The sequence below is a fragment of the Bos indicus genome, chromosome 18 (genome assembly GCF_029378745.1).
Source record: "Bos indicus isolate NIAB-ARS_2022 breed Sahiwal x Tharparkar chromosome 18, NIAB-ARS_B.indTharparkar_mat_pri_1.0, whole genome shotgun sequence".
Classification (NCBI taxonomy): Eukaryota; Metazoa; Chordata; class Mammalia; order Artiodactyla; family Bovidae; genus Bos; species Bos indicus.
Window position 1 is genome coordinate 19,687,821 of NC_091777.1, and position 124,806 is coordinate 19,812,626.

Sequence of the window (124,806 nt, forward strand, 5' to 3'; positions counted from 1 at the left end):
ATTAGAAAAGTTTGGACACTGGCAGATGGGCGGGCTGCTTGGAACAGCAGACTGAAATGGAGACGGGGGTTCAGTGTGAGGCTGGGATGGAAGAGAGACTAGTTGGAATCGTGGGGAATGGCTGGGCGCTCTTGCCATAACCCAGGTGAGAATGACAGTGATCTGGACTCAAGTGATCCAGCGTTCTTGCCTGGAGAATCCCAGGGACAGGGGAGCCTGGTGGGCTGCCGTCTATGGGGTCACACAGAGTCGGACACGACTGAAGCGACTTAGCAGCAATCATGGTGGATGTGGTAAGAAGTGGCTGTATTCTGAATATGTTTTGAAGGTCAAGTTGACAAATTTGATCCCAGGATGGGTATGGGATATGAGATAAGATAAATCAGGTAAGTTTTCCAGGTTCGGTTGCTCTGTCACTTTTCTTTATAACTGGGCATTTAGGAGGCTTCTGGTTTTTGACTGTTACAGATAAGATGGTGGTGAACATCCTTGTAGGGTTTTCCAGGGGGCACAGTGGAAAAGAATCCACCTGCCAATGCAAGAGACACGGGAGACTTATGTTTAATCCATGGGTCAGGAAGATCCTCTGGAGGAGGAAATGGCAACCTACTCCAGTATTCTTGTCTGGAAAATCCCACGGACAGAGGACTCTGGTGGGCTACAGTCCAAGGGGTTGCAGAGTCAGACACAACTGAGCTACTGAGCACAGGTATGAACATCCTTGTAGATGGATCTGTACACCATCTGGAAGGATTTTCCTGGGGGTAGATTCAGTCCTTCTAACTCAGCCAACTGTGCACCACCTGTGCAGGCATTTACCTGGAAGCAGAGTGGGGTGGTGGTTTGAGCATGAACTTTGATATCAGACATTTGGGAGCAAATCTGGGCTCTGCTGTCAGGACTTGGATCGACTGATCAACACTTCTGTGCCTCAGTTTCTTCCTCTATAGATCAGAGTAATGATGGCCAATATCCTATGTCATGCAAAATGCCGGGCTGGATGAAGCACAAGCTGGGATCAAGATTGCTGGAAGAAATATCAGTAACCTCAGATATGCAGATGACACCACGCTTATGGCAGAAAGTGAAGAAGAACTAAAGAGCCTCTTGATGAATGTGAAAGAGGAGAGTAAAAATGTTGGCTTAAAACTCAACATTCAGAAAATTAAGATCATGGCATCCAGTCCTATTGCTTCACGGCAAATAGATGGGGAAACAATGGAAACAGAGACAAACTTTATTTTCTTGGGCTCCAAAATCACTGCAGATAGTGACTGCAGCCGTGAAATTAAAAAGACACTTGCTCCTTGGAAGAAAAGCTATGAAAAACCTAGACAGCATATTAAAAAGCAGAGACATTACTTTACCAACAAAAGTCCATCTAGTCAAGGCTATGGTTTTTCCAGTAGTCATGTATGGATGTGAGAGTTGGACTATAAAGAAAGCTGAGCGCCAAAGAATTGATGCTTTTGAAGTGTACTGTTGGAGAAGACTCTTGAGAGTCTCTTGGACTGCAAGGAGATACAAGAAGTCCATCCTAAAAGAAATCAGCCCTGAATATTCATTGGAAGGACTGATGTTGAAGCTGAAACTCCAATACTTTGGCCACCTGATGCGAAGACCCAACTCATTGGAAAAGACCCTTATGCTAGGAGGGATTGGGGGCAAGAGGAAAGGGGACAACAGAGGATGAGATGGTTGGATGGCATCACCAACTCGATGGACATGAATTTGAGTAAACTCTGGAGTTGGTGATGGACAGGAAAGCCTGACGTGCTGCAGTTCATGGAGTCACAAAGAGCTGGACAGGAGCGACTGAACTGAACTGAGCAAATATCCTGTAGGTAGGATTAACTCAATGTCTATAAAGCACTACGTCAGTGTCAGTTTATTTTCCCTTGAAATTGACTTCACATTTAAAAATTTCCAAGTACAAATATTTTAAAGGGATTGTTTATACTAATTGTTGTTGTTGTTTAGTCTCTAAGTCGTGTCCAGTTCCCTTCTGACCCCATGGACTGTAGCCGGCCAGGCTACTCTGTCCATGGGATTTCTCTGGCAAGAATACTGGAGTGGGTTGCCATTTCCTTCTCTAAGGGATCTTTCTGACCCAGGGATCGAACCCATATCTCCTTCACTGCCAGGCAAGTTCTTTGCCATTGAGCCACCAGGGTGAAGCGATACGTTCAATGAAAAAGTAGCAATCACTTCCCAGAAATAAGAAATCATAAAATAAAATAAATTTAATGTAAAAAAGAATTCTGGTAAACTCTAGTTAGGTAATGTCACAGAGCCAACCGGACTAGGCAGTGTTAGAGAGGTGTTCAAGCCCTGTTATTACTAAACTGAGATGGTGTGCCTCAACTTGGAAGAATTGAAAGAAAAATGTAAAAAGAAGAAGTTTAAATGCCCTGTCCACTGTTACCTAACATGTAACCATCATACTTGGGAGAACTCTGTCCTGGGACTTCGCAATAGGAAGGCTTTAGATGACTAAATCTCAGATAGGCAGATGACTCCACCCTTAGTGCAGAAAGCAAAGAGGAACTAAGGAGCCTCTTGATGAAGGTGAAAGAGTGAAAAAGCTGGCTTAAAACTCAACATTCAGAAAACTAAGATCATGGCATCCAGTCCCATCACTTCCCCATCCCCAACAGATGGGGAAACAATGGAAACAAAGACAGACTTTATTCTCCTGGGCTCCCAAATCACTGTGGACAGTGACTGCAGCCATAAAATTAAAAGATGCTTACTCCTTGCAAGAAAAGCTATGACAAACCTAGACAGCATATTAAAAAGCAGAGACATTACTTTGCCAATAAAGGTCCCTGTAGTCAAGCTATGGTTTTTCCAGTAGTCATGTATGGATGTGAGAATTGGACCATAAAGAAGGCTGAGCTGAAGTATTGATGCTTTTGAAGTGTGGTGTTGGAGAAGGCTCTTGAGAGTCTCTTGGACTGCAAGGAGATCCAACCAGTCCATCCTAAAGGAAATCAGACCTGAATATTCATTGGAAGGACTGATGCTGAAGCTGAAACTCCAATACTTTGGCCACCTGATGCGAAGACTGGACTCATTGGGAAAGACTCTAATGCTGGGAAAGATTGAAGGCGGGAGGAGAAGGGGACGACAGAGGATGAGATGGTTGGATGGCATCACTAACTTGATGGACATGAGTCTGATCAAGATTCGGGAGATGGTGAAAGACAGGGAAGCCTGGCGTGCTGCAGTCCAAGGGGTGGCAAAGTCAGACACCACTGAGCGACTGAACAAAAACAACAACAAGACGACTATTGACTTACTGACCCTCAAAGCGGAGACAGGCAATACTGACCCCAACAGCTTACCTAGCTTTTCAATTCAAAGTATATCTCTGCGTGTGTATGTGTGTGCCCTGTGTGCTCAGGCCGCCTGGGTCCCTCTGGCTCTCGACTCCCAGGAGGTGGGGGGCGGGGCCGGGAGCGCTGGGGCTGCCGGGCAGAGGGGGCGGGGCAAGTTGGGCGCGTGGCCGGGAAGGGGTGTGTGCGGGGTGGGGGCGGGGCGGAGGCGGGATGGGGGCGGGGCGGAACACCAGCGCCGCCTAGTCTCGCCGGTGCCGAGCAGGCTAGTGGAGACTCAAGCTGCACTGAGGAGCCCGGTTGCCAGGGGTGAGTGCTCCTGAGCCCAGCGCGAGGGACAGCGGGCGCCGAGGGTCCCGCTCCTGGGATTGGGACACCTGACTGCCGTCCAGGCCGCCAGGCTCTCGATGAAGCTGCCTCGGTTTCCCCTTCGGGAGTCCCGGAGTCTAGAAGGAAAGGGGCCGTCTGGAGGTTGGGGAGCCTCCTGGCGGTCTGTGAAGAGGCTAGAGGGGGAGCGGCGTGGGCAGAACTTTCGTCCCTCGAGCCTCTGAGTTCTATAGAGAGGTGTGATTTGGGGGTCGAGGTTGTGTGTAGGGAGAAAGTCCACGATGAAGTTGTGAGGCGCCGGCCGGCCAGGCTTCAGATTTCTGAGCGGGAGCTACTTTCTGTCCAGCCTCCTCCTCTCTCCCTCAGTTTACCCAGTTTCGCCTTGCTTGTGAGTGGATGGGTATAAATGAGAGTGCCCGGATGCTCTCTAACCCTGCCTGGTAACTGTCCTGGGAGTTTCCTGCCTCCACCTCCTCACTGGTGGGTGTGGAGACCCCTGCCCATCCCCAATCCTATCTTTGCCCAGACCCACACACACCAGGGCCTGCCAGCGCCGCATCTTTTGTGCCGTTCATCCTCGCGTTTTCTCCTCCTGTTGAGGAACAGCCATCTGGTCCTCCTTGCTTTGCAACAAACTCAAACGCCTCCTCCATCTCCTCCAGGAGGGCTCCCCCAGCTGAACCCTTGGCTCCCAGTCTGTTCTTGCTTCTCTCCTTCTTTTTTGAGCTCTTGGGCTTCTCCCAGTGGTGGGCTCCATCTCCCCACAGGCTGTTCTCTGGGCACAGGGTCCTGTTCCATAGAGAGAAGACCCCATTGGTGAAGACCAGAGTGACATTCCTTCACTCTCCTAATCACTCTGCTCCTAAATTGACTGATTACTCAGATCCCCTTCACCAATCAGCATTCTGAGATCTGAGGCTGGAAGGGACCCCATCTAGCCTGCTAACCTCCCACCCGGTACACGATCCCTCAACTACCTATGCTCAGTGTTGGGGAGCTCATTACTTAAGAAACACTGTTCAGTGTCCTGTAGCTCTGGCTTCATTTAGTCAAAAGTCTGTGGCTTGCAGATTCCACCCCTTGGCTCCACTTCTGGCTCCTAGAACCATGCAGAGGAAATCCATTTTTTAATTCGTTCATACAGTCTCGATCAGTTCACTGGATGAGACACTGAGGGTACAGCAAAGAAAACATCAGATAAAATTCCCTGCCCTCGTGGGGTTCGTTTTCTGGAAAGGAGTTGGACAGCTGTCAATAAGTAAATACACGACATGTCAGGTAGTAATAAGTGCTATAGAGAGAAAGAAAGCAGGCAAGAGGGATGAGGTATGGGGCCAGGTGGCGCTAGAGGTAAAGAACTCGCCTGCCAACGCATGAGACGTGGGTCTCTGGGAAGATCCCCTGGAGGAGGGCACGGCAACCCACTCCAGTATTCTTGTCTGGAGAATCCCATGGACAGGGGAGCTGGTAGGCTATAGTCCATGGGATCGCAAAGAGTCAGTTAGACATGACTGAGTGACTGAAATGGGACCTGTTTAGGGGGAAGATCTGGAGTTTGGTTTTACGCTTGTGAAGTTTGAGATGCCCATTGGGCATCCCATTAGGCAGTTGGAAAAGCTTAGTGGGGACATTGGGGCTGGAAATAAAATTTAGAGCATCATCACCAGATAGCTGGTATTTAAAGCCACAAGCTCACTTAGGGCGAGAGTCATTCAGAGAAAAGAGGTCCCACCAGGGAGTTCTGTAGCTCGTAGCATTAGGAATTAGCCAAGGAGACAAAAGAACAGCCAGTGAGATGGGAGGAGAAATCAGAGAGTGGGGGTGTTCTGGAGGGAACACAGAAGATGCTTCAGGGAGAAGAAAGGGAGTGATGATGACGAATGCCTTTGGCAGAGCCAACAAGTGAGCGTTGAGAATCCAGCAACCTGGAGGTCAGCAGGGGCCATGACAAAAGCAGCTGGAGGCCAGAGGGGACAGGAGGGGAGAGCTTGAGGAGAGCAGTACAGACGACAGCTCGGGAGTCCTGCTGTGAAGGGAGCAGAGAAATGGGGTTAGGTGGAGAAATTACATTATGTGTCTGTGCTGCTGAGAACAGCTCTCCCGGTGAGAAGCTTGGTGAAGGGGGCAAGAATGGAGCATGCTGCAGTAAGTGAGGGGGCGATAGGTCCAGTGCCCCAGGGGAGGCGTGGCCCCTGACAAGAGCTGGACAGCTCAGAAGGTGAACTTCTGGGGCCTCCCTCTCTTTCCTATCTGTAGCTGTCCAGCAGGCTGAGATTTCAGCACTTAGGCAAATCAAATGGCTCAGGGCTCCAGAAAAACCAGACCGGCTGTGTCTCAGGAAGGAAGGAGGGATCAGGGCTTGCCCTAGGCTTGGGGATAAGCGGGGGCCCCGTGTGGGTTGCCCCTTCCATTTGACCCTCTGTTTCAGTAAGGAAGTGCCCCTTTCTTTGCATAGACCGTACCCTCCTCGAGAAAAGACTATAATGACCTCAAAGTTGCAGTAATTAAAGTGGAGAAGAAAAGGTAATGGAGAGAGGCTGATTGGTTTAGTCTGACGAGGGGAAGTCTGGGCAGGGAATAAAGGGGCAAGAGGTAGGATTTTAGGGACAGTTTTTATGAAATAGGTGTTGAGTGGACATCTGTTTTCTATCGTTCGCAATTTAAACTGAAGCAGGGAAAACTTTGGTTAGACATGATAAGGAACTTCCTGTACTGGTTAGTGAGGGCAGCAACGGGCCAGGTCTTTTGCCCTGAATGTTTAGGATGAGAAAGGACAATGCCTTCTTAGACACAGAGTGCTGGCAAGATTGATACTTGGAGATTCTCCCAGCTCTGAGGTTTCTGGAAGAAGGCTAGGACAGAGATGGGACTTTCCAGCTCTTGGTGGGAGGATAGACTGCCAGATCTTCTGGCTAGGGCTTGCCTCCTTCTCTGGGTACCCTGACATCACAAGTCTGATAGGCATGCCTCAAGCATCTGTCGACTGACCCAGACTTGGCAGGCTTGCAGAGGGTCCTGGCTTAGCTGTAGCTCGTCCCCTTGTGGGTGAACGTATTTGTAGGTGTGTCAAAGATCATTAGGCTTGGTGGGGTCTCTCTGTGCCAGTCATGGTGGAGGCCAAAAGCTTTGTGCCAGAACTGCTGAGAATTACGTAATTCTTCACATCTGCTTGGCCAGCTCTGGCCTCTGCCCATCCTGTAGGGGGTTTCCCCAGGAAAGACATGGAGTCTGTGGGCAAATCGAGACCTGCCAGTCCTGTGCCACGTAAGTCCTGCCTGCAGGTGACTTGGCCATGCCTACTCTAAGCCATAGACTGAGGAGCCTGGAGGGCTGCAGTCTGTAGGGTCGTAAAGAGTGGGACACGACTGAAGCGACTGAGCATGCACTCTAAACCTAATGATCTTTGCGGATCGGGGGTTGAGTGATCCAGATTCTCCTGATGCAGAGGAGAGGGCCACTGTTTGTCCTTAGGCCTCCTCTGGTTGAGAGGGGCAGGCAATGTCCTATCTCATCTGAACTCTTCAGCTTCTTTAATTCCTGGCTGCACATGGGTCTTCTGGGCATTGGGTTCGAGGTGAAGTGCAGACCCCATTTCTGGGCTGTTTGTGGAGGACCTGGGCAGGCGTGGTGATGGACCTGCTGTTTTCATAGCCGAGAACCACTCCAGCGTCAAGCCCAGAGCCTGTGCTACCCCGTCTTGTTCTCTCTTCTCCCCTCTCCCCACTTCTATCCTCTGGACTCCTCTGCTTGGCACTGGGCACAGGAAGGAGGCCTGCTTGGCCAGAGAGAACTGTGTTCCTTTCTGGTTTACAGTGGCCTCCGCATTGGGGATTCAGAGCCCCCAAAGCTGCCAGACTCGTGGGCTACCTGGCTGCCTCAGTTTCCTCATCTGGCCAGCACAGGAATTCCAGCCTACATGTTGGCAGCATTCTGAGCTGCGATCTCTCCTTTCCCTTCCTTTGGCTGGCATATGAAGACGGGTACAGAATGTTCCAGCCCCACCCCTTCCCTCAGTGGATTTTTGATTCATGAACATTCTCACTGTACTTCCCCATGGCCCAGCTCCATGCCAGGCTTAGAGATGCCAGGATGAGTAAAACCCAGGCTTCCACTCGGGCCAAGAAGGGAGTTAGGCACATAAAGAACCAATAGGGAAAAGGCAGACTTTCCAAGCCCCTTGGCGTCTGCTCCCTTCAGTCTCCTGGAATGTCCCTGTTTTGTAGACAGACGCTGGAGTTCCTCTTCAGTTCCCATGCCTACGTCCTTTTACTTTCGCTTTCTGTGGGCACTGAACCAGCCCACGTCTCTGGACTCCGTGACCATCACAGGAGGGAACCTGCTGAGAGATTTCCTCTGCTGCGTGGGGACCCTGCCAGGGCTTGGAGCTCTGTGAGATCGCTTCCCACGGACTCCCAGGACCCAGAGTCTGAGGGCTGAGCCCAGGGTAAGCCATTGGCAGATGTGACAGCACACGGTGTGTGGTGGTGGGGGGAGGGCCTGGGCATTTGGGGAGGGGAGCAGTAGATGGGAGTCAGTGCATCCATAGGCTTTGAAATGCACCACGAGTTTCACTTCACCTGGGTTGACATCTTCACAGCAGTGTTCTGGGTCTGCCTCTGGGGGTCGCCGTGGGTTATGTACAGAGGTCTGGGCTCGAGCCTCTGTAGGGAACCCCAATAAGGTATGCCGTCTGGAGTTGCTCTGCTGGGGTTCAGATCCTAGCTCTGCCTCGTCTAGCTTTCAACCCTTGCACAAGTCACCAAGCTTCTCTGTGACTCAGTTTCTTCATCTGTAAAGTGGGGCTGATCCTAGTACCAAATTCAGAGTGGTTGGCAGGGTTAATTGAAAGCACTTAGGATGGTGCCTGACACATTATATGTGGTCAGTTAATAAACACTAGCCATTATTGAAGAGAGAGCTATGGTAGCGTGAATCCAACCAACATAGAAGGGACCTCTCGTTGAGAAATGATTCCCTGATTCCTTGGGAGACATTGCTCCTAACATTAACGGAATCCTTTTTAAATTAAAAAAAAAACTTTGTATTTATTTTTGACAGAGCACCAAAAGTTCTTCACTACTGCCCATGGGGTTTCTCTGGTTGTAGTGAGAGGGGGCTATTTTATAGTGGTGGCATGTGGGCTTCTCAGTGCAGTGGCTTCTCTTGTTGCAGAGCACAGGCTTTATTTAGGGCATACGGTCTTCAATAGTTGCAGCATGCAGGCTCTTTGGTGCGGGCTCAGTAACTGTGGCACACAGGCTTAGTTGCCCTGCAGCATTTGGAATCTTCCCGAAATAGGGATCAAACTGTGTCCCTTGCATTGGCAGGCAGATTCTTAACCACTGAACCACCAAGGAAGTCATAAACCTGTTAAACCAGGCATGACGCATAGATGTGGGAGCCAGGGGCCTTAATTTAACTCCTGGCTGCTTCAGACCCTCTGTGAGACCACAAGCCAGTTTGCCTTCTCTGGGCCTCAGTTTGAACACCTGTACAATGGGGAGCTTGCCTTGGTGTCTGAGGGTACGGCCGTGGCTGGCTTGGTCTCAGGGTGGGGCAGACTTGCCCTCTCCACTACCCTCCGCCTGCTTTCTGAGAAGCCCTGCCCTGACCTCATTCTCCTCCCAGATTGTGAAATGTGCGCACAAGATGCTTTTCAGACACAGAGAAGCCAACTGGTGGAGTTGCTGGTCTCGGGGTCCCTGGAGGGCTTTGAGAGTATTCTGGACCGGCTGCTTTCCCGGGAAGTCCTCTCCTGGGAGGACTATGAGGGGCTTAGCCTCGTGGGGCAGCCCATCTCCCACTTGGCCAGGCGCCTCCTGGACACCATCTGGAATAAGGGTGCTTGGGGCTGTGAACAACTGACTGCAGCTGTGCGGGAGGCCCAGGCCGACAGCCAGCCCCCCGAGCTTCCCAGCTCCTGGGACCCCCACTCACCCCACCCAGCCCGTGACCTGCAGAGTCACCGACCAGCCATTGTCAGGAGACTCTACGGCCATGTGGAGGGTGTGCTGGACCTGACACAGCAGCGGGGTTTCATCAGCCAGTACGAAACTGATGAAATCAGGCGGCCCATCTTCACTTCATCCCAGCGGGTAAGCACTTCCCTCTTGGCTTGTCATATTTCAGAGGAAAAGTGTGCTTAGTTACTGAGACTAGTTCATGAAATCAGGCCTGTGGGGAGATGTGGGTCATAGTCCTCCTCCTTTAAAGGTGCGTGGGTGTGTGCATGCATGTGTGTGTGTGCGTGCTTAGTCTTGTCAGACTCTTTGTGACCCCATGGACTGTAGCCCACCAGGCTCTTCTGTCTGTGGGATTTTTCAGGCAGGAATACTGGAGCAGGTTGCCATTTCCTTCTCTAGGGGATCTTTCCAACCCAGGAATCGAACCCAAGTCTGCTTTGTCTCCTGCACTAACATAGGGATTCTTTACCGCTGTGTCACCTGGGAGCCAGCAGTCTTTCCTGGCTGTCCAGCGGTTAAGACTCCACGTTTCCACTGCCGGGCACAAGAATTTGATCCCTGGTCAGAGAACCAAGATCCCACATGTTGTGGCAAAAATTAATCAATAAAAATAAATAAATGAAGATATCTGGGAAGGTGAAAGTTGCTGTGACTTTTTGGTGCCATGCCACTTCTGATGCGAGATGCTGTTCTGTGGTGGTGAGCATCTCGGATTCTGAAGTCAGGATGATGCAGGCTCAAGGCCTGTGACTTCAGATTTCTCTGTGGAAGCTCTCATTACTTCATCTCTCTTGTCTCAGATTCCTCATCTGGGAAACATTAGTAAGGTCTTGGGAGAATTCAATGAGGTGAGCTGTATAACTCTTAGAACAGTACCCAGCACACAGTAAGCACTCATTGTGGAGAAGGAAATGGCAACCCACTCCAGTATTCTTGCCTGGGAAATCCCATGGACAGAGCATCCTGGCGGGCTACAGGCCATGGGGTCACAGAGTCGGACATGACTTAGCGACTAAACCACCAGTAAGCGCTCACCAGCTCACTGTTTGTTACTATCAGTTGGGTAACTGGTGATGCTCTGTGCTTGTTAGCTTTTAGTGCCGTCCGCTGTAAATTAACAGCTCAACAGATCACAAAAATTTATTAAGTTAAATCTGTGTTTAATAATTAATACAAAACACGATGTACTTATGTAGTTTAAATGCCCACATAGGACTTCTATATGAAATTGCATTCGCTCATAAACATTCAGGGTTATGATAACTGCCTCTGAAGATGCCATTCCACAAGAACAGAAAAATGTCTTTGGGGTACTTCTGAAGCTCTTTGTTTTGTCTTCCCCCAAAGAGTGGACCTCAGGTCTCCTGTAATGCAGATGGAACAGTCATTAACAGCCCACTTTATAGATTGGGAAATTGAGTCTCAGAAAAGTGAGAAAAAGCTCACAGTAGTTAATGAGAAGGCCAGTGCTAAACCCAGGGCTTTGACTAATTAATTGAATTAATTAGAATTTAATTAATTAATTGATTAGAATCATATGAACCTATTTTGATGCCTACTATGTACCAGTTTCTGTCTTAAAGCTTATTGTGCTGAGAACCTTGTACATAGTAGGCACTCAAGAAATATTTGTTGATGAAATAATGAATTATTAATGAATGCACTGGAATACATTGCAGTGTTAGGATGTTTATTTCATTTTTTATTTTGTAATAATGTTATTTTAAAAGATTTATTGGAGTATAGTTCATTCACAGTGCTGTCTGCTTTCTCATTTGAATTTTAAACATTTGCTTGAAAAATTATTTCACATCAATTTTTGCTTCTTTTGGGAAGCTCTCATGTGTAATTTATTGATAGCATCTTTGAAGAGCAAAATCATTGATGATGTTTGAGCAATGTTTCAGATGATGGAGGAGCCATAAGACTGCTCTAAGTAAAGGAATGTGTATGGTCTCAAAATGTCAAGGGGACTTTCTAGTTTTGATTTTTGTCTGTTTCTGAAGTATGTGTTTGGTGTCCAGGTGAGTTTAGGTAAAGCCTGCTCAAGGCTGCTTTGAAGTGTTCATAGTATCTGTGTTCGAGTGTCTTAGAACAGCTGCATTGTGGTCCTCCATCACTAGAGTGCCTGAAACCTGCCGCTGCGCCTTGTGCTGTAGTCCCTGTGGGGATTTCAGAGACTCGAAGAAATCACTACTCACTCAAGTGATTTCCATCTTCCAAGAATTATTTTTCCCATTCTTGCAGGTTTATAGAGTTATGTCTTTTTCTTTTTTTAAGTTGTTCACTCTTTCAGTGAGTCTTAAGAGGGAACCACATTGGATGTGTGTTCAAGTGTTCACTTCACCACCTGATACTGCATTGACTTATTTAAATGCATCTTACCATGCAGATGTTTTTCTGGCCTTTTATTGTGGTGGAAGAGAGAGGCTCATGGCATTGCCATAGTCGGTAGAGACCTTCTCACACCTGTCCATTTGCCTTTCTGGATAAATAATGACTTTTGCTTTCCGCACAGGCAAGAAGGCTCCTTGATCTCGCCACAGTGAAGGCGAATGGGTTGGCTGCCTTTCTTCTACAGTGTATTCAGGAATTACCGGTCCCATTGGCCCTGCCTTTTGAAGGTATATATGTGTTCTTTTCAGTTATCAGAAAAGGAAAGGAAGACTTTCAGATTCATGGTGAAGAGCAAAAACATCAGCATGAGACTTGTCAGCTAGAATCTCACTTACTGGCCGTGCAAACCTCCGTAAAACTCCGCGTCTCACTTTCAGGGTAATATCACTACGGTTTTGGGGCTTCCTTGGTGGCCCGGTGGTGAATAATCCACCTGCCAATGCAGGAGATGGAGGTTGGATCCCTGGGATGGGAAGATCTCCTGAAGGAAATGGCTACCCACTCTAGTATTCTTGCCTGGGCGATCCCACGGACAGAAGAGCCTGGTAGGCTACAGTCTGTGGGGTTGCAAGAGTTAGACATGACTTAGTGACTAAACAACAATAACAATACCAACACTGTCTCATTGGGATGTTGGGAGAATTAATGTGTGTACTATTAGGGTTTGCTTTTACTTCTTTTTACCCTGCAGAGTGATCACTGGAGCAACTTTGTCTTGAGGGCTAATACTGGTCTTTCTTACTGGCCCTTCTCTCTTTACATGTATTGGAAAGATACAGAAACACTTTTTGATGGCTGGTATCTCTTGATCTCTGCAGTTTAGCTACTCATCAGAAACTTAGGAGCCAAATGGATTTAGATAATGTGATATCTCTCATCTCACATGGTCACCGACCCAACTCAGGAATGGGAGAGGCTCAGATAGCACAGCTCGAACATCCCAGGCATCCTGCCAAGTGCTTTATTTACGATGTCTGTCCTTGGCAACAACCCTGAGAAGCAGGTATTATTTCCTCCACTTTGCAGATATGGAAACTGGGGCAGGGAGGTTGAGTAACAAGGTAGGGGAGGATGGATCTGGTTTTAGACCATCTGCACCCATACTTCCTCTTTTCTTGGGAGAAGAGCTCATTGGTTGTAAAGAGAGGATGCAAGCCTCGTGTGTCTTAATCCTGTATCACCGTCAGGAAAGCTCGTTACCATCAAGGCCCCCTGACTTGTGCATGATGCTGACAGATGGATTTACCACCTCGGGCTCTGCCCCCTGAAGGAAGGATGCCTGGAAGCCTGTGCTTGGCATCTGGGTCTGCACCCTCTCACCTGAGAACAGAGCGCAGGCATCAGTACACACCAGGGGATGCATAGCTCCGAGCGTGGTACCCTGCTTAGCCCTTGGTTAATATTTGCTATTGGTATCATCAACCTCAGCTGGCTGTTCACGCATGGTTAACACTGTGCCATGGTGCAAGATTCCCAAAGGTGACAATTCCAAAGGTGACAATTGATATGTGTTTGTTTTTAAAAGAACATTTTTTCCCCTAGAGAATTTTGATATGATTGTTGGCAGCTGGAAATCCTGCATGCAAAATCAAAGTATTAGGAAAATATATATATTTTGCAGTCTCTATTCAATGCTCCTAGTTTATCCAGGTGGCATTAAGGGCAAAGACAGTCATCAGCTTTGGGAACAGAAGAGGAAACAACAATCACAGGGCCTGTCCTTTGAATGACCATAAATACAGCTTCAGTGTGCTCAGAGCGCTCTGTGAGAATTACCTTTTAGGCTTTGAGTTGAGAACAAATGGGTCAGTACCTGGTTGGGGGCAGTGAGTCTGTGATACTCTGTGGTCCTACCGCCTGGGGCTCTGGACCATCACTTCTCAATTTCCTATAAAAAGAACTAACCCCTGACCCTGGGAGTGGTTTGCTCATGTTGGTATAATATGAGGACGATGAAGGCAAAAGGCGAAGAGGCCAGCAGAAGATGAAATGCATCACCAACACAGTGGACATGACTATGAGCAAACTCTGGGAGATAGTGAAGGACAGGGAAGCCTGGTGTGTTGACTGCATGGGGTCCCCAAAAGACGGATATAACTTAGTGGCTGAACAACAACAACAAAAGGAAAAACAGCACCCCTGTGGACACATCCTAGACATGAGAACTTGTATTGCAGACGGTTGTATGAAGAGGATGGGGAAGTAGGTCTTGATTAGGGAATATTGTCCAGGTCCTTGATCTGGGCGCCCCAGTGGCCCAAGTACCATCCACTGCTGGCTCCACTCACATAAACTAGGATAAGCTTCCCATCTCAAGGTCTTTAGTTTAATCACATCTGTCTAATCCCTTTTGCAAGTAAGTTAACATATTCACACATGCTGTGAGTTAGAATGTGGGTGCCTTAGAGGGGCCACTGATGTGCCTGCTGCTTCCAGTAATCATAATGATAATAAACAGCATTCTGTGAGGGTGAACTGTATGTCACCATTCTTCCAAACTCTTCTTTTTCTCATTTCTTCCTAAAACAATCCTTCAAGGTGTGGTTTGCTCCCAGTTTTAAAGATAAGAATGCTAAAGCCAGAAAGGATGAGACGCTTGCCCAAGTTAATGGTAGACCCAGATTTCAAACTCAGGTGTATCTGACTTCAGAAACTGAGCTTCTGTGTCCTCAAGGCTTCTGTTTCCCTTTAGAAAGAACAGCTGAGGCTGAGTGGTGAGGGGACTTATCTAAGTCTACTGAACCAACATGGTGGGAGAGACATCAAAATGCAGGTCTTCTGATCCCAGCACAGTGCTCCTGATCTTCTCCAGAGCTCTTTGCAATGTCAGTAACGATAATGGTGCTAGGCAATGTCTTTTGAGCACTTCGTGTTGGACACTGAACAAAGAACATTATCTTCATTGATCCGCAAGTTTTTACATGGGTTCCTACCCGCAAAACGTAGGGACCACCACTTCTCTGTCCCATAGAGGAGAAAACTGAGTCTCAGGAAGGTTACATGCTGCTGCTGCTGCTGCTGCTAAGTCACAAGTCCATGGCTTGTTAGTGGAGAGCCAGGACAGGCACTGCCCATGCGTCACATCTCATTTCCTCGAGGCAGCCCACCCCTTATCAGGTCCCATTTTCACCATGGTCCCAGCTCCTCGGTTTCGTCTTCTGTCTTCCAGATGCCGCCTGTAAGAAGTACATGTCCAAGCTGAGGACCGTTATATCAGCTCAGTCTCGTTTCCTGAGCACCTACGATGGAGCAGAGAATCTTTGCCTGGAAGAAGTATATACAGAGAATGTTCTGGAAATCCAGATGGAGGTGGGCATGGCTGGACCTTCGCAGCAGAGCCCTACCACCCTAGGCCTGGAGGAGCTCTTCAGCACCCGTGACCATTTCAACAAAGAGGCAGACACTGTGCTGGTGGTGGGCGAGGCGGGCAGCGGCAAGAGCACGCTCTTGCAGCAGCTGCACCTGCTCTGGGCTTCCGGGCGGGCCTTCCAGGAATTTCTCTTCGTCTTCCCATTTAGCTGCCGGCAGCTGCAGTGCCTGGTGAAACCGCTGTCCATGCGGACGCTGCTCTTCGAACACTGCTGTTGGCCCGACCTTGGCCCCCAGGACGTCTTCCAGGTCCTCCTTGACCACCCTGAGCGCATCCTCTTAACCTTTGATGGCTTTGATGAGTTCAGGTTCAGGTTCACGGATCAGGAGCGTCACTGCTGTCCGACCGCCCCCACGTCAGTCCAGAGTCTGCTCTTCAACCTTCTGCAGGGCAACCTGCTAAAGAATGCCCGCAAGGTGTTGACCAGCCGCCCCAGCGCGGTATCGGCGAGCCTCCGAAAGCACGTGCGCACGGAACTCAGCCTCAAGGGCTTCTCGGAAGAGGGCATCGAACTGTACCTGAGGAAGCGGCATCGCGAGCCTGGGGTGGCCGACCGCCTCCTCTGCCTGCTCAGAGCCACCTCGGCCCTGCACGGTCTGTGCCACCTGCCTGTCTTCTCCTGGATGGTGTCCAAGTGCCACGAGGAGCTGTTGCTGCAGGGCCGGGGGTCCCCAAAGACCACCACGGATATGTACCTGCTGATCCTGCGGCACTTTCTGCTGCACGCCTCCCCGCTACCCTTAGCCAACCATGGCCTGGGACCCAGCCTGATTCAGGGCAGGCTCCCCACACTCCTGCATCTCGGCCGCCTGGCTCTCTGGGGCCTGGGCACATGCTGCTACGTGTTCTCAGCCAAACAGCTGCAGGCGGCACATGTCGACAGTGAGGACCTTTCTCTTGGCTTCCTGGTGCTTGCCAAGAGGGTTGTACCTGGGAGTACAGCCCCCCTGGAATTTCTGCATATCACTTTTCAGTGCTTCTTTGCTGCATTCTACCTCGCCCTCAGTGCCGACACCCCGCCATCCTCGCTCAGACATCTCTTCCAAGATCACAGGCCTGAAAGCTCGCCACTGGCCAGGGTGCTGCCCAAATTGTTCCTGCGGGGCTCCCGATGCAGAGAGGGCAGCGTGGCTGCTTTGCTGCAGGGGGCCGAGCCGCACAACCTCCAGATCACAGGGGCCTTCCTGGCGGGGCTGTTGTCACAGGAGCACCGGAGCTTGCTGGCAGAGTGCCAGGCCTCTGAGACGGCCCTGCTCCGGCGCTGGGATTGTGTCCAGCGGTGTCTGACCCGCAGCCTCCACGAGCATTTCCGCTCCATCCCACCCGCCTTGCCGGGTGAGGCCAAGAGCATGCACGCCCTGCCTGGCTTCCTCTGGCTTATCCGGAGCCTGTATGAGATGCAGGAGGAGCGACTGGCGCGGGAGGCCGTTCGCAGGCTGAACGTTGGGCACCTCAAGCTGACCTTCTGCGGTGTGGGCCCGGCCGAGTGTGCTGCCCTGGCCTTCGTGCTGCGCCACCTCCGGCGGCCTGTGGCCCTGCAGCTGGACCACAACTCTGTGGGCGACATCGGCGTGGAGCAGCTGCTGCCTTGCCTGGGTGTCTGCAAAGCTCTTTAGTGAGTGATGCTGGGTGATGCTGGCTGGGCACTGTGGGAATGCTGCCATCCTGGTGCAGGTAGGGGAGCCCCCTTTATGCTGGGAGCCAGGAGTCCAGGCCCAGCCCCTTTTCTGCAAAGACCTAGCGGAGATCCCTCCTCAGTCTGCACCTTAGATTCAACTTATGATAAGGATAGTTGAAATTCATGGAATGCCCCGTGTGCCAGGCACTGTACTACACTTTCCCCAGAATTGCCTCCTTTAATTTATTTTAAAATATTTTTTGCTCTGTGAGGCAAGTGGGATCTTAGTTCCCTGATCAGGGATCGAACCCACATCACCTGCATAAAAAGCACAGGGTCTTAACCATGGGACCGCCAGGGAAGTTCCAGAATTACCTTTTAATCCCCACAGCCACCCTGGGCTCTAGGAAGGGATGGTATTATCCCCGTGCTATGCATCCTTAGTTGGTTCAGCTGTGTCTGATTCTGTGACCCATGAACTGTAGCGGGCCAGAGTCCTCTGTCCATGGGATTCTCCAGGCAGGAATACTGGAGTGGGTTGCCATGCCCTCCTCCAGGGGATCTTCCCGACCCAGGGGTTGAACCCACGTCTTATGTCTCCTGCATTGGCACTGATGCCACCTGGGAAGCCCTTATTATCCCCAGTGTCCTTGATTTGAGGCTCTGAGAAGCAAAGTAACTTGTCCAAGATCACACAGGAAATGGCAGAACTGAGATTCACAATTGATAGCTTTCTCGTTACCAGTCTCTGCTCCCCACAAGCAACCTGTGTTATGGATGGGCTTCAGGGGCGCCATGGCAGCCTTGAAGTCACAGGCAAAGTTTGGTGTAATATGTGTCTGTATTAGGAACTACCCTCAAATCAGAGGTGACTACACCCCATGAGAGATTGCATTTTGATTTTTAAAAAGTTATTTATTAATTTATTCTTAATTGAAGTATAGTTGATTTACAATATTGTATTTGTTTTAGGTATACAGCAAAGTAATTAGTTATATACACACACACATATATATATGTCTATATATTTTCCTATTTTTTTCCATTCTAGTTTGTTATAAGATATTGAATATAGTTCTCTGTGGTATACAGTAAATCCTTATTGTTTATTTTATATTTGGTAGGGTACTTCCCTGGTGGCTCAGATGATAAAGAATCCACCTAGAATGCAGGAAACCCAGGTTCAATCCCTGGCTTGGGAAGATTCCCTGGAGGAAGGCATGGCAACCGACTTTAGTTTTCCTGCCTGGAGAATCCCATGGACAGAGGAGCCTGGTGGGCTACCGTCCATGGAGTTGCAAAGAGCTGGGCACGACTGAGCAACTAAGCACAGCACCCAGCGCAGCACACCTGTTAATCCCATACTCCCTTGAGAGTCTTCCAAGTCCCAGTGAGATGGAAATTTGGAGACCCAAGAGATAGACAGTGGCCACAGAGTTCCACCAGCTTTTTACTTCTTTATGTAGTGGAGACATTCTAACCTGGCCCTGCTGCTCTCAGCCCCCGTCTGAAGTTGTGAGCTTTCCCGCTTAGGAACGTCTGTGCCCCGCCCCCGTGGGCCTCTCTCCATCCACGGGCCAGACGAGGGCAGAGAGGTGCCCAGGTCAGGTGGCCAGCTTGCTGCAGGCTCCCAACTTCCCTTCCAGCCCTGAAAGGGGATTTCTGCTCCCTGTTTTAAACCTCTGAGAAAGCAGAAGTTGTAGCTTAAACTTAAAATCGACTCGCAGCCTCTCCAGGGCTTTATGTCTACTGTGGGGTACCTTATATTTACCTTGAGCAAGGAACAATCCTCTCCTTGACTATATTACGGTGGCATACCTTTCCCTGGACTAAAGCAGGGAGACTTTTTTCTCTGTGGAGCAAGTACCTAGATATGTATTAGAAACTGTGTGGTGGCTTTTGTTATCAGGACATATTTCTAAATATAATAATAATGTAGCATATAACATATCACAGAGAGTTGATATGTGTATGTGCTGTGCGGTTCTCAGTCTGTTCAGCCGTGTCTGACTCTTTTTGGCTCTCTGTAGCCCACCAGCCTCCTCTGTCCATGAGATTCTCCAGGCAGAAATACTGAAATGGGTTGTCATGCCCTCTTCCAGGGGATCTTCCCAACCCGGGGATTGAAGCCATGTCTCTTAAGTCTCCTTCATTGGGCAAGCAGGTTTTTTTTTTTTTTTTTTTTTAATCACTAGCGCCACCTGGGAAGCCCCTAATATGTATGTGATACAGTTAACATATGTGATAAATATGAATATATAGGGAGGAAGCTGTTGGGTGATTTGAGGAGAGTTTAATAAAGGGAAGCTTACAAAAGCTTGGGCAGGAGTTAGGAAGAGCAGAGAGGGATGATGCAGGCTCCTGGGGCTGGGGGTGGGGTAGGGATAGGGCTGTTAGCCTCCTTAGGCCTGAATGTGAAGAGCCGACTCATTAGAAAAGACCCTGATGCTGGGAAAGATTGAGGGCAGGAGGAGAAGGGGACAACAGAGGATGAGATGGTTGGATGGCATCTCCAATTTGATGGACATGAGTTTGAGCAAGCTCCGGGAGTTGGTGATGAACAGGGAAGCCTGGCGTGCTGCAGTCCATGGGGTTGCAAAGAGTCGGACACAACTGAGCGACTGAACACCAGCAACAAGGCCTGAAGGGGTGGGGGTGGGTGAGTGGTTATTGGCTGAGAGGTGGGTGTGGAGAGGGCTGCCTGGAAGGATGGAGGCTGCAGCAGCCTGGAACGGTGAGGGCTGCAGGTAAACCCTGGACCTTCTTCTCCTCCTCACTCTTGCTTTAACCCACAGGGAACCCCCAGTCAGGGTGTCTATAGGAATCAGCCCCCCAGGACTAACAGCCAGGTGGAGAAAGGGAGAGTGGGTCTGGCTGTGTAGATGGATCATGACAGCACAATTCTCTAGTTCCTCAGGAAGGAGGAATCATAATTTTTTTTTCACTCAGGAATTTTGAGACCTGTCTGTGGGAGCTGTTTTCCTGATAGAAATATGAATGAGCATTTGGATAGTGGACCCATAGTTCTTGAAGGGGTCCTTGGACCCCCAAGAGGTCAAGAACCTCTGGTCTGGATGATCCACAGTAGATGGATCCCTAGGATGAATGGACCCCTTCTCCTTGGCTGGGAAATGTGACTCCCACATGGCCTGGAAGGGTTGGGTAGAGACAGGGCCCCTGCCTCTATTTTCAGAGAAATGTGAGGGTGGGCTGGTTCTAGTGTTCAGACCAGAGTGTGCAAAGGGGGCTTGTGGCAATGCAAGTTCTTGGGCCTGTTCCCAGAATTCTCATTCTGTAGGTCTGAGGTGGGGCCCTGGAGTTTAAGTTTTTAACAAAGTGATTCTGCTACAAGAGCTTCAAGGCCATACTATGAAGACTGCAGGTCTGTGGGAACCAGCTTGAATTTCCATTAGCAGTGAAAGTCCCTGAGCAAGTTCCACCACACTTTGCCCTGCACACACTTAAGTACTGAAACTGCCATCGTCATGGGGGAGAGGCGGGTAGCAACCGTGAGCCTGCTGAGTGGGCATTTCCTGTGTGTAGAGGGACAGACAGAGACAGAGAGGGAGTGAGGGAGGCGGGCAGAGAGGGAAAAAGAGACAGAGACAGGAGGGAAGGAAGTGGGGAAGAGAGAGAAAGGATGAGAGAGGGAGGTTTCTCTCCCACGGCGCCAAACTGTGTCTCTCCCACTCCAAGTTGTTTCCATGCCAACCGAAACCCTCAGGCTCCAAGAAGCCCCTACACAAGGTGCCCCGTGCATGCAGATTTCTTGAGAACCAGTTCTGACTCTAGGGCCATGGCTTTCAAAGTTTTCGGACCACGACCCCACGGTGAAGGAGAGTGTAAGCGAGCACCCAGACATGTCAAACTGAAATTTCACAAAATGACTTTCTCTTACTAACCCTGGCACACTTTGCTCTCTTTTTCCTTGCTGTTCTGTTTCCAGTTTAAGAAGGCTGCTCCAGACCTTCAGAGTTGATTTCATGACCCACCCATGCATGAATCTGACCTGAGAGCCCTGAGCAGGCTGTAAGGGAGAGGCCACGTGACGTTGTGGTTTACAGGAGACTGTGGAGCCAGAGCGACTGAACACAACACACACACATACACACACACACACACACACACACACGGAGCTGGAACACCTAGGCTCCAATCTTTTAGCCCCTGTGCAACCTTGGTGAAGTCACTTCGCTTGCTGGGCCTCAGCAAGTTTTCTTCTCTCTCATGAGCATCATAATAGTACCTACTTCATCAGATTAAAGAGGATTAAACATCAGTACTATTGGGCAGTGCTCCATACGGATGAGCGATCAGATTACAGGTAGCTTTCACTCTGTGCCGGGTGCTCCCAGGGCTTTATGTGCACTGTCTCTTTAAATCCCCACCAGAGCCCAGTGAGGCTGCTTTACCTTCCTGACTGTCCAGGATCAGAACTTTCTTTGAAGGACTCCAGAGAGCCTGAGGTGTTAACCTTTAAGTCAGGCCCCAAGCTGACCAAAAGATGCAGAATCACGGGTACAGTGAATAAAATACACGGATCCCTGAGCCCCGCCTCACACTTGCAGACTCACCAGCTCTGGGGAAGGGGCCAGAGAGTCTATTTTAGGAGCACTATATGACTGATCTTGTGACCAGGTGAGCTTTGGGGAACACCGTTCCCAAAGAGAAATGTTGGAAGGGACCTGCCAGGCAGAGGCTGGCTTGCAGGAGTATTGACATAGGGTGTGTGCTCACTTCCAAAGTCTTAGCCATTCTTGTCTGAATTTCCATCTGGTCGCCTGGATGGTGGTAACCACCATAACCCCCAGCGGTGGCCTGTCTAGTTCCCCGTGCTTTCCCCATGTTCCTTCTCACCTCGGAACTTTCGCGATGCTCCTTTCTCTTTTACAGAGCTGGAAACAGTGCCAGCGATTAGGTAGGGCCTTCCTAAGGATTCCAGTGTTCTTTAGTAGAGACTCTGGGTCCCCAATTCCAAAGCCCTCCACCCCACCGAGCGTATGACATTAGTACCCTGGCCAGGCACAGGGAGGGTGTCCACTTTTCTGGGGTGCTCTGTCCTTGTGGCATTTCTCAGAAGCTTAGAGGCTGGCACTTCGGGGTTAAGCAAAAGTCTCTGTGGGGGTTTTGTCCATTTTTTTCCCCTCTCTCATTGGCTCTGTGTTCAGATTTCTTTATTTTGTCTTTGTTTAGCTTGCGAGATAACAACATCTCAGACCGAGGCATCTGCAAGTTGGTTGAACATGCTCTTCGCTGTGAGCAGCTGCAGAAGTTAGCGTAAGTCAGGCTGTGGACATTGGGCCCCATGTCCCCAGACTCAGCCCAAGCCATGCCGCCTGGGCAGCAATTGTGAGCGAGTGATGGGCTGGGATGTTTGCATGGCCAGAGGGCACAGGGGACTCCTGAGGGAGCCAGTGACCCAGGGTTGGGGTGGTCACTGTCCACTATGCTTTATCTCCATGTCTCTTCTCTCTCGGAACTTTCCAGTCTTTTCAACAACAAGTTGACCGATGGCTGTGCACACTCCATGGCCAGGCTCCTTGCGTGCAAGCAGAACTTCTTGGCTTTGAGGTGAGCCTGGGGCTTCCCTACTCCTGGAGACTTTCGTCCCCACAACTGAGTCAGTTTGGTCTGGTCTCGCCCCATAATGCGCATATGACCTCACCTCGCTGAAAACAAGGACAGTGTCTCATTCTGAACAGGGCTTCACTGATGCTGTGACCTCCCCAGCAAACTCTGGACCAATGCTGCTGAGGCTTCCTGCCCTTTGACCTTTAGCTCCCAGGACTGAAGAGGGTTTCCAGGACCTTTTTTCTTCCTTGTGTCTCAGAGTATCACTGGCTCTCTGGGGCGATCCATTCCCTGATTGGTACACTGAGCACGCGTTGGGTCGGGGTAGGAATGCAGCAGTCACTTGCCACCACAGAGGCAGACGGTGGCCAAAAAGCTCTCAGAAAGTCCCTTTATTGGTGGGTCCAGTGCTGAGCTTCCCTGGTGGCTGACACAGTAAAGAATATGCCTGCAATGCAGGAGACATGGCTCCAGTCCCTGTGTTGGAAATGTCTCCTGGAGTAGGAAATGGCTGTCTACTCCAGAATTCTTGCCTGGAAAATTCCGTGGACAGAGGAGTCTGCTACAGTCTGTGGGATCGCAAAGAGTTGGACAGGACTGAGCAACTAACACTTTCACTTTCTAGCCTGGAAAGGCTGAGTTTCTGCTGCTCCCCACCCTCTCAGCCTCAAGTGGAATCTCTTTCCCATCTGACACCATTGCATCATCCCCCCAGCTGGTCCATGGGTTGGCCTGGCTTCTTTTTCCCTTTGAGATGTTCTTGCCTCCTGGGTTTATGAGGCAGGGTTGTTGTTGTTCGTTTGCTAAGCTGTGTCCAACTCTTTGTGACCCCATGGACTGCAGCACGCCAGGCTTCCCTGTCCTTCACCATCTCTTGGAGTTTGCTCAAACTCATGTCCATTGAGTCTGTGATGCCATCCAACCATCTCATCCTCTGTCACCCCCTTTTCCTCCCGCCCTCAATCTTTCCCAGCATCAGGGTCTTTTCCAGTGAGTCAGCTCTTCACATCCAGTGGCCAAAGTATTGGAGTTTCAGCTTCAAAGTGAAGAATTGCTTCCATGCATTTGGGGATGAGCTGCCATTTTAAAATTGTTGACTCAGTCTCAGGCAGGGCCACTGAGGCCAACACCAGAGGCACCATTCTGTACTGAGGACTCTCTTCTGCCTCCACCACCTGCTACCCTCAGCTCAGGAAGCCAAGAGCGGCTGTGGCCAGAGCTGGGCTGGTGCAACCTCCAGGGAGGGCTGTAGGGTAACAAAAGGTGCTGCTCCCAGAACTTGAGAGATCTGTGTTTTGGGTTAATATAGCATCTCAGTGAGAACACAGGACTCTGCAGCCAGACTGACCAAGGTTTGGATCCAGCATCCCTGAGACTTGAATCCTCATTAGCTGTGTGACCTTGGGTCACACAGTCACTTCTGTTTTCTGTGTCTCTGTTTTCCCTTCTATAAAATGGAGAAAGTAATTATAGCTCATAGCTCATAGGTAGTTGTGATGATTAGAAAGTGAAAGTTGCTCAGTCATGCCCAACTCTTTCTGATGCCATGGACTGTAGGTCATGGACTTCTCCAGGCCAGAATACTGGAGTGGGTAGCCTTTCCTTTCTCCAGGGGATCTTCCCAACCCAGGGATCGAACCAGGCTCTCCTGCATTGTAGGCGAATTCTTTAACAGCTGAGCTATCAGGGAAGCCCAAGAATACTGGAGTGGGTAGCCTATTCCTTCTCCAGGGGATCTTCCCGACCCAGGAATCGAACCAGAGTCTCCTGCACTGTAGGCAGATTCTTTACCAGCTGAGCTACCAGGGAAGCCCTGTGACGATTAAGCAAGTTAATATACATAGAAAGCTGGCACAGTATCTCAGGTTCTTTCCATAGTGAACTTAGTGCCCGAGAGATGGTGGATAAATCATATAAGTTCTCAGCATGTTGATCCTGTTTGTCCAGTCCTCCAAGGAGGGATTAGATACTCAACAAATTTGCTGGGGGAAATGCCTATGGGGGGAAATTGGGGAAGGGAGCTGGAGGGGGAGGCTGGGAGAGCCGCAGGTCTGACCCTGAGGGAGGGAGAGAGGAAAGGAAGGGTTGTTAGGAGGAAGCATCATAGACCCCAGTGCAGCTTGGGGAGAAGACAGAGGCTGCTGGGGAGTCCTCCAGCCAGTGTGCCCGACAGAGGAGGCTCAGGTCTCCCAGTCCTTGGCTGGCAGCAGCCCGTGGGAAGCAGGCCTTGGGGCAGAGGGGGCACTGGACTTGCCAGCACAGCAACTGGGGCCTTTGGTTACCCAGGAAGGGCAGAGGTCTGTCAGCTTAAAGTGAATGAAACTTCTCTGAAAGATGAAACTGGCAGTATTATTCCAGGAAGCCTGGAGCTGTGGGTGAGAGTTCCGGGGACCTCCCTGAAACTCTCTGAGGTGCCCAAATTTTGCTGAAACCCCCTCCTCCACCCCTGCCCGAAGGCTTAGCAGGATCCTTTTCTTTCTTTTAGCCACCAGAGCCCCCCTACCCCTCAGGCACTTTCAAAACAGGTAGATGCCACCTGCAGCCACCATGGATGGGGCAGGCTGCGGGAGGAAAGCAGGGTCCAGCGCCCGCCCACAGTCTGAGGAGACGGTGGAAGAGTGAGTCACTCCCTCCCTGGGAAAGCCGCCTCCCTGGACTGTTGTGGTTCCTGCTCCTACCTGTCACACTGCTTTGCAAAACAGGCCCTTCCATGCCTCTCCCTTTGCTGGTGGAAAATGAAGTCGCAGGAGCATTCAGTGAGCCCCCTGAGCTGCAGCAGCACACACCGCGTCTCCAGCTGGAATTGGAGGACTGGTCCCTGTTTCTCTATCCGGGCCACACTCCCTGGGCACCCCACTCCCCAGACCCAGGTCTGGGGGAGCAGTAAGGGTCCTCCTGCCCTGCCCTCTGTCTCAGTCTCTCCTCTCTCTTCCCTTCCAGGCTAGGAAACAACCACATCACGGCTGCGGGAGCCGAGGTGCTTGCCCAGGGGCTCAGAACTAACAACTCCTTGCAGTTTTTGGGGTAGGTGGGATTCTGGGGCAGAGGGGCAGCATGCAGGGGTTGGGGGCTTGCGAGGATTTAGGAGCGGGTGAAACCAATTCTTCAGCCCCAAGATCTCTGAGACAACCCCCCAGCCCCCGCCTCCACCCCCGGCCCAGGCTGCAATGGGGAGGGAGAGCGTGGGCGGCCCTTGTTGCCTCTGCCTTGCTTTTTACTCAATAAACAGGAAGCTCAGGATGTCAGGGTTGGGGGAGGGCAGAGCCCACGAGCAGTGGCAGGAAGCCCTCTGGTCCTCCAGAGCGCTGGAGCTGTGTTTCTTACCTTGGTCTATATGTGGGAACCACTGGGGAGCTCCTGAAGAAGGCCACTCTCTGCCCCAGGCTAATTAAATGAATTATCTACATGCAAGGTCTGGAATCAGTAATGTAAAAAAGCTCCCCAGATGATGTGCAGCTTGGGGTGAGAGCCAAGGAAAGAGCAGGAAGTAGGGAAGTTTGGACCCTGGACCTTGGATGGGAGGAGGCTGCACCAGGTCCTACAGAGCCCTGGCTTCCTGTGGGGTCATGCCAGGCAGGGGAGAGGGGTCAGACACAGGAGGGAAGGGCAGTCCGCAGACCTCAGAGCCCCCGAGTGGGGTTTTCTCTGTTTGCTGGGCAGACAGGGTTGTACCTGTCTAGTCCCCTGGAGGCTCTTTCCTGTCCTGTTTTGCCCTGGTGTAAACCAGGGTCTATTTGAAAACAAAACAAAACAAGCAAACAAACAAAAAAATGGGGATTTTAGAACCCAAGACTGTAGGAAGAATGACTTTAGGACCTGGGTGTTCCAACCCATTTTACAGGCAGGCAAGTTGCCCACCGGCTCTGTTTGAGCCCCGAGTGGGACTGTGTTGCTGGAGAGATAAGACCGTGTCCAAAATGTATCAGTAGCATCACAGAGTCTAGGAGAGGGTGGCCTCGGCCCCACTGAGCTCCTTCCTTCTTGAGATCACATCTGGGGTGTTTAGCTTTCAACACCTGTTGATGAAGGTACCTGTCTGGGCTTGGTCTTGTGCTAAAACCCCCAAGCACTCTCACGTGATACAAACTATTATGTAACTTGCTTTTTTTTTTTTCTTAACATTGTATTTTTACACATATTTTGTTCATATCACATGACCTCACTTTTAAAAAGAATAACTGCTTAGTATTCCAGTGGTTTGATGTCGTGAAGTGTTTAGTTGGTTTCATGCACACTTTAGGTTGTGGGCAGGGTTTTTGCTATTACAGTGTCGCACCCTGGAGTGCAGAGTGGTGCTGGCATGGGGCCAGAGCTCATTAAGTGTTCACCTTATGAGTGAAAGTGCAGCGAGCATCCCAGCCCTCTCTGCCCATGTGGGCACCTCCAGGTCCTTCGTAACTTCCCACATGGGAAATAGCCAGGTGCCAAAGTATGAGCTGGGCTCCATCTTGGAAGGGGGTGTTTCCCAATTAGGGTGGGTCTGAGGGGGAGGAGCCAGAAGGTGAAGGGGGCTGGAGGCTGCGAAGGAATGGGGATGTGACAAAGGAGCAAGAGATGAAGAACCGGTGTGTGGAAGAAGAGTTCGCCTTGTTCTGGGTGGTCCTAGAGGTGGCTAGGGACTCGTGGGTGGCAGTGAGCAGAAGCAGGTCTAACCCAATGCCAGGGAAAATGTCACAACTGTGAATTGGCATTGAGAATGAGTTCCCCGTCCCTGAGACTATGCACTGGGTGGACCTCTTAACTATTTTGAAAGTCTGATTTAAAGAAACTAAAAAGTCTAATTGAAGTTTGGCCATCCCTCCAAAAAGATGGAGGCAGGCTCACTTTGCTGGGACCTGAGTCCCCCTGAGGCCTTTCTGGGACTGGGGAGTCCTGCCCCTCTGCCTGGGGCTGCAGAGAGGAGGGGCATGTGTCTCGAACACAAAGCAGGTTCTCACTGACACTGTTTACTCTGTTGAAACTTTCAGGTTCTGGGGCAACCAGGTGGGTGACGAGGGGGCCCAGGCCTTGGCTGCAGCCTTGGGTGATCACCAGAGCTTGAGGTGGCTCAGGTAAGCCTCAGAGTTCGTCCCGCAGTTGGTGGGGGAAGCCAGTGTGAGGAGGGAGGAGCTTGGGCCAGTTATGAAGGTCTGTGAACTTTATTTTCACCCGCTGTGTTAGACAATGGGATGAGAAGGAAAGAGCACTGGAGTTGAAGTCAGGACACCTGAGTCTTTCTGGGTGTCTTTGGATCCCTTTTCCTCTCAGGGGTCTTGTTTCCAGTCTGTACTCAGAAGATCTTGGGCTAGATAGGATAGTTTAGTTGCTCAGTTGTCTCCTACTGTTTTTGATCCCGTGGACTGTAGTCCGCCAGGCTCCTCTGACCATGGGATTCTCCAGGCAAGAATACTGGAATGGGTTGCCATTTCCTCCTCCAGGGGATCTTCCCAACCCAGGAATTGAACCTGGGTCTCCCACACCTCCTGTCTCCTGCATTGCAGGCGGATTCTTTATCCACGGAGCCATTGGGGAAGCCCTGAATCAGATACACTTTTTAAAGATCATTTTTTAATTTAGACTGTCCTGGATCTTTGTTGCTTTTCTCTAGTGTAAAGAGCGGGTGCTGCTCTCTAGTTGCAGTGCGTGGGCTTCTTGTTGCGGTGGCTTCTCTTGTCGTGGAGCACGGGCTCTAGGGCACATGGGCTTCAGTAGTTGCTGCACGTGGGCTCAGTGGTTGTGGCTCTCGGGCTCTAGAGCGCAACCTCAGTAGCGGCACAAGGGCATATGGGATCTCCCTAGACCAGGCATTGAACCCGTGTCTCCTGCGTTGGCTGGTGGAGTCTTTAGCACTGAGCCACCAGGGAAGCCTTGGATCAGCTACACTTTATCTCCAGAGTCAATTCCAGTCTGATAGTGGGAGCTGCTTATTCTAAAAAACTGCTTCTGGACTTAATGAAAAAGAGCCCTGTAAACGATTAGTCTGAAATGGAGCAGGCCAGGACTTGTGGCAATGTGTGCCATGCATTTTGCCCTTCTTGAGTTATCTTTGAAGTCCCTCACTGCTCTGACATATTTTTGTTTTTTGACGACATCCAGCCTGGTGGGGAACAACATTGGCAGCGTGGGTGCTCAAGCCTTAGCATTGATGTTGGAAAAGAATATGGCCCTGGAAGAACTCTGGTGAGTTTAGGGGATTCATCTCTCTAGGGAGGCAGACACTAGCCTTTTTTCATTCTCTGGCCTCATCTGTGGAAGCTGATGTGTGTGTAAGACCAAGATGGATGACTGCGTGATTGGGTGATTGTGTTTGTCTTTGTCCTAAGTGGCATGAAGCTGATAGAGCCTGGCTAATTCTTTTCATTGAATTTTTCAAGCCAATATGATTGGTTTGTTGGTTTGTGTGCTTCCTCCATGGCTTATAATGGTTCAGAGCACAGAGTCTGGAATCCAGCAGGCTGAGCTTCAAGTCCTGCTGTGATCTTAAGCAAGTTAAGTAACAGGCTCTGAATCTCAGGCTTCTTACCTGTAAAATGAGAGTATGGATGCTTTCAACTATTAAATACTTCTGTAAGAATTTAATGAGATAACACCTGTAAGTAGCTTCGTACAGTGTCTGGCATATGTGGAAGCGCTCCATAAATGTGAAATTGTAATAGGATAGTGTCTCAACGGACATGAACTTGAGCAAACTCCAGGAGATAGTGAAGGACAGGGAAGCCTGGCATGCTGCAGTCCATGGGGTCGTAGAGAGTCAGACCCGACTTAGCAACTGATCAACAACAGATATTTCTACTACTCTTGCTGCTACTGCTACAATGATTGCTGCTGCTGCTGCTACTAGTGTTTTGTTGTTTCAATGTGAATGTGAGTGCCTAAGAACGCTGGATATGAGAGTCAGGGTCATGGGCAAGGTGGAGTAGTTTGGGGGAGGTTAAAAGATGAGCCATAAATCATATTTATCCTGATTCCAAGCTTTCCATCCTTTAGATGCCACTAGTCTAGGCTTCTTATGACATATTCTGGGCAGTTCCAAATTGTATCAAGGAGATAAAATGCTGAATGTTTGATTTTTTTTCCAGGAAGCATAAAGGTACTGAAACCTATTGAGCACTGCCACAAAATGGATATTGCTGATGGTCCTTGACTGTCAGTAGGGCTCACTAGCTTGGCCAATGTACCATTGAGTATATCCTGATTAGCTTGGAAATCCTTGTTAGGGAATTGCCTCACTGCGAATGTATTGGTTATGACTACATTAGGTTGTATGAGATGGAAAACCTCCATCTAAAGTGACTTAAATCAGTAAAGAATTGACTTTTTTAAAAAATGTACATGCAGTTTGAACGTAGGCAGCATACGGCTGTTACGGCAGCTACATATGGCCAGCGGGAATCTGGACTCTCTCATTTTGATCTGTTACATCCTCAGCATGTGGCTTTGTTCTCATGGTTGGTTGCCTCGTGGTTACAAGGTGGCTGCTGCAGCACCTGCAGCACTCCTGTATTTCAGTTTCAGCCTCTGTATCTAGGAAGGGCAACAGCCTGGGTCTCTCCACTTTAAAAAGCATTCAGAGTCCCCATCTGTCAACCTCTCCTTATGTGTTGACGGCCATGTGGATGTCCCTTAGCCGACTCTGGCTGTGGTGGAGAGTGGGAAGTGTAGTTCTTTCACCAAGCACATGGCTGCTCCAAATGAAATTAAGCTTCCATTAAGAAGAAAGAAGCAGAAAATGGATCTTGAGTCACTATGACATAAGGGAACTTCTGTGGAGGAGCCCTGGGGCAAATTCTCTCCCAGAGATGTCCCAGAAATTGAGGACCCTTACACTTTGCTTGACCTGTTTTTACTTTATTGGTTTTCAGATGTTGGATATTCTTAATTGGCAGGGGTGGGGCACATGGGTTCATCTTTATTGGCATCATCTTATATAATAAATGTTGCCAGTCAACTGGGTTTTCTCCTTTATTCTTGCCAGCCTGGAGGAGAACCACGTCCAGGATGAAGGTGTGTGTTTCCTCGCCAAAGGACTTGCAAGAAACTCAAGTCTGAAAGTCCTGAAGTAAGGAATCTCTAAGCAAGAGCTAGACAGTAATGATCGCCCTTGAGAGGGGATGTTTCTGAGTAAGAAATCTGGGTGGTTTCCCAGCCTGGCTAATTCACACAAGGTGGCCCCCTAGAAAACAATCTTTCGGGGTCCTCCCAAATGCAGGCAGGGGGTAGTGAAGTGAAGCTAGGGAGGGAGAGTAACCAGAAAAGGGTGTCATCAAGCTGGTGATCACTGGGGACCACTGGGGTGCAATCCTGTGGGCACGAGGCAACAGGGGTATTTATCTACCAACTGTCTCTCCTTCATGTATTGAGGCATACTTGTGAGGATATTTGTTTTCTGGTGCTTCTGGCTTGCCCTGACCATGGTTAAGCATGTTCTGGGGGTCCACAGAAAGATCTCCTACAGAGGGTGGCAGTCTCCCCAGGAAGCAGCCCTCAGAGTTAGAGGTGAGAGCTGAGGGAATACGGGTGGGCTGCCCACAGCATCTGCTCTGTGGCTTATAGGACATGCCCTTTTGCCTCTCCAGGGGTCTTCCCTCACTCAGACAGGAGATTTCTGATGGTCATCTCCAGTAGTTCCTCTTGGTGTGTGATTAATATATAGACAGGCATTTTTTGCTTTTACTCATATGTGCATGCATCCATTTATATATTGATCCAAGAAATGTTTCTGGAACACCCACTCTGTGCCAAGCTCTGTTTGAGGCGCTGAGAATAGAGGGATAGAAAGGCCCTGCTCACACAGCTCTTAAATTTGAATAGGAGACACAGATAATGAGCAAGTAAACAAATACATTTATCTTAGTAATATGCTCTCTCAAGAGAATTCAAGAGAGAGATGACAGGAGAGGACAAGGTAGCTGCTGCTGGGCAGGGCCTCTGAGAAGGTGACATAGGACTTGAAACCTGAATAATAAGAAGGGGCCTGCCATGCTGAGATCTTAGGGATATGCATTCTAGGTGGGCAGAACAGCAAGTGCAAAGGCCCTGTGGCAGAAACAGGCTTGGTGGTTTTGAGAACGGAAGGAGGACCTGTGAGGTTGGACTATAGTGGATGGTGGAGTGAGGCAGAGATGGGAGGAGCCGGCCACAGCAGCCTTAGAGCCCTGGGAAAGAGCTCAGAGTTTATTCTGAGGGTGTTGAGGAGCCTTCGGGGGGTTTTAATGAGGGCAGTCATGTAATCTGATTCATATCATCCAAAGATCATGCTTGTTGCTTTGTGCAGAACAGGTGCAGGGAAGGTAAGATGGAAGCAGGGAGATCAGCCCGGAGACCCCTGCAGTCTTCCAGGCCAGAGATGGAGCCTGGGTCAGGGTGAGGGAGGGAAGCAGGGCACAGGAGCTTGGGAAGCTCCCTTGGGGGACCGGGAGAGTGGTGGCAGGACCACTGGTGGTGAACTCGGTGGGCAGAGACGCATGGCACAGGGAGAGGGATGGCAGACGTGAGCAGGAGCCCGGCCAGTGGTCACCACAGGCTCATGGGACACCACACCAGCCATGCTGCCAAAGGTCTCATTTCCCAGGGACATCAGGGCACCAACAGATGGCTCCTTTCTCTAGAGGAGAATGGCCCCTGCCCTGGCAGACATGGCCCGGGGGAAACACTCGCCTCCCGAGACAGGCAGACAGCTGCCTCTGGGAGGGCGGCTGCTTCGCTGCCAGCCTGCCATCCACTCTGGCAGCTCTTGTTTGTGTTGTTCCACAGGGGCTAGGAAATTGCCAAATGTTTGGGGAAAACACTTCCACTCATCACGTGGGTGACGCTGGGGCTCGGGGGGCCCAGGTGAAACCTGGGTTTATCTGAGCTGGATGCCAGGCTTTGCACACGGTGAGGGGCCCTTGGCGATACCTGGTTGATGATTGACCAGGTGCAGATGAGGCAAACTTGTCCTCCGTCACTGTCACAGACTTACCCTGGTTGACCCCCACAGGTGGCAGGCAATGGCAGCCGCTAGGCCCCACGCTGCCTCGGTGGGAGTCTTATAATTCAGCAACGCTAAACTGTATCCTCCTCCACTGTTTCCCCATAAAAATTGAGCTTCTCACTGATCTTAAAAAAAGAAAAGCAAAGCCTACATCCTTCTTCTTCTAGGCATAATCTCTGCCAAGCGTTGGTTAAGAGCACAGGTTCTGGAACCTAATGGCTGGGGTTTGGCCCCAGCTCCACCATTACCAACTGTTCCTACTTGGACTGGTAACTCAGTTGCCTCAAGTGTAGACAGGGTAATAATTGAACCCTCCTCACAGGGTTCCGAGCATGCACAGAGGTGATGTAGGTTATGAGCGGTGCATAGTAAGAGCTCAACAGATATTGGCTGATGTTATTATTAGCCCTGCCTTAGGTCAGTGTCTCGGAAGTGCCTTCCCCCTCAGAAGTCGAGGGGGAAGCCAGGTAGTGCAGATTATCTGGAAGAACAGCTATGAGCAAGAAGACGGGGCAGGGACCCTTGAGCTCTCTGTGCGATACAGCAGCGTCCTGCTAGCTGTCTGTTTAGTTCTTGTACTCCATAGTTGCTTTAACAATGCTGTGTAAGTCTCTGCTGTACAACAGTGTGAGTCAGCTGTTTGTATACAGGGCTTCCCTGGTAGCTCAGCTGGTAAAGAATCTACCTGCAATGCAGGAGACCTGGGTTTGATCCCTGGGTTGGGAAGATCCCCTGGAGGAGGGCATGGCAACCCACTCCTGTGTTCTTGCCTGGAGAATCCCCCTGGACAGAGGAGCCTGGTGGGCTGCAGTCCATGGGGTCACAAAGAGTCAGACATGACTGAACAACTAAGCCCAGCACAGCATGTGAAGCTGCTCAGTCGTGTCCACCTCTTTGCGACCCCAGGGACTGTAGCCTGCTAGGCTCCTCCGTCCACGGGATTCTCCAGGCAAGAATACTGGAGTGGGTTGCCATTTTGTACTCCAGGGGAAACTTTCCAACACAGGGATTGAACCCAGGTCTCCCGAACTGCAGGTAGGCTTTTTACCAACTGAGCCACAAGGGGCTCCACAGCATAGCCTATGTATACATATAGTTCCCCTCCCCTTGAGCCTCCCTCCGCTCCCCAATCCCACCCCTCTAGGTCATCACAGAGCCCTGAGCTAAGCTCCCTGTGCTATATACCAGCTTCCCACTTAGCCATCTGTTTAATTCTTATACTTCATGAGGTGGGTACTCTTTTAGGTCCCTTCTACAGGTGAGGAAATTGGGACTCATCTGCTTGAAATGAAAAAAAGTAGTAGTGTAAGGTGGATTTGAGCCCTGGCACTAAAATGCATGTATTTTTATTCCTGTGTTAGCTCCTTCCTAAGAGAGCAACTACTTAATACCCATCTGGTGAATGGAGGAGAGAGGGGTACATTTTACTTTGTGGATGAATTCATTGGGAATCTCAGACAGGAAAGGGACATGCTGAAAGGGCAGGTGGGCTTCAGGAGTCCAGCTCCCAAAGTCTCCTTTAATTGAATAGACTAGCCCAAAACCAAGCATCCTCAAAGTTCACCATTCTATCTTCCTCTCTAGGCTGTCTAACAACCACATCAGCTCCCTAGGGGCAGAGGCCCTCCTGCGGGCCCTTGAAAAGAATGACACCATTCTGGAAGTCTGGTAAGATCCTGGGCAGGCCTCTTTAACCTCTCTGAGCCTCAGTTTTCCAACGTATAACTTGAGGTGAAGGGAGAGAGGAACTTTAGAATTTCTAAGATCCCTTATGGCTCAGACCTCTAGTCCTGTTCTGCATGGGATGAATCTGGTTCCCTGGGAAAAATGTCTTGTTGTTTTTAAGCAGGGACCAACTGTCTCGTTTTTAAATTGTGTTTGTTCAGAAACATCTCTGTTCTTGGCAATCGTGTGGGATTGGCAGTGTGGTTAAAAAGGGAAACAGAAAGGAACTCCGTTCCTGCCCCCCACCGGCCATTACATCTGACTTCATGGGTCAGGGCAGCTGTATGAGACTCTCTGCAGTTTTAGGTGGATGTTACACAGTGTTTCCAAGCCTTTTGTTTGTAACAAAAAGCCATGTTCCTTCATGTATTTGAAAAAGGTGTTGCATCACAACTTCAAAGATTTCTCCTTCTTCTTCCCAGGGATCTATTTATCGCTCAGATAATAGAAAGATTTCCCCTGATTTAACATTTTATGAGTGAATGTCGCTATATATGTTTCAGGCACTGAGCTAGAAATCAATATTTAAAAATGAAGACATTTCCCTACAGTCTTTCAGAGGTTTCTCAAAAAAGCTGGCAACCCTGGGCCCTGATTTAGAATGGCAGTAATTAAGCAGAGTAGAGACAAGCTGACCCCATTCAGCCAGGTAGACCTTCTCAGGCTCACCCCAACCCCATTGAGTTGATTGTCTCAGGCCAGTCCCCTTTGGCTGCTGTATAGTACATGCCTCATCCCTGAGAGCTCCTGAACCCTGCTTTAAATATGCAGATTTGTCCCTCTCTGAAAAAGCAGATCAAGGCAGTAGCAACTGTAGCTATCAAATGATGAAGTTAAAAATAAAGGCTTCTAAAAATCTGTCCTGCGATAGAGAGATTTTCTTTTCTATGCAATTGTGTAATCCCTCTAGGCTGTGAGGGCCTCGATCTTGGGTAGAGAGTGGATTTTTTTTTTTTTTTTAAACCATTGCACAATTCTGAGAAATGTCACATTCTGTGCCCAGGGGGAGCAAACCGACATCAGGTTGGTATTTTAAGGGTTCTGATGTTACTGGCAGAGCTTGGGAGGACATTGGGACTTGCTCATTGCATTCTTGACAGCTTCTGCTGTTGCCTTAAAAAGAATGGCCGGCCTTGAAGAGTCAGGGCTGGCTGGGCCCAGTGTGGACTCTGCAGAGTCATGGAGGCTTGTTAAATCATGCACGGTGATTCATGAGCTGCCCTGGCTGACAGAGGGTAAAACCTGCACAGACAGCTCTCCCAGGAGAGCTGCAGCTGGGAGGTGGTGGGGGTGTGGGTGGGGAGGGGCAGGCCATCCAGGCACAGGTTTACAAAGCAGCATCTTCCTGATCTAAAGCACAGCTCTGGTCCAGTCCTCACTCAAATCTCTCTTTGCTTTATCCCTTTCAGGCTCCGAGGAAACACTTTCTCTCCGGAGGAAATTGAGAAACTCAGCCACCAGGATACCAGACTCTTGCTCTGATGTTTCCAGGCCAGTGTTCAGCTCAGTGTGTTTGGGAGGAGGCCATTGGTTTGGATCCCAGGATGGGACGACATCTGAGCACAGCCCACTCAGATGGAACCTGGATCTGCCCAGGGCCAACCCAATAGGTCACCTTTGTTCTGGCACAGGAAAGCACATCAGTGCCCTGTGGAGTAGACTTCACTGAATCCCAACTTTGCCATCAACTTCTTGCCAAGATTCAATCCTGGGATGTTGAAGAGGGGCAGCCTGCCTGTACAGGATGGGGCTGGTCTCAAGTCAAGCTGACATGCGTCAGGGAGGCCCATGGATGCCACTGAGTATTTATGGGTGTGGAGAGCTCCCCACGAGGAGGGATGCTCGGGAAGTAACTGTTTGCTTTGTCTTAGCTCATGGTCATCCATCAGGTTGAGTGGTTCGTCCACTCATCCTGGACCCTACACATGGCACTTCCTCTGTGGTTGAGATTCGGAATGTAGGCATTCTCACCTTTGATCTTTCCCTTGTACCCTGGCCCTGCTCCCACCCTCCCATCCGCCTCAACCCTCCCCCCATCCAGGGTGGGAGGGGCTACAACTCACCCTGCTCTCCTTCTGGTACTTAGGACAGTATTGAAAGGGGACAGGTGACATACATGTGTTCCTCAAGACATTCTAGAGTTTCAAGAAAAATATGACTGCCCAGCAACTGGACTTTTATTTCCAGTGAAATCAATTACTCTTCAGTTAAACCTTTGGGAACAACTCCGTATCCAAATGCAACTTTTAAAACTAACCTAGGCCAGAATTTTGAACAGCCCCACCAGGTCTCTGAAGCCTGTGAACTGAACTCTGGCAGCAGACTTCCAAAATATATTCATAAGAGATGGTTTGGTTTTGTTTGTGCCAGGCCACTTTAGGATATAAAGTTATAGATCAAAAGTTTACAGGGCAAAATCAAAGGCCCTTCCTTACAAAACAAATGTTTTTCTCTGAATTTTTCAGAAGCTTCTGTAAACTGTCAGGTACTGTGCAAGTGTTATTATTTCAACACTGTTATTTGTGAAAAACTGGTTAATGTTTATAAACCACTTTGTTTTATTCTCCCTAGTTCATGATTTTATAAAAAAAAAAAAAATGACCATGAATGTTATGCTGTAAATAATCACAGAAGATAAAACTATTGAGTCACCAGAACTATCTTCATTGTGACCAAACACAATGAAGTATTTAAAAATACTCTGAACATTATCACATATTAAAGCACAATATTCTCCTTGAAGGGAGGAGACATGATGTTTCAACCAGATAATTGATTGCTTAAGGCACAAGCAGTGTTTAGAAATAGCCTCGCAATCAAAACACATTTGGCTTCAGTTTAGAGAAGTCTAGCCCAGCGTGGAGTTGTAAGTTATAGAGGAACCTCAGTGTCCCAGCAGAAACACAGATGAGAGAGACGCAAGCAGGCCCCTGGGCCTCCCTCCATTCTCTCCAAGTGTCTCCAGGGGAGAAGGATGGAGAAGACTGGGGAACAGTTCTCCTCTGCAAGCAGCCTCGTGGGTAGGCCTTGGTGAAATAATTCTTAGCTGAATTTAATTAGCAAGGACTCAGGTGGCTGCTCATCAAGGTGGAATCGGCTTCCTTGAATGGTTTCCTGTGTGTCTGGTTGGTTAAATACTGTGGCATCTCCCTGGGCGCCTCCCCAGTAAGGGCATGTGTGTGGGTTCTCTTCATTTGTTTGAATTTATTTTATTGAGGTATGGTTGATTTACAGCGTTGTGTTAATTTCTATACAGCTGAATGATTCTGTTATACATATGTGTACATACTCTTTTTCCATTATGCTTTTTCACAGGATAAACTACTCATAGTTCCTTGTGCTATACATTAGGACTTTTTTATGTATCCATTCAATATATAATACATTTGCTAACCTCATAATACATTTGCTAGCCTCAATCTCTTACTCCATCCCTGCCCCACCCTCTGCCCACTTGCCAACCACAAGTCTGGTCTCTGTGTCCTTTGTCTGTTTATGTTTTGTAGATATGTTCCTTTGTGTTACATTCTAGATTCCATTAATAAGTGATATCATATGGTATTTGTCTTTCTGACTTACTATGATAATTTCTAGATCCATCCATGTTGCTGCAAATGGCATTATTTCATTCTTTGTTATGGCTAATATTCCACTGTGTATATATATCACATTTTCTTTATCCATTCATCTGTCAATGGACACTGAGGTTGTTCCCTCATCTTGACTATTGTTCACAGTGCTGCTGTGAACATAGAGGTGGGTTCTCTTCGTTGGTGGCATCAGGTTTTGCCCAGACCATTCTTTCGAATAGAGAAGGTCAGGAGGAAGATGGAGGGAGTCTGCTTTCTCAGAGGATTAGACAGAGCAGCCTGTTTGCATGTCACCATCTTGGATTACAGATTCATCTGAACAAAACAGACAGACACCATGCCTATCCTCTAGGTACTGATGGGGAGGGGAAAGGGAGAGGCAGGCGGAAAACAAATAAGCTGGAAAATATGTAAAAGAAGGTTTACTGTGGCAAGTGTGAGGGAAGAGGTTCAGGATAGAGGGAACCCTTCAGATTGGGGGTTTGGTCAGAGACAGGCCCTGTGAGGAGGTGACAGGTAAGGTGACAGGCCCCCAGATAAGAAGAAACTGGCTATGCAAAGAGGGAAGGGGTCAGGGGGAGCATTCCAGTCACAGGGAACAAGCCGTACAAAGACCCTGTCATGGGAGACAGCTTGTAGTGTGGTAGGCTGAATAATGCCCCTCCCCCAATGCTGCTGCTGCTGCTGCTGCTAAGTCGCCTCAGTCGTGTCCGACTCTGTGTGACCCCATAGATGGCAGCCCACCAGGCTCCCCGTCCCTGGGATTCTCCAGGCAAGAACACTGGAGTGGGTTGCCATTTCCTTCTCCAGTGCATGAAAGTGAAAAGTGAAAGTGAAGTCGCTCAGTTGTGTCTGACTCTGAGTGACCCCATGGACTGCAGCCTACCAGGCTCCTCTGTCCATGGGATTTTCCAGGCAAGAGTACTGGAGTGGGGTGCCATTGCCTTCTCCGCCTCCCCCAATAGCCAGGTCCTAATCCCCAGAACCTGAAAATGTTGCTTTATGTGGCAAAGGGACTTTAAAAATGTCATTAAGTTACAGATCTTGAGATAGAGTGATTATCCTGGATTATCTGGCTAGGCCCTAGATGCATCCGCAAGTGTCTTCATATGAGACGCAAAGGCAGACTTGACCCAGAAGAAGGCAAGGTGACCACTGAAGGAAGATGCTATACTGCTGGCTTTGAAGATGGAGGAAAGGGCCTCATGGGCCAAGGATTGCAGCTCAAGAAGCTGGAAAAGACAAGAGTGAGTAAGTGAAAGTGTTAGTCATTCAGTCATGTCCAACTCTTTGTGACCCCATGAACAGTAGCCCGCCAGGCTCCTCTGTCCATGGAATTCTCCAGGCAAGAATACTGGAGTGGGTAGCCATTCCCTTCTCCAGGGGATCTTCCTGACCCAGGGATCGAACCCTGGTCTCCTGCTTTGCAGGCAGATTCTTTACCATCTGAGCCACCAGGGAAGCTCCTAGGAAAAGACAAGGACACACATTTCCCCCCAGAACCTCTGAAGGGAGTGTGGTCGTGCAGCCACCTTGGTTCTAGCCCCATTTTGAACTTCTGACCTCCAGGATTGGTGGTGGTGGTTTAGTCACTAAGTCTTGTCCGCCTCTTGTGATCTTGTGGACTGTAGCCTGCCAGGCTCCTCTGTCCATGGGATTCTCCAGGCAAGAATACTGGAGTGGGTTGCCATTTCCTTCTCCAGGGCATCTTCCTGACCCAGGAATTGAACCCAGGTCTCCTGCATTGCAGGCAGATGATTTACCAACTGAGCTATGTGACCTCCAGGATTAAACAGAGTTAATTTGTGTCTTCTTTTTAAAGACTGATATTTTTTTTTGCCTGTACTGGGTCTTCATTGCGGGACATGGGCTTTCTCTAGTTGTGGCGAGCAGGGGTTACTCTCTGTTTTAGTGTGTGGGCTTTTCATTGTGGTGGTCTCTCTTGTTGCAGAGCACGGGCTCTAGGGAGCACAGGCTCAGTACTGGTATGCAGGCTTAGTTGCCCTGTGGCATGTGGGATTCTCCACCAGGGTTTGAACTTGTGTCCCTGCATTGGAAAGCAAATTCTTAACCACTGGACCACGTGTGTGTTAGTCACTCAGTCGTGTCTGCCTCTTTGCAGCCCTATGGACTATAGTTCGCCAGGTTCCTCTGTCCATGGAATTCTTCAGGCAAGAATGCTGAAGTGGGTTGCCATTCCCTTCTCCAGGGAATCTTCCCAACCCAAGGATTGAACTCCAATCTTCTGTACTACAGGCAGATTCTTTACTGTCTGAGCCACCAGGGAAGCCGTCTGGACTGAGGGAAGTCCAGTTTTTGTCATTTTGAAGCCACCAAGTTTGGGATCATTTGTTACAGCAGCCACAGGACACTAATACAGTGTGTTTGAGGCAAGCTAAGGGGAGAGTCCACCATGTGGGTCTGCAGAGATAGGTAGGGCCAATTCATGAAGGGCCTAGTTGACCATGGGCAAGAATTATGGTGGGCTATTAGAGAGTTCTAAGGAGTTCTAAGTGACCCATTTAAAGAATGTCTTTCTTGTTTCTGAGTGGAGAAGGGACTGGAATGCACAGGGGTAGGGTTGAGGGGAAGAGGAAGTAGAGAGACCATCCAGGAGCTATTGCAGGGGAGGGAACACTGGGCAGCCACCGGGGGCATCGGTGGAGGTGGAGAGACGATGGATTCCAGAGACGTTTACAGATGGAATGGAGGAGAGGGCTGAGGGAAAGGGAGGACTGAAGGATGGTGCCTAGGTTCCTTTGTTGTTGTTGCACGTTGTTCAGTTGCTCAGCCGGGTCTGACTTTTTGCGACTCCATGGACTGCAGCACACCAGGCTTCCCTGGTGTGAAGGGAGCAAAGTCTGAGGAAAGTTTGCTCAAACTCATGTTGGAGTTTGCTCAAACTCATATCCGTTGAGTTGATGATACCATCCAACCGTTTCATCCTCTGATGTCCCCTTCTCCTCCTGCCCTCAATCTTTCCCAGCATCCCAATGATTCTTTTATTGGAGTATAATTGGTTTACAATGCTGTGTTAATTTCTGCTGTACAATAATATGAATCAGCTATGTATATCATATATCCCTTCCCTCTTGTGCCTCCCTCCCCTCCCCTATCCCACCTCTCTAGGTCATCACAGAGCTCCGAGCTGAGTCCCCTGTTCTTTACAGGAGGTTCCCACCAGCTCCCTGTGTTACACAAGGCAGTGTGTATATGTCACATGTATATACGTCAGTGCCACTCTGTCAAGACTCCTAGATTTCTGACTTGAGTAACTAGGGACCTGGGGAAGACAGGTAGGAAACGAGTTTGGAAGCAAGAGAGACTTATGTTTTGGATATTCCAGTGTGAGGAATCTAGGTGGAGAAGTCAAATGGAGACGCCAAGTTAGAGCATGGGTCTGGAGCCTGTGGGAGTGATCACCACCAGATATAACAGCATGGGGGGGCCTCAACATCAACAGATGAACACGGCTCACTGGGCTCGGATGACATAACCCAGGGAGGGATTATGGGAAGAGAAGAGATCAAGAAAGCCAGGTAAGGGTGGTACTGAAATCTTGACATGTGACTACTATCAAAGCTCAGAGTTGATGTTTCCTAACTTACAAAAGGCCAGTAGATCCATCCAAAGCATTCTAGGCCAGACAACTTGCAAAGTAGGACTCAAAATTCTCCAACAGGGAGGTTACCTGAAAGATGTGTGCTTGTGGCCATTGGCTTATCCTTGAGCAGACAGATTGCAGATTTATAGCTCAGAATATATAATTCTTCCATGCAGAAAAAAAAGGTACCAGAGCAACAGAATTTTTTAAAGAGCTTGAGACTTTAATTAGATTCACTATCAACTTAGAAGAAAAAAAAAAATGTCAATCTGAGTGTTTCCCCCCCCCCCAAAATCTATAGTGCCAAAACCAGATGCTGAAATGAATACACCCCACAGAAATGTGGGAGGCGGAATCCCATTCCAAGAGGGCTGAGTTGAGATTACATACAGCGTCATTATTGCACCAACATCTTCACGCCTCCTTTCCTGCTTGGGAGATTGGTGCAGCCCAGTGTGTGAGGCACATGGCGGTTGGGCACATATCTGGGTACAGCCTGCACCAGAGAGGACTCGGGGCCTCGGGCCCTGGGTGGCAGCAAGCAGCAAGGTCGTTAACAAGACAGGGACTGACCTGAGCAGTTGCCCTCCAAGAATTACATGGCAGGAGACTACAGTTGGCCATGCTGGCAATCCAAGCTCTTTGGAGTCCCCAAGATTTCCCTCTGTTTCTCCCTAAATTTAATCCTACTTATCATCACGTCCAGAACAATCCACAGATCCAACCCCTAAGTGCTGCCTGTCCCCCTGTCAATTATCTGAAAATCCTTCCTCTCTGGACGGTTGCAATCCGCCCCCTGGCAGTAGAAGTGCAGAGTCCTGACCACTGGACTCAAAGGGAATTCCCTGCATCTCTTCTTTGGAGACTCAGACGGTAAAAGCATCTGCCTACAACACGGGAGACCCGGCTTCGATCCCTGAGTGGGGAAGATCCCTGGAGAAGGAAATGGCACCCCACTCCAGTACTCTTGTCTGGAAAATCCCATGGACTGAAGAGCCTGATAGGCTACAGTCCATGGGGTTGTGAAGAGTCGGACACGACTGAGCGACTTCACTTCACTTCTTCTTTATCTGGATCTTCTTTCTTGACACCATTAGTTCCTCATCTTCCTCCTCCCCACCTGCTCTCCCCACCCCTAGGCAGCAAGGGGCTTCTTCGGGGCCCACCTTTGCCTGATCACTCACTGGTCTCTCTGCTTTGACCCTTGTCCCTTGGAGTGAGCCATTAAAACATAAGTTAGGGGAGCCAGGGCTCTCATCTAAACTCCTCAGGGCTTCCCACTGAGTGCTGGGTGAAAGTCAAGGTCTTCTGATGGCCCGGACCACCCCTGAGCTTTCTCTGGCCTCACCCCCGTCACTCACACCCCTATTCTCTGCACTCCAGCCACAATGGCCTCTCAACTGTTCCCTGACAATGCCAAGTGCACTGCGGCTCCCAGACCTTCACGCTTGCCTGTTCCCCACTATGGGAACATTCTTCCCTAGACAGCAGCATGGCTGGCTTCCTCATTTACTTCTTGTCTTTGTTCGCATGCCACCTCATCAAGGGAGCTGTTCCCTGAACAATCTACCTAAAATAGCAGTCCCCGACCCCCTCTTCTCCCCTGTTCTGCTTAACCCTGTCTTCTTAGCATGACTAGCTCATCACTGTGGTTTCTTCCTTCCTCTAGGATGTCAGCTCCTTGAGAACTCAGGCCATGCTCACTGCAGCGTCCACAGAATCCAGAATGATGGCTAGCACATTGTAGGTGCTCAGATATTTCGTTTATTTCCAGTTGTGCCGGGTCTTCGTTGCTGTGTTCGGGCTTTCTGTAGTTGCAGCGAGTGTGGGCTACTCTCCAGTTGCAGCGCGAGGGTTTCTCACTGCGGTGGCTTCTCTTGTTGTGGAGCACCGGTTCTAGGGCACTCAGGCTTCAGTAGCTTGGCGTGTGGGTTCAGTAGTTGCGACTCTTGGGCTCTGGAGCATGGGCTCAATAGTTGTAGCACATGGGCTTAGCTCTTCTGTGGCATGTGGGGATCTTCCTGGCCCAGGGATGGAACCTATGTCTCCTGCATTGGCAGGTGATTCTTTACCACTCAGCCACCAGGGAAGTCCTCAAATATTTGTTGAATGAGGGGAGAATTCATTTGCTGAAAAGAAGCAGAAATAAAAGGTAGATCATCATAATGAGTCACTTTTTCCCCCGACACTTCTAGTATCTTTTTCCTGAGGAGAGGAAGGCTGCCTGGGACCTGGGATTATTCCTGATGTGTCTGCTGCTCAAAATGAGACTCCAGATGCAGCACAAAGATCTCAGTGGAGAGCATGAAACCCTTTCACTCTCTGTGTGCTTTCTAAATCACACAGAACTCATTTGTTATCAATAACAGCAAATAACTCTGATGGGAAGCATGGATTTATAGTTCAGTTGGATTCGTTTAAAGATGATTAAAGCATTTTAATCCCTTTTATTTTATGAGAGAGCTTTTAGGTAATGGGAGTAAAAGCCCCCAGAGAGAATGTTCAGTTGCAGCGGTCCCCAACCTTTTTTGGCACCAGGGACTGGTTTTGTGGGAGACGATATTTCCACAGACTGGAGTGGTGGGGTGGAGAAGGCAATGGCACCCCACTCCAGTACTCTTGCCTGGAAAATCCCACGGACGGAGAAGACTTGGTGGGCTGCAGTCCATGGGGTCGCTAAGAGTCAGACATGACTGAGACTTCACTTTCACTTTTCACTTTCATGCATTGGAGAAGGAAATGGCAACCCACTCCAGTGTTCTTGCCTGGAGAATCCCAGGGACAGCGGAGCCTGGTGGGCTGCCTTCTGTGGGGTCGCACAAAGTAGGACACGACTGAAGTGACTTAGCAGCAGCAGCAGGAATGGTGGGGGCTGGTTTCAGGATGATTCAAGGGCATTACATTTATTGTGTACTTTATTTTTATTATTATTACTACACTGTGATATATAATGAAATAATGACATACCTCACAATACCGCAGAATCAGTGGGAACCCTGGGCTTGGTTTTCCTGCAACTAGACGGTCCCACCTGGGAGTGATGGGAGACAGTGACACCCTAAGTGTGTTGCTTATGTTCAGATGAAGCTTTGCTTGCTCTCCCACCACTCATCTCCTGCTGTGCGGCCCAGTTCCTAACAGGCCACAGGCCCGTACTTGGGTTGGGGACCCCTACTCAGTTATGTCTAGAGTCTGCCCTCACTAAGAGAGAAGCACATCCCTGAGATGGAGGGCTCTTGACTCAGCCATGATTGCAACACCATGCTGGTTTATCAAGGAAAAAGCACTGGTAGGGTGTCTTTGCCTGTGGGGACACCTTGTCCCGCTTAGCCTCATGGTTTGTTGCTGTCGCTGTTCTGTCAGTCATGTCCGACTCTTTGTGACCCCGTGGACTGCAGCATGCCAGGCTTTTCTGTCCTTCAGTATCTTCTGAGGTTTTCTCAAACTCATGTCCATTGAGTCGGTGATGCCATCCAACCATCTCATCTTCTGTTGCCCACTTCTTCTCTTGCCCTCAACCCTTTCCCAGCATCAGGATCTATTCCAATGAGTTGGCTCTTTGCATCAGGTGGCCAAAGTATTGGAGTGTCAGCTTCAGCATCAATCCTTCCAATGAATACTCAGGGTTGATTTCCTTTAGGATTGACTGCTTTGATCTCCTTGCAGTCCAAGGGACTCTTAAGAGTCTTTTCCAACACCACAGTTCAAAAGCATCAATTCTTCAGTGTTCAGCTTTCTTTATGGTCCAACTCTTACATCTATACATGACTACTGGAAAAACCATAGCTTTGACTATATGGACCTTTGTTGGCAAAGTGATGTCTCTTGCACATGTTCACAGGAGTAGTGGGGAAATGACTGGACCCATGGGAGGCTGGACAAAAAACTGGACGTTTCCATTTACTGAGATGGGGGAGATGGAAGGATTACCGTGGCAGTGTGGAATATCAAGAGTTCGCCTTGGGTTGTGCAAATAGACTGTAAAGTTTACACTGAACTTGGTGAGGCTGGAAGTAGAGGGTAGCCTGTGGGCAGCAGTTTGGGGCAGGTCTCATGAATCACCATGACCAGTGCTGTGAGAAGGTTTTGTTGAGTCCTGACTGGGTGTTACTCTTAGTCATAGGTCCCTACCCGGTGACCAGGAGGGTCCCAGCTCCTGGGGGAGAGAGCTCCATTCAATTCAGTGGTTTATTGTTGGGTCCTGCTGTGCACAATAGAGAAGTGTGCAAGACAGTGTAGAATTACAGTTGTTGTTGTTCAGTTGCTAAGTCATGTTGACTCTTTGTGACCCCATAAACAACAGCACGCCAGGCTTCCCTGTCCTTCACTATCTCTCGGAGCTTGCTCAAACTCATGTCCATTGAATCGGTGATGCCATCCAACTATCTCATCCTTTGTCGTCCCCTTTTCCTGCCTTCAATCTTTCGCAGCATCAGGGTCTTTTCCAATTACAGTTACCACCCTGTTTAACACCCTTCAGAGGGCTCCCAGTGCTCTTGAGTTAAAGACTAGCTACCTCTTGGTCATGGCTCACTAGGTCCTGCCTGACTGGCTCTTTCTTGTCCACACTTTCTGTGCTCTGCCTCCCCTTCCCCCAGTTCCTCTAATATGTCATGTACATGGTTCCTTTGCTTGGGGCGCTCCCCTCACCTTGACTACCAGTCACCATTCCTACTTTGTCTTTTTAGAATTGTTTATTTTTATTTTTGGCTGCACTGGTCTTTGTTGTGATGTGGGAGCTTCTCACTGTGGGGGCTTCTCTTGTTGCAGAGCACAGGCTTTAGGCCTGAGGGCTTCGGTAGTTGCAGCTCTCGGGCTCTAGAATGTGGGCTCAGTAGTGTGGCACACGGGTTTAGTTACTCTGCTGTCTGCAGAATCTTCCTGGACCAGGGATCGAATCCGTGTCCGCTGCATTGGCAGGCAGAGTCTTACCCACTGCACCACCAGGAAAGTCCCCCACCTCGTCTTAAAGATGACTTCCTCAAACAGGTTTTCCCTGAATGCCCAGTCACCTTTGACGTGTGCTTAGAGCAGTTCTCCTTCTGAGGTTTCTTCTAGTCTCCCTAATTAAGTGATTGTGTAATTATTCCTTTAAGGTCTGTCTTCCTTGCCAAAGGGCAAGCGAGGCTGGCATCTCTCTCTTACACCACTGTGTCTCCTGCTACTGGCTCAGTAACTCAACCACCAGTTGCCTGAAGCCAGGGCCAGGCTGAATGGAAGAGGCTGTGGGTGGTGGGTAGATAACAGAGGGGATCAGTGGGACCTGGAGCCATTGGCAAAGACCCTGGGAAGCAGGTGGATTCTGACTAAGCCTTAAATGAAGGAGGGTTTGGAAGGCAGAGAGGATGGGCATATCAGTTGGAGAATCTATTTAAATAGAGATAGAGCCCTGGCTTGCAATTAGGAGAATCAGGGTCCCAGCTCATCTCATGGGTGACTGTTGACATGTTTTCTCCCATTTGCAAAATGAGAGGCTGGCTTAGCAAGGACTGCAAATAATAGCACCGTGACACTATTCATTTCATCCCCTGGCGGCCTTTCTCTTCCCTGTGAGCCTGAATACAGCTTAAGAATTATTTTCAACACAATATTCTAGGGGTCATTACCAATTGATGGAAAATGGTAACTGGGATAAGCCCTATTTATCTGGTCTGGCTTAGAAGACTGTCTCTTGGATGAATTTGAGCTCTGCCAGTGTCTGATTCAGGGAATCTGTGATAGGAGGGCTGACCACTGCTGGTAGGGAAGAAAGCCTTCCTGAAGCCTCCTAGGGCTCAGCAGCATTAACTGCCATCATCAGGACGTGAAGGGCTTCCCTAATGGCTCAGTGGTTAAAAAATTCGCCTGCTAATTCAGGAGATATGAGTTCGATCACTGGTAGGGCATATCCCACTTGTCAAAGAACAACTAAACCCTTGTGCCACAACTATTGAGCCTGTGTTCTAGAGTCCAGGAGCTGCAGCTGCTGAGACTGGCATGCCCTAGAGCCCATGCTCCACAACAAAAGAGGCCACCACAGGGAGAAACTTGTGTACCACGACTAGGGGGTAGCCCCTGCTCTCTGCAACTAGAGGAAAGCCCACACAGCAATGTAGACTTTGCACAGCCAAAAATAAATACAATTAAAAAAAAAAAAAGGACACAAAAATGTTCTAGGTCAACAGCAGCAAATCCAAATGCCTTTAGGAGCTGGCAGACAGTGTAAGTGCCAGGAGGATCAAATAGGGAGTGGTGAGGAGTGTGGCAAACTGGAGAAGTGCCAGTGCTTGTCCTGTCTAAAAGGGTTAAGTCTTTATCCCCCACTCCACTGCCTCCTCCTCACTGTGTGGATAAAGCAAAAACAGCCCTCAGGCTGTACTTTTCTTCCAGACAGCCAGACTGTGATTTCTGAGTCCTGTTGACTTTTTTTTTTTTTTGAGAATCTCGATCTAGGGAACAGTGTTGCCTGAAGCCACACTTAAGAGTTAAACCTCTAGATTTCCATTTTATTGCTTTCTTCTTCTTTGTGATCATGTGGACAAATAAGGATGGACCAAGGAGGGACAAGAGTGGATTGAGGTTTTAAAAAGATGTCCATTTCATTCTGGGTGCTTATGGCAAGAGAGATGGGTGGCCTGTTTGCCAGGACTGTTAATAATAAGTCACTCATGTGACTTATTTTAGGGACTAACTGGTTTAAATTCCCCAGATCTTCAGAAATGTCACTTTCCACTGAGGAAGTTTTCCCTCTCATGATTAAATACACACACACACACACACACACACAAACACACACCCCACATGTCTTCCTTCCTCAGTATTAATCACCTTCTCCTATAATTGGTACTTAAAATGTCAAAGGAGAAGAAATTAATTAACAGGAGTATCCAGTACAGCAAGGCATGCTGCAAAGCTCTGGGACTGATTATAAAAAGCACTTCCTTAAATATTTTGAGCACTTTTGGGATTCAGAAACCTCCCTTCTAATTGAAGGATCTTTAACTACACCCCAAGTCCTGGCTGGTGGCCAGGGGTGCAGAGCCACAGGAGGCCGCGTGTGGAAATTCTTTCTCCATCACCTCAGGGAGACCTCCCTCCATACTAGGATAGGTCGCAATGGAGGTTCAGAAACAGCAGGGGCCGCAGGCAGAATCTGAGAGGAAAAGGTTTAACATTACTGAGTTCCTGCTGCGTCAGGAACTTTACATACGATTTTTCACAACCATCCTGTAAGACAGGCAATCCGATTGTCTCCATTTTACAGATGGGGAAATTGAGGCTCAGAGTGGTTATGAGTTCCCCAAATCAAGCGGCTACTAACTGAAAGCGCAAAGGATTCAAACTTAGGTCTCATTCTAAAGCTTTGCTTTTTCATGGAATCTTGAAATCTTATTCCTAGCTCGCTTCTGTGCTGCTTCCCACTCCAGCTACAAACTCAAGCTATAGGAGTTTTGACAGCTAAGCCAAAGCCAAGACCCAGGCCTGGGAGGTGGAGCAGAGAGATGCCCAGCACCCCGCCCCGGCTCCAGTGCCAGCCAATGGTGCTGCGGCCCCAGCAGTCTTTCGTCCAATCAGTCAGAGGTCCCCGCCCGCATCCCCTCTCTTCTCTTCCCCGCCCCTCCACTTTCCCTTTGGCTCGACCGAGCTTGACGGAGCGGAAAGTCCCTTCAGTCCGCCCCGGGCCGGCAGCCATTGGAGGAAGGTCTACCATAGGGCGGCCCAATCAGGGCGTGCGCCGGAATGCAGCCCGGGCTGCGATTGGTTGGGGCGGCTGTTGCCCCTCCGCCCCCGCTCACTCCCTCCCTCCCTGGGCGGTTCAGAGGCGGGGCAAGTGGGGGCGGGCCCAGGTAGCAGGTTTGGCTGCGCGGGGGCCCTCGCGTCTGAGGTAAATACTAGGGCGGTGGGTGTGGGACGGCAGGGCCAGCCGGGGAAGCGGGCTAGAGAGACTGGGGAAGGGGCGACGCCCCGCCCCGCGAGGTGAGTGAGTGAGCGAGCGGCCGAGCGACGGGTGACCCTGCCCCTCGGGCGTCCTTCTCCGGCCTCTGGGCGCCTCGAGCTGCCACCGCGGCCGTCGGGCCCTGGTCGCCGACCCGTTACCTGCCCCGGCCCTTAGCCGGCCAGGCCCGCGGGGTGCTGAGCCAGCTGACGTCAGCCTGGGCTTCCCCACCTCCCCAGGCCTTCCTGAAAGGGCTCCTGAGTCGTGGGAGCGTGGTCACCGCCGCCGGGACCTCACGAGAAGCGAGGACTTGGTGTGGGAGCAACGCAGAAATCTATCTTTTTGAGCCCCCCATTTACAGATCGGGAAACTGAGGCATCCGACGGCCCGGGTTGGCATCGAGAGCGCGGGGTTGTAATCTTACCATCGGTGCCTTGGGGGTGTATCGGTTGATCGGTTTTGGAGTGTGTGGCTCCCGTCCAGGAAGAGCAGTCGGGGTTCTGGCCTCGTTAATGGCGTGTTATGCTTTTTCTTTCAGTTTCCCCCTTTCCAGGGTGAGAATGCTTTTACACAACAACCTGGAGTTCTTTAGTTGAAAGGTGCGCTCTGTTGAAGCAAGGTATTCATTCTTTTCCTCCTCCTCCCCAACCGCCCCCCGCCCCCCGCCTTATTGTCATTTTAACGATCTCTGGGGAAATCGTGAAGTCCTGACGGACGATGGTGTTCCTGGGTTTGGTTCTCAGCCGGGTCAGCTGCCCAGTTATTCATGTACTTGGCATCTTTTCTATTCCGCCCCGTGGCATTTGCATGTTTTAGGATGATTGTCGTCTTCCAGCCACCAAGCCTTTCAATCTCTCAACCCCCATCCCGCCTGCCCCCATCCTCTCCCCATGCTCCCTGGAAAGTTATATGGCTAGCTTAACTAAGGAGCATTGCCTGCTTTGCTTTTGATTTAGAGCTAATAGGGATCTTAATAAGATTGTTCCTTTTGCAGTCATTGGCTCCTGGAGAAAAATCCAGGCCTTGAGAGAGGGTGTTCATTCAAGCGTTGGTTTTCTGCACACCCCCTCACGCCCCGAGGAGACTGAATGGTTTAAGAATTTAGCTTGCCAGTTCCCTACTGGGTAGTGGGTGGATTTGAACTAGCACAATATTAGGTGAAAATGATTTGCTGAAAATTCTTGTGGAAATTCATATACTGTGAATGTTGATAATACCCAGAACATTCTCTAATGTTCGGCTACAAAATTGTACAGTACTCTTTGGAAGAAGCCTTTCTTTGGAGGGTAACTTTTGTGAAGAGCTGGTAAGATCAGGGCGCTTGTTTGATCTGGACTGCTTGAATTGTGATTTTGTTTAAGGAAGTCTACATAAGAAGACAGGAGTAATTATTCTATTCATCAAACTTTCAGTATTTTGTTCCTTGTTTTCACTAGGTAATCTTAAATTTGTCAGGGTATTGTCTTTGGTTTTACAGAATTCTACAACCACACGTAGACATCCGACATGGTGTGAGGATCTAGGAAGCCAGTTTCAAATGAACCTCAAAACAAGTTCTGTTTGTGAAATTTTCCTTATTTATTTCCACTTAAGTGTATAACAATGAAGTGGCATAAAGAGTCAGAGAATTAGAATTATTATTTATTTAGGAGATTAGGTAAAAACTGTTAAATACTCAACTCCTGAGTCTTCTTTTTAAAGAAGCTTTTTATCACTTAAATGATTAGGATGAGGAAATGGAAATTTGGCTTTCACTATTATCACCTGAGTTAACCAAATCATTCATTCATTTCTCCTGTACTGAATGTCTAACATACTGTCAGGCCCTTGTTTGGGCAGTGGAAATATAAAGATGAAGGACTTTGGGAATTCACAGTTTGGAAGTGCAGTGGCCAGGTTTAACTCTGGTGAGACCAGAGTGTCCCTGGTTCTTTTGATATGAATATGTAGATGTGGGAGGCAGACTTTGTTTTAAAGCTCATAAATCCCACTTGTTTTAGGGACTGAATATGTGTGTTCTTGGATCACAAGTTAAACTCTGAGGAAAACTGACTCTTCTTTGGCCTGGTCACTTTTCTGCAATCTCTGCTGTTTAGGAATGTATAAACTTGGTCTTTCAGTGAGAAATATTCTCTTTTAAAATGATAATTATTCTAGTTATCTAGAAGAATTTGGAAAAAGTCCTGTATATCTTCTTTTTTGGAGGGTATTCACACTAACCTCCATGCTTCTTTGCCATTTATAATTATGGGCAGCTTTTGGTATTGTAATTTTTATTCTGATTTATATAGCCCCTTGTTTTTAAAACAAGTCCAGATATCTCAGGAGATGCAGAATGTTATTGAATTGTATGTTTTTGTTTTCTTTAGTGGAGTTCTTTGAACAGTAACCTGATAACTTCAGACTCAAAATGACATTGTTTCTTCTAGATAAATTAGCTGTTGTCAGTTTTATGTAGTTATTGTTGTTCATCTGTGCTGTATATTATCTTTTAGAACTAATTTGGACCTTTAGTATATTCATGTAAAACTTATTTCTTGATCATCTTTTCGTTGCACTTGAGAGGAAGCTGATATTTGTGCCTTTCCACCATCGTCTTGGTTTAATGACTTTATTGTAATACAATTAAATTTTCCTCTGCTCAGGATCCAGGCCCATCAACAAGCTTAGGTAACCATGTATATTTTCAAATCTGTGTGACCTGAACCTCTTCTGAAATGTCAAAAGAAAGTCCTATTCAGTATGGCTTCAGGGTTAAAAATATTACTGTATTACAACTCTTTGAGAATGTTCATTCAGCACTTATAGTATTACTCAGTTTTCCAGCCTGAAATAAGTACAATGGTATTAAGATGAATTGTTTCAAAGTGAAGTACAGTATATTGTTAGAGGTAATTTTTAAACAGTTAGGCCTGAAAAGTAATAAGAACAAAAATGAGGGCAGCCGTCATATCTTGAATCTTCTGTATTTTTCAGTTTCGACCGCTGTGCTGAGTGCATAAAAATACTAAGCTAACAAACCTTGATTGATAAAGAACTCACTGACAATGTGATTTAAATCTTATGCCGTCTTGAGTCAGTTTTTACTGCTTGGGGTTCAGTGTCGTGCTTGTCCCAGTGAAAGAAGAATGTGGGCATCGTGTTCATTCCTTCAGTGGGAGAACAGTCTCTATTAGCATATTCTGCTGTAAGGCCAGTATCACGCTCCTGCTCAGTTGTGTCTGACTCTCTGTGATATCCCGTAGACCACAGTCTGCCAGACTCCTCTGTCCATGGGATTTCCCAGGAAAGAATTCTGGAGTGGGTTGCCATTTCCTTCTCCAGTAATGCCAGTTTACTGAGATATTAATGATCATTAAATTTGTCTTATATACCTCTAGTAGAGCCATAAAATTTTCCGTTTAACTTTATCAGTTACAATCAGAATTAGTTTTTAATATGATAGTTCCAAACCTATTCTTTCTTCATGTATTCTTTAAAAGAGGAAAAACCACATTTTGGGATAATGTGGTTTTTGGATAATGCTTTTTAAATATTTTATAACTTTCACTTTGGCTGGTCTGGTTGTCTAACATGACGACTACTATTAATGAGTTTGTTCACTCTTACTTATGCTAATGCAAGTCAGAAAAAAGTTACTGCTCCTTGTGTAGTTCACTTTAAAATATGGTTCATAATAACTGTTGTTAAATTGCCCACAACCTTCTTATAAACCAAAGTAGTTGGTTTAACTGTGTACTGTCTCTGAAATGATTTGCAAAAAACCTTTTGTAATCAAATTGATTTGAAATAGGGTGTCCTAATGCCTTCCATATAGTAGTTTAGTTTTGTCTTGGAATATTCCATTAGCACTGGTAGTTTTTATTTTAAATTGTGACATGGATTATGAAGCTGGAGAATCAATCCAACAAGAATTGTTGGCATATACTAATTATTAAGATTCAAAGAATTTTAATATTTGAAGGCATAATTTGTTGGAACTAAAAAAAATTCCTTTCAAAACAGAATTGCCATACTTTAAAAATAATTTTGACCAAAAATATTTAAATATATTTGAAAAAGAACAATGCAACTTCACTTTTTTAGGAGTTGCTTTTTGACCATCTCATCCTACCTGGAGCAACAGAAATAATGCCTGTGAAATAAAGCCTATGTGCTTTACTGCTAAAGACCTGTTCAGAATTTATGTATTCCTCTTTTTGTTACTGTTTTATCTTTTTAAACACACAACCATATTTCATTACCTGGCTTCTCAGAACTGATTAGAAATAGTAAGCTGGAAGGCTGTACAAGAAGTCAAGTGCATGTTGCAGGAAACCACAGAAGATGGCTGATGGCAAGGGAAAATGGTAGAGTGTAAATCTAAGGAAGGAAGAAGCAGGAACTCAGAAAAACCGTAATATAAAACCTCTTAGCAAAGAGACAAACATCTTTTCATAGTGACAGCCACATACAATGATTTACATTTATGTTGGTAACTCAGTGCTCAAGATAAAATTGAGACTATTTCCTTGTTGAAAATGCTGACATTTAAAAAGAATTTTAGTCTGCAATAACAAATACTGCATTTGGGAACTTTTAAGGAATAGAGCCAAATTAAGGTTTGGGTCACTGTTTGGGTAGCTCACCGCAGGAGTTTTGTTTATATGGCGCCAAGGGTTTCCACAGGTGTCTTATATAAGTGGCAAATGTAAATTGATCCTGTTTCTGCTGAAGTAGTGCCCTCAAGTGGAATTAAGGCAAACACATTATAGAAAAAGAGAAAACCACTTTATGCTACCCGCCCTCACTAAATGTTGTGCATATATTTCAGTGATGTTGATTTGAAGAACAGCAAAGCCCTTTACCCTGTCTCGGGCAGTCTTCATGCCTCATTCTAGCTTGTAGAGGGCCTTTTTATTAATAAAAACTTTACATTATAGGAAAACCTCATCAACTACCAATGTGTTATAAAAGAAATACTATTCTATGTGTAGATTTGCCAGGTTATGTATTTAATCATTAAGTTAAATGGCTAAACTTTAAATTTGGTTCTTTAGTTTTAGGAATATTTATTTTTTAACTCCAAGAATAAAATAGATGAATATGATATTGCTGTCACCTGCTGCTGTTAGCCCAAATAATGGAAATGAATATCACCTCCTCACAGGAGGATGGAATAAATACTGTATTTAGAAACCAAATAGCCACATGCATGTGACAGAGAATACCTAAGAACCATTGTTTTCAGTAAGATAATGAATTAACATAATGAATTATAGTCTACTTGAATTGATGAAATTGTATAGTTTTAAACCTGTGATTCAAGTAGGGTTGAGAAGGCTATTTTAATTGTGAAAAATGAATATCCTTGTAAAAATTTCAAATGAAAATTTGAAAGTGAGAAAGAAACAATCTTTTTTTCCTTGTCTACATAGTTAAACTTGTGGTATAAAAACATTTTATGCTTGATACTATACTGCAGTTATATTTCTTCCTTATGTAGTAGTCCAAGTTTTGATGGCTACAAAATTGATTTTTAAGACATTGTTAATAAAAGCAGATTTATAATATCTGATCTTTATGATTGAGAGAGATTAAATGATAGCTATGATTAATATGATTAACATTTGCTTATTAAGGATAAAATGTGTAAGATAAGAAAATGAAGCTGAGTTAGATAAAATGTTCCATTATCAAAACATGGCACACAGATAAATGAATTGTGGTTGAAGTTTTAGAATGTGATTTGATGATATTTTTATTGATAAAAATGTTCAACATAATTGTGATGGGTAACTTTTTACTTAAACTACTTGTATAGAAATAATAGCCTTTTTGATTTGTGTGTTTTGCCCAAATACAGCAGCTTATTCATTTAAGTTAGGCAGAGTCTATTAATTTTACTTTTTAAACTTTAAAAATGTCAGAATATTTATATAAGATTATATTTTACTAGAATCTGAGTTCATAAATTTCAGTGCCTTGGAAACAAACATTATTGTATTGTCTTTGGAGATAATTTACAATTGAATCTCCTTTATTAAATATGCAGTATTACAGTAGATATAAGTAATATAGTATGTCTTTTAACCTCTCCAGATATTTTTGAAAGTATATCATTATGTGTATGTGTGTGTGTTTTCACTAGCTGAATGAAGAATTTAAAAAGTCTTTGACCTTAATTTTAGCTCATGTAGAGTGAAGTGTAAAGTTTCTCTTTGCTTGTCCTCCAGGCATTTTGATTTGCTGTCTTTTTACAGCATGGACACCAAATTGCTAAAAACATGCTTTGGGACTGCCAATGAATTTATCTCTTGTGGTTTTACTACACACTTAGTAATTCCCTTTTTTTTGAGTTAATATTTTGGAGTTAATATCACAATGAGTTCGGGCTTATGGAGCCAAGAAAAAGTTACTTCACCCTACTGGGAAGAGCGGATTTTTTATTTGCTTCTTCAAGAATGCAGTGTTACAGACAAACAAACACAAAAACTCCTTAAAGTACCAAAGGGAAGTATAGGACAGAATATCCAAGACCGTTCTGTGGGGCTTTCGAGGATTCCTTCTGCCAAAGGCAAGAAAAATCAGATTGGATTAAAAATTCTAGAGCAACCACATGCAGTTCTGTTTGTTGATGAAAAGGATGTTGTAGAAATAAATGAGAAATTCACAGAGTTACTTTTGGCAATTACCAATTGTGAAGAGAGGTTCAGCTTGTTTAAAAACAGAAACAGACTAAGTAAAGGCCTCCAAATAGATGTGGGCTGCCCTGTGAAAGTCCAGCTGAGATCTGGGGAAGAAAAATTTCCTGGAGTTGTGCGCTTCAGAGGACCTTTATTAGCAGAGAGGACAGTATCGGGAATATTCTTTGGAGTAGAATTACTGGTAAGTTTGATAAGTCATTTTAGTGGGCTGTGTATTTATGTGTGTCTGTGTCTGTGTGCACATACGTTTTTCTTTTTCCTTTTTTGAATACAAAATAAGTTTTCCCAGAATTCTATATTTTTTAATGTTCGTAATCCTGAGGATTTACTTTCTAATGGTAGATTAAGATGATACAAAGATGATGCTTTGAAAACTTTGAAAAACTACGTATAGTAGGAAATACACAAATAGATCATGTAGTTATTGAAGACTTTCCTATCTTTGAATATTAAAAATGAACTCTTAGCAATTGTAAACAAATTACTTAAAATTGTTAATTATCCTGTGACATTATCATGGTAGGTTTCTTTGCTTTTCTTAAAGTATACTATTAAGTAACAAAATTTGGATATATAAGTTGTAGCAATTTCAACCAGCTTATAGTTGTCCCTGATAATATATGTGAAAATCATGTTGACATTTGTTTGCACTGAAAAGAAAACCAAGAACTCTGTGATAATGTTTCCAAAATTAACATTCTCAAGAATTTAAATGTTAGTTACATTTTGACATTCTTGCAAATACAATTTCATGCCTCGTTTGCTTTTTAAGTTTTTTAAGCAGCAATTGTAAAACAATTGGAGAATTGAATCCCAGCTATGCCATTTACTAGCTGAGTAACCAAACTGTTTTCTAAATCTGCATCCTCATCTGTGAAATAGTGATATTAATACACAACTTGCAGTGTTTTTGTGATATATTGATTCAGGATTTAACATGGTGACTGGCACATAGTATGTGCTCAATAAATGGAGACAACACTACTGTTAAAGTAAGTTTTTCTTTTTATGACAAAATTTTTGTTAAAACCACAATGTGAAATCCAGCCCAAGCTCTCTCACAGTAGAGTTATCATTTAAAATTATCATGTAATTTTATTTCAGCATCCGATACAGTTTCTTCCTTATTTTTTGAACACCCTATATTCAATGGTAACTGCTAATAATTATATTTCTTATATGTGTCACTTAGAATTTGTTCAGTGATTTCTCTGAAGTCCAAAGAATGCATCTTTTTTCTTAGGGATCATCTTTCTCTATTAGTCACTCACTTTTTTTTTCTCTCATTTAAAAACTAGGAAGAAGGTCGTGGCCAAGGTTTCACTGATGGCGTATATCAAGGGAAGCAGCTTTTTCAATGTGATGAAGATTGTGGAGTATTTGTTGCGTTGGACAAGCTAGAACTCATAGAAGATGATGACACTGGATTGGAAAGTGATTATGCAGGTCCAGTGGATACAATGCAGGTTGAACTTCCCCCTCTGGAAATAAACTCCAGAGTTTCTTTGAAGCTTGGAGAAACTATAGAATCTGGAACGGTTATATTCTGTGATGTTTTGCCAGGCAAAGAAAGCTTAGGATATTTTGTTGGTGTGGACATGGTAAGAAATTTTGAATTATATTGTCTTTGTTGTATATATCTGTTAGTTTTATAACCAATTTAGGTACAGATTAAACACTTTGAATACTTAAAATAGACTACTTTGGAGTAATTTAAAGACCTCGTTCTAATTTATCTTTCGTAAAGGAATGTTGATACGGGATAGGAGTCTAGTTGTAGAATTATAGTTATTCATTTTTCCAGTCTGAATAAACGAAAATAATGTTTTCAGTCTTTATTTTATTTTATTTTTTTTTTTAAGAAAGCATTTTTATTTTTATTTTTTGAAGTTCCTATTTTATTTATTTATTTATTTTTTATTATTATTATTATTTTTTATTTTATTTTATTTTTAAACTTTACATAATTGTATTAGTTTTGCCAAATTTGCTGTGTAATAAACAGAAAAAACCCCCACCAGAATATATTGCATTATGTCTTAGTTTTCTTTATTTTGAAAAGGCTTTTTTTTTTTTTTTGTAATCTGTGTTTCTCTTTTTGTAATATTTTGCTGAATTTTACTGACTGCTCTGATTTTAATGATTTAGTGTAAAAGTCACTTACGGAAAATGCCTGAATAGAGGAACAGCACATTGCTTTAGAGGAAAGACAATTCAGTGCCTTCATAGCGTGTATTTCACTCAAAAAAGTTTTTTTTTTTTTATTGTGGTAAAATTTATGAAACATAAAATTTACCAATTTAGCCATTTTAAAGTGACATTAAGTACTTTCACATTGTTGTGCACCCATCACCGCTATTCATCTCCAGAACATTTTCTTCAACCCAAAATGAAACTCTGTACTTATTAAACAATAACACCCTATTACTCACTCCTCTCAGCCAGTGTTCTTCTGACAAGCAGAATTCTTTCTGTCTTTGTGTATTTGCTTATTCTCTGTGCCTCATATAAGTGGAATCATACAGTATTTGTATTTTCATTTGTGTCACTCATTGTTAATGTTACCTTACAGTCATAATTGTTAATAATGAATACATCTCAATATGGCAAATTGGACAGTACATGTGGGATTAAGAGGAGGAGAAGAAAAAGGCTTGAGAACATTTTTTATCATAGATTGAAAATATGAACAAGAATTTGTTAGGTATAATGAAGAAAATTCATATGGAATTATTAAACACCAGCAAGAATTGGGAGAGGTTGTGAGTAATAGACTTTTGTGTTCATGGTGTTTTTAGTGATTATTTTTATCTATTCAGTTATACTTTGGGTAGGATATGAATGCTCTAGTGTAAGTTTCTCTTACACTTTGCTTGGAAATCCAAGGAAATTCTATTTGATACCCATTAGTTAGATAAACCTCACTCTGTCGTTTAGGTAAACACTTACTGAACATTTACCATGTGAAAAGTTAGAGCCAGAGTTAAATACGTAGGTCCCTCGGGATAGCTAGAAATAAAAACACATTTTAAACCATTATTCTTTAAATATTCAGAACTTATTTAGAAAAGAGAGTGTGGGCTGAGCAGGGGGAGCATTGGAGAAAGAGGGCCATAGGTCATTGGAGTTAGTTTCCTTTTGCTTTAGGTCATTTAGGCCTCAAACTTGGCAAAAGCCATTTAGGCCTTCTTCTCCTTAGATGGCAGTGTAGGTAGCATCTTGTTTACTTGGGGCGTCTGCCGAGCCATGCACTACCAGCTTCTCCCCCGCCTCTGTCTTCCAGTTGGCTTATGCAAGCATTCATTCCAAACCCCTCTAGTGTAGTCCTTGAAAGGAAAGTTCTGGCTAATGCAATAGTGTTCATCTCCTTCTATTTCCAGTGCTATTTAGAATGCTGTCCGCATTGGCGCTCAGGGCAGTTGTCTGACTGGACTGTCTTCTTAATCTAGCTCCATGAACAGCACTGGACAAGTTGGTGCTAGACTGGAATATAAAGTAATTAATATGAAGATCTCCATTTTGAAGAGAATTCTTGCATACCCAGTGACATTCAATGACAAAAGAAAAAAATAGACTTTCTGTCTATAGAAAAAATTTCCTATCTATACAGGAATTCAAATTGAACATTTATGTAAGTGCTCAGGGAATGTGAAGGAGTGAATAGAGCAAGCTAGGGTTAATTAGGGGCCACTTTCTGGGTGAAACGGTGTATGATTACTGCATCTACCAGTGCAGATGTATGTTATATAGACTATTTATTGTCTAGTCAAGTATGATGAACACTTTTGATCCTTTGCTCCCCAGGTGGGTTTCTGTGGCTTGATTATTCTTGGATATCATTTTTTAGAGGATCCTCTTGTGGAAAATATGCCTTCATATTTGTTTTATTGAGGAGGATTTTAAAGTTTATTCTGTTAATTTCTAGGATAATCCTATTGGCAACTGGGATGGAAGATTTGATGGAGTGCAGCTTTGTAGTTTTGCAAGTGTTGAAAGTACAATTCTCTTGCATATCAATGACATCATCCCAGGTAGGTTTTCTTTGTGTTTTATATATTGTTAAGGCAGAGCTTCTAAGACATATTCAGTTATGAGGATATAAATATAAGCTTCAAGATGCGTTTTTGGAACTTGATTTTTATATTATGGAATTGTTATTAATAGGATATCTTTCCTTACCCCCAAATAAAAATACTTAAAGATTTTCATTTCTAGAAATATATGAGTATGGGGTACCTTTTATTATCATTCACTTTTTCATTACTTGTCTATTTTAACCCTTTCTAATAATTGCAAGAGTCAGAAAGTATAATAAACTGCTACCTGTTTGAGTGAGAGCCTGGTTTCAACTAGAAGCCTTTTAGTAAAAGTTGGTCATTTTAATATAATCTAATATATTGTGGAGAGGATTCTTGCTGGATACCTCATGAGATCTCTTCCAGTTTTAAGGTGGTATAATTGATCTAACTTCATGACTCTGTAATCAGAAACAGATCATTCAACTTTTACATCTTAAAAATAATCTTAAGCAACCTTTATTTTACCTCAAAGAAGTAGCACCTAATGGCTGATGTCAACTAATTGATAAATTCTTATAGTTAGCAGCATCAGCATCACCTTCTCCCTGCTCTTAGTAGAATTGCAGTTAGAAGCTAGTCTACTGGTAGTATGTTAATCATGAAACATACAGAGGCAATCAAACTTGGCGATTCTCATTGAACATTATGCAGCTATGAATTGTCAGAAAGCCTGCATTCAATAGCCACAAATTATAAATTTCTTAATTAGATGACTTCTACATTCTTGACAAAGTTATAAGGTAGGTCTTAAGTTTAGTTCAGTCGCTCAGTCGTGTCTGACTCTTTGCGACCCCATGAACCGCAGCACGCCAGGCCTCCCTGTCCATCACTAACTCCCGGAGTTCACCCAAACCCATGTCCATTGTGTTGGTGATGCCATCCAACCATCTCATCCTCTGTCGTCCCCTTCTCCTCCTGCCTTCAATCTTTCCCAGCATCAGGGTCTTTTCAAATGAGTCAGCTCTCCACATCAGGTGGCCAAAGTATTGGAGTGTCAGCTTCAACATCAGTCCCTCCAATGAACACCCAGGACTGATCTCCTTTAGGATGGACTGGTTGGATCTCCTTGCAGTCCAAAGGACTCTCAGGAGTCTTCTCCAATATCACAGTTCAGAAGCATAAATTCTTCGGCACTCAGCTTTCTTTATAGTCCAACTCTCACATCCATACATGACCACTGGAAAAACCATAGCCCTGACTAGATGGACCCTTGTTGGCCAAGTAATGTCTCTGCTTTTTAATATGCTATCTAGGTTGGTCATAACTTTTCTTCCAAGGAGTAAGTGTCTTTTAATTTCATGGCTGCAGTCACCATCTGTAGGGATTTTGGAGCCCCAAAAAATAAAGTCAGCCACTGTTCCCCATCTATTTGCCATGAAGTGATGGGACCAGATGCCATGATCTTAGTTTTCTGAATGTTGAGCTTTAAGCCAACTTTTTCCCTCTCCTCTTTTACCTTCATCAAGAGGCTCTTTAGTTCCTCTTCACTTTCTGCCATAAGGGTGGTGTCATCTGCATATCTGAGGTTATTGATATTTTTTCCAGCAATCTTGATTCCAGCTTGTGCTTCCTCCAGCCAGCACTAAGGTAGGTCTTAATTATCCCCATTTTGCTGATGAAAAAAAACTGGGGCTTAGATAGGGATAAGATTTGCTAGGATCAACTAAGATCCTACTTGATTTTGGTAGAGCCAGAATTCAAATCCAGGCTTGTCTGATTATAAAGCTCTGCCCTTTTCGGTACCTCCTCACCCCAAGTCCTGTGTGTTGACTTGGGATATGAAGACCTGTATAGAAGCCTCACATGTATACTTGGGAATATTGTTTCTATGGGGATGTATTTTGTTTCTGAGTCTCTAAAAGCTGACTTTTGCTATATCAAGAATCGCAACTGAACAAAATGGTTTGGTTTTTTTTTGCTATCAGTGTTATTGCTGATTTTGACATAGGACACTTTTGAGTACCCCACAGGTCATTTCAAGTCCTCAGTTCCTTTTTTGTAAAAATGAAAGGGTTAATTAATACTAGATGATTCTTAAGATTCCTTCTAGCCTGTATTCTTTGCCATTCCTAATTCCCTGTTGACTTGGCAAGTAATAAATGCTTGTTTTGCTGACTTAGGAAATGCTTTCTACGTTAGCTTTTAGCCTTGCAGCAAGAATACATTAATTAGTTGGAGAAATGAGATTCAAATGATAAATTTGTTTCAATTTTGCTTTGTAAAAGTCTGACATACTTTATTTTCCTTGATTTCTTTAAAATCAGGTTTTAATTTCTTACACATTGGGTTCTTAGCTATTTCTTTGCTTCCCTTTGGAAATGAATGCTTTATATTCAAGGGGAAGCATACATGTGCTTGATATTTTATCTAGTAATATTTAATTTACCTTTTCATGTCTGCTTATGGAAAAACATAGTTTGTGATATAATTTGAAATACCTTTTGATGTTACAATAAATGTTTATTGTCTAAAAAGCAGTTTTCCTAAGGCTTGTTCCTTCATCAGATGTTATTAAACTCTTACTTAGGGTTTTTGTTTTTTTTTTGGTGTTGAGGATATAGTAGGAAACAAAACAGATAAAAGTTCAGAAATGGAGCTTTTATTCTAGAGAGTGAAGACAGATAATGAATGAGATATATGGTCAATTAGGAGCTTCCCAGGTGGCTCAGGGGTAAAGAATCCACCTGCAAACGCAGGAGATGCTGGAGATGTGGATTCCATGGCTGGGTCAGGAAGATCCCCTGGAGAAGGAAATGGCAACCCACTGAAGTATTCTTGCCTGGGAAATCCCATGGTAGAGGAGCCTGGTAGGCTACAGTCGATGGGGTCACAAAGTTTCAGACACGACTTAGTGACTAAATAACCACAGTGGTCAATTAGATGCTGATTGAGTGGAGAGTGGTAAGCAAGGTAAGGGGAAAGGGTGTGCTGGGGTGTGAAGGGTGGGATTTGGTTTTACTTTATGTAGAGTAGTCCCTTGGCTTGGGGTATCTCTTCATGGCTGCTCCAGCAAAGGGCAGCCGCTGCTCCTTACCTTGGACATGGGATATCTCCTCATGTCCTCCGCTCCTGACCTTGGACCAAAGAAAAGCAAGGAGAGATAAGAAAGCCTTCTTCAGTGATCAGTGCAAAGAAATAGAGGAGAATAATAGAATGGTAAAGACTGGAGATCTCTTCAGGAAAATTAGAGATACCAAAGGAACATTTCATTCAAAGATGGGCTCAATAAAGGACAGAAATGGTATGGACCTAGCAGAAGCAGAAGATATTAAGAAGAGGCGGCAAAAATACACAGAAGAACTGTATGAAAAAGATCTTCATGACCCAGATAATCACAATGGTGTGATCACTCACCTAGAGCCAGATGTCCTGGAATGTGAAGTCAAGTGGGCCTTAGGAAGCATCACTACAAACAAAGCTAGTGGAGGTGATGGAATTCCAGTTGAGCTATTTCAAATCCTAAAAGATGATGCTGTGAAAGTGCTGCACTCAATATGCCAGCAAATTTGGAAAACTCAGCAGTGGAAAACTCAGTCAGTTTTCATTCCAGTCTCAAAGAAAGGCAGTGCCAAAGAATGCTCAAACTATCGCACAATTGCACTCATCTCACATACTAGCAAAGTAATGCTCAAAATTCTTCAAGCCAGGCTTCAGCAATATGTGAACTGTGAACTTCCAGATGTTCGAGCTCGTTTTAGAAAAGGCAGAGGAACCAGAGATCAAATTGCCAACATCCGCTGAATCATGGAACAAGCAAGAGAGTTCCAGAAAAACTATGCCAAAGCCTTTGACTGTGTGGATCACAATAAACTGTGGAAAAGTCTGAAAGAGATGGGAATACCAGACCACCTGACCTCTTGAGAAATATTTATGCAGGTCAGGAAGCAACAGTTAGAACTGGACATGGAACAACAGACTGGTTCCAAATAGGAAAAGGAGTCAAGGCTGTATATTGTCACCCTGCTTATTTAACTTATATGCAGAGTACAATCTGAGAAACACTGGACTGGAAGAAGCACAAGCTGGAATCAAGATTGCCGGGAGAAATATCAGTAACCTCAGATATGCAGATGACACCACCCTTATGGCAGAAAGTGAAGAACTAAAGAGCCTCTTGATGAAAGTGAAAGAGGAGAGCGAAAAAGCTTGCTTAAAGCTCAACATTCAGAAAACTAAGATCATGGCATCCGGTCCCATCACTTCATAGCAAATGGATGGGGAAACAGTGGAAACAGTGGCTGACTTTATTTTTTGGGGCTCCAAAATCACTGCAGATGGTGACTGCAGCCATGAAATTAAAAGACATTTGCTCCTTGGAAGAAAAGTTACGACCAACCTAGACAGCATATTAAAAAGCAGAGACATTACTTTGCCAACAAAGGTCCGTCTAGTCAAGGCTATGGTTTTTCCAGTGGTCGTGTATGGATGTGAGAGTTGGACTATAAAGAAAGGTGAGTACCAAAGAATTGATGCTTCTTAACTGTGGTGTTGGAGAAGACTCTTGAGAGTGCCTTGGACTGCAAGGAGATCCAACCAGTCCATCCTAAAGGAGATCAGTCCTGGGTGTTCATTGGAGGGACTGATGTTGAAGCTGACACTCCAATACTTTGGCCACCTGATGTGAAGAGCTAACTCATTTGAAAAGACCCTGATGCTGGGAAAGATTGAAGGCAGGAGGAGAAGGGGATGACAGAGGGTGAGATGGTTGGATGGCATTACCGACTCAATGGACATGAGTTGGGGTAAACTCCAGGAGTTGGTAATGGACCGAGAGGCCTGGTGTGTTTTAGTCCATGGGTCACAAAGAGTCAGACACGACTGAGCAACTGAACTGAACTGAGGTTAGTCCCAGTGAGCCTCTCTAATGTGTTGACATTTGAGCTCTTAACATGAAGGTGATTTGAGGGCTTGGCCAGCTTGAGGAATAGCAAGGGGTTCATTGTAGCTTGAGTGAGGGACAGTAATAGGAGAGGTAGTGAAGCTGGACCATGCAGGGCCAAATGGCTGGTGTATGGATTCTTGGCTTTACTCTAGGGAGTTGGGGAGCTAATGTGGATTTTGCACAAAGGACAACTTATGTAACTTCCGTTTAAAAATGACGGCCCTGGCTGCAAGTTAGAAGGCAGAAACAGGGAAATCAGGAGGGGGACTGTTGCAGTTATCCATATGAGAGACAGAAGATGGTGGCTTGAATTGGATTGGTGTGTAATAGCTTGTTTAGTTTAGCCTGTTTTAAAACTTATAATAAATAGAATCATAGTGATTGTATTCTCTAATGATTGCATTATTTACTTAAAGTATATTTTGAGATTCTTTCTGGTGAATGATGGTATTAGTTTACCTTTACTGCTTCATAGTATATTTCATTGTGTGAATACTTCATGATTTAATAACCCATTCTAATGTCAGTGGTTGTTTGGGTTTTGAGTATTTCCATATCCTCGTCAACGCTTGGTACCCATTAAATTTTTTGCCAATCTGATACCTTTGAGAAACGGTATCTCAGGGTGGTTTTAATCGTAGTTCCCTCATCACAAGTAGGGTTGAATAATTTTCATATGTTTATGGAAAATTTATGTCCTCTAATAAATACCTGGTTGTGTCTTTCCTCAGTTTTCTGTTGATTTGTCTGTTTATTGATTTGTGAGTTCTTTATTTTAAAATTTTAATGAAGTATGTTTTCAACATTTTATTATGCAATTTCAAACATAGAAAAGTTGGAAGAATTTTATACTGAACATCCCTATTCCTACCACCTAGTTTCTACAATTAACATTTTTGTATAATACTTGCTTTATCATATTATCCATCCCTCTATCCATGCACATCTCCATCTTTTTTTTTTTGTAATGCATTGCAAAATAAGTTACAGACCTCAGTACACTTCATCCTAAATACTTCATTATGCATATAATTAACTAGAGATAAGTATTTAAGGTGTTTTTCCTTTTGAGATGAAAGAGCATATGGTAATAAAATATACATTGTATCTTTGGAATTTTGACCAATGCAAAAACCCTTGAGTTTAGTAACTATCAAGTTACTAAAATAATTTTTAATAAGAAATGCATTTGCATATCTCAAATCAAAATAATGAAACAGTATAGTAGGATGTCTTGTTTCCATTCTATCTCTTCTGCTCTAGTTGCCCCCTCACTCCACTCCTTGCCACCCACCAGTAGCTATTTTTATTAGTTTCTTGTATATCTTTTTAGAGTTTCTTCATACAGTATAGGTGCATATTCTTTCTTCCCTTTTTAGCCATGAAGAATAATATTTATTCTGCATGTGCTTTATTCTCTTTACTTTTTATCTTGGAAGTCTTTGTGTATCTGAGGTTCTCATTATTTATAGTACATATTTTCCATTGTTATTGTGGTTCCCTAATTTATTGATTCTTACTAATAGATATTTGTATTGTTTCTAAATTTTTACTATTATGCACAATGCTGCACTAACCTCATACATATATATTTTCTATATGTAGAAATATATATGTAGGATAAATTCCCAGAAGTGGGTTTGTTTGATGAAAAGCTGCATGCATTTGTATTGTTCTAGATACTGCTAAATTGCTTTTGGTAGTTGGTATAACAATTTGTATTCCTGCCAGCAGAGTGTAAGAGTGATTTATTTTTTATTTTGCTTTTTATTTATTTATTTTTTACTGAATAGTTGATTTACAGCGTTGTATTTCTGGAGTACAGCAGAATGATTCAGTTTTACGTATGTTTGTGTGTGTATATGTGTGTGTGTACACACTCATATTCTTTTCATTATGTATTATTACAGGATAATGAATATAGTTCTCTGTGCTCTACAGTAGGACCTTGTTTTTTATCTGTTTTATGTAGTAGTATGTATATGTTAATCCCAAACTCCTAATTTATCCCTTTCTCACCCTCTTTCCCCTTTGGTAACCATAAGTTTGTTTTCTATGTCTGTGGGTCTGTTTCTGTTTTGCAAGTAAATTCATTTGTGTCATATTTTAGATTCTGTGTATAAGTGATACCATATCATAGGTGTCTTTTTCTTTCTGATTTGTTAGGTTGATACAAAAGTAATTGAGGTTTCAGACTGTGAATTTCAAATCATTATAACTAGCCTCAAACACATCTCTATTAATCAAAGTAGGAACCTTTACAATCAACACATTTTTGCCAACAAGAAGTAAGTTTGTTTATTCCTGTAGCATAAAAATCTGAGCTTCAGGATTTGAGGAATTCTTGGAAAGCATTTTCTGTCTCTTGCTGGTTGTGGAAGCATTTTGCCTGCAAAATGTTGTCGAGATGATTGAAAAAGTGGTAGTCAGTTGGCGAGAAGTCAGGTGTATATGGCAGATGAGGCAAAACTTCGTAGCCCAATTGGTTCAACTTTTGAAGCATTGGTTGTGTGATATGCGGTCAGGTGTTGTGGAGAAGAACTGGGCCCTTTCTGTTGACCAGTGCTGGCCGCAGACATTGTATTTTTTGTGCATCTCATTGATTTGCTGAGCCTACTTCTCAGATGTAATTGTTTTGCTGGGATTCAGAAAGCTGTAGTGGATCAGACCCATAGCAGACCACCAAACATTGACCTTGACCTTTTTTGGGTGCAATTTGGCTTTGCAAAGTGCTGTGAAGCTTTTTCTCAGTCTAACCACTGAGCTATACTTTCTATTCTGTCTGTTAATGCTTCAGCACCACATTGTTTTAATGATTCTTTATATTTTCATTACTCTTCTGAGTTTTCTAGATTGTCTTCTAAAAGTTTAATAATTTTTCTTTTCACATTTAAGTTGATAATATACTTAGATATGATCTTGTATAGGATATGAGGTTTGTATTCCTAATTTTCTCTACTGTGCTTGCTGAGTATAAATGAAGTTTATCATGTATATATGAATCTTTCTGTGTCATAGCTTTAGAAGAAATCCAATAGCAGTAAGAGTACATTTCCCTTTTTGTTCCTTTTCTTAATGAGTGTCTTGGTTGTTTTTGGTCCTTGAGTCTTCAATGTAAATTTAACAGTCAGCTTCTCAAATATTACAAGAGAGTTCTGTTGGGTTTTTGATTGGAGTTGCACTTAAACTGTGGAACAATTTGAGGAAAATCGACATTTCTGTTATATTGAAACTTGATACATGAACACTGTATAGCCTTTCATTTATTTAATCTTTTTAGTAAAAAATTTCTCCATTTCTTGCATGTATGCTGATACATGATCAAGTAAAACATACTTTATAATAGTTTTTTGATGATATGTAGAAATTAGGTATAAAAACGGTTGTATTGAGATATAATTCACTAGTTTTAACCATACAACTCAGTGTATTTTAGTGTATTTACAGATGTGTGCAGTTATCATAGCAATCAATAAGGGAACGTTTTCATCAGCTTACAAAGAAACCTTGTACGTTTTAGTTATAATTCCCTATCTCTCCATCCTCCTCTGTCCTAAGCAGCTGCCAGTCTGCTTTCTGTCTTTGTATGTTTGCCTATTGTAGACATTTCATATAAACAGAATAACTTAAGATGTGCTCTTATGTTAACATAAGATGTGACTTTGTTCACTTAGCATAATGTTTTCAGGGTTCATCCATGTTATAGCATATATCAGTATTTCATTCTTCTTAATGCCTGAGTAATATTCCATTGTATTGATATATCACAGTTTATCCATTCATCTGTCATGGACATTTGGGTTCCCTCCATCTTTTGGCTATAATGTATCGGTATGATGTTGCTACACACATTCCTGTACAGGTTTTTGTGTGGATGTATGCTTTTATTTCTCCTGGGTATATATCTAGGAATGGAATTGCTGGGGCATGTGTAGCTCATGTTTAATCATGTATGTAATTGCCAGACTGTTTTCCAAAGTGGCCACACCATTTTACAATTTATAGTGTTGTATGAAGATTTGCATGACGGCTTCCCTGGTGGCTCAGTCATTAAAGAATTTGCCTGCAGTGTGGGAGACCTGGGTTCGATCCCTGGGTTGGGAAGATCCCCTGGTGGAGGGCATGAAACCCACTCCAATATTCTTGCCTGGAGAATCCCCATGGACAGAGGAGCCTGGTGGGCTGCAGTCTGTAGGGTCGCAAAGAGTCAGACACAACTGAGCGACTAAGCACAGCACACAGGAGGATTCTGATTTCTTCATGTCTTTGTTATTATTTGACCTTTTGATTCTAGCCATCCCATTGCTTGTGAAGTAGTATCTCAGATGACTTTTGTGTGCAGAGTTTTGTTATAAACAGTGTTATCAAGATCTTTTTTTCACAGTTTATCTGTAGATTAATATTTTAGTAGTAAGTCATCTGCAAATACTGTTTTACCTCTTCCTTTTAATCCTTATATCTTTCATTTTTTAAATGTGGTTTGTTATTCTAGTATCCCTCTCAATACAATATTGAATGGCATCTTCACCTTGCTCTTGATCTTAAAGTGAATGCTTCCAGCATTTCACTGTGAAGTATGATGCTTATCATAGGATTTTATTGTTGTTACTGTCATTTATCAGGTTATAGAAGTTACCCATGATTCCCCAAGAGTTTTATCATGAGGGGATATTAAATTTTATCAAACTTTTTTCTTTATCTATTGAGATAGTCTTATGTTTCTTTTCTTTTAATCAGCTAATTTCCAGTTTGCTAATTTTTGCATGCTTTAAAATTTTTTAAATATTTGCATTGCATGTTTAAAACTTTTTTTACATGGTGCCATGGAATAGGCTTGTGCCAAGAAGGACCTGTTCCTTGGAAAGTGTTGGGGTAAAATTAAAAAAAAATTTTAAATGCACATTTAAATTAAAAAAAATTTTGTTTGATAAAATTACCATCTTAACCATTTTTACCTGTACAGTTCAGTGGTATTAAATGCATTCATAATTTTGTGTAACATTTATCACCATCTGTCTCCTTAACACTTTTCATCTTGTAAAACTCTATGCCCATTAAACAATAGACCCCCATCTCTCCCCTACCCTTAGCCTCTGGCAGCTGCTTTTCTTCTTTCTGTCTCTATGATTTGGACTTCTCTAAGTACCCCTCATTTAAATGGAATCATACAGTATTTGACTTTTAATGATTGGTCACTCCACCCTCCCACTCTGTGGTAACTACCGCTCTGCTCTCTGTTTTTCTTAGTTTGTCCTTTTCAGATTCCATATATAAATGAAATCATACAGTATTTGCTTTTCTCTTCAAAAAGTTAAAAATAGAATTACCATACAATCCAGCAAGCCCACTTCTAGAGGTATATCCGAAGGAAATGAAACAGAATCTCAAAAAGATAACTACACTTCTGTATTCATTACAACATTATTCACAGTAGCCAAGATTTGGAAACAACCTAAATGTTCATCAGCAGATAAATGGATGAAAAAGATGTTGTGGAATATTATTTGGTCAGAAGAAGGAAGGAAACCCTGCCATTTAGGACAATGTGAATGGACTGTTGAGGGTATTATGCTAAGTGAAATAAGGCAGAGAAAAAAGTCTTAACGGAGGGTTCTCACTAGCATTTACTCAAAAAGCCGTGTTTTGCCAGACACGCCAGCCGCTGCCACTCCCAAGTGGCCACTGTGGCAACTGCCACAGCACGTGGGCAGAACCCCCCTCTTCCTCTCCTTGGCCCCACCCTGCACTGGGGCCAAGTGCGGCTCCCTGGGGCTTCCCTGGTGGCTCACATGGTAAATGTTCTGCCAGAAATGCAAGAGACCTGGGTTCAATCCCTGGGTTGAGAAGATCCTCTGGAGAAGAAAATGGCAACCCACTCCAGTATTCTTGCCTAAAGAATTCCATGGGCAGAGGAGCCTGGTGGGCTACACAGTACATGGATGGGGTCACAAAGAGTTGGACGTGACTGAGCGACTGACACTTTCACTTTCAATCCTTTCTAGATATGTTGATTTTCCATTTTAGTAGTTTTAAAAATTATTTTTTCTTTGACTTTTTGTGGATTTATTCAATTTTTCTAAAGCATTACATTCAAATGCTTAGCTTATTAATTTTTAGTATAAAGCATCTAAGGCAATAGATTCTTTGTACCCAGCTACCTACATTCCATAAAATTTGATATGTAGTTATCTTGTTACCATTAAATTTGAAGTATTTTGTAATTTCCTTCATGATTTTTTAATGTAATTCATGAACTCTTTTAAAATGTACTTTAAAAATTTTCAGATGTCTTGCTTTTTGTTTTCATTGTTATTCATTTTCAATTTGATTGCATATGGTAAGAGAATATGATACCGATACTTTAACATTTGTTGAGGCTGACTTTATGGACTGGTACATGATCCCAAGTTTCAGAAATGTTCTCTGTGTACTTGAAAAGAATGTGTTTTCTTCAATTGTAGTTGCATGTATTTCATGCATATTTTATGTGTCCCTTAGGTCAAGCTAATTTATTATGCCATTCAAATTTTATGTATCATTACTGAGTTTTAAATTGTGAAGTCTGACAATTACAGAACAAGGCATGTTAAAACTTCTAAATATGATGATGGATTTGTTAATTTCTTCTTAATTCTGAGTGTTTGCTTTAGTTTTGAAATTGTTATTAGCTGCATACAAGTTGAGGATTTGTAGGTACCTAGAATTTAGGAGTTTTACACATTCCAGGTAATTTGAGCTATTTCTCATTATGTGGTGACCATTTCCATCTCTAGTAAGTTTTTTCTTTTGACTTAAATTCTGTTTTGTGTGATATGGATAGGTTTTCTTTTGGTGAGTATTTTCCAGATATGTTCCTTTTTTTGGTATGTCTCTTATAACCACATATAGTTGATTCCTTAATATAGTTTGACAGTTTTTATATTTTAATGGAAGATTTTAATCTATTAATATTTATCATCATGACAGTTGGATTTATTTCTGCTGCCTTGTGTGTTTTGTGTTGGTCCTACTTTGTCTGCCCTACCCCTAACATGTGTTTTTGGATCAAGATGTTTCCCCCACCCCACCTGCTTTACTTCACTTTCTCACTCTATCCCACTTGGTTGGTTTTTATGCGTGTTGTTTTTTAAAAAATCCAGTCTGATGATCTCTATCTTTTCGTTGTTGTGGTTAATCTATTAAAACTTAAAGTAACTATTGTTGTTATGGGTTTCAAATCCAATATTTTATTATCTGTTTTCTATTTGTCCCTCTATTTTTCATTCTTCTTATAGTAATTTTCTACCTTTTTAGTAGATTATTTGAAAAATTTTAAGAATTATAAGATTAATTATCTTGGCCTTTAAGCTATACTTCATTGTCATATTGCTTTTAGTGGTTTCTCCAAGGATTATAATATACATTCTTAATGTTTAAGTCTAGTTACAGGTAATATTGTGTCACTTATATATACTTATATAAGATGTAGAAACCTTGTAACCATGTAAATCTAGTTACCTCTTATTCTTTGTGTTACTAATCATCTTGTACATCATAACTATGTATTTTAAAAATGCACAGGAAACAGTTTTTGTTGAAATAATCACTTATATTTTAAAGAGTTAAAAGATGTGTGTATCTGTTTGTCATTTTCATTCATCCTGAAGAACTTCCTTGTGGTGTTTGTTGAAGTGAAGTTTTCTAGAAATGAATTTTTCTTAATTTTCTTTTGTCTGAGAATATCTTTATCTTGCCTTCATATTGAAGGATATTTTGGGTATATATATAATTCTGCTTTAAATTTGATTTTCTAGCCTCCACAGTTTCTGATGAAAATCATCACTAGCTTGAATCATTGTGCCTCTGTATGTAGTATAGTATGTTATTTTTCTCTGGGTATTCTGAAGACTTTATGTTTGGCTTACAGTATTTAACTGTGATGTACCTAGCATGGTTTTATTCATCTCTATTTTGGTTGGCATTTGCTAAACTTAGATTTGTAAATTTATATTTTTTAACAAAGTAGGAAACATCTAGCCATTTTTCCTTCAAATGTTTTTTTTCTGTTCCTTTTACTCCTCTTCCTTTCTGTACCTTCAGTTAGATATATGTCATAATTTTTGATACTGACCCTTATGCTTGAGTTTCTGTTAATTTTTTTTTTCAAATCTTAGTCCCTTTGTTCTTTAGACAGTTCTGTTGTTCTACCTTCAGTTTTATTCAGTTCCCCTTCGTTTATCCCCATTGTTTTCCGGCATATTCAATACACTATTTATTGAGACACTTGTATTTTTAAGTTTTTAAAAGAATTTTAAGGCTCTTCTGTCTAGTTCCTTGTTTTAGTTCTCTGATGAGATAGTCCTGTCTTCTCCTTCACTGTAAGCATATTTTTCTTTACTTCAATAGGCATGGTTTTAATAGCCTCTTTAAAATTCTTTTCTGCCAGTTCCAACATCAGAATCATCTATGGATTGGTATCCATTGCAGTTTTTTTCTTTTGAGACTGTCATGGGTTCCTTCCCACCCCACCCCCCCACCGCCCCCGCCCCGCCGGTATGTTAAGTAATTTTTAAAGCTTTTTGTTTTACTTTTAGAGTTAGTACAAAGCCTTCACCTCCAGAAGACATTTTGCTCTGTCTGGAGACGTTTATGGTCGTCACATCTGGAGTAGGAATACTGCTTGAATCTAGAGGGTAGAGACAGAGACGCTGCCAAACATCCTACGATGCAAAGAGTAGCACCTCTGATCCTCACAAAAAAAGTCTGGTCCAAAAAGTCAGCTTTGCTCAGGTTGAGAAACCCTGTCCTAAAGAAATTCATTGAGTGATGCTAATTTTATAATGTTAGCTTGCTGAATAGCTAAGGGGAATCCCTTGTAAAATCAATTTTCTTTCATTGTTTATTCTTACAGGGATAACCAATTCTGTGCTAATATTGTTTTTCCAGAACCACATGGATAAATGTAATTTAAACTTATCTTACCAAATCAAATATCTCCATAGGTTTTCTTGTTCTTTCTTCCTTTTTTTCTTTAATTTCCAAAGATTACATTTGAGAGCTCAAAATCATATTAGTATAACCATCCTTTTTACCTACTTTATTGAATTTCTTTGAATTTTATATTTTACAACTAAATATAATCCATTAAATCAAGTAAGTTGGGAAGCTAGGGAAATCATTAGTTTAGTATTATAATTTAAGAAAGAAAAAGTATCTGAAATATGACATTGGCTTATGTATAATTGATTGTGTTTTTCTGTTTGCTGTGGAATAAAGATTTGAAATGCCCCTACCCCCCTTTTTTAAACTCTAGAGCTGTATTTCTTTCTGTATACATTTTCCATATCTCGATTTGGTTTGAAATGTAAATGAACTTGGGTTCTATAGTAGTACTTAAGAAGAAAAGAAAAAAAGCTACCATTTCTATTTTTCATGTGATGGAATTATGTATAAGCTGACAAGGAATTAATCTTTAGTAGTATTTATCTTCAAAAGCATTTACAATTATATTTTATTTAATTAGTGATGTAGGATTAAAATAATCAAAATTGCTTACATGAATCTCTTGGAAATCACTTGTTAGGCAAACTCTAATCTTACAGATCGGTGGCTATCATTGTCATTGTTACTGGCTCTCAGAGCAGTGACAAGCAAGGCAAATAATGCTTTTTTCCCCTTTTAAAGCTTGGTTTTCATGAACCCTGAATAGAAGATAATTGAGAATGATACCAGCTTTTATTATATAATACACCAATTATACTTTTTTGCCAACAAAATAAAGCCTGCAAATAGACTTTAAAAAGCAAAGTTGGCTAAATGAGAATTAGTTTCATTTATTTAAATAGGTCTTCATCTGTATTTCATGTCATCGTTAACACCCATTTCTTTAGAGAGAAAAAAATAGTCATAATGTCTCATTTAGTTCCTTATTTTTTTCTTGCCCAATTACCTTCATTTGTAGGACAAAGTTATTTTCAGCCTTAAAAAAAGTTTTTGCAAGCAGTTTAACAGTTGATGAGATTAGGAAAGAATTCATCCAATTCAATTGCTTGTTACAGTAGGCTTCTGAAAAATATCTTTGACTAAAAATGCAGGCGTCTTCAACTTGTAGAGCTTTTCCTCTCTCTGTTACTGTTTTAAATGTTGAAAACCTCTAACATATCAAATTTGATTTTGTATTCAGGTTCTTAAATCTGTTGTGATGAAGCATATCAATTAGTTCAGTTCAGTCCAGCTGCTCAGTCATGTCTGACTCTTTGTGACCCCATGGACTGCAGCACACCAGGCTTCCCTGTCCATCACCAACTCCCAGAGCTTGCTGAAACTCATGTCCATAGAGTTGGTGCTGCCATCCAACCATCTCATCCTCTGTTATCCCCTTTCTTTTCCTGCCTTCAATCTTTCCCAGCATCAGGGTCTTTTTCAGTGAGTCAGTTCTTCATATCAGGTGGCCAAAGTATTGGAGTTTCAGCTTCAACATCAGTCCTTCCAGTGAATATTCAGGACTGATTTCCTTTAGGATGGACTGGTTGGATCTCCTTGCAGTCCAAGGGACTCTCAAGAGTCTTCTCCAATGCCACAGTTCAAAAACATCAACTTCTTTGGCTCTCAGCTTTCTTCACAATCCAACTCTCACATCCATAGATGACCACTGGAAAAACCATAGCCTTGACTAGATGGACCTTTGTTGGCAAAGTAATATCTCTGCTTTTGAATATACTGTCTAGGTTGGTCATAACTTTCCTTCCAAGGACTAAGTGTCTTTTAATTTCACGGCTACAGTCACCATCTGCAGTGATTTTGGAGCCCCCCAAAATAAAGTCTGACACTGTTTCCACTGTTCCCCCATGTATTTCCCATGAAGTGATGGGACCGGATCCCATGATCCTAGTTTTCTGAATGTTGAGCTTTAAGCCAACTTCACTCTCCTCTTTCACCTTCATCAAGAGGCTTTTTAGTTCCTCTTCACTTTCTGCCATAAAGGTGGTGTTATCTGCATATCTGAGGTTATTGATATTTCTCCCGGCAATCTTGATTCCAGCTTGTGCTTCTTCCAGCCCAGCATTTCTCATGATGTACTCTGCATGATTTTGGAGCCCCCCAAAATGAAGTCTGTCACTGTTTCCATTGTTTCCCCATCATTTTCCATGAAGTGATGGGATCAGATGCCATGATCTTAGTTTTTGGAATGTTGAGTTTTAAGACACCTTTTTCATTCTCCTCTTTTACTTTCATCAAGAGGCTCTTTAGTTCTTCTTTGCTTTCTGCCATAATGGTGGTGTCATCTGCATATCTGAGGTTATTAATATTTCCCTTGACAATCTTGATTCCAGCTTGTGCTTCATTCAGTCCGGCATTTCGCATGATGTACTCTGCATATAAGTTAAATAAGCAGGGTGATAGTGTACAGCCTTGATGTACTCCTTTCCCAATTTGGAACCAGTCTGTTTTTCCATGTCTGGTTCTAAGAATATTAGTCAGTTAGTGCTAATCAATATCAATTAGAGCCTCCCCTAAATTTCTGCTTTTTCTAGTCCAGTCTGTGTTGTCTTTTTTAGTTTTGGGGGTTGGGAATGTAAGGCTAATTTTATTTTTTAGATTATGTAGTACATTCACATTTGCACTGAAGTTTCAAAGAGTGTATAAAACTTTTTCCTCTTAACATTGCTCCCCAACTACCTATTTTTCTTCTATATGCTTCTTGGTTAATTTGTTTCTTTGTTGTTCAGTATTTGCATATTTTATGCATTTTGGGGTACCTTGTTTTTATTATCTTAACAATTTTAATGAGTTTTAATTGACATAAAATAAAGTGCACATACTTTAAGTATATAGTTTGATATGTTTTTCTCTATATGTAGACCTGTGATACCTTTACCACAATCAAGATAGTGAGCATGTCCATCACCCCAAGGTGCCCCTTTGCTTCCTCCCTCCTCTGCCTGTTCCCTCCTCCAAAATCCATGTAATCATAGGATCTGTTTTCTGTCGGTATGCATTTGTCACATTTCCTAGAATTTTATATAGATGGAGAATTCAGGATGTACTCTCTCTCTCTTTTTTTTTTTTTGGTCTGACTTATTTCATTCAGTGCAATTATTTATTGACTCATCCATATGTCTTTCTTGATGCTGAGAAGTATTCCATTCTATGATGTAAAATAGGATATATATTTTTTTCTGGGCCCCTGATTCTTGCTAATGTTTGGTCTTTGACCCAGGTTCCTTACACAGAGCTCCTAAAGCTCCTTTAATTTCCTGACTGGTAGGAGTGTCTGACACAGAGCTTCTAAAATCCTTTGGAATTTCCTGGGTGATAGAAGTGTCTTTTATTCTTATGAAGTGATTTTTGGTAGGCTTCTAGACGGGGGACTGGTCACTGCAGAGGTGAAGCTGTGTTTAGAACTTTCAGCTAGAACCCCATCCTCTGGAGAGGGGAGATAAGCTGGAAACTGAGTAAATAATCAGGCATGCCTATCTGATGAAGTCTCTACAAGCATCCCCATAGTATGGGGTTTTGAGAGCTTGTAGGTTACTGAACCCATAGAGGTCTGGGAGGGTGGCATGCCTAAAGAGGGCATGGCAGCTTTCTGCCTTTTCCCTATTTTTTGTCTGTGTGTATCTTCATCTGGATGTTCACCTATATCATTTATTATACCCTTTATAATAAACTGATGAATGTGTTTCCCAACCCAGGGATCGAACACAGGTCTCCCACATTGTAGGTGGATTCTTTACTGACTGAGCCACCAGGGAAGCCCAAGATTACTGGAGTGGGTAGCCTATCCCTTCTCCAGGGGATCTTCCTGACTCAGGAATCGAACTGGGGTCTCCTGTATTGCAGGTGGATTCTTTACCAGCTGAGCTACCTGGGAAGCCATATCATTCATTAGATTCTTTTTAATAAACTGGTGAATGTATTTTCCTGAGTTCTGTGACCCATTCTAGCAAATTGTTGAACTCAAGGAAGGGCTTATGGGAACCCTGATTTATAGCTGGTGGGTCAACATTACTGGGGACAATGTGTTACTTGCGATTTGTGTCTAAATTGGGGGCAGTCTTCTGGTATTGAGTCCTTAACTTGTGGGATTTGCTACTACTGTAAAGAATCTGCCTGCAATGTGGGAGACCTGGGTTCAATCCTTGGATTGGGAAGACACGCTGGAGGAGGGCATAGCAACCCACTCCAGTATTCTTGCCTGGAGGATCCCTATGGACAGAGGAGCCCGGCTGGCTACAGTTCATAGGGTCGCAAAGAGTCGGACACAACTGAGTAAGCACCAGGTGGATCGTGTCAGAACCAAATTGAATTGTAGGACACCTAGCTGGTGTCACAGCTTAGTGTGAGAAAACTCCTCACACATTTGGTGGCCAAAAGTGTCAAAATTGTGAGAATGAGAGCAAAGGGAAAGATGATATGTTTTCCCTAATAGCATAAGGATATACCAATTTGTTTCTTCATTCACTTGTTGATGAATATTTGGCTTGTTTATATTTTGTGGCTATTGTAAATAATGCTGCTATGAAAATTCACATGTAAGTTCTTTGTATGGATATAGGCATACATTTTTCTTGGGTAAATATCCAGATGTGAAATGGCTGGTATTATCCTAGGTGATTGTTTAACTTTAAAAATAAAATGAAACAACAGGAACCTGCCAAACCTTCTTTCTGAAGTGGTTGTACTATTTTATATGCCCAGCAGCAGTGTATGAGAACTCCAGCTTTGGTATGTCTTTGCCAGCACTTGGTATGGCCAGTAATATAAATTTTAGCTATTCTAATAGGTATGTAGTGGCACTAATTGTAGCTTCAATTTGCATTTTTCTGATGACGAGTGATGTTGAACTTCTTTTCATGTGCTTGTTTGTCATTTATTTATCTTCCTTGGTAGAATATCTGTGCAAATCTTTGACCAGTTTCTCATTTATTTAATTTTGGGGCTTTGAGAATTCTTATAAATCAGAATATAAGCCCTTTGTCAGATACATGATTTGAAAATATTTCAGATTATTATAGATCTGCATTTCAGATTACTACAGATTTACATGCAGTTTTAAGACATAATACAGAAGGATCTTGTGTACCCCTTACACAGTTTTCCCCGAAGGTAACATTTTATAGAATTAGAGATCGCAACCAGGGTGTTGACACTGATATAGTCAAGATACAGAACATTCCCATTACCACAGGGATCCTTTATATTGCTTGTTTATTGTCACTCTGTCTCCCTTGTTTTCACCCTCTCCTTAATTCTGGGATCTGCTAATTTGTTCTTCTTTTCTACAGTTCTGTCAATTCCAAGAATATTACATAAATAGAGTTGTACAGTATTAACCTTTTGAGGTTGGCTTTTTTCACTCAATATAATTTTCTAGGGATTCAGCCATGTTGTGTGTATCACTGACTTATTCCTTTTTATTGCTGAGTTATATTCCATGTTATGGTTATACCACTGTTTGTTTAACAGTTTTCCTATTGAAGAACATCTGATTTGTTTCCAGTTTTTAGCAGTTATAAATAATGCTTATGAATATTTGTGTAGAGGGAACACAAGTAAACATAAAGTCTTCATTTCTCTTGTATGATGTCCAGGTGTGCAACTACTGGTCCTGTGGTATTTACATGTTTTTTTTTTTTCTAGCGTGCCTGTACCATTTCACACCCAACAATCTATGAGTTACCCAGTTTTTCATGAGTGTCTGGTGTTGTCATTATTTTTTATTTTAGTGATTCTGAGATGTGTCTAATCATATCTCACTGTGGTTTTAATTGAATGGCTTATGATCGTTGATTATCTACTTTCCTGTATCAATTGCCATCTATGTATCTTTAGTGAATTGTGTTTTCATCTCTTGTCCATGTTTTCATTGGATTTTTGCTTTTTCACTGTTGAATTTTGAGACTACTTTATATATTCTAGATACTAGTTCTTTGTTAGATATGTGGTTTGCATATTTTTCCCCAGTCTGTAGCTTATCTTTTCATCCTCTTAGTAGAGTCTTTCACAAAGCAAAAATATTTTGATTTCTGTGAAGTCTGGTGTTTCTGGCTGTTATTTTAATTTCTTCCCTGTTCCTTTCTTCTTCTCTTGCTCTCTTCCTTTGTGGTTTGATGACTTTGCTTAGTGGTATGGTAATAAGAGGTTTCTGTTTTTCATTTTTTTTCCCAAGTGTGTTTGTAATTTCTTATTGAAGCATTTATATCATGATTGCTTTACAGATCTTTGTCAGATGATCATCTGTCATCTCAGTGTTGGGTTTTATTTACACTCTTTTCAAATTCTTCTTTGCATCTTCCTGGTTCTTGGTATATTGAATGATTTTTATTCGAAACTTGGACAGTTGGGTATTATATTCTGAGTGCCTAGATCATATTTAATCTTTGTTTTTGCTGCTTCAGTTTACACGTGTCTTCTTCTTATAGTCAGGTAGACGCAGAAGTCCAGATTCCCCGCTTGGCCTTTGTTGGAGTGGGTGGGGCCACTGTATTTGGCTGCAGTGCAGTGATTATTGTCTGTAAGTTTCTGTCTTACTAGGATTTGTCTTTTTTCATTCTTTGACTAAAGGGAGTACATCTTTGCTGGTTGTTTTTTTTTTTGTCTGTGCCTGTTGGCATTTCCAGGTTGCTGGCTTCTTCAGCTCTAAGTCTGAGATGTATGAGACAATAAGAAAACCCAGGGAAATCTTATGTCATTTCTTAGGTCCTGTCCTGCCTAACTGATCTGCCTTCTCTTCTTCACCTTTCAGAGTCTTCTCAGTTTTGTTTTATATGTTACATCCAGAATTTTTAGTTGTACTTATCAGGAGAAATAGAAAAAAGTCCATCTACTTATCTTTCCAGAAGAGCAAATTGCACCTTAAAAAAAAAAGCTAACAGTAGAATTTAGGGATTATTTCACATTAGTACATCAATTGCATGCTTAATATTTTGCTTAAATTATTGCATTATATTTCATTTTATAAATGTATCATAATTTTTAAACCAGTCCCCTCCTGATGGGCATTAATGCTGTTTTCAGTCTTTTGCGTATATACATAGTGCTTCAGTGAATAATGTCATATGTATATCACATTTATGTATCAGATTGCATGTATCCGCTATAGCTATAAGATAACTCATCATCCATATCATCTTAGGAAGCTATGTGTTCATTTGATAGAAGTCACTTTGTCCTGGAGGGAATTAGAGTTTTTCATTTTAGACAGGTCTAAGTGTGAAAAAGTCACCCTTTGTATGATACATGCTACGTCTGTCTTCCTACAATTTCCCTGGTGAATTCTAGTTCTAACTGGGGATGAAGTTAGGACAAATCCAGCTCCCTCTCCTTATAACAACCCTCAGATATTCAAAGATGAATGTCTTTGACACCTACATCTTTTGTTCTCCAGCCTAAATTGAAGATACCCTCCCTCACACTTGGACAGCTAGAGGCGAACAAAATACCATCATCTGTATGTGGACTAACTGTTGCAATAGAACAGGACTTATGCAGGAAAGATTTGGGGACAGCCCTGTCATAGTTTGAATTATATTTTCAAACATAACCATAGTGCCTTCCTTGCCTGGAGTTGGTAGTATTTCTTAACTGAATGAATGTACTATAAACTAATGAGTTAATGATTCCTGAACTCATGCTTGACTTAAATCCCCAATTTTGTTCACATTTACTTCTGTTTCTGATTCTATACTTGTTTGTTTAATTTGGGGGATAGATGGCAGGACTTTACATTTGTCCCTGTTTGACTTCATGTCATTAGAGCTATCCAGTCTTCCAACATTTTCATATCGTTTCGGATACTAATTCTGTTCTTTCGTGTTTTGTCTCTCAGTATCATGTCATCTGTAGTGCTTGTGTGCTGCCAATAATCTGAGTATTTAAGTGGCATATGTTATATTTAGATTTACATAAAAATATTCATAAAATCTTTAAAAAAGATAACTTCCTGGAAGTAAATTTGCCTGGATCTGAGGGTATATGTACTTTACATTTGATAGTTATTGCTAAGTGGCCTTCTGTAGAGATTGTCAGTCTGAATCATCCTGAATATTGTCTGCACAGGCAGGACTCCTCTCATACGAGACAATTAGAGCCTGAAAGGTTATTTTGAAGAACTAGATCATAGCATGCAACTCTGATGTTATCTTATATACCTTCCAGGATTTCAAGAACAGTTTTTTGTAAAAAATTATCTAAAGTATAAGGAAAGTATTTTGATAAGTAATCTTACCTTAAGGAAGTTTTTGTGTAGTTCTTGTGTATGGTATTAATATGTTTGGTAATTGGGTTTTATAATTCTTCATTCTACCCAAGTAAATTAAAATTTTCTTCAGTAGACTTTTCTGTCTATGTTAAATTCTCATTTGGGTTTAAATTATGCTCTTTTTTTTTTTTTTTTAAATTATGCTCTTGTGGCTGCTGATGTTAAGCAGTACATCAATTAAGCAGTTTTTCTCAATTTAGTGGGTCATTCAAATTCACAGACATTTCTTGTGCTTTGGTTGTTATTGTTCACTAGTTGATTGTTATGATTGTCAACCCAAGTTTCCCCCAAGGGATTTTTCTTTTTCTGATAAATCAACAAGAGTGATAGGCAGGCTACTAATTTTATCATTCTGAATGCACTCCTGCTGTGTGTATGTGTATATACATGCATGTGTATACACACACACACACACACATATACACATACATACATATATACATATATAAAATGGGTACTTTTGGCTTCATTTCTTTGCTCAACACAATGTCCATGTTGTTGTGTATTCTTTTTTATTGCTGTGTAATATTCCACTGTATGAACAGACTAGTTTATCTATTCTGTAGAATGCATTGTTCCAGTTTTAGGTTATTATGAATAAGGCTCCTATGAACATTTTATACGTGCCATTTGGTGAACATATTGTTCTATCTCTTTTAATATCTTTTAATCAAGATTATATTAATCTCTCAAAATTGTGTGCCAAATTTATTCCTCACTTTATTCACCTTTTCATACTTACCTTTTCCTGAGATGATAATCTCTTAAAATTTATTTAAGGTAAATGGCTTTTATTTTGGATCATGAATATAATTGTGACAAAGAAATCAGAATTTGTTGTTTGTTGTTCACTTGCTCAGTTGTGTCTGACACTTTGTGACCCCATGGACTGCACCATGCCAGGCTTCCTTGTGCTTCACTATCCTTCAGAGTTTGCTCAAACTCATGTCCACTGAGTTGGTAATGCCATCCAGCCATCTCATCCTCTTGTTGCCCCCTTCTCCTCTGGTCTTCACTCTTTTCCAGCATCAGAGTCTTTTTCAGTGAGTCAGCTCCTCACATCAGGTGGCCAAAGTATTGGAGCTTTAGCATCCAATATTCCAGTGAATATTCAGGGTTGAGTTCCTTTAGGATTGACTGGTTTGATCTCCTTGCTGTCCAAGAGACTCTCAAGAGTCCTCTCCAACACCACAGTTCGAAGGCATCAATTCTTCAGCACTCAGCCTTCTTTATGGTCAAACTCTCACATTCGTACATGACGACTAGAAGAACCTATAGCTTTGACCATATGGACCTTTGTTGGCAAAGTGATGTCTCTGCTTTTTAATACACTGTCTAGGTTTGTCATAGCTTTTCTTCCAAGGAGCAAGTGTCTTTTAATTTCATGGCTTCAATCACCATATGCAGTGATTTTGGAGCCCTAGGAAATAAAGTCTGTCACTGTATCCATTGTTTCCCCATCTGTTTGTCATGAAGTGATGGGACTGGATGCCATGATCTTAGTTTTTTGAATGTTGAGCTTTAAGCCTGCTTTTTCACTCTCTTCTTTTACCTTCATCAAGAGGCTCTTTAGTTCCTCTTCACTTTCTGCCATAAGGGTGGTGTCATCTGTGTATTTGAGGTTATTGATATTCTCCTGGCAATCTTGATTCTAGCCTGGCATATCGCATGATGTTAGTTGGTATGTGATTGCTGGAGGTCAGTTGCTAAATATGGCATGTATCCTTTATCTGCATAGAATTATATAGGATTGTCCTATTCCTAAAAATTGATATTTGAACTCCCTCCCCCCAAAGTCTTTGACAGAAGATAACCATTATTTCCAATTCCAGTGCCCTGCATATTCTAATCTTTGGAGCCCTCTCCTAGCATCACCAGCAGAGTTGTCACAGCGGCTCTTCCGTTTGGCCCTTCAGTACTGCCAGGCAGCCTTAGTTAAGGCCATTTTCTGTTTTTGTTATTATCACTGGTAACTGTATATAGATTAGATAGATAATGGTATACACGTGAATATCTTTTAAAATGAATTTGCATGCAATTATTTAATAATTACAGTTAATATGGATATATCTTTATATATAGCTGAGGAAAGAAGAGAAGCTAAAGGCAAAGGAGAAAAGGAAAGATGTACCCATTTGAATGCAGAGTTCCAAAAAGTAGCAAGGAGAGATTAAAAAAACCCTTCCTCAGTGATCAGTGCAAAGAAATAGAGGAAAAGAATAGAATGGGAAAGACTAGAGATCTATTCAAAAAAATTAGAGATACAAGGGAACATTTCATGCAAAGATGGGCATAATAAAGGACAGAAAAGGTATGGACCTAACAGAAGCAGAAGATATTAAGAGGAGGTGGCAAGAATACACAGAAGAACCATACAAAAAAGATCTTCATGACCCAGATAACCATGATGGTGTGATCACTCACCTAGAGTCAGACATCCTGGAATTGTGAAATCAAGTGGGCCTTAGGAGAATCACTATGAACAAAGCTAGAGGAGGTGAAGGAATTCCAGCTGAGCTCTTTCAAATCCTAAAAGAGGATGCTGTGAAAGTGCTACACTCAATCTGCTAGCAAATTTGGAAAACTCCATAGTGGCCACAGGACTGGAAAAGGTCAGTTTTCATTCCAATCCCAAAGAAAGTCAATGCCAAACAATGTTCAAACTACTGCACAATTGTATTCATCTCACACACTAGCAAAGTAATGCTGAAAATTCTCCAAGCCAGACTTCAACAGTATATGAACCATGAACTTTCGGATGTTCAAGCTGGTTTTAGAAAAAGAGGAACCAGAGATCAAATTGCCAACATCTGCTGGATCATCAAAAAAGCAAGAGAGTTCCAGAAAAACATTTACTTCTTCTTTATTGACTACACCAAAGCCTTTGACTGTGTGGATCACAATAAACTGTGGGAAATTCTTCAAGAGATGGGAATACCAGAGCACCTTACCTACCTGCTGAGAAATCTGTATGCAGGTCAAGAAGCAACAGTTAGAACCAAACCAGAAACAGAGACTGGTTCCAAATTGGGAAAGGAGTACATTAAGGCTGTATATTATCACCCTGCTTATTTAATTTATTTGCAAGTACATCATGCAGAATGCCGGGCTGGATGAAGCACAAGCTAGAATCAAGATTGCTGGGAGAAATATCAATAACCTCAGATATGCAGAAGACACCACCCTTATGGTAGAAAGCGAAGAAGAACTAAAGAGCCTCTTGATGAAAGTGAAAGAGGAGAGTAAAAAAGCTGGCTTAAAACTCAACATTCAAAAAATTAAGATCACGGTATGTGGTCCCATCACTTCATGGCAAATGGATGGGGAAACAATGAAACAGAGGCAGGCTTTATTTTCTTGAGTTCCAAAATCACTACAGATGGTGACTGCAGCCGTGAAATCAAAAGACACTTGTTCTTTGGAAGAAAAACTATGACCAACCTAGACAGCACATTAAAAAGCAGAGATGTTACTTTACCGACAAAGGTCCATCTAGTCAAAGCTATGGTTTTTCCAGTAGTCATGTATGAGTATGAGATTTGGACTATAAAGAAGGCTGAGTGCCAAAGAATTGATACTTTTGAACTGTGGTGTTGGAGAAGACTCTTGAGAGTCCCTTGGACAGCAAGGAGATCCAACCAGTCCATCCTAAAGGAAATCAGTCCGGAATATTCATTGGAAGGACTGATGTTGAAGCTGAAACTCCAATACTTTGGCCACTTGATGCAAAGAACTGACTCATTGGAAAAGACCCAGATGCTGGGAAAGATTGAAGGCAGGAGAAGGGGACGACAGAGGATGAGATGGTTGGATGGCATCACCGACTCGATGGACATGAGTTTGAGTCAACTGCAGGAGTTGGTGATGGACAGGGAGGCCTGGCGTGCTGCAGTCTGTGGGGTCACAAAGAGTCGGACACAACTGAGTGACTGAACTGAACTGTAATATTAGAATTAGTTTTCTGTAGTCGATGTGTATGTTGTAGTTTGGAAACTTTTGCGAGTGACTAAGAAGTTTTACCTTTCACAGTAGCTCTCATATGTGGTATTTGGAGATATTTGAATGGCAACATAATAAAAAATACTAGTAAATAGCCTTTCTTTTACTATATGACTTGGTTAAACACACGGTTATTCAGTTTAATTTTGAATTAAAATATTCCATTTGATCACATTATGAGACAGTTAAGATATAGTTTTTATAATGCAGTCTTCTCCCTCTCCAACTGTGAAAAAAAGTTACAAAGCATCATTTATATGTAATTAATTCAGTATTATTTCCTTCTTTCTTAAAAAATAAAAAGGACCCTTTCTTTGTGCATACAATGTAAAACTTTTCTTATTTTCTACTTTGGTTTCTAAAAAATCCACTCTGGGTACATTGCTTCTGCTAATACATAGCTTTATCAGGTAGGACTCCTGAGTGTCTTGTTGGCTTCCATGGATGCATTGAACTTCCCATCAAAACACTTTCCAGACTGACTTTATTCTACATTTGCTTGATCATTGTCTGTGAATATCTTATGAAAATCACTGACTGTAAGATTTAAAGTAGTCTTTGTATCAACAAGTATGCCAGGATTATTGCATTTATATTTCAAAAATGTTTTAAGTGTTTGCTTCACTAATATTATTGCTATTTATCTCTGGCTTTCTGCATCATTCATTTGTCTATAGCTTTCTCTGTTTTTTTTCTTTGTATATATGTGTTAAATGAACATATATATGTTTTTAAAAACTGATACATATACCTAACCAGACTTTTTCCAATATGTGTTCCATGAAATATATTGATCTGGGATGCTAAGTAGAGTGACATAAAAGATGTTATCAAGTAAATTTACTGTATTTCTCTTTGAGAGATCACATTGCATATTAGCATATAAAGATTCTGGGGTGATGCAGTAAATAAGTCTAGGACACTTCCCCACACACAGGGGTGTTCCGGGGATACCAATCTGGGAAATCCTGCAAAAAAACTCAGTACTAAGTTTTCTTGACATATGATTAAAAGTGGTTAAATTTTCAAGAATTTAAAGCACTTAGTGGGACTGTATTTGAGAGTGTATTATTTTGCAGAAATTACATTTTGAAATATAACAATAATTTGGTTTTGGTATGATCTTTCTACTTTCTGTCTGTTCAGTTGCTCGGTTGTGTCTGACTGTTTGCAACCCCATGGACTGCAACATGCCAGGCTACCCTGTCCATCACCAACTCCTGGAGCTTGCTCAAACTCATGTCAGTTGAGTCAGTAATGCCATCAACCATCTCATCCTCTGTTACCCCTTCTCCTCCTGCTTTCAGTCTTTCTAAGCATCAGGGTCTTTTCCAATGAGTAAGTTCTTTGCATCAAGTGACCAGAATATTGGAGTTCAGCTTCAGCATCAGTCCTACCAATGAATATTCAGGACTGATGTCCTTTGGGATTGACTGGTTTGTTCTCATTCAGACCATGGGACTCTCAAGAGTTTTCTCCAATACCATAGTTCAAAAGCATCAATTCTTTGGCACTCAGCTTTCTTTATAGTCCAACTCTCACATCCATACATCAGTTCAGTTCAGTCGCTCAGTCATGTCCAACTCTTTGTGACCCCACGGACTGCAGCACGCCAAGCTTCCCTGTCCATCACCAACTCCCAGAGCTTACTCAAACTCATGTCATTGAATCAGTGATGCCATCCAACCATCTCATCCTCTGTCGTCCCCTTCTCCTCCTGCCTTCAATCTTTCTCAGCATCGGGGTCTTTTGAAATGAGTCAGTTCTTATTAGACGGCCAAAGTTTTGGAGTTTCAGCTTCAGCATCAGTCCTTCCAATGAATATTCAGGACTGATTTCCTTTAGGATGGACTGGTTGGATCTCCTTGCTGTCCAAGAGACTCTCAAGAGTCTTCTCTAACACCACTGTTCAAAAGCATCAGTTCTTCGGTGCTCAGGTGTCTTTATAGCCCCACTCTCACATCCATACATGACTGTTGAAAAAACCATAGCTTTGACTGGATGGACCTTTGTCAGCAAAGTAATGTCTCTGCTTTTTAATATGCTGTCTAGGTTGATCATAACTTTTCTTCCAAGGAGCAAGTGTCTTTTAATTTCATGACTGCAGTCACCATCTGCAGTGATTTTGGAGCCCCCCCCCCCCCAAAATCAATTCTGTCACTGTTTCCATGTTTCCCCATCCATTTGCCATGAAGTGATGGGACCGGATGCCGTGATCTTAGTTTTTTGAATGTTGAGTTTTAAGCCAGCTTTTCACTCTTCTCTTTCACTTTCATCAAGAGGCTTTCTACTTTCTATGGCCTTAATGAATTTGTAAGACTACTGTGAAAATGCTGCTTTTTTGTTGGAAAGGGATTGTTGTTATTGCTGTCATTATTTGCTTGATTGTTTCTCTTTTATAAGAATTTCCTTTTATCTTTTTTTAAAAATATGTTTACTGTTTCAGAGAGTGTGACACAGGAAAGGAGGCCTCCCAAACTTGCATTTATGTCAAGAGGTGTTGGGGACAAAGGTTCATTCAGTCATAATAAACCAAAGGCTACAGGTATGGGTTAATAAAATACAGTTCTTAGTTATTTATATGATTTTTGATTTGGCATAGATTAAAAAATGTTGAAAAGTATTACTTCTTAAGGTATATGTATATTTTCTTCTTTCAGATATTTTTAGTAGTTTACTAAACAAGTTTATAGATGGTTGCTTAAGCCAAGACTTCCCAACCTTTTTTAATTAATAAAAAATTTCCTGTGGGGACCTGTATCTTTTTCTGGTTCATATAAGCTGATTTTTGGAATTCCCTACTTGCAACATTTGTATATATAGCTTATGTGTGGCTCAGTCACTTAGTCATGTCTGACTCTTTGCAACCCTTATGGACTGTAGCCCTCCAGGCTTTTCCGTGCATGGAATTCTTCAGGCAAGAATACATTTCCGTTCTCCATGGGATCTTTCTGACCCAGGGATCAAACCCCGGTCTCCTGCATTGCAGGTGGATTCTTTACTATTTGAGCCACCAGGGAAGCCCCTATATATAGTTTATAGTTTCACTGTACAAAATAATCTTTTATGGGTAATGTTATGTAGGATAAAGTATACTAGAGATTATGTGGATTTTGCTAATAGAATTGGCACAAGTTAAATTCCAAACTGCTAAGCAAAAGTCTTTGTCTTTCTCCCAGAAACTCCCTCACAGTACATGTAGAGTTCTTTTTTTTTTTTAATTTTTTTTTTTTTACATGTAGAGTTCTTAGTTGTTTTTTGTTTAGCTTCCACATAGGTCATAGATTTATTAGGTGATAGTTATACAAGCCAAACAGCTCATTTAAAAGGTGGCAAGAACTGTTCTAAACCCAGATATAGATTAGGAAAATATTATTTTTTCCTTGGTTTCAGTTCAATAAAAAGAAATTTTACGCTAAGAAATATTTTATGTGCCATTGGACCCTGAGAGACTTTGAATTAAATAAAATACATAGTCTGTAGTATTTTTTATGTTAACTTATGAATCTAGATAGGTAGTTCAACTTGCTGCTCTCACTTAAATGTAAATAGTCTAAAGATTTTAAGACACATGTGCTACTTTTGTTGCAGCAGATTTTAGTTATAGGAATGAAGTATAGAGTTATCTGCTTTAAATTGAAAAAGAAATCAGATTTATATGGGTTCTAAAGACACCACTGCTCTCAACTATAGCATGTCCTCTTAGTACTAGGACAGGGGAATGTCTTGCCTTGTCTGTAACATAGCTGTACTAATGTTTTCTTACATTTAGTAAGTCTAATGCATAAGCAATAATACTGCTTCACTTTTCCAGAGACATGAAGAAACCCAGCAAGGGATTTGTTGACTAACAATTCCAAAATAGTTAAATCTTAAATCTTTAAACTTAATAAGTGCAATTGATTTATATACATTTGAAGAACTTTTGAGGGCAGCTGTTTTAGAATAAGAGGTTATATTTGTGAACGAAGAGATTTGTCAGATGAAACTGGGGAATGATGATTTTTGACATTTGGAAAAAAGCCATAGTACATGAGGTGATTTTTTTTTTAAGTAATTTTTTTTTTAAAGGTAGGCTTTTCTTTTATATCGTCTACTCTTATATTGTCTCCTGCACTGAACAATCTTTTTGATGTTGCAAAAATGGTTACCAACTTTTTCAAAGCTGAAGACACTAATAAGATATATTGTGTTTGCATACATTTGTTGGTTGTATAATTGTGACACCATATGCATATTAATTTCTCTTATGGAAAAACTTTCACACCATATTGGCTTTATTTTTAAAAGAAACTTTTCTTGTTCCATAGGATCTACCTCAGACCCTGGAACTAGAAACAGATCTGAATTATTTTATACCTTAAATGGGTCTTCTGTTGACTCACAACCACAATCCAAATCAAAAAATTCATGGTACATTGATGAAGGTAATCTATAATTTTAGTTTGGTTTTTTTTTTTTTAATGATTCTGTCCTTTTAACTTACCAGATAAAAAATAGCTTTTCACCAATATATGTAGTTTTTGGAAACAAAATGAGTAGACCATAAAACTTTCTTTATTGATAGTGCTGAGTTAAAATACTGTACACAGTTTGAATGACACTGCTGTTAAGGTTATTGCAATATTTAGAAAATGTATCAGCAGCGTGTTTTCTTCACTTCACTCATCTGTTTAAGGTAGAAGATCTCTAGAATCAATTGAATTGTTTAAAGACTTCTTGCTGTCTTGATATTCTTAAACACTGCTTTTAAAAAACCCTACTTTCCCTTGGTTCCAGGACATCACTTTCTTCTGGTTTATTCTTTTGTTGTTGTTGTTGTTGTGCATCTGTTCAACAAATATTTGTTGAATGCTTTCTGTGTTCCAGAAACAGATGTAGAATTTCAATTTTGATGAGCATAATAAAAGCATATGGTGCATCCTTAAATTAGAAAATAGAAATAATTTAGTTGTAAAAGAACATTGTTTCTATCATTGTTTTACTTATATAGTTTAAAAGCTATTCTCTGCAACATTTGATTCATTTATTTAAAAAAAAAAAAAAACAAAGCAAATACTGAGTATTTTCTTAGTGGCTGTGAATCCAGCCATGGAAAAGACTAACAAAGTTCCTGGTTATAGGCAGCTTATATTCTAGTTGGTATGATAGACAATAAATGTATAGACACATAAGATAATAATCAACTGTGACATGTGCCATGAAGGAGACACACAAGGTGATAGTGGCTGGTAGGCAGCCGGCTCCCAGAGGGTGGTTTGGAAAAGATTCTTTGAGGAAATGATATTTACGTGAGATCTGGATGGTATGAATGAACCTACCAGAGAAAGAGCTTGAGAGGAGCATTCTAGGCAGAGGAAATAGCAAAGGACCTGAAGTGAGACATTTTTATATTTGGGGCACAGGAAGTAGGGGCAGGCAGGGTAAGCAAGGAGAAGAGGTGTATGAAACGAATCTGGAGAGGAGGTAGGAGCCAGATCATCTAGAACCTAATAAGCATTGGTGAGAGGCTTAGTGTTTATTAAAAGAATACTGGAAAGCCATTGAAGGTTTTAAACAGGGGAATGACACAAGATCACGTAAGATCTTTAAATTTTAAAAAGATCTCAGTAGTTGTTGTGTGGTAATTAGATTGGTAAGTAGAGGGCCGAGAGACCAGGTAACACTGGCTGCAGTGTGAGAGATGATGGTGGCCTCGACTATGGAGATGGTGGTCGAGGGTAAGAGTGTTGGACACACTGGGTATATATTTTGGAGACAGAAACAAGACTTTGCTTTATGGAACTGAGTGTTGGGCTTGGAGGGTTGAGAGTTTGGAAAAGAAAAGAATAACTTTAAAATAGATTAAATATCATGAGTAAAGAATCTTAAATGAGTTAAAGTGTTAAGTATAGTAAACACCCTCGTAGTCTCTACTCACTTTAAGAAAAAGAACACAGTATCATTCCCTTTGAAATCCCCTTGGCACCTCTTCCTAGTGTCACCCCCTGCACTCTCCTCTGAGCTACCATCATCTTTAATTTAGTGTTTATCATTCTCTTGGTTTTCATGATCTCTTTATGAGTTTGTCTATCTAAATAGCATACTGTTAGTTCTGCATGGTTTTGAGTTTTATATGCAAGGAATCAGACTGCATGGATATCATGTTATTGTCTTCCTCAACATTATGTTCTTAAGAGTCATCCAAGTTGTAGTATGTGATTATGATTTATTAATTTTCATTGCTGTATATCATTCCATTCCATTTCATTGCTATGAAATATTTAAATATACCACAATGTAATTATCTATTCAGCCATTGATGGACTTTTGGATTGATTTTATTTTCTTGCTATATTAACAACTCTGCTATTAACATTCTTATCCATGTCTAGGGTATGTTCCTAGGAGTGGAATTACTATATGTACATGGAATATGCACATCTTTCCTTTACTAAATAATGCCAAAGTGTTTCCCAGCATAGTTATGCCAATTCACACTCACATCAGCTTTGTATAAGGGTATCATTTACTTGTCATTCTCACCAACAGTTAATGTTCTAAGATCTTTGCCTTTTGAAATGATACCTTGTGTTGGTTTTGACTTTCTTTTATTGTGTTTCCTAATAACAAAAATCTTCTCATTGATTTGTTGGTGATTTAAGTTTCTTTTTCTATGAGTTGCCTTTACGAGTCTTTCTTGGAAAGAGAAATTTTTTCTGGTCTTTCTTAAAAAAATTGATTTATAGACCCTTTTCAAGTACTAATTCTTTGTCAGAAATAAGGATTACAAATATTTTCTCCTTATTTGTGGCTCTTATTTTTATTCATGCTACAGTGCTTTTTATTGAACAGGTAGCTCTCAATATTATTGTGGTCATACTTGTCAGTCTTTCCCTTTATGATTTTGTATACTCACGGTTAAGATATTTTTCTCTACCCTAAAGTCACAAAGAACATTCTTCTTTATTCTCTTCCAAAGTTTGTAGTTTTGCCTTTGATGTCTTTAAGCCATTTGGAAATGGTTTTTGTGTAGAGTATGACAGAGGAGTTTCAATTTAATTTTTTTAAAAATATGGATAATTGATAATCTCAGCACTGTTTATTAAGATGTTTGTTCTTTCAACACTGATTGGCAGTGCCTGCTTGGCAATTACGTTAGTTATTTTAGTGAAGCAGCTTTTGACTTTGGTCTTTTAATTCATTGATTTCTGTTTTTGTGTTTATTCTTTCTCCTTGACTACTTTTTGGGAGGTTATTCTGTTGTTTATCTAACTTCCTAGGTTCTATGCTGAGTTTATTAAAATTACCTTACCTTTTTGCTAAAATGAACTAAGTTTATACACTTCATTTATAAGTATTACTTTAGTTGTATTCCACCAGTGTTCATTTTTTCTCTTCCTTTTTTCCTTTATTTTAAAAACTTACTTTATTCTTTCTTCTCTGATTCATTAGTTAGAAGCACCTTTCTTAAATTTTTTGCTGTCTTTTATATTAGTTTTTGTAACTTGATTATATTTTGGACAAAGAATGTAACTTATACAGTTCCAATCAATGATATATTTTTTTGGTTTGAGTAATTGGGAACCATTCACTGAGGCAGAAAAATTTGGAGGCGGGGAAGGAGAATCAAGAGCACTGTCTTAGAGACAGTAAGTTTGCAATGCTTATGAGAATCATACTAGAAGAGGTCTGGTGGGCAGTTGGACTTATGTATGTACATTTAAAGATGTAGGGCATATTTAATATTCTTGAATACATTTATCTAATTAAGAATAATTTTTTATAGTTGCTGAAGACCCTGCAAAATCGCTTACAGAGATTCCTCCAGACTTTGGGCATGCTTCACCACCACTGCAACCTCCTTCCATGAACTCACTCTCCAGCGAGAACAGATTTCATTCTTTACCGTTTAGTCTGACAAAGATGCCCAACACCAATGGAAGTATTAGCCACAGTCCACTCTCTCTGTCAGTTCAATCTGTGATGGGCGAGCTGAACAATGCCCCTGTGCAGGAGAGTCCACCCTTGGCCGTATCTTCTGGTAACTCACATGGCCTGGAAGTGGGCTCGTTGGCTGAGGTCAAGGAGAATCCTCCTTTCTACGGGGTAATCCGCTGGATTGGTCAGCCACCAGGCCTCAATGAAGTACTAGCCGGACTGGAACTGGTAATTTAATTTGACCTAAAAATTATATTTCTTTTCCATCTGGGGTTTTGTACAGATTTTTCCTTATTATATTTTTTTTTGGTGAAATATTTTATTTGTCAAAAAGCCATCACTAGAGAAAAATTTTATTACGAATTGCCTGACTTCCTTTGCCACCTGTTAAGCATCTGATCATCTTGTTCCATATGTTAGTTTGATGTATGTTCAAGGAATGAAAATAGATTTTTAGGCTAATGGGTTTAGGCTCATTATATTAAACAGAATACGGTAAGGAAAGCAAATTTTAATCAGTTTTTCTTTTTCTTTTTTTTCTTAACCTTCCTTATACAATCAGTTCCAATGTTTATATCATTGACTTTAAGATTAATCACCATTTTTAGTGACATTTTGAAATCTTTGGTTGTGGGAAAGATTTTGGAAATTAGAATATTGCTTGACATTTCATAATCAGGAAAGAGAATTTGAGTACTCTTAGGTTTTATTTAAAAATATTTATTTTTTTAGGCTTACTTGTTCAGTCTAAAAAAATAAATATTTTTAAATAAAACCTAAGAGTACTCAAATGGGCATACACACTGAGGAAACCAGAAGGGAAAGAGACACGTGTACCCCAATGTTCATCGCAGCACTGTTTATAATAGCCAAGACATGGAAGCAACCTAGATGTCCATCAGCAGATGAATGGATAAGAAAGCTGTGGTACATATACACAATGGAGTATTACTCAGCCATTAAAAAGAATACATTTGAATCAGTTCTAATGAGGTGGATGAAACTGGAGCCTATTATACAGAGTGAAGTAAGCCAGAAGGAAAAACATAAATACAGTATACTAACGCATATATATGGAATTTAGAAAGATGGTAACAATAACCCGGTGTACGAGACAGCAAAAGAGACACTGATGTATAGAACAGTCTTATGGACTCTGTGGGAGAGGGAGAGGGTGGGAAGATTTGGGAGAATGGCAATGAAACATGTAAAATATCATGTAGGAAACGAGTTGCCAGTCCAGGTTCGATGCACGATGCTGGATGCTTGGGGCTGGTGCACTGGGATGGCCCAGAGGGATGGTATGGGGAGGGAGGAGGGAGGAGGGTTCGGGATGGGGAACACTTGTATACCTGTGGCGGATTCATTTTGATATTTGGCAAAACTAATACAATTATGTAAAGTTTAAAAATAAAATAAAATTAGAAAAAAAAATTATTTTTTAATTTGTTGGTTTGCAGGCTAGTGAATGCTAATTTTTCTTTTTGAGTGGTTAAAATAAATAGCTTCTTTTGCCCTTCTCTCCCTACTAGTTTTAATGCTTTTGGAAATGGTGCAGGAAAGTCAGTGAACCAAGCAAGGTTTAAGCATGTATTCAAAAGAGAAATACATTGAGGATTTTATGCTGGAATAAGGCATTAATTTCTCAAATTGAAAGGGCTGAAACACTAATTAGTCAACCCCCTTTTTGTGATCAAGTTCTCAGGACAGGTGTGACAAGGGAGTTCTAAGGAAGCGTTAACTTAGTTAACCCTAAGGTAAATAGGTCTTAGTTCTTTGTATATGTCTTTGCAAGATGCAGAATAATGCATGTCTAAGCTTCTTTTTTTTCCAGGAAGATGAATGTGCGGGTTGTACAGATGGAACATTCAGGGGCACTCGCTATTTCACCTGTGCCCTTAAGAAGGCGCTGTTTGTTAAACTGAAGAGCTGCAGACCCGACTCGAGGTTTGCGTCCCTGCAGCCAGTTTCCAATCAGATCGAACGCTGTAACTCTTTAGGTATTTGCCTGCCTTTCATTTATTTACTAATCTGAAATGACTCTAGTTCTAATCTCATGTCATTTTGCAGTAGATAGTAGTAACAGTGTTTCTTTGTTTCTTGCCAGTGTTCATCAGGCTTTTAAATCAGAAAAAAAAAAATGATTATTTGGTCTATAAGAAAGTTACATTTATTCTAAGAGGGGCCATTTAAGAAAAAGTAATAGCCAGGAAACTGTGCTTGAGACCTTAAAAATTGAGAAATAGTGGGATTTATTTTTCCCTTTCTGTTTATTACAGACATTTAATTTTCAACAGCTCAGGAGGTAGAGATGGAAATGTGGCCTTTTGTATGGCACTGATTTTCGTCTCTCTGTATTGTTCAAGTACATTAGTCAGCATATCTTATCAAGAATGACTTTCTTCTCAGTGTATTGTCTAAGTACCTCAATAATCATATCTTATCAAGAAGTCAGCATTATTAGAAAAAGTAGTTTTAATTGCTTGATGAAGGGCTGATCCTCTCATCACTTATAGTAGGTGGCAGTTTCCTGATACTAACCCTTTCCAGTTTTGTATCATCATGGTGAAGCATCTTGAGGGTTAAACAGGTAAAAATAGGAAAATTATTTTTATGGAAAACATGTTTTCTTACAGTAGAAATAATGCTTTAAAATTTTTTGTTTTCTTTTCCAACTTGAAAAATGAAACATCTTCAGACAAAATATTTGGGAAACAAAATATTTTGCTTGGCAAAGATGCTTTTTTACATTGCTTGATACTCTAAAGTGTTTTTTAAATGGTGGAAGAAGTAAGGTTGAAAATGAATGTTAGCATTTTTTATAAGCCAGGCTGAATAATAATTAACCAAAACCTACCTTTAGCTTAGTTTTAAATTGGGTAATAAATTGTGTGTCAAAATACAAAAAGATATTTTTAAGTGAGGGAATATGTATGGGAATATATACTATATTAGCTTGAAAGAGTTGTTTTCATTTTTATCTTTGCAGCATTTGGAGGGTACTTAAGTGAAGTAGTAGAAGAAAATACTCCACCAAAAATGGAAAAAGAAGGTTTAGAGATAATGATTGGAAAGAAGAAAGGTATCCAGGGTCATTACAATTCTTGTTACTTAGACTCTACCTTATTCTGGTAAGTTTAAAATTAATGCACTAGGAATATAATGCCATGGGGACGGGTATGTGTGTATGTGAGAGAGGGAGGTAGAAGGAGGGAGAGAAACGGAGGAGCTGCCAGCTGGCTCTGAGTGGAGAAACTGGGGGCTCTGGGGTTCAGGACAGAAAGGGAGATTTGCATTTCACTATATGCTCCTGGGAAACTACTGAGTATTGTCTTATGTGCCTGTATCCAAAAAATGAGTACAAGAAGTCATGCAGTGAATGATGGGTAAGAGGAAATGGTGGTGTTACCGGTGGAGCAGATATTCTGAGTGTATGTGGGAAAGCAAAGGACTGAAGAGAATAAGTACAGGATCTTTGTGCACAAATTAAATAACAGGACTTGCCATAAGTCATTGACTGATTTGCGTGTTTGTTTTACTAAGTAGAGGCAATCATAAATCTGCTTTAAAGAATTATTTTCAGTAGAAGCAGTTGCCCTTGTATATGTAGTTTATTTCAAAGTTGAACAATTTAACATGGCAAAAATTTTTGTGCTCTGAAGATTGAACCAAGTACACTGCTAGTTAAATTGAGAATAACCTGCCAGCTTGGTACAGCCATGTTGTAAGAAGTAGGAAGTTAATAAGATGTTAAAATTTCAAAGGCAGGAAGAAGAATAAAAGTGGAGGGCCATTTTGGGGGCAGAATATTTTCAGTCTCACTGAAGTGTTGACAAAAGCAAGAATTGATGTAATATTCTTCAGATTTTCTGATAAAACTCTGTGTTAGCCAAATTTTCTTTTTTCTTTGATGTTAGCATATAACTGCTGTTAGTCCCAATTGATTTTGACATTTAAAGTAATTTAGGTCTCTGCAAAAGGGTGTGACAAGAAAGAATATATATATTATTCTTAATAATATATATATATATATATATATAGTATAATATCTAGAATGGGTTGCGTATTGGCAATGTTTTTACCCTGGGAGGTTAGTTTCCAGACTTTCTTCTCTGTTGTCTATTTGTTAACTCAGATTTGTAGGCTTTCTTTCAGTTTTTGCAAAGAACTTTTTCCCAGTAGGTATATTTTTATCCTTTAACACTGCCAATCAATAGTTTACCTTCTTCTTCCCTCTCTCTCTCTCTTTTTTTTTTAAACTAAGCAGCAGTATTTCTTTCTTAAAGATTTATTTATTTATTTTATATTGTGGCTGTGGTGGGTCTTTGCTGCTGCTTGCAGGCTTTCTCTAGTTGTGACAAGCAGGGGCTCATTGCAGTGCATGGGTTTCTCATTGTGGTGGCTTCTCTTGTTGTGGAGCACAGACTCTAGGTGCACAGGCTTCTGTAGCTGCAGTGTGTGTGCTCAGTAGCGTTGGCTTGAGAGCTCTAGAGTACAGGCTCAAGAGTTGTGGCAGAGTGGCTTAGTTATTCCACCGCATATGGGATCCTCCTAGACCACGGATCAAACCGGCATCCCCTGCACTGCAAGGTGGATTCTTAACTACTGGACCAGGGAAGCACTATAGTTTACCTTCTTGATATTAGTATTCTCCTTATCCTGGGAGGATTTCTAGGCCCTAATGAGTGAGCCATAGGAAACCTGACAGTTTTGTTTGCCTGTATTAATGAAAAATACTGATTTGTATGTTATGTGTTCTCTCTTGTGATTTTTCTCTTCATTTTCTTTTTAGTATGTGTTTCTCAAAAACGAGTATACTTCCAGCATGAGGAAAAGTATTCTTTTTTATTTTGCAGCTTATTTGCTTTTAGTTCCGTTCTGGATACTGTGTTACTTAGACCTAAAGAAAAGAATGACGTAGAATACTATAGTGAAACTCAAGAACTCCTGAGGACAGAAATCGTTAATCCTCTGAGAATGTAAGTAGAAGATATGTAGTTATTTTTCCCTTTAGATGGTGTCTTATTGGCTGCTTCTTGGTACAGTAATTAATTTATCCTCTGCCTTCATTTAATGATAAATGGGAGAGAATTACTTCTCTTGATGAAGTATTAACTTTTAAAAAGACTTTTGGCCCTTCTTTAACATCTGACCAAAGTGTGGCACATAGTGCATGCCATGAAATGTTGAAACCATTTGGTAGTATACACTCAGTAAAGGTGCTAAAAGGCACCTGGGACTTTTACCTTCTCCAACACAATTCCTAAAAAGTTCCCTGATAGCTCAGCTGGTGAAGAATCTATCTGCAATGTAGGAGACCCTGGTTCAATTCCTGGGTTGGGAAGATCCCCTGAAGGGATAGGCTTCCCACTCCAGTATTCATGGGCTTTCCTGGTGGCTCAGATGGTAAAGAATCTGCCTGCAATGCAGGAGACATGGGTTTGATCTCTGGGTTGGGAAGATCCCCTGAAGAAGGGCATGGCAACCCACTCCAATATTCTTGTCTGGAGAATCCCCATTGACAGAGGAGCCTGGTGGGCTATAGTCCATGGGATTGCACAGAGTCAGACACGACTGAGTGACTGAGCACAGTCATACTTATTAGACTACTTGGTATGATCTGGCTTCTTAAACTTAATTTTATCTGAATGAATAGCAGCAAGGGAAGTAGTTTATTTATGCAGTAGTGAATATTTAATAGTTTTGTATGTAAAATAGATATATTTTACTGACATATTTCTTGGTTAAAGGAAGATATTTGGATCTCCCTCCACCTCCCTTAAAAAGGTGATGTTTTTGATCGTTTCCTAGTTTAAGAATTAAAAATATGTCTTTCTTTGGCCACAAGAGCAATTTGTAGTGGTAGAAGTACAAGACGTCTAGTAAGAGCTTTTGAAAGCGGTAGGAGGAAGGTGAGATGATGTCACATTATAAAATTTAAACTATGAAGAATCAGGGCTGTAGATCACAAAATAAATCTGTTCTTTCAGGAACACAGAGAGAAAGCTATGTAAAGTCCATATTAAGCTACACTTAAATTTTGTGACATATTTTTCTTAACAATGGAAATTAATAAATATCTTGATATAAGATTGCAAAATGCAGAACACTGAAATATAATGAGCATTCAGAAAGACCTATTATATAACATGACTAGGAAGTATATTTATAGGTGAATAATTTTTCCACTTGTATCTTTTGTTTACCTTAAATTCTATTATGATAAAAAAACTGTAGTTTTCACTTAAGATAATTATGAGTCTTGATTTTTACATCATTTTATATTATATTTGTATAAATACAAATTTTTAAAATACTATCTATTCCTTTCCCCAGTGATTGATACTAGAACAAGACAGATTAAATCCAAAATTAAGGCATGTGACCACTTCCTTATTTCCTTCTAAAACACCATAAATCCATTAATAAACGTTCTTCGAATATTGTTGTCCAACTCGTTAAGAATCATGGTTAATTAAACTTTGTCACCCTGTCCACAGCAAGAGACTTGTCAAATGCCCTGTTTTGATCAAGATTCTTTTTGTCTACAGCAGTCAAATCTAGGTTATAGCTGACTAGTTTTACTTGGGACTGAACCTGTGCCTTCTCCATTTCAAGCTTCTCACAGGCAGATACCCTGTTTTTTTTAATCTTACTCATTTTTGTATTCTTGGTGACCAAAAGGTTAGATTACTGTGTAAGTGGTAGGTGCTCAATATGTGTTGGCTGCAAAGAGCTAATGAGTGAGTTTCCTGTATTCAGACAAAGATGAGAGAAAATGTAATTATGATAATTGGTTTGACTGCAGATTTTAGAATTTCAGTTTCTTATCATTGCCCTTTTCCATTTCCCCTGGTAGCTGTTTCATCCTTTAGTATTAAAAGGACCTTCTCTCAAAATTGTATATTCTATTTTGTAAAATAAATATTTTAATTCCTTAAGGACATAGAGAAAACAGTCATCATAAATTAAAATTATTTTTTCTTTTATTACTGTATAATAGTTATATCAAAAATTTTTAAACCTCAAGAAGAAGCTTATAATTGTATTTTTTAAAAATACTTATAAGCATGTTGATTTATGACACTAGTTTATATAAGAAATACATGATTATTAAAATGTGTTATGTCCATTGTAAACCAACAATATACTTCAATAAAATGTTATATTAATATGTATGCTAGAATTAATAGTTTTTTACTAACAGATATGGTTATGTATGTGCAACAAAGATTATGAAACTGAGGAAGATACTTGAAAAAGTTGAGGCTGCATCAGGATTTACCTCTGAAGAAAAAGGTGACTGTTTTAATTTATAGGATTTGCTTTAAAAATAACTTGAAGGCATAAATGCTAAATTATTGGCTGAAATGTTATGTCTGTGTCGTTTTGGGGGTTTTATTTTAAAATATAATTTTTTCTTTGTGATATACAATTTTCTTCCCTATTTATAAATACTTTGTCTCTTCTAAAATTAGTGATATGTGAAATAATGAACCCCTTTAATAAGTTGACTTGTTTTAGTATATTATGAATACATACAGAGAGTTTCCTTCCAGCAGTGATACTCAGAGTTTTTTTCTTTTCGGTGGTGAAGAGTTGTGCTGAATTACCCACAATTCCCACTTAGCTTTCCTTGTTATTAGGTGAGTTACAAATGACTGATTAGGATTTAAGATTATGGTCAGAGACAATGTTTAATCTCTTCATTAGCTAATGAATTTCCTCAGAGGTTCAACTACTGACTTTGAATGTGTTAACAGTATATTGTAACCAACTATAATATTTACAGTCTTGATAATTATTTAAATAACAGAAAAAATAAGATCATACTTAAGTTCCCCTATAATTATTTCCCTATATATGAATTATGATTTAAAATGCAATAAAGTTATAACAAACTTGGCACATAATACTTTCTCATAACATTTAAATATCCTTTGTATTTTTTTTGTTAGGAAAACTTGAGAACTATTCTTTTAATTGAAATAATATTGATTATGAAATTGAATTCTATATAGGAATATAACTGTTTTAAATAAAAATAGAATGGTTTAAAAATTTTGTCTGTGATTTATTTGATTTTTTATCTTCTACTAGATCCTGAAGAATTCCTGAATATCCTGTTTCATCATATTTTAAGAGTAGAACCATTGTTAAAAATCAGGTAATTTTAAATTGTTACATAAACATTGGAAAAAAAGAACAATCCTCATTTCCACTGCCATCATTCAGTAGAATTGATTTTCTTAGTGATTACTTAATATTGTATTTGTTTAATGATCCTAATATGCTAGGTTCCTACACTGCAAATTAATTTAAATCAGTCTTCTCAATAGTATCATACTTAACTGGAAGATCAAATCCAATATAAATTTATGCTTTTAATTTTAACCCCAGTAATAAATACTATTGTAAGTCATTTTCTTATAAAACTGTATATAGATATATTTGTAATTTAAATTAATGAACCCTTTAAAGAGAATCTTATTTGAATTCAGTCAAACATGATGGGAGCACTGTTTCTGGCTACACCACTCAATGAATTTAGCTTTAAATCAGCTCTTTTGTTCCCAGTTTTATAGCTTGGTCTTTTCCCTGGCATCTTGAATGAAAGTCTTGAATCTCATGCAGTGAAGTTCTTCATGAGATATTCTAAGTGGATGAATTTTCCAGGTTGAATGCTGGACCTTTTGACATTTTAGTCTGGGTTATTTTGTTGAAGAATCTTGCTAATATGCTATTTCAGTTGCTAAGTCATGTCTGACTCTGGAACCGCATAACTGCAGCACACCAGACTTCCCTGTCCCCCACTGTCTCCTGGAGTATGCTCAAATTCATGTCCATTGAGTTTGGTGGTGCTATCTAACCATCTCTCTGCTGCCCTCTTCTCCTTTTGCCTCAGCCTTTCCCAGCCTCGGGGTCTTTTCCAGTGAGTCGACTCTTCTCATCAGGTGGTCAAAATATTGGAGTTTCGGCTTCAGCATTAGTCCTTCCAGTGAATATTCAGGGTTGATTTCCTTTAGAATTGACTGTTTTGATCTCCTTGCTGTCCAGGGGACTCTTCAGGAGTCTTCTCAGCACCACAGTTCAGAATCATCTCAAAAGCATCAATTCTTCAGTGCTCAGCTTTCTTTGTGGTTCAGATTTCACATCTGTACATGATTACTGGAAAAACCATAACTTTGACTGTATGGACCACTGTCAGTAAAGTGATGTCTCTGCTTTTCATTACACTGTCTAGGTTTGTCATAGCTTTCCTTCAGGGAACAAGCATCTTTTAATTTCGTGGTTGCAGTCACTATCTTCAGTGATTTTGGAGCCCAAGAAAAGAAAATCTGTAACAGCTTCCACATTTTCCCCTCTGTTTGCTATGAAGTGATGGGATCGGATGCCATGATCTTAGTTTTTTGAATATTGAGTTTTAAGCCAGCTTTTTCACTCTCCTGTTTCACCGTCATCAAGAGAGTCTTTAGTCCCTCATTACTTTCTATCAATAGATTGATATTACCTGCATATCTGAGGTTGTTGATTGATGCTTTTGAACTGTTGGAGAAGACTCTTGAGAGTCCCTTGGACTACAAGGAGATCCAACCAGTCCATCCTAAAGGAAATCAGTCCTGAATATTCATTGGAAGGACTGATGCTGAAGCTGAAACTCCAATACTTTGGCCACCTGATGCAGAGAACTGATTCATTTAAAAAGACCCTGATGCTGGGAAAGATTGGAGGCAGGAGGAAAAGGGAGCAACAGAGGATGAGATGGTTGGATGGCATCACCGACTCAATGGATATGAATTTGAGTAAGCTCCAGGAGTTGGTGATGGACAGGGAGGCCTAGCATGCTACAGTCCCTGGGGTCGCAGAATTGGACACTACTGAGCGACTGAACTGAACTGAGGTTGTTGATACTTCTGACAATCTTGATTCCAACTTGTGATTCATCTAGCTCAGTATTTTGCATAATGTACTCTGCATATAAGTTAAATAAGTAGGGGACAATATACAGCCTTGTACTCCTTTCTCTATTTAAGCCAGTCTGTTGTTCCATATTCAGTTCTAACTATTGCTTCTTGACCTGCATACAGGTTTCTCAGGAGAGGGGTAAAGTGGTCTGATATATCCATCTGTTTGAGAATTTTTCACAGTTTGTTGTGATCCACACAGTCACAGGTTTTAGCATGGTCAATGAAGCAGACATAAATGTTTTTCTGGAATTCCCTTGCTTTCTCTATGGGCCAGCAAATGTTGGCATTTTGATCTCTGGTTCTTCTGCCTTTTCTAAATCCAGCTTGTACATGTTGAAGTTCTTGGTTCACATACTGTTGAAACTGCTTGAAGGATTTTGAGCATAACCTTACCAGCATGTGAAATGAGTGCAATTATAAGTAGTTTGAACATTCTTTGGCATTGCCTTTCTTTGGGACTGGAATGAAAACTGACCTTTTCCAGTCCTGTGGCCACTGCTGAATTTTCCAAATTTGCTGGCATATTGAGTGCAGCACTTTAACAGCATCATCTTTTGGGATTTGAAATAGCTCAGCTGGAATCCATCACTTCTATTAGCTTTGATTGTACAAACACTATCTAAGATCCACATGATTTCACACTCCAGATGTCTGGCTATAGGTGAGTGATCACACCATCTTGGTTGTCCAGGTCATTAAGACCTTTTGTATAGTTCTTCTTTGGGATGGTTTTGGTCACCACTTCGTGTACAGTGTCACAAACTCCATCCATAGTTCTTCAGGCATTCTGTTTACCAGATCTAATCCCTTAAATCGTCACCTCCACTATATAATCATAATGGATTTGACTTAGGTCATACTTGAATGACCTAGTGGTTTTCCCTACTTTTCTTCAGTTTAAGCCTGAATTTTGCAATAAGGAGCTGGTGATCAGAGCCATAGTCAGCTCCAGGTCTTGTTTTTGCTGACAGCGTAGAGCTTCTCCATCTTCGGCTGCAAAGAATTTAATCAGTCTGATTTCAGTATTGACCATCTGATGATGTCCATGTGTAGAGTCATCTCTTGTGTTGTTGGAAAAGGGTGTTTGCTGTAACTAGTGTGTTCCCTTGACAAAACTCTGTTAGCCTTTGCCCTGCTTCATCTTGTACCCTAATGCCAAACTTGCCTGTTAACTCTAAGCTGTCTCTTGACTTTCTCCTTTTGCATTCCAATTGCCTGTGATGAAAAGGACATCTTTTTTTGGTGTTAGTTCTAGAAGGTCTTGTAGGTCTTCATTGAACCGTTCGACTTCAGCCTCTTTGGCATTACTGCTTGGGGCATAGACTTGGATTACTGTGATGTTAAATAGTTTGCCTTGGAAATAAGCTGAGATCATTCTGTCATTTTTGAGGTTGCACTTCCTTAAAAGCTAACACAGACAAGGATTCTTACTCATCTCAATGTCTCAAGTGATTTTCTTTGATGCCAATATTGAGTTAATGAGAAAAAGAAAGGAAGGAAGGGTTGATGGACAATACTGCAGTTATAATTTGATAATGTTTTTGAAGTTCTGGCTAATGAAATAAGACAGGATATATTTATCATCTCTTCAAATATGGTGATAACTATATGTATACCTGGGCTTCCCAGGTGGTGCTAGTGGTAAAGAACCTGCCTGCCAATGCAGAATATATAAGAGATGCAGGTTTGACCCCTGGCTTGGGAAGATCCCCTGGAGGGGGGCATGGCAACCCACTCCAGTATTCTTGCCTGGAGAATCCCATGGACAGAGGAGCCTGGCAGACTAGAGTCCATAAGGTCACAAGAGTAGGACATGACTGAAGTGACTTAACCTGCACATATGTATACCTAGAAAATCCTAGAGAATTGTTTAGAAACTGTAGTATTAATACAAAAATTTGTAATTTGGCCATGTAGAATAAAATCATGGAGAAATCAATTGTATTTGTTTATCAGTAGCAAATATGAAGAAGGGATAATTTCATGCTTCATGAAAGTATAAAATTCTAAGAAATCAACTTTATTGAGATAGATTTTTTAAAAAGTTGTCCAGAGCTAAAAAGTGATTTGAAAAAATAAAATAAAATAAAAAGTGATTTGATTAATTAATGAGAAAGATTATATTTAAGTAGAAAGATTAAATAAGTTTAACATGTTAATTTTTACAAAATAATTTGTACATCATCAAGATCTTAACTTTTCCCCCACTTTGGAATGCTGTAAAACAATTTTAGAAATCTCTACAAGATGTGAAAACATTGTAGTGTTTTTAAAAAAACAATTCTATTATAAGCTATAAAGATAGCACAACAGACATTAAAGCAGTATGATACTGGCACACAATTAGAAACTGAATAGATAGAACTGAAGACAAAGCCCAGATGTAGAATTAACTGTATGTGGTATTTCAGTATGTCAACCTTCAAATACAAATTAGGAAGGAAATATGTTTAATACATAATGTAGGAAATTTAGCAGGCAATTTGGGAGGAAAAAAAATCACTTTTGTTTTTCATCTTGAAGAGTTAAGGTTCAGATGATTAAAACAGTTTGTTTTTTTTTTTTTCCCCCATAGCCCATTGGGGAGGTAATACATTCCTGGTAATAACACAGGATGAATACTGCAGTGATTCTCAGAGTGGGTGAGGAGGGGTCAGGTACATATAGAAATATATTTCAGTGTCTAAGGTATTGTGGAGTTTCAAGAGGGCCCTGGGAAGCTCTGCCTCTCCTCCCCCTTCAGCAGCCCCTTCATATTGAGAATCACTTAAGATTATAAAAATATGAAAAAAGATACTTTAAAGGTTAGCAGTTTTCTCCCGAGTGTCATTCTTCACCTCCATAGACCCATCTTTCTGAATGAGGGAGAGTCAGCTGATACAACAGATGAGTACCTTAGAGACTATTCTAAAATGATACTCTTAGTATGAAATATTTTTAAATGGTGAAGAGAATAAAGAAGGAATTAGATACCTATGGAGGACAAGTATAGATTTAATAACAAAGAAAAATAAAAAAAGATGAAATTATCATAAATAGAATAAAAAAACTATATAGTTTATATATGTGTGTATATATATATGTGTGTGTGTAGTTTATATATGTATGGTTTATACATATGTGTGTGTGTTTGTGTTCAGTCATGTCTGACTCTGCAACTCCATGGACTATAGCCCACCAGACTCCTTTATCCATGGAATTTTCCAGGCATGAAAACTGGAGTGGGTTGCCATTTCCTACTTGAGTATAGCCATATAGATATGGCTGGGAGAGGATACCTCACTGAATGCAGTATGCACAACTAAGGAGAGAATTGCTCATTTACAAGATAGATCTGAAGAAATTACCTAGAATGTAGCCCAAAGGGACAGAGTTATAAAAAATAAAGGATAACAAGGAACAAAAGAGACATGAAAGACAAATTCCAATTGTAGTTCTCACAGGAATCACTAGAGATTAGGGAAGCAGCAATAGTTTGAGAGATAATAACTGAAGATTTTACAGAACTTCTGACAAACTTAAATTATAAGAAAAAAGATGCACAAAATTCCTGAGCAGAAAGAACCAGGACTAAATTACCAGTCAGAGACTTATTACATAAAACCAAATTTAGAATAAGGGAATGTTATGCAAGAAACAAGGAAGTCAAGCAAGAAATTGGTAAATGTAGGTATATCAAGCTTTCATACTTAAAAACAGCAGCAATGACTAATTGTGTTGGGAGTGCTAGCATGAAACTGAAGTTATAGCCACCAAGGGGAGAATCTAGTGGATGGAGGTGAAGCACTCCAGGAAAAATAATGGAAAAAATCAGTATCAGGAAGCAGATATAAGGGAATATTCAGGTTGTACTATTGAGTACCTCTTACTATAGAACCATAGAACTGGGGATTCTTCTTTTATTTTTTAAATGTTTGATTGAAGTATAATTGCTTTACAGTGTTGTGTTGGTTTCTGCCATACAACGTGAATCAACTGTGTGTGTGTCCTAAGTCACTCAGTCATGTCTGACTCTTTGTGAGCCTATTGGCTGTAGCCCACCAGTCTCTTCTGTCCATGGGATTCTCCAGGCAAGATACTGGAGTGGGTTGACATGCCCTCCTCCAGGGGATCGTCCTATATAATCAGCTATATGTATACATATATCCCCTCCTTGAGTCTCCCTCCCACTCTTTCCACCACCACCCACCCCTCTCAGTCATCACAGAACATCAGGTTGAGCTCCCTGTATTATACATCAACTTCCGAACTGGGAATTCTTATTACATGGATATGTTATATTCCATATTACTAGATAATCCAGAATCTGTAAAAAATTTTAGTCAACTACCCACTATGTGTTACAAAGATAGACCTACAAACCCATGAATACTTTTATTTCCTCCCTAGACATCTGTTTTCTTTTAAAGTTAATACAACATTTGTATCCTTCTGCTCTTAGTTTTTTTGGGGAGGGGAGGGCAGTGATAAACAGAAATGTAAGGTGTGTGGTTTTGTACAATACCATCAATTTTGCTCTAATTCTTATATATGTGTTTCTCAGTGATGAGCTAATCACCCTCAGTTCAATTCAGTTCAGTCGCTCAGCCGTGTCTGACTCTGCGACCCCATGAATCACAGCACGCCAGGCCTCCCTGTCCATCACCAACTCCCGGAGTTGACTCAGACTCATATCCATCGAGTCAGTGATGCCATCCAGCCATCTCATCCTCTGTCGTCCCCTTCTCCTCCTGCCCCCAATCCCTCCCAGCATCAGAGTCTTTTCCAATGAGTCAACTCTTCACATGAGGTGGCCAAAGTATTGGAGTTTCAGCTTTAGCATCATTCCTTCCAAAGAAATCCCAGGGCTGATCTTCTTCAGAATGGACTGGTTGGATCTCCTTGCAGTCCAAGGGACTCTCAAGAGTCTTCTCCAACACCACAGTTCAAAAGCATCAATTCTTCAGCGCTTAGCTTTCTTCACAGTCCAACTCTCACATCCATACATGACCACTGGAAAAACCATAGCCTTGACTAGACGGATCTTTGTTGGCAAAGTAATGTCTTTGCTTTTCAATATGCTATCTAGGTTGGTCATAACTTTTCTTCCAAGGAGTAAGTGTCTTTTAATTTCATGGCTGCAGTCACCATCTGCAGTGATTTTGGAGCCCCCCAAAAATAAAGTCTGATACTGTTTCCACTGTTTCCCCATCTATTTCCCATGAAGTGATGGGACCAGATGCCATGATCTTCGTTTTCTGAATGTTGAGCTTTAAGCCAACATTTTCACTCTCCACTTTCACTTTCATCAAGAGGCTTTTTAGTTCTTCTTCACTTTCTGCCATAAAGGTGGTGTCATTTGCATATCTGAGGTTATTGATATTTCTCCCGGCAATCTTGATTCCAGCTTGTGCTTCTTCCGGCCCAGCGTTTCTCATGATGTACTCTGCATATAAGTTAAATAAGCAGGGTGAGAATATATAGCCTTGACGTATTCCTTTTCCTATTTGGAACCAGTCTGTTGTTCCATGTCCAGTTCTAACTGTTGCTTCCTGACCTGCATATAGGTTTCTCCAGAGGCAGGTCAGGTGGTCTGGTATTCCCATCTCTTTCAGAATTTTCCACAGTTACTGTGATCCACACAGTCAAAGGCTTTGGCATAGTCAATAAAGCAGAAATAGATGTTTTTCTGGAACTCTCTTGCTTTCTCCATGATCCAGCAGGTGTTGGCAATTTGATCTCTGGTTTCTCTGCCTTTTCTAAAACCAGCTTGAACATCTGGAAGTTCACGGTTCATGTATTGCTGAAGACTGGCTTGGAGAATTTTGAGCATTACTTTACTAGCGTGTGAGATGAGGGCAATTGTGTGGTAGTTTGAGCATTCTTTGGCATTGCCTTTCTTTGGGATTGGAATGAAAACTGACCTTTTCTAGTCCTGTGGCCACTGCTGAGTTTTCCAAATTTGCTGGCATATTGAGTGCAGCACTTTCACAGCATCATCTTTCAGGATTTGAAGTAGTTCAACAGGAATTCCATCACCTCCACTAGCTTTGTTTGTAGTGATGCTTCCTAAGGCCCACTTGACTTCACATTCCAGGATGTCTGGCTCTAGGTGAGTGATCACACCATCATGATTATCTTGGTTGTGAAGATCTTTTTTGTATAGTTCTTCTGTGTATTCCTGCCACCTCTTCTTAATATCTTCTGCTTCTGTTAGGTCCATACCATTTCTGTCCTTTATTGAGCCCATCTTTGCATGAAATGTTCCATTGGTATCTCTAATTTTCTTGAAGAGATCTCTAGTCTTTCCCATTCTGTTGTTTTCCTCTATTTCTTTGCATTGATGGCTGAGGAAGGCTTTCTTATCTCTTCTTGCCATTCTTTGGAACTCTGCATTCAGATGCTTATATCTTTCCTTTTCTTCTTTGCTTTTGGATGTGACTGGTGATAGAAGCAAGGTCCGATGCTGTAAAGAGCAGTACTGCATAGGAACCTGGAATGTCAGGTCCATGAATCAAGGCAAATTGGAAGTGGTCAAACAGGAGATAGCAAGAATGAACGTTGACATTCTAGGAATCAGCTAACTAAAATGGACTGGAATGGGTGGATTTAACTCAGATGACCATTATATCTACTACTGCGGGCACTGGAGTACCTTAGAAGAAATGGAGTAGCCATCATGGTCAACAAAAGAGTCCAAAATGCAGTACTTGGATGCAATCTCAAACGACAGAATGATCTCCGTTCGTTTCCAAGGCAAACCATTCAGTATCATAGTAAACCAAGTCTATGCCCCAACCAGTAACGCTGAAGAAGCTGAAATTGAACAGTTCTATGAAGACCTACAAGACCTTTTATAACTAACACCCAAAAAAGATGTCCTTTTCATTATAGGAGACTGGAATGCAAAAGTAGGAAGTCAAGAAACACCTGAAGTAACAGGCAAATTTGGCCTTGGAATACGGAATGAAGCAGGGCAAAGACTAATAGAGTTTTGCCAAGAAAATGCACTAGTCATAGCAAACACCCTCTTCCGACAACACAAGAGAAGACTCTACACATGAACATCACCAGATGGTCAACACCAAAATCAGATTAATCAATATATTCTTTGCAGCCAAAGATGGAGAAGCTCTATACAGTCAACAAAAACAAGACCAGGAGCTGACTGTGGCTCAGATTATGAACTCCTTATTGCCAAATTCAGACTTAAATTGAAGAAAGTAGGGAAAACCATTCAGGTATGACCTAAATCAAATCCCTTATGATTATACAGTGGAAGTGAGAAATAGATTTAAGGGACTAAATCTGATTGATAGAGTGCCTGATGAACTATGGTTGGAGATTCGTGTGACATTGTACAGGAGACAGAGATCAAGACCATCCCCGTGGAAAAGAAATGCAAAAAAGCAAAATGGCTGTCTGGGGAGGCCTTACAAATAGCTGTGTAAAGAAGAGAAGTGAAAAGCAAAGGAGCTAATCACCCTAGGATATTATTAGCCTTCTAGAACTTCAGTTATGAGGTGTGAGTGGTTGCCGCTCCCCTCCCCCTCTTGTTTTCTGTCCAAATATCACAAAGCTGTTGGTATTACATCCTCATTTTTGATTCCCATCTCATGTTTGCCTCTCTGTGCTCCCTCCAACCACCATCTCTCTCTATCACTATTAATATTTCTGAGTTTTGTAACTGCTCACCTCTACTACTTCTGTTTTCTTTGTTTCCAGTCTTATTTTTTCTGTTACCTGTTGATTCTTTTTAATGCTTTTTGACTTTCACAGAAAAATGCTGGCATTTTATTGTCATCAATAATAGATTAAAATATCGGTACAGCATAACCTTCAGATTTTTTGGTTATCTTTTTTTTTTTTTTTGTCATGGGTTCTCAAGAATTTCTGCTTTGTTACCACATAAGTTGTCTTTATTTCAGGGTTTAAGTTGCTTTGGGAAACTGAGGGTTTCTGAGGTTAGTGTCTGTATTAATATTTTTCCCTAAAAATCTTGAAATCTACTTATAAATCTAATTATAAATTGCCTGATTCTATGCCCAGAAATTCTGCTTAAAAGGGTAAGTAGTAAATTTAAAGATTATTGATTCTTTTGGTACAGTTAGTCTTGAATTTTCATGCATTCTAGTAAAATATTTAGAAGGGAAAATATGTAAGGGTAATACTGATATTTGCATACAGTGGGTCCTAACTGGGTGCTTGTTGAATAAACGAGTGACCATCTAAAGAGAACATTCTTGAGTGCAGAGAATAGCGAACAGTTGTTAGAGGACACCTGGGTTTTACACCTGGCTCTGCTTTTGACTTGCTGGGAAGGATGATCCTTTGCCCTGCAGGGCCTTCATTTTAGAAATTAAAAATTTCTAAAGGTCCAGAAGGTCTTTAGACCATCTGGAAGGTCTCTAAGGGTTTGTCCCATTCAGCCATGTATGAACTGACTTTCCTGTTAAAGGCATTAAATGCAGTTTACTGTTTTCTAGCTTTGGACAATAAAGTTGAACCAATGATATTAGCTTCTGGTTATTATTATTCACAAATGCTTTTTGATTGCAGATGTTATTGCATTATTTTTCTCCTAATCACTAAGGAAACTTTCAGTATGAAAACTAAATAATTTTTAAGTTCTTATGCACAAGTACATTTAATTATTTTATCTAAATGATTGTCTTTGTCCCTGTTGTTCTGACTGTCAGAGTTGCAGATTTCTATTCTCAATAGTTTTTGTGTTCTCAAATGCCCCTAGAACCACTTCAGTTTCTGATGCATTTCATAAGTAAATTATCTGGCTTTTTCTGCATATTTTTAGATCAGCAGGTCAAAAAGTACAAGATTGTTACTTCTATCAAATTTTTATGGAAAAAAATGAGAAAGTTGGAGTTCCTACAATTCAGCAATTATTAGAATGTTCTTTTATCAACAGTAACCTGAAATTTGCTGAGGTACGTGATAATTACTGTATTTTATATTCAAGTCCTTAGGCTTCTTAAGAAAACTATAACTTCAATAACTATTAATTTTAACCCACTGAGAACAGTTATAAACACAAACTGTTAACACAAATTTAAAAATTATGCCATGCTTCAGCTTTGTCCTTGTAGGAAATACTTTAAATTGAACTTAGTAGAAAATACTAAGATTGAACTTTTTAGATTTTTGGTGCCAAAAAAATATCAATCTGATTTGTAACTTGAAAACATTTAAGTAGCTTAGAGGAAAAAAGATTGTGAAGGTTTCTGTTGTCATTTCATCCAATTTCACATTTTATCCAATTTAATAGTTTGCTCAAGCATATCATCCAAAGGAATGTTTACTTTTCCTCCTTCAATGAAAGACAAAACTCACTTATTGTAAATGAACAAGTGATATAGTTTACTTTTCTTTTACTGAGTATCTTCATGATCTTAGTAGCACGGGCTGTGGCTCATTTTCATTGTATCTATTTTTAAAGAGATGTTCTGATAAAACCTTAATAGCTACCATTATTTATTGGTAATGAAATAAATTGGTAATTGAAATATAAGGAATAGTGTCCTTCAGTGATGAATTTCTTAATTATACTTGCAAAAACAATTTTTCTGAAACCTTTTGAAAAATATAAACTCAAAGTGGAATGTTACTCTGTACAGTCATCATATTCTTTGAGATCCCAGGTGGTTGAACTGCCTGACCTGTGTGTCCATGTGTCCATACATCTTGGACTACTTGAGGCTTGTGGCTCTTTGGTGCTCTGCCTTCATACTCTGTGTTCACATGCAGATCCCATTATACAGGCCATCCATGTTATAGTGGAACCACTGCTTGGTTTGACAACCATGACTATTTTGGGGCAATTTCAGGGAAATTTTTCAGTGTTCTGATTCTAAAATTATGTATCTTTTTTTTTTAAGGCACCATCATGTCTGATTATTCAGATGCCTCGATTTGGAAAAGACTTTAAACTCTTTAAAAAAATTTTTCCTTCTCTGGAACTAAATATAACAGATTTACTTGAAGACAGTAAGTATAAGATTTTTTAGTTTGTTTTTCAGCAATAGTCTATCAGGTCATTCACATTAATTGTGAATAAGAGTCTAACAGGATACAAGTTTTCTTAAAGACAATTTGCTGTCTGAAGAGCTTGGAAATATTACACTAGAAATTTGTTCTGAAAAAATCAGACATGTAAATCAAGATTTCATATGCAAATAGGTTTATGAATAAGAAATTAGAAGCACTCTATATGTTAACTAGAGGAGAGTAGTTAAGTGAATTGCAGTGTATCTGTACAGCATAAGTACTGCTATTCAAATTCATGTTTTTGAAGACCAGTGTTATATGAAAGTGGTCATGATGTAATGTTAAGTGAAAAGGTATGTTGATATTGTCTACAAGAGGAGCTACGCGCACACACACACACACACACACACACACTGAGTTATGTTAAGTATGCAGATATAAAGTTATAAGAGAAATTACAAGAATGGTTATCTCCTGCTAACTGAAATTGTAGATGCTTTCAGTTTTCTTCTGTATGTTCTCTTGTATCTTAGCACATTCATCAGTAGAAGTTTTATAATCAGGAGGAACACTCTGAGTGTATTATTTTTTTAAAGTCATTTGGTCAGAGAAAATGTCTTTAAAAATATTCTGAATCCAAGGAAATCCAATTTAAACTTTATGAGGGGTGGGGAGGGATAGACTTTATTGAGTCCATGAGCATTATCCTTTTTAAAACTTAATTTTTCTTTTTAATCTTTTAAAATAAAAGAATGCATTGTAAAAGACCCTTTACCTCCCCCACACCCCACCCTTTTCAGCCCCCAGGCAGTGCCGGATATGTGGAGGGCTTGCAATGTATGAGTGTAGAGAATGCTATGATGACCCTGACATCTCAGCTGGCAAAATCAAGCAGTTTTGTAAAACCTGCAATGCTCAAGTAAGTTTGACTTCACTTAATGGATATTCTCTTAATAAATAGTAAATCATTTGTAGTTGAACCAGATTTCAGGTTTTAAAAAGTTTTCAAAATCATGATTAACTTAAAAAATTCATAATTAAGGGATATGCTTCTTCTGTTTATTTGATGGATTTCCATGGGGTACTCAGTTACTATTTATAGGGACATATTCCATTAGAGTAAGTGGAGTCCATTCCCTTCAAACATTGAGTTTGGTTCCTTAATGGCTTTTTCTTTTATGTTCTGTTATAGGTCCACCTTCATCCTAAGAGGCTGAATCATAAATACAACCCAGTGTCACTTCCCAAAGATCTGCCTGACTGGGACTGGAGACACGGCTGCATCCCCTGCCAGAAGATGGAGTTATTTGCTGTCCTCTGCATAGAAACAAGCCACTATGTCGCTTTTGTGAAGTATGGGAAAGACGACTCTGCCTGGCTCTTCTTCGACAGCATGGCTGATCGGGATGGTACTTTACAGACCTTTCTTCCACATGTGGCTATAGTTGAGTTTGTAGTGGGATAGTTGTAGTGGGCTAGCCTGGTCTGAGTAACAAAACAGTGTTGGGAAAAGCTGTTCAGGATTATCTTGGTGATGCTTTAACAACCTTGCTATGAAACTAAGGAATAGTATTGTTGTGATAGTTTGACATGCATAGAGTCTTTAAAAAAAAAAAAAAAAAGGAATCAGATTTTTTTCCTTTAAGGCTGAGAGTTTTTATTTCTACTTTGTTGTCCTTGACTTTTGAGCTCCTCTCATTTTCTGTACTGTAGTCATCATTTCTTAAGTACTTCTGTGCCAAGCTTTCTGGGAGGGACTTTAGGTCATTTACCTAAATCCCTGCAAAATGGGAGTGGTTCCTATTTTTGTCTTACTAAAGCTGAGATTTAAGGTGCCTAAGGTCTCAGAGCTTGTATTTAATTCAGTCTTTCTAAATTCAGTGCTTATGTTCTTTTATATACTAAACCATGTGTCTTCTAAATGACAAAGCTAAGAATAGAAGTAAATGTCTTCTTTGGAAAAATATCTTATTCTATGTATAATGTCTTTCTTCCTGAACTGGGGAATATACTGCACCTTCTAGGCTGCTTTCTAGGATGTTTAGTCATTATTTAACAAATACCTAATGAGTGCATGTGAAGTGCCCAGGGCTCTAGTAGGTTTCAAAAATGAAGCAGTTGTCGAAACGGCTGTACTCCTGCCTGTATAGAGTTTACAGATTAGGATCAGCCCTAGGCACAGTTGTGGGAATATGACTTCCATATCCCTCCAGTTCCTCCATACCCCGTTTTTCCTTGAGCCACTCTCTCACACTCCAGGACCCAAGTCTTCTGGTGTGGTCCCCTAGTGACCTAGGACACCCCCTTGTGGCAGACTCTTGATCAGATGCCCAAGGTCTGCCTCATGGGTTCTCAACATTTTCTTAGTATTCAGACATTTGATATAGCACAGCTCCATCTGTAAATATGTCCCTAGCCCAGTTAAAATTTGCATATAAGCATGAAATTCAAAAGCACAGGGGTTCCAGATATTTTTAGAAAAGCCATGGGGAGGCTAAAGCAGAAGAACCTTTCCTGGGGTCCCTAAGACCATGCCTTATATCTTCATGCTGTCTAATGAAATGTAAAACAGAACCTTGTTAGAGTTACACAAATATGTTTTTTAAACTTAGGGGAATAAAATAGTATTCATTTTACTAGATCTACTTTAAGCTACTAGATCTGCTCTAAACTGGCCAGGCTTATGGTAAAGCAAACAGGGGTGCTTGTGTCCAGGAAGGGGTTTGGGAATGTGAAGAGTTGAACGTGTGTGCACACGTGTAGGTGACACTATTCCTTGACTGAATGCACCGAGAAACCTGGGAAGTAGATTTTGGACTTTGCTCAGGATATATATCTTTTGACCAATTATATTCACTGTTGGTCCCAGAATCCTTTCAGAAACCAAGAAGTGAGACTGTCAAGAGTTAAACAGAGGACTTCTAGAAATCAGAAGTAAAATGAGGTCTTTCTGATCCTGGAAATTAATGTTAACTAAATTACGGAATTGTAAAGTTACTTTGGTGGGGCAGGGCAGCAAAAGTGTTTATAACTTCACTGCCCTCAATACGCCTCTTTCTCTTCTCCATAGGTGGTCAGAATGGCTTCAACATTCCTCAAGTTACCCCATGCCCAGAAGTAGGAGAGTACTTGAAAATGTCTCTCGATGATCTGCATTCCTTGGACTCCAGAAGAATCCAAGGCTGTGCACGAAGACTTCTCTGTGATGCATACATGTGCATGTACCAGAGTCCAACCATGAGTCTATACAAATAAACAGGATCATCTGGACGGGTGCAGAAATCAAACACACAGTTTTCGTGTTGCATCTCACTTGAGCTGGCAGTTCTGTTCAGCGTCCATTGCCGGCAATGGATGTCTTTGTGGTGATGATCCTTCAACGCAGGATTCCTGCGTTTAAAAACAAATTGCTTTTGTGTTACTAAAGTATTTAATAAGCATTTTGCACTCTAGAGAGTATGTTTGTGTTGGTTTTTTAAGAAGTCTAAATGAAGTTATTAATACCTGAAGCTTTAAGTTAAGTGCATTGATCATAAGATATTTTTGGAAGCATAAAATTTTAATTGTGACAGTTTAAAACCTCTTTTAGTCCATTGAGAATGTAAATAAATGTGTCTTCTTTATGGACCAAGGTTATGAAATCATTTTTCCTTTGTAGCTAATTGTTGCCTTGAGGAGGATATACTTTGGTTTTATTGAGTCTATTTTCAATCCAGTGATTAAAGTTGTTTTGAGTTTGATTTGTTAATTCTTCCCTTTCTAGTGCCGATTCCTGCATGTCTGCAATCTGAGTTTCTGTGTTTCTGTGGTAGTGGTCACAAAAGTATTTAAATTTCCTCAATGGTGTTTTCTATTTGTTCTGGTTTTAAGATAAATGAGTGATTTTTGTCATGAAATGTCCATTTTTGATGTAGTTTTCCTGGGGGATTCACATATACAGCAATTGAAGCTCTCCATTCATAGTAGTAACTGTCAGCTAACAGCTTTCTTTTCTTTTTTAAAGACTCTCTTATGCAGTGGGGCACAATCAATTTTATTAAAGAGTTGGGGTGATAAATATATTCCTATACAAATATAAGGTTAATAGGAAAATGAATTGGTCATATAGAATCACTCATTGAAATTTCCCTGAAGAGATGTATTGGCTGTCTCAACCTCTACTATCTTAGATAAGACTGTCTAGAACTTAGATCAGTTCCTGCATTAAGTTCAGTCTGATATCCCTTGAGATAATGACAGTTACGAACCAGATATTTTATTGAACTGTTAGTAGCAGCTTTGCCTTCCTCCTGATTCAATAAGTAGAAAATGGATGTTTTCCTAGCTAATACCTGTAGTGTGTGTCTGTTGTAGACTAGCAGCATAGGTTGTCCGTGTCAGTGCTGTGGGACGTGTTGCGTGGCGATGGTGTCTCTGTGGAATGACTTCCTAACTGCATGGAAAGGCAGAGGTTGTCATTGTGTGTCTAGCATATAACTTCATAAAATACTGAATGTCCAAAAGAAGGGAAAGAATCTTTGCAAACCCTGCAATTTTTTCTTTTTAAAGTCGCATTTACCCTTTGGTTTTGTCACTCCATTTTCCTGGTATTTATTAGCTAGGATTCATTATTATGAATCATAATCTACAGAAAATTTTGTCATAATTTTTTCATTTTTGAAATGAAAAAAGTACATAACTTTTGCATGAAGTTTTGCTCAGTACCTGGGTGACTGGTGATCTGGATACTAGGTCCAGAGAGATTGGGACCAGCCCCACCCCATCACCCTGGGGTTAATGAGGAGCCTGGGGAGCAAGATGCCTAAGGTTCCCTCTAGCCCCGACTTTCCACAAGTCCAGTCACCCCTTAATCAGTACGTGTTGGATGAATACATGGATGTAGGAGCTTATCAATGTGATTTTAAAAGGCTCTCTAGAGAAATGATTAGGACTCTATATCTAGGTAAGATTGGATTTAACAGTTAAAAAAGAGAAGACCGTTCCTTTCCTGTAAAAATTAAAACACAAGTTGAAGGTTAGTCCTGCTCAGCTCCTCGTGGCAGAAGATTTGAAGAGGACTTGTGGGGTTGTATGTTTATTTCCCCATGGGTAGGGTGTGGAGGCGCTTTCTAGTGGGAGGGACCTCTTCCATAAACCATTTCTAGGACAGTTTCTTCAAGAAGAGCTTCCTGTTCTTTTAATATTAGCTGGGGAGGGAGCACCCACTAAAGGGATGCAGGGCCCACTAGATGGTTCCTCTAGCGGTAAGGGTCTTCCAGGCCCTGGTGTCCCCTCTCCAGCACCGCCCCACCCATCAGCAGTCCTTTCTTGTTGCTGCTCCCGCAGAGCCCTGTGTCAGGTGGGCACAGGCAGGCTGGGCTGTGTGGCACCAGTGACCCCTGTGCCTGTTGACTTACTTAATTTCTAGCCTTAAATTTTCTTTCATATTTTTCTATTGGTCTTTTAAATGGTTCTGTTATCTTTTCTTCTATATCATATGTACAATCAAGATGGCAATATAGTAAAATCATCTTATTTATAAGACAAGTCATGTTCCCCCACCTCCATTGAATACACACGTGTATGTTTGTGTGTGAAAATTTATATATATGGGGGGGGGCAACCATTTCATAATGTGTTCAGCCCGTTGCTATCAGCTTTACGAAGGAGTTTGACTCTACCCACAAAAGAATGTTTTGTAAAACTGGAAATACACGTTGCAAACCAAGAGAGATAGAAACAAAACTCAATAACATATAAAATTGTTACAGTTGCTAAGGATAATTTCCTTAGAAGCATTTAGGATTTTTGTAATTCATATTTGCCAAAAGTTGTAGGTAAATAGCTTCTTTCTATCCCATGGATTCACTTTTTTTTTTCTTTTCACCCAAGTCACATAATTCAGGAACAAGGGAAAGACGTAATTATCTTAAGGAACTTGCATTGTCATTCAAATTCCTGTTGTGTGAACATGGCACCTTCATAAATTCAGAGATGTTACTGTCGTCTTCTGATGGATCTCGATATCCAGCTAGATGACCTTGCATCTGTGTTGATGATTGTAGACAGAGATGTGAGAGAAGACAGAATTAGGCCTTAGCTGAGGGACTGCCTGCCAACAAGTATTTCTTAGACACTTGTTACCGAAGATTGTGTCAAAAGGAACATGAGACATAGCACCTGTCCTCGAGCAGCTTACCACCTACTTCTAACAACAGAATGTCTACTAGAGGCTTCTTAGCCTAAGTGTAAGGGCGCTGGGTTGGGGGGCTCTGGGAGGCAGTGAGATGTGACAGAAGTGGTAGACTAGGGGACAAGAGCTGGTCCCGCCCTTTCTCTGTTTCTTGTTTTATTAGTCTTGGGCAACGTCTTCACTTCTCTGGGCCTCAGTGTCTTCCTCTGTATAGCAAGGGGGTGGGACTATTGAATCTTACAGGAAAGAAAGACAAATTTCTGGGTCCTCGGCCATGCCTGCTGGATCTGACTTCACAAATGGTAGACCCCATTTCCTAGACCCGAAATGTCCATCCACCCCCAACCCCACCCCGCCACAGGTGACCCTGAAAGTGATCATCAACCAGATTTGAAAAACACTGAACTGAAAGATCTCGAAAATATCTTTTCTTTATGTGGTTGTGTGGTCATAGAATGTTATTGTGTCAATTACCCACATACATGTGGGTAATTGTATATTTGTCACATTGTTTCTCTGTTTTTACATGTGAATTCATATAAGAAATGCATTTTAGTATCTATGCCTCAGTCCACTGTTTCCTAGAGGTTTTAGCCATCTTAGGAACCCTCTTGAGACTGAAGAGGATGTTATTTACCTGGACATTTACCCTTCATTTAATTTCTGTAGGGGAAATTGAGGCTCTGGAAACCAAAGAAATGGAAAAATGAAATTGTTATGCAAAGTTAAAAAAAAGTAGACTAGCTGCTATTTTATGATGAAAATCTTAACCCTAATATGGGAAGATTTTTTGTCATAAAGTAAAATGTCCTTGTTCAAGTAGGGGGACTGTAGGTTCATAGTGAAGAATAAGACTGCCTTTTCTAGGGGGTTGGTGATGTTAACACACCCACAATTCTTCAATGAAAATAATACTTGAATTCCCCAAGGCAAGTGAGGGTGGAGAAGGAGGAGAGCATATTAAGATGGAAATATTCAGATGCATACTAAGATGCAAGAGAGAGAGGGTGGAGGATGGAAGGCCACCCTGACAGCAGGTGTGGTACCCGCTGGGGGCTGTAAAAGTGGGTTCTCCTCTACCTCCCAGGCTGTGTCACTGCTCAGAGACTGGGACTTCAGAGAGCCAGGCTTCTTTGCAGCAAGTCAGCATTGCATTGTCTAGTTTCCTTTCAGAAGCTTTATTGGAGGAAAAAGAGGGGGAAAAAAAGACTCTTCATCTTAGTCTAAATCCTCAAACAGCTGAAGGGTCTCTCTTGAGTTTGAAAGTGGTGGTAAAAAGCTAACCAGCGCATATGGCCAAGGATAATGAAAAGAGGGAAAAGAAAGACATTCCTTCTTCCTGCTCACAATAAATGTCAGTATTTGGAGCAGATCATTCAAGAAATACATTTGCTTTCCTGACTGTCTTGTCAGCGATGCCATTTTTGTTTACTGTATTTGAAAGTCTTCTTATAACACAGGTTGCGGGGAAAGGCCAGGTCCAGAGGCATCCTCCTTTGGAGCTCCACAGACTCAGATGTAATTCTCTTGCACTTTAAAGCCCTGTCCACTTCCACTTTTTATTTTTTCAGGAGATTGTGTGGGAGACTCAACTGTTCTTTTTATTTTAAAAAATGGCCTGTAGTACTCCAGAAAGTCTTAGTATCCTGTCATAAACATTCATTAAAAAAAAAAAAAAATCCCATTTGGAACTTCCCGGGGAAGTCATGGTGGTTAGGAAGTTGGTATAAAGGAGCACATTTTATATTGCATTTCCCATATTTGGTATCTTGTTCAACATTTTTTTTTTTTTTTTGGCCTGATGAACATTCTATATTTATGAAGACATTCTTTAAAAGTAAAACCACATAAAATATCCCTTTATTATCAGATTGCTCTGATTTAGCCTTAATTTTGTTAAATTTTTTAGAGATGATTGAAGTGCTGCTGTGGAAAGAAATGTACTATATACTATTTCTGTATCATTAAAATTAAATTTTTATGGTTGTTTTTCTTTGATTTCTTTGGGGAAGGGTTTTGGGTTATGGGAAGACTGGAATTGAGGAAGATTGCTTTAGGAAAATGCGGTACCAGGCACACCTGTGTCTTCATCAAATCTCTGTCATCATCATCTCTGTGCTTGTTTTAGAAAACATAGACTTTTCCTGGGACATGTGCCAGTGGTCTTTGGGTTCCCTCCTGGCATCATGATTTTGTGTAGTTTCTTGAAATAACTTGGCACCACAAAGCTCTGATCCTAATTAAAGCTCAGTTCTGCCAGTCTCTAATCCAACCAAGAGTTGTTCATCTCTTAAATTGGGCCAAAGCTGTTGACTATAGAATAGTGTGTCTTGATCCCTCACAGCTGCCAAGGAGACAATTAAAAACACTACTTTTCTGTATAATCCAGAGAAATGATTACATGATGCTATATTAGGTAACTGATAATAATAAGTTTTCTTCAGGAATTACTGCTTGTAGAGTTTCAGTCTCTTGTTATGCCAAGGTAGGAAAGCTAGAATGGTCCGAGCTGACAATATTTATATTAATACAGTACATTCAAGAACTTTCCTACTTAGAAACCCACAGCCAAATGACGTATTGGTGATAATGAAACTTGGCCATTTGAACATCACTCTGATTTTCCTTTGTTCAAACTCAAGGGTTGGCATGCTTTTTCATAGATCCTATCCTTTCTAATTGTCTGTGGGTGTGTCAGTGCAACAGTAATTGTTCATATACTTGTGCCCACCTGTGGATGTGGGCATTCAAGACCAGACCTTGTTGGAGGCGGGCTGACGGGCTGGCAGAGGAACATTGCCTCTCCAGGCCTCTTCTCCTGGGGCCTGGTCCCTGCTCCTTTCCTGACTCGCTGAGGCCAGTTGTCCCTCATCTTCCTGAGGAAGGGATACGTGGCCTACAGCAGCAGTTCTCGGTTCTGGCTGCACACTGGATTCATTCATGGATGGAGGCTTTTCAGATGCCTCAAGCATGTGCCCACCCAAGCCACTGGGATCTGCAGATGGTGCTCCCGAACCCAAGTTCCTGTGCCTGATGCACAGTGAGGCCAAACAAACCGAAACACAGGAGTTTGGAGCAGAAAAAAGTTCATTGCAGGGCCATGCAAGGAGAATGGGTGGCTTGTGCCCCCACAAAACCCCAAACTCCTGGAAGTGTTTCAGCAAAGCGGTTTTAAAAGCCATGTAAATGAGGGGCAGGTCACAGGGTGTGCGATCAGCTCATGCACAGTTCTCTGATTGGGTGACAGTGAGGTAACAGGGAGGATTACATCATCAGTCCTTAGGCACCAGAAGGTCTGGGGGCTATGTGCTCATGAGCATCAAGCAGTTAATTTTTTTCACTTGGCAGTGGTTTTAGCATCTGAAAAACTCAAAGTATGCATCAGATACTGTTATCTGGGTACTTCATAGAGGAGCTAAAGCAGAGGATATGGGGAGGGGGCTGTCCCAGGAAGTTTCCACAGGGTCCTATTCAGTGACACCACCACCAGGCACATGGTCTTTTTCACAGCTCCTTACATTAGTCCAACATAACACTGGTATCTGCAGCCACTTGTCAGGGCCAGTGGAGGTTTCTGAGGAAACATAACCCACTTGTCATTCTCTGATGAAACCTGTGCTCTGACAAAGGGGATTATGGATGTGGACAAGCTCCAAAGAGGAAGGAGGAAATCTGTTCCAAAGCTCCTAGACTGTTGAGGAAGAGCCTTGGGACTCTACGTGGGATGTATTCTGGAGGCCAGAGAAAGGATTCGGAAACAGGGTGAACCTCACTGTACCTGAAGAGGGCTTGAACGAAGATATCCTTCAAGAGGCATCAGGAAGATGCCGTTCTGCTCAGGAAGTATTCCAAGGTGTCTGTAAGTGTAAATGTCATAAAAAAGAAAACCCGCCAGTCTGACTAGGTAGGAGGCTGAGTTCTTGGAAACGGATTCAGTTTATTTTGGGGGGGTGGAGTGGGTACTGCCTTCACACTGTGGACAGTCAGGTCTGTGTGAGTTGCCACTTTTGAAGGGATGGATTTTATTGGAAGGGGGAAGTAGTTTGAGATCAAACTGAAGTAATTCAGTGTGTGAATATTGAACTGGACATCATAAACATAGAATAATTCACCCAGCAGTGACCTCCATCTCAAAAGCGCCACTGAAATTTGCAGGGTGGGTCCAACTGCTTTACCCCTTGCCTAGGAGTTTATGAAAACTCTTAATTCTATGCATCAAACCACTCCCTTAGAAATAGGACTCAGGTTTGTTTCAAATACTGCATTTTCCAAAGCAATTTGAGGTTGAACTCAGGTTTTAAGAGTTGGATGGAAACTGACTTCCCCAGGGAGGACTCCTGAGTTCCTCTCTGCCATCTTGCCCTACTTGTGAGACACTGAATGTGACCTCTGAGGTCAAACCTTGGAGGTCCCTTTTGAGGCAGGCAGTCCCCCCAGCCTGTGGAATAAATGAGGCCAGGCCTTGGCCATGATGTATGGTTTCTTGGCCACGTGTCCTACACACTTG

At 41.8% G+C, this 124,806-nt stretch overlaps 2 protein-coding genes across 13 annotated transcripts; both read left to right on the top strand.

Moving 5' to 3' along the window:
* Window positions 1-3,559: 3,559 nt before the first annotated feature.
* Window positions 3,560-37,822, top strand: NOD2 (nucleotide binding oligomerization domain containing 2). 6 transcript variants are annotated; one of them, XM_019979821.2, is made up of 13 exons: window positions 3,560-3,647; window positions 7,889-8,109; window positions 9,294-9,760; window positions 12,147-12,252; window positions 15,195-17,010; window positions 22,207-22,290; window positions 22,501-22,584; window positions 25,525-25,608; window positions 27,552-27,635; window positions 28,660-28,743; window positions 30,539-30,622; window positions 34,121-34,204; window positions 35,671-37,822. In XM_019979821.2, exons 3-13 carry the CDS (start codon window positions 9,302-9,304, stop codon window positions 35,741-35,743), a joined length of 3,042 nt encoding a protein of 1,013 aa, XP_019835380.2. In that variant the 5' UTR covers window positions 3,560-3,647; window positions 7,889-8,109; window positions 9,294-9,301; the 3' UTR covers window positions 35,744-37,822. The 6 variants fall into 6 exon arrangements, with proteins under 6 accessions (XP_019835380.2, XP_019835379.2, XP_019835382.2 ...); XM_019979820.2 differs by lacking the exon at window positions 3,560-3,647 and having other exon boundaries at window positions 3,658-8,109; XM_019979823.2 differs by lacking the exons at window positions 3,560-3,647; window positions 34,121-34,204 and having other exon boundaries at window positions 3,658-8,109.
* An 11,457-nt stretch (window positions 37,823-49,279) lies between these two features.
* Window positions 49,280-117,867, top strand: CYLD (CYLD lysine 63 deubiquitinase). 7 transcript variants are annotated; one of them, XM_019978996.2, is made up of 17 exons: window positions 49,308-49,411; window positions 55,586-56,237; window positions 57,355-57,657; window positions 59,982-60,087; window positions 88,705-88,803; window positions 90,569-90,685; window positions 94,027-94,406; window positions 96,013-96,178; window positions 97,168-97,309; window positions 99,035-99,157; window positions 101,386-101,477; window positions 102,279-102,345; window positions 112,938-113,070; window positions 114,019-114,127; window positions 114,928-115,046; window positions 115,320-115,536; window positions 117,198-117,867. In XM_019978996.2, exons 2-17 carry the CDS (start codon window positions 55,734-55,736, stop codon window positions 117,380-117,382), a joined length of 2,862 nt encoding a protein of 953 aa, XP_019834555.2. In that variant the 5' UTR covers window positions 49,308-49,411; window positions 55,586-55,733; the 3' UTR covers window positions 117,383-117,867. The 7 variants fall into 7 exon arrangements, with proteins under 7 accessions (XP_070626655.1, XP_019834555.2, XP_019834560.2 ...); XM_019978997.2 differs by lacking the exon at window positions 49,308-49,411 and adding an exon at window positions 49,853-49,989; XM_070770554.1 differs by lacking the exon at window positions 55,586-56,237 and having other exon boundaries at window positions 49,280-49,319.
* The last annotated feature ends 6,939 nt before the right edge of the window (window positions 117,868-124,806 follow it).

Bases quoted from the DNA above. Each gene is read 5' to 3' on its own strand.
- NOD2 (XM_019979821.2), top strand. From the start codon at position 9,302: ATGTGCGCACAAGATGCTTTTCAGACACAGAGAAGCCAACTGGTGGAG. The intron at 22,585-25,524 runs GTGAGCCTGGGG...CTTCCCTTCCAG, and splicing joins CAGAACTTCTTGGCTTTGAG to GCTAGGAAACAACCACATCA. The intron at 34,205-35,670 runs GTAAGATCCTGG...TATCCCTTTCAG, and splicing joins GACACCATTCTGGAAGTCTG to GCTCCGAGGAAACACTTTCT.
- CYLD (XM_019978996.2), top strand. From the start codon at position 55,734: ATGAGTTCGGGCTTATGGAGCCAAGAAAAAGTTACTTCACCCTACTGG. The intron at 113,071-114,018 runs GTACGTGATAAT...TTTTTTTTTAAG, and splicing joins GTAACCTGAAATTTGCTGAG to GCACCATCATGTCTGATTAT. The intron at 114,128-114,927 runs GTAAGTATAAGA...CACCCTTTTCAG, and splicing joins AACAGATTTACTTGAAGACA to CCCCCAGGCAGTGCCGGATA.